Source organism: Saccopteryx bilineata, chromosome 5 (assembly GCF_036850765.1).
Source record: "Saccopteryx bilineata isolate mSacBil1 chromosome 5, mSacBil1_pri_phased_curated, whole genome shotgun sequence".
Lineage (NCBI taxonomy): Eukaryota > Metazoa > Chordata > Mammalia > Chiroptera > Emballonuridae > Saccopteryx > Saccopteryx bilineata.
The window spans coordinates 104,624,147-104,752,466 of NC_089494.1; the positions used below are offsets into that span (position 1 = coordinate 104,624,147).

The 128,320-nt window shown below is 40.9% G+C and overlaps 1 protein-coding gene and 1 non-coding gene across 3 annotated transcripts; one reads left to right on the top strand and one right to left on the bottom strand.

Moving 5' to 3' along the window:
- Nucleotides 1-45,501: 45,501 nt before the first annotated feature.
- On the top strand, nucleotides 45,502-108,598 carry DARS1 (aspartyl-tRNA synthetase 1). Of its 2 annotated transcripts, XM_066233272.1 has the most exons (16): nucleotides 45,519-45,749; nucleotides 47,393-47,450; nucleotides 51,029-51,121; nucleotides 66,808-66,910; nucleotides 81,950-82,052; nucleotides 84,667-84,747; nucleotides 87,084-87,143; nucleotides 88,769-88,880; nucleotides 89,728-89,862; nucleotides 92,260-92,407; nucleotides 97,217-97,363; nucleotides 101,100-101,142; nucleotides 102,866-102,946; nucleotides 104,873-104,984; nucleotides 105,151-105,222; nucleotides 107,933-108,598. In XM_066233272.1, the coding sequence occupies exons 1-16, from the start codon at nucleotides 45,684-45,686 to the stop codon at nucleotides 108,022-108,024; spliced, it is 1,506 nt and encodes a 501-aa protein (XP_066089369.1). In that variant the 5' UTR covers nucleotides 45,519-45,683; the 3' UTR covers nucleotides 108,025-108,598. The 2 variants fall into 2 exon arrangements, with proteins under 2 accessions (XP_066089370.1, XP_066089369.1); XM_066233273.1 differs by lacking the exon at nucleotides 47,393-47,450 and having other exon boundaries at nucleotides 45,502-45,749.
- TRNAT-AGU (transfer RNA threonine (anticodon AGU)) lies at nucleotides 62,354-62,429 on the bottom strand. Its single transcript has one exon. It is a non-coding gene; the product is annotated as a tRNA-Thr (tRNA).
- Nucleotides 108,599-128,320: the final 19,722 nt, after the last annotated feature.

The following is a 128,320-nucleotide window of genomic DNA, read 5'->3' on the forward strand; positions in this document are numbered from 1 at the left end:
TATATTAACTGTGAGACCTCAAGCAAGTAATTTTATTACTTTGAGTCAGAGTTTCAATGTGTACATAATTAGAATGATATTTAGTTCAAAGTGTTAGCTGTAAAAATTAAATAATGGGTGTCAACATAATAGTTGCTCAATACATTTTAGTTCCTCTTATCCTCAGCCACCTCTGGAATCCAGAAATCTAGCCAGATATTCACTGCACACACATTTGAGTGTCTGGCGGGCCAGGTTCTGTGCAAGGTGATAGTAATTCAAAGGGCAATAAGACATGTTCCCTTCCTAAAGGAGTTTATGCTCACAAAGGAAGAAGAAAGGGAGGAGGACGGTTGTAATGCTGGTGCCCAGGGCCAGGCAGGTTCACACTGGATTCAGGCAGACGGTAGAAAAATTGCAGAGCCAGAAAGGGTTGGGCCATTCCATTTAATGAAGTCTCACAACAGCGGACAAGCACACAAGCAGGGGAAACTGCCTCTCAGGCAAACAAACAGCAAAAATGGCCCCTCACAGTGGCGGGCAGGCAATCGTGCAATCTCTCTCCGGTGCAAGCATGTATAGCAGTGATGGGCAATCTTTTGTACTTGGTATGTCAAAATTCGCCAAAAAACCAAGCATAACTCAGGTGTTGTGTCACTTCGAGAAAAAAACCATAATTTCACGATATTTATAGTTTAAATAACAAAAATGTATAATTGTAATATATAACTGTATTTAATAAACCAAAAACTAATTATTTAACTTACCTGCTTAGTGACTTCTTTGTTCATCTGTCAGTGGGTTTCTTTTGTTGGTCTTGATATTATTTAATCTGTGTGGGGTGCCGTGAACTAAGATAAGTGAGGGGAGGGGGAATTCTTTAACTAACCTGCCTATTAGTGACTTTTTTGTTGCTGAATTTCATTGGCTAAATCTTCGATCGAAGGTTGGTATTTTGTACACTTCAAGCCTAAGCAAGTGCTACTACCTTCATCTGTCAGTCTGTTTCTTTTGTTGGTTTTAATATTATTTAACGCTGAGAATAAGATCTCACAAAAGTACGTAGAGAGAAAAGTTGTGAGTAAAGCCATTGCTATATTTTTCAGGGTGCTAAAAGTGTCTGGTAATCGGTCCAGGCACTCCAAATTTCCTGTTCGTAGTGGCACTCCTCTTGATTCTCCAAGAGGCACCTTTCCAGATTCTCAAGCTTTGACCTCAAGTCAACAAACACCTGAGCCCAGATGCTGTCTTGAAATTCTGCAAGTTGCATCTTATGTAAATTAAGATGGCTGCCGCTACATCTAATGGTGGGAAATGGCACCCACAGCACAGGCCCTCGCCTCTCCCAGCCTCCCCCTCCCTTATCTCAGTAATGATGGTCAATTAGAAATCCACGACACCCCAGAACAGTAGATGGGATGATGGTTGCTGTGGTTATGTGGTTGCTGGTAATGGCGATCGCAGGGCCCCCAGAGATGCGTCCCCCACGGCATTCTGTTGCTCCCTGCTCCGCCAGCCGGAAGTAAGGTCAAAGATCCCCTAACGGCCCTGGCCGGTTGGCTCAGTGGTAGAGCGTCGGCCTGGAGTGCGGGGGACCCAGGTTCGATTCCCGGCCAGGGCACATAGGAGAAGCGCCCATTTGCTTTTCCACCCCCCCCTCCTTCCTCTCTGTCTCTCTCTTCCCCTCCCGCAGCCAAGGCTCCATTGGAGCAGAGATGGCCCGGGCGCTGGGGATGGCTCCTTGGCCTCTGCCCCAGGTGCTAGAGTGGCTCTGGTCCCGGCAGAGCGACGCCCCGGAGGGGCAGAGCATCGCCCCTGGTGGGCGTGCAGGGTGGATCCCGGTCGGGCGCATGCGGGAGTCTGTCTGACTGTCTCTCCCCGTTTCCAGCTTCAGAAAAATACAAAAAAAAAAAAAAAAAAAAAGATCCCCTAACGGCCTAACCGAAAGTCCCAGAACTAGACACTCTGTGCCAGAGTTCTGTTGTTTTGGCCTACAGACCTCCAGCACAGAGTGCCTACACTACAGCAAATGATTTATCCTTGGCTCCTGCACCTGGCTGTGCAGGAGCTGAGGATGAAATGTCCTTCTTGGCATGTGGCCCCATACTTCTCTGGTATGCAGCCACATGCATCCGCGTGTCATTGAAAATGGCTACGCATGTCAGTGCTGACATGTGTGTCATAGGTTCGCCATCATGGACCTATAGCTTTATATAGGCTATGCACACATGCCTCTGCCACATGATCGTGCACTGATCAAGCGAAGGGCTTGCGCTCGGTATACCAGCGAGCAAGCCTAACACAGCTGCCCCACATTCCACCCCTTTAGGGTTGCTCACCTCACAACAGGCACATTACATACACACCAAAACTGACAATTACAAAGGTGCCCTTCACAATGTCTCCCTGAGCACTCTGCCCAGGGAGTTAACTAGAAGCCCACCTCCAACTCCCCACCCCACGGTGCCAACAAGGCCACCCATCATAGGTGGGGATCTGTACAGTCCAGGGCCACGTCCACTGAACCAAAAAATGTCCTTGGTGCATCTCTGCAACTCAGTAAGATCAGCTTCCTGGTGCAGGAGGGCGTCCACCAGAGCTATACACCCCCATCAGGGTCTCTCATAGTCACAGTCCAGGATCAGTCTGTGATAGACAGCCAGCTGTCTGTGCAAATCAGCAAGGTAAAGGTCCAATACAGGCAACTAGGTTCACATGGGGCCTCCGGCCTCCCCCTCATCCCTGCCGTCACGGCAGCTCTGAAGACGCTGCCCCAAGGAGGAGCGCGTGGAAACAGTGGCCAACCTCTCCACCTCTGCTCCAGAGAGCATGCTGCCGTCCACCCCTCTGCCCCACAGTCACAGGAAGCCTACCAGGGGCTCAGTAGGTACTCTTTGCTGCTGGGCTTTTACTTCTGAACAACCTCTGGCCAAGCTCTGAGTATGCAGATGACAGCTTCAGCCCGAGCCTCCTCATCCTCAGAAGAGGAGCTGGAAATGCCTGCTCCTGCCAACTCAGAGCCACTCTGCCATCAGAGCTCCATCTTCAGTTCCCACTTTGGCTCCTGCAGCTGCTGGCTCTTGGCCTAAAGCTGAACCCACAGTTGTTTCTCCAACAACCGTCACTGCCAACGTTCAATACCAGGGCAAACTGCAAGTCACGAATCCGTTTGACCTCCTTCTCCAGTGCTTGCTCCCGTTCAAGCCATTGCTGCCATTGTGTTTGCAGCTCATTCTGGAGCTCTCAACCTCAGATGGCCTCTTGCAGGAATGTAAAAAACAGCCTGCCCACATTTTCCAAAAGGACAGCCATGGGGAACCATAACATGACCAGTGCTCTACCCCACTCCTCAAGGGTGGATGCAGCTCCATACCCATTTGCTCCAAACCCTGCTCATTGCACCAGATGTAATGCCAGGGGCCAAGACTGGGCCAATTTACACTGGATTCGGGCAGATGGTAGAAAAACTGCAGAGCCAGAAAGTGTTGGGCCATTTTGTTTAATAAAGTCTCAGAATGGCATACAAGCACACAGTCAGGGGAAACTGCCTCTAAGGCAAACAAACAGCATAATGGCCCCTCACAGTGGTGGGCAGGCAATCCATGCATCTGCAATCCCCCCAAGCACAAGCACCCATGGCCTTATATAGGCTGTGCACATGTGCCTCTGCCAGGTGCTCACGCACTAATCAAGCAAAGTGCTTGCAACTGGTACACCAGCAAGCAAGCCTAACACCACTGCCCCACAATGGTGGGGGAAGAAAGCATCAGCACACATGCATCCTAGTGAGTGAGGTACTATAATGAAAGAAGACACATGCTATTTTGGGAGCACAAAGGAAGGAACAGATTACTCTACAGAGGAGTCCTTAGGGGAGGCTCCATAGACAAGAGAAAACTGAGTAGTTTTGTGAAAAACAGTAGTTTATCATATTTAGGGGGTGGGGAAGGGAAAATAGTACAGCAGAAGTGGTATGTGCAAAAGCACAGAAGCACAAAATATCACCAAGAAGTGAAAGCAGTTTGGTAGGGCTGAAGCAAGAAACAGTGGGAGGTGTTCAGGTGGAAGCATAGTTCCAGGGGATACTTTGGAAGCCATCATGGTAGCTAAGCAAGGGATGATGAAGACCTGAGCAGAGCTGTAGTGGAGATGAAGAGGACAGGGATTAGACAGAGAGAGCTATGGAGTAAAATGAAAGGACTGGTTGGCCATCCAGAGGCAATGCCTACATTTCTGGCTAAGGTGATGTGGTGGACGGTATGGTCATTAGCTTATGGAGTGTATCCAGGAAGAAGAAGAGATGGGTGGTAATGAACTTGGTTTTGAACACACCAAGCTTGAGATGTCTGCAGGACATTCAAAGAGAATTTCTTCACAGGTAACCAACTGCGCTGATAAGTCTGGAGTGTGTGGGAGTTGGTTGTGCAGGAGAGAGAGATTTGGGAGTTACCTGACAATCTGAAGAAGTCTTTTTAAAAGGTAATCTTTTCCAGGCTATCTGAGTAAATAAATGATGTCTCAAGTTGTAATAATTGTTTAAACAGACATAATTTTTGACTTGAAAGACTTTTTCTTCTCTAGAATTTCTTTCTTAAGGGATGTAAACAAAGGAAAGTAGGCATAACAGTGGCTAAAGGATCGCAGGAGGACACTGCACAGATCGAACATCTGACCATCTCATTGCAGAAAAAAAATTTTAATTTCTATATCACAAACTAACAATACCCACCACACCTTAACTGATGGTCCATTTAGTTTGTAGAATACTTACAACTCTATCATATGCAGGCATACCACCGAGATATGGTGGGTTTGGGCCTAGGTCCCTACGAGAAAGGAGGCCATCATCTCTTTGCTGGTGAAGAGTCTTCTTTCCATTTATATATTAAAAAAAAAAAAAAAAAAAAACACATCTGTGAAGTGTGATAAATTGAAGCTTAATAAAACAAGGTATGCCTATCTCAGCATTCCAGACCAATACCTTATCCGCTGTGCCACCACAGGTCAGGTTGGACATTGTTAGCTTTTAAACAAAACTTGTTCCTGGTCTGTGGAACAGCAGTGTTAGGCTTGCTCACTGGTTTACTAGCTGCAAGCACTTTGCCTGATTAAAGCATGAACACCTGGCAGTACCATGTGTATATATATGGCCTATATAAGGCTATGGGTGCTTATGCTCTAGAGAGATGGGGGATTGCAGATGTGCGGATTACCTCCCTGCCACCATGAGGGGCCATTTTGCTGTTTTTGTGCCTGAGAGGCAGCTTCCCCTGCCTGTGTGCTTGTCCACTGTTGTGAGACTTTATTAAACGGAATGGCCTAAGCTTCTCTGGCTCTGCAGTTTCTTTACTGTCTGCCCAAGTCCAGTGTGGACCAGCCTGACCTTGGCCATTGGCATTACAGACCTTTGCCTTGGTGATTTGCACAGACAGCTGGGCTATCATGGACTGACTCTTGGAATGTGACCAGAGGGGGGCGCCAGCTCCCTTGATGGATGGACACATTGCTCATGGACAGTAGTACTATAAGAGACCCTGATGGGGGGGCATGGCACCTGTGGAGGCCCTCCTGCACTGGTTCTCATCCAGTTGCAGAGGTGCACCAAGGACACTTTACAGTTTCCATGGACACAGCCCTGGACTATACAGGCCCTCCCACCTACCATGGGGTAGGGAGTTAGAGGTGGGCCTCCAGGTAACACCCTGGGCAGAGTGCTCAGGGAGACTTTGTGAAGGGCACCTTTGTAATTGTCATTTTTGGTGTGTATGTAATGTACCTATTGTAAGGCGAGCAACTCTAAAGGGGCGGAATGTGGGGCAGCTGTGTTAGGCTTGCTCGCTGGTTTACTGCCTGCAAGCCCTTTGCCTGATTAGTGCATGAGCATGCGGCAGCACCTTGTGTGTGTAGCCTATATAAGGCTATGGGTGCTTGTGCTCAGGGGGATTGAGGGTGTGTGGATTGCCTGCCTGCCACTATGAGGGGCCATTTTGCTGTGTGTGCCTGAGAGGTGGTTTCCCCTGCCTGTGCACTTGTCTGCCGTTGTGAGACTTTACTAAACGGAATGGCCCAACCCTTCTCCAAAGTTTTTCTACTGTCTGCCCAAATCCAATGTGGACCTGCCTGGCCTCAGCCACCAGCATTACATGGTCCTAGAGAGACAGTGGTGTCTTCCTGCAGTTCGTGCTGAATGCAGGACAAAGGTGTATGCAGCGAATTCCAGACTCAGTTTCCAGATGGAGCAATACAATTGTCTTTAACAAGATGGGTGTAATGCCAGAGGCTGAGGCCAGGCAGGTTCACATTGGATTCCGGCAGACAGTAGAGAAACTGTAGAGCCAGAAAGTGCCAGGCCATACTTGTTTATTAGAGGTGCACAAAGACAGGCGAGCAAATAAACAAGAAAAGGGTAAGGGGTAATAAACAGAGGAAAATCTGCTATTTGCAGTGAGGGCAAGGGAGCCAGGAAAACCACACCGCATGGTGGCGGGAGAGCGATCTGGGAGAATCGCCACCCAGGGGAGCACCCCATAGCCTTGTATAGACTGTGCACACGTGCCTCTGCCACGTGCTCACGTACTAATCAAGCTAAGTGCTTGCAGTCGGTAAACTCGCTAGCAAGACTAACACAGCTGCCCCACAATGGGAGCCCCAGGCCAGGACAGACTGGGGACCAGAGAGTGAGAGGTACTCGTGGGTCAGGGGTTGGCTTACACTGGTAGGCCACTCATGGAACTGTGATCCTTATTTACAAACATTTAAAAATGACCATCAAAATGTAGTTGGGTCTGGTTTTTTTGTTTGTTTTTTGTTTTTTTGACAGAGACAGAGAGTCAGAGAGGGAAGGATAGGGACAGACAGATAGGAAGGGAGAGAAAGGAGAAGCATCAATTCTTCATTGCAGCTCCTAGTTGTTCATGAATTACTTTCTCATATGTGCCTTGACCGTGGGGCTATAGCAGAGCGAGTAAATCCTTGCTCAAGCCAGTGACCTTGGGCTTCAAAACAGCAACCTTTGGATTCAAGCTAGAGACCATAGGGTCACATCTAGGACCGCACACTCAAGCTGGTGAGCCTGTGCTAAAGCCGATGAGCCCACGCTCAAGCTGGCAACCTCAGGGTTTCAAACCTGGGTCCTCCGTGTCCCAGTACGATGCTCTATCCACTGCACCATCGCCTGGTCAGGCTAGTGGGCTTCATTTTTATCTTTGTTGACAACGTTGAGGCTTCTATTCATCCTTTCTCCACCTCCACGTGTAGTATTTCAGATAGAGTCCCAAGGCTGCCCAAGGCCATGGTCTTCTGGAAAGTTAGAACCTATAATGCTGGTGGCCGAGGCCAGGCAGATCCACATTGGATTCGGGCAGACAGTAAAAGAACTGCAAAGCCAGAAAGTGGTGGGCCATTCTTGTTTAATAGATTCTCGCATTGGTGGATAAGCAAACAGGCAGCGGAAACTGCTTCTCATGGCCTCAGGCAAACAAACAGCAAAAAAATGGACCCTCAGAGTGGCAGCCAGGCAATCTGTATCTGCCAGGCACCCTGAGAGCAAGCACTCACAGCCTTCCATGGACTACACACAGATGGTACTGCCACCTGCTCACACACTAATCATGCAAAGTACAAGCAAGCAAGCCTAACACAGCTGTTTTCCCAACAGAACCCCCAAAGCCCTTGCTTGGGCATGGGTGCAATGCCGGTGGCTGAGGCCAGGCAGGTCCACATTGGATTCGGGCAGACAGTAGAGAAACTGCGGAGCCGGAAAGCACTGGGCCATTCCACTTAATAAAGTCTCACAATGGCAGACAAGCACACAGGTGGGGAAAACCACATCTCAGGCACACAAACAGCAAAATGGCCCCGTGACAGTAGCAGGCAGGCAACCTGCGCATCTACAATCCCCCAATCTCCCTCGAGTACAGGCACCCATAGCCTTATATAGACTCTGCACGCATGACGCTGCCACGTGCTCATGCACTAATCAAGCAAAGGGCTGGCTGGCTGGTAAACCAGCCGACAAGCCTAACACAGCTTCCCCAAAACAGGCTATTCTCTGACCAACCGTAAATTGTGAGCTGTGTTCAATGTAACTCTCAGGTATATATTTTACAATACTAGGAAATTTATTTTAGATAGTTTTTGAGTGTGTGCATAGAGATTTTGAAATATAAACAGCTATCATATCCCTACGGCAACGAATTCCTATTACCAATATAAGAAAAGAATAAAGGATTTGGAAATGTAAGATATGCTTGAAACCTCTTTACTACTAAACACATTGATTCAAAACTCCAAATGCATTTATTTATTCAAATAGCTTTATTGAAATGGAATGCACATACTGTGCAATGCATCCCTTTAATAAGTACAATTCCGTGGGTTTTAGTATATGTACAGATATGTTGCATCAGCACCACAATTTTTGAACATTTTTGTCATTTTGTAAAACAACTCTGGAGCCATTTGTTTCTCCCTTCACAGTGAGCCTATATTTAAGTGTTGTGTTATTAAGCAAAAACATGTGATAAAATACAACAGCTGGGATTACTCTAGCCGAGGGGAATGTGCCCATGACATAGGTTCTGCCAGTGCTTCTGTCACGTTCTCAGCACACAGCCTCCTGGTCAGAGACAGTTTCCAGAGTGGAGCATGCCTGGATTTCTGAGGCTGTTTCCAAGTGAACAGGCACAAGCTAGCTTGAGCTGAGAAAGGATGAACGGGAGTCGGTGTGTGGGACGGTGGAAGGAAGTGATGCTGACGCACACAGATGAGGCTGTTCCCCGGCAGTGCCCCGATACACACCCTTTATATTTCAGAACCACAGCGCACACATCCCAATAGCTGTGCGTAGAACCTAGTTTAAACTCAAAGACAGGTTCTAGGAGCCCTGTCACTTCACTCCTAGTTATGTGAATGGCATGAGGGCAGTAAAACCCTAAGGGACGTTTTCCAAGTAAGACAGGGCTGCAAGAAAGGCCTGTTGCAGCCTGTGTCCTTAGCCAGTTCTTCAGTTCTACCCAAGAAGAATCACACAGTGGTAAAAGTTGTATTGAACACATAGAAATCAAGGTTTGTGAGAGCTTAACATTCTTCTAGCATAAGTAAGCAATCGTGTTGTTTTCTAATAAATATTTACTGTATATGTAAAAAAAAAAAAAGTTATGCCTGTGCCCAAAAACAGCCCATGGTCATGGAATTTGATATTCCTAGCTTATAAGGGTAGCAAACAGAGTTAGGGTCTAATAAAAGTGACAGAATTATTGACCGAGACTTTGGTTTAACTCTTTCCATCAAAGGTATCATTTGTACTTACTCTTCTCAGGACCCTGTAAGAACAGTCATTAGGAATGAGGGGCTATACGTTCTAATTCCCATTCTCCTATGATTGAACATAATTTGTTCTCAAATGTTTATGAGCTTCAGAATCTCCTAGAAGGCTTTTTAAAATCCAGACATCAGAGCCCTAGCCCTAATTTTTCTCACTTAGTAGGTCTGGGGCAGAGCCCAAGTGATTCTGTAAAACGGTATGCTCATAGGCAAACCAAGCCATTTCTTAGAGCTGAGTTTCTTCATCTATAAAATGGGAATGACACCTGCCTTGCCTATTTGGGAGGCTCTTTTGAAGACCAGAACTACAATGACGTATGCGAAAGGGCTTGAAACACTGTGGGTCCTCTACACAGATAAAATGTGGGTATTATATAGAGCAGTACATCAGAATCACCTGGAGACCTTGTGAAGACAAATTGCTGGACCTAAAAATGTAATTGTTAAGTTGCTGAATCAGGATTTCTGATTCACTACATCCAAGGTGGAGTCTGAGAATTTGGCTTTCTATCAAGTCCCCAGGGGTTGATGATGCCACTGGCCCAGGGACCACTCAAAAGCATTGGCCTTAGACCACTTAATTGAAAACTATTGAGTTTGTTCAGAGGATTCCTGATTTAACTTTAGAATTCTCTGGGTATAGGTTCTCACTGTTCCTGACCCCCAAAACTCTATTCATTCATCCAATAAATATTTACTGAGCATCTTCGATTATAGTACCTCATTCACTAGGATATGTGTGTGCTTGGGCACTGGAAACACAACCCTCAAAATAACAACCCAAAAACAAATTAATAGGCCCTGGCCAGTTGGCTCAGTGGATAGAGCATTGGCCTGGCGTGCGGATGTCCTAGGTTCGATTCCCAGGCAAGGCACACATGACCATCTGCTTCCTTCCCCTCCCTCTCCCCCTTCTTTCTCTCTTCCCCTCTCGCAGCCAGTGGCTCAGTTGGTTCGAGCGATGGCCTTAGGCACTAAGGATAGCTCAGTTGGCCCAAGCATCAGCCCCAGACAGAGGTTGTCAGGTGGATCCTGGTCAGGGTGCATATGGGAATCTATCTTCCCTCACCTCATTTTAAAAAAATTAAGGAAAAATAATTAACAAAATGATTCCAGATGTGGAAAAATATAAAACATGAAAAATATAAAACAGGGTAATGGGATATAAAGTGGCTGGGTTGGGGTGGTTCCTCATATACAGTGGTTAAGGGAAGCTTCCAAGGAAGTACTCCTTAAGGTGACACCATAATGAAATAAAGGAGTTAGACCTACTAAAAGGGGGCAAGTGCCCTCCAGGCGGAGGGAACAGTGAGTGCCAAAGCTGGGAGGCCGGAACTAGGGAGCGGCCGCGGAGTGCTGGGGGATAGGAAGGGACAAGTGGGCGGGGCAATGCGCCTGGGACCCTGCAGGCCTTGGTGGTGTGGACTGTGAGTCAGGTCTGTAGTAAGGGATGTACAGGCCCTCCCCAAACCTAAATGTGCTTGCAAATCACTGAGGACCCCCTTCAATCAAGATTCTGACTCAGGAGTCACAGGGAAGGGCATGAGAGTCTACATTTCTACCAAGCTAGCTGGTGCAGGTACCGCAGCTGGGGTCCACACCACACTTTGGAAAGCAAGAATGCAGAAGAAAATGTTAGAAAGTTAATAGCTTCTGTCGTCCTTTAATTACGAAAAAGTGGTATTTGTCCTGGAAGTGTGGATGAAACATAAAGGGAATAGTGAAAGATGGGGAACTGAGGAAAAATCATGACGTTGGGGAATTCCAGACACTCAAAATTAGTGTTCAGGTGTCCCTTTAAGCATACAGGTAAGAAGATTAAAAGATTAGCACCAAAATAAAGAATCTTAATAAACAAGAATTCCCTTGTCATTTATTTAAAAGCAACAGGAATAGGATTCCAGAGTGAGTTTGTCAGTTCAGTGCTCTGCTTCATCCTTGGCTCACAAAAACCCTACTTTTCCCGTCTGCAGTAGTGACTGTTTCCACAACCTCTTTAACCTTCGATAGCTCCCAGTGGCTACCGCCCACAGCCAGAGCTCAGAGCTGCCTGCACTGCCACTCGTGCACATCCTCTTCGGCCCTGCTAACCAGTGTTCCCAGCCCTTCTCCCTCCAGCGCCCGGTAAGAGCCAGGACTCGGCAGGGGGAGCAGGGCAGCACAGGACTAAGGAGAAGGTATTGCAGAGGGCATGACAGCACTGCCTGGTACAGCCTTAAAAACACTTCCAGAATCTGCCTCCCTCCTCTCCTATCCTCCTGCTGTGGTGGGGACTGAGTAACTTTATGTTATACGCCATGTGGCTTTTTCTTTTAAGAAATAACCTTCCTAGAATACATGTAGAAGTGCAGCACATCAAAACAAATCTTAAATAAAATCAAATGCCTCTTTCTGTAAACTTCTATAGCACATGATAGATCCCTTGTTTGTTATCATAAGCACGTGTTTCCCAAAAATTTCCTGTTTTTTAGACAATTTGTGAATTGAAAATTTTGTCTGTGGAAGGAAAGCCACATTATTGAAGTTGTAAACAATAGTATGACTATGGTTTTACTCCTTTGAATAAGGCTTTGTTTCCCATTGACTGAAAACTTCCTAGAGGAAGGAAAGCTAGGAACATTCAGGAAGGATTTGTATTTTATTTTACAACAGCTTTGTGAAGGGCAAAAATCATTCGGAAACCTTAGACTCCCTTTCCTGGTTGATGGGCATCAGAACACACAGCCCTGCTGGGCTCTGGCTGCAGACGCTGGCTCCCCACCCACCAAAGACTTCCTGACCCCAGTGCCAGCTTTGTTTTGTTATTGTCACACTGACACCAGCAGACATTCATCCTGTGCCAGTTTCAAATATTCTCAAGAAGGCTAGAAACAGGTGCACCCACTGTTTATCTCAATTTATTTACACAGATCAAAAATGTCTCCCTGATACAGCCCACGAGTCTTATATACTCCATAATTCGTGAATTATCTGTTAAAGAGATGTAATAATAATTGCAAACTTAGTCATCAACGACTGAGCTCTTAAATTACTTGAAATCCCTTCTCCCAGGCCTGTATTTTCATTGACTTTACACACCAACATCATTTTCCTTAATCAATTAGATGAGTCATCCTTACAATTTGGGGGAAAGGTCTGTGGATAAGAGAAGCTGGCCTTACATCACAAAATGGTGATGTGGCCACTCCTGCTCTGTGCAGACGCTGGCCACAGGTGTAAACCATGGAGCCCAGTGCACAGGCCATCGGCCACAGTGCAGACATGGCATGGGCCTCTTGCACTCCTGCCCTTTCAGATTCTGATATCATCCTCATCATTAATCCTTACTGAATGAAGACTACCCCCCTACCCACCCACACACACCTCTTTATGGCCATTAGCCCTTAGAGCTTTGCCACAGGTATGTGTCTGGGGACATAATTTAGATATTCGTCATCCTGAGAATTACGTTTCAGGTAGCAAACCCTCATTTTAGGTCTATCCCGAACTGACTTCCCAGAGACAGAGCTGCAGCTGAGGTTAGGCTTTGGTCTCTGTCAGAGGTAATTAGAGAAGGCAACACCTCTTCATCCACATGGTCATCTATCTGTACAGCATTGCCTGTGCAGTGGGAACAGCCAGCCCCCTACTTCGTTACTGACATGCTGGGGAAAAGAGACTGGGCCTTGGCTGAGAGACGGGGTTCATGTCTAGTGTTTACCAAAGTTAGCCTGCTTGGTCTTAAGTTAGGGAGGCCTCCAAGTTACTTTCAGTAGAAAAAGATTTAAAAGGCTGTTTCTATATTGGAGTTTTCTAGTCTTTTAGTGTGTTGGTAATTATGAATTATCTTCCCCTCCACCAAATGTACACACATGTAGACACACAAAATGTTACATAGCATTTCAAGGGGGGCATGGACTCCTCTGATTAAGAACATTTCATGGAGACTTAGATATTTTTTCAACTTATACAAGTCAGTTTCATTCCACATAGTTCCTACAGCACTTAAGCAATGAAAGTAAAAAGGGAAGAGTCTAAAAGACAGTACTTTTCTAAAACAGACTGACGGTTGTCTTTTTCCTGAGCAAACACTGTGTAGTGGAGCATGACACACCAGCTCCACACTTGGCAGCTTACATTCTAAGGCCACACGGTAATTCATGGTTATACAGATGTCCAATACAATGCTGTGTATGTAAATAATAACACCGCGATGGTTGGTTGTATCTGAGGCCAAGAACTTTGCCTATAGGATGTATTTATTCCTCATGACAACCACACAAGGTAAACATCACTGACCCATTCTACAGGTCAGGACAGGGAGGCTCAGTGTAGAAAGCAAGTTTCCCAAAGCCACACAGCAATTAAGCAGCAGAGATGGGGCTGTAATCCCAGGACTATCTATTTCCAAAGACCTTGCTTGGAAGATAGCATGAGAATACAGACCCACTGAATTCTACAATTAGCTTTTTTATTTCCCTTAGAGTTCTTAGGGCAGTTATCAGGCAGATAGGAAACAGAAAGATACTAAGGCTATTTGAAGCAAAACCAGACACCCTCCCAGTGACATCTTTAGAGCGGCTGCCTAGGAGGAGCCCGAAGGCAGTGGTCCCTTTGAAAAATGGCCCTGGGAGCTTGTCTGAGGCTCCCACTGCATAACAAGCACGGAAGCTTCCCTCTCCCTGTGCTGTACGTCTAACTGGGATGGCTGCGGCTGCCCCGGCCCTGTTATCGGAAGAAGCAGCCATTCCTTCCTTCCGTCTGCAGGGTGCTGAAGGACTTTGTGCTGTGTTCCCACTTTGCTCTCACTGTGTGTAAGGTTTGTAAAGAGCTCTGCCTCACGCTGGCACCTCCCTGGCCCTCCCTGCCAGCTCTGCTTCTCTGCCCCTCCTGCTGGTAGCTGCCTGCCTGTCACTCTGCTGCCCTCTGTGGTGGCTGCAGGGGGTTGAGGAACCCGGGCAAGCAGGCAAACACTCTCTTCTGCTGTGAACTGTGAGTACAGAAATAGCCAAACATTTACACTTCTAACATTCAGTTTTTCTAAATGTAAGTGGTAGCACAGGACACAGCCCAGAATGTAGTATAAATAAATGAGGCAAAGTCTTAAAGGACTTTCTTAACTAGAATAAGAGGATTCAGTAACATAAGTGAAAAAAACTGCAGTCCCTGAGTCACTTTCGGATTAGCCTGACGAACTTGGGGCATTATCTGTGGGAGGCAGTACATGGCACAACTAGCACATGGCTCTGGGATCTGACGCCTGGGTTCTGATGGCGACTCCACCTCTTGCTGTCAGACGCTGTTCAATTTCCTTCACCTCTTCCCTTGGTTTCCCATCTGTAAAATGAAAATAATGATAGTACCTAGCTCAAAACGTTGTTCTAAAGATTAAATATCTTAATAAGTACATTACACTTAAAACTGTGCCTGACACATCAGTTAGCCATTCATAATCAGTGAAGGGTGAACTATTTAGTCCACAGAGCCAAAAGGACATTGTAAATAACCCATCAGTAAGTTATAGTTCCTTGCAGAGGTCTGAGAGGGGAGGTAAGCAGGTAAGCTTGGTGACAGGCCTCAAAAACAAGATGAGCAGATGCTGTGTGGCTTTGGGGGCAGAGTCCAATTAGGCATTGCTGCATCCAAACTACCTCGAAATGCAGGGGCTTAAAACAGCAGCAATTAATGATTTCTCTTGTTTCCATGGGTTGAGCAGGTGCTTCTAGTTCATAGAGTGTTGGCTGGGGTCCTGAGTTGACCACAACACCCAAAAAGCCTCATTCACATCCCAGCTGGGAGTTTAGCTGGGATTTTTGGCCAGTGACATTGGTTTTCCTCCATGAGGCCTCATAAAGCTTCTTCGGCCTCCAAACAGCATGGCAGCTGGTTCCAAGAAAGAACTTCTGCCTTTTCAGCAGAAGAGGCAGATCTCTTAAGGCCCAGCCCTGGGAATTGCACGGCATCATCTGCTGCTGGTCAGAATACAGTGTTTCCCGAACTCTGTGGATGCTCGAGTCCCTTATAAAAAATGGTGTAATATTTTTATATAGCCGATGTAATCCTCCTGTGTATTTTAAATCATTGCTGGATTACTTATAATACCTAATACAATGTAAATGTTAGGAAAATAGTTGTTATGCTGTATTGTTTAGGGAATAATAACAAGAAAAAAAAAGCCTACCCATGTTCAGTACACATGCAACCATAGTCGGCCTAAATACATGCAACTTTTTTTCAGATATTTTTTATCCACAGTTGGTTGAATTCACTGATGTGGAACCTGAAGATATTGAGGACTAACTGTAGGTTACTAATGGACAGTCTAGATTCAAAGAGCATAAAAATAAACTCTGCTTCTTGATGAGGGAGTAGCAAGGTCGCACTGTAAAAGAACAGATAGGGTGGGAGATGTTATTGCTGCCATCTTTAGAAACATGGTGTACCACAGCTCAGGGAACAGTGAGGAACTAGATTTTCATAACACTTAGATTTAATCACTCCATTAGGAAGACCAATCTAATTTGGATCACAGAGTTACCTACTAAAATGAAATAGTAAGTAAAATTAAATATTTTGATAGAGCATAACTCATAGTTTATCTGTGATTTAAATAGGGTTATTCTTCAGAATATAGAAAATAGTTCCTTTGGGTCTAAATTCATTCAGAAACATTAATGAGACTAGACAAAGGGCATTAGGTTTAAAAAAATGCATTGAAGAGCATTTCTAAAAGTAAAATCTTTTCCTTAAAGGAAAGGTAGATGATAAAACCACATACTCCCTAAAAAAGTCACAACAGGGAGCTTACAGTGAAAAACTAAAGTGAACAAAGCTAAAGTAAACAAAGCAAAAAAATAACAAACTAGCAGCTAAATAATGAGCAGGAAGTCAGACGACAGACCCATGAGATTCCGGGGTCGCTATGAGATTCTCATTTCCCCGCCTCCTGGCTCATGTACAGTTTCCCTAAAGTACAGTATACTTCACATCTGCTTTGTATTTTACACTGCAGTTTATTGGGATAAGGGACTGTAAAGGCCTGTGTAAAATTTCTGGATATGGCTACAGTCGTGGATGGAATTATAAAATAAGATTGGAGATAATCTAGCCAAATGAGTTATTATTTACCCCATAATTGTAGAAAGTCTGGTTTTTGAGACAAGTTAGAGATGGATAATGGCAAGAGTAGAAAGATTTGGGTGGATTTTTCAATGTGGGGGAGAAGAGAAACCTAGAAGAAATCACACCAAGATTTGGGTCCTAGATCATAAATGAATGGTTATGTTTCCTAGATTAAGAATGTAAGTAAAAGGAAAAATTAATTATGTATTGCAGGGGAAGGTTACAAAAACAAGTTTTCACCTGAAAGACTTTTTTTTTTGAAAAAATATTCTCAGCTTTTTTTCATCTGTGACACACACATTCATGACAAGTCTGCTTGTTAGAGCCTCTGATTTTATTTTATTTTTTTATTTTAGTGAGAGAGGGGAGGCAGGCAGATTCACGCATGTGTTCCAATCGGGATCTACTCAGCAAACTCACTAGGGGGTGATGCTCTGCCCATCTGAGGCCTTTGCTCCATTGATCAGGAATGAAGCCATTTTTTTAGCACCTGAGGCAGAGGCCATGGAACCATCCTTAGCGCACGAGGCCAACTTTGCTTGAACCAATTGAGCCATGGCTGCAGGAGGGGAAGAGAGAGAAAGAGAGAGAGAGAGAAGGGGGAGCGGTGGAGAAGCAGATGGTCACTTCTTCTGTGTGCCCTGGCTGGGAATCGAACCCGGGTGTAAGACTATTTTAAGGCAAAGCAGCAGCCAGCCGGCATTTTCATAACGTACGACATCCCTGCCTTACTTTATTTGGGCGAGGGGTCCCACTCATTTTCCTTTTATAAGACTACAACTTTTTATTATTCATTTTACTGTTTGTCATTTATTGAGTTGATCCTACCCAGTGTGTTTACAACTCACATAAAATACTGAAGACAATCAAATATAAAGAAACAAGGCTTGGAAACGCAGCTCGACCAGTGAAAATGCCATTAGTATCTAGTGGCAGCTGCACCCTGTAAACTTGTAAAGCATTTGAATTACCTCAGATAGAAACCAAAGGCAAAGGCCAAACAAGGGGAATGAGTATCTAGATGCCTCAGTGGAAAACTCTTTTTTTTAATAGAAGGTGATTTTAAATGGGCCAGCCGAGAAAGAGAGTTAAGTTGTCTCAGTGAGAAACTAGATAATCCATCAAGAACAGAATACAGAGGAGAAAAGGTAAAGTTCTCATGGGAACAGGATATAAAATTGATAACAATGGGCCTTCATAAATGATGGAGAACAACATAACAATGTGTGCGATGTATTATTTGCATAAACTCCAAAGAACTTGGCACCATCTACATTTTCCACATTACAATCATAAACAAGGAAGTTAAGAAAAAAAGGATTTCATGCAGCCAAAATAGGGGTTGGAGTATTCAACTTTACTCAGGGGAGTCCCTAGGTCCTTACTTTCCAAGTAATTCCAATAAGCTTGCCTACTATCCTTTTTTACCAAACCCAACCATTTAAAATGAGATTCAGATTCAACATTTACATGGCCTGACCAGGCAGTGGCGCAGTGGATAGAGCGTTGGACTGGGATGCGGAGGACCCAGGTTTGAAACCCCGAGGTCGCCAGCTTAAGCGCGGGCTCATCTGGTTTGAGCAAAAGCTCACCAGCTTGGACCCAAGGTCACTGGCTCGAGCAAGGGGTCACTCAGTCTGCTGAAGCCTCCCAGTCAAGGCACATATGAGAAAGCAATCAATGAGCAACTAAGGTGCCACAAGGAGGAAGTGATGCTTCTCATCTCTCTCCCTTCCTTTCTGCCCTGCTGTTTCTGTCACAAAAAAAAAAAGTTCAACATTTACATGTTATCGACTATAATAATAGTTCATTCATTGAGAATTAACTATGCACCAAGCACTATTCTAAATTCTATCTAAATGGATTCATTTATCACAATAGCAACCTAAAAGATAAGGGATAGGATTATCCTCATTTTGTGAGAGAGTGAAGCAGAGAGGGTTTAGAAAGTGCCCGAATTGCACAGGTATTAAGTGGCAGACTTGAGATATGAACCCAGGCTAGTAAGATTCCTACATCCTTAACAACTAGGCCAGCCCTTCTCAAATCTGAGTATGCAACTATGTACTAGAATCATTTAAAGGGCTTTTAAAACATAGAGTGCTTCCTTGGACAAGGGAAACAAAAATAAATAAATAAATAAATAAATAAATAAATAAATAAATAAATAAAACCGATGGGACTAATCAAATGAAAAGTTTTTGCACAGCAAAGGAAATCATCAACAAAACCTACCAAATGGGAGAAATATTTGCCAATAATATGTCTGATAAGTAGTTAATATCCAAAATTTATAAAGAATTCATACAACTGAACACCAAAAAAAAAAAAATCCAACTAAAAATAGGCAAAGGACCTGAACAGACACTTTCTTAAAGAGGACATACCGATGGCCAATAGACATATGAGAAGATGCTCAATGTCACTAATCATTAGGGAAACACAAATTGAAACCAGACATCATCTCACACTTGTCAGAAAAACGATCATCAATAAATCAGCAAACAACAAGTGTTGGCGAGGATATGAATAAAAGGAAACCTTTGTGCACTGTTTGTGAGAATGCAGATTGGTCCAGCCACTGTGGAAAATAGTTATGTAGGTTCCTCAAAAAATTAAAAATAGAACTACCTTATGACCCAGCAATTCCACTTCTGTGTAATATCCAAAGAAACCCAAAACACTAATTCAGAAGAATATATACATCTCTATGTTCATTGCAGCATTATTTACATTAGCCAAGATATGAAAGCAGCCCTGGTCAGTTGGCTCAGTGGTAGAGCATCAGTCCAGTGTGTGGAAGTCCTGGGTTTGATTCCTGTCCAGGGCACATAAGAGAAGCACCCATCTGCTTCTCCACCTTTCCTCCTCTCCTTTCCATCTCTCTCTTCCCCTCCCACAGCCAAGGCTCCATTGGAGCAAAGTTGGCCCGGGTGCTGAGGATGGCTCTATGGCCTCCGCCTAGGGGCACTAGAATGGCTCTGGTTGCAACAGAGCAATGCCCCAAGTGGGCAGAGCATCGCCCCATAGTGTGCTTGCTGGGTGGATCCCAGTTGCTGCCTCCCCACTTCTCACTTCAGAAAATAAAAGGATATGAAAGCAACTCAAGTGCCCATTAATAGACAAGTGGATAAAAAAGTGTTGTTGCATATATACAATGATTACTTGGCCATAAAAAAGTGAAATCTTAAGCTTTACAAGAACATGGATGACCCTAAACAGTATTAAGTGAAATAAGTCAGAGAAAATCAAATACCATATGACTTCACTTATATATGGAATCTAAAGAGCAAAATAAATGAACGAACAAAATAGAAACAAACAAACTCAGAGATACAGAGATCAGACTTATGATTGCCAGAAAGGAGGGCTGTTAAGGGGCTGGGTGAAAAAGGTGAAGGATTAAGAAGTACACATTGGTAGTCACAAAGTAGTCACGGGAATGTAAATACAGCATAGAGAATATAGTCAATAATATTGTAATAGCTATGTATAGTGCCAAGGGGGTACATGAAATATCAGGGGACCACTTTGTAAAGTATATGACTGTCTAACCACTATGCTGCACACCTGAAACTAATAGAACATGATATCGAATTTAAACTGTAACTGAAAATAAACACTACAGAGTGCCAAGATCCACCTCAGAGTTTGACTCAGAAGATCTGGGATGGAACCAGAGACTCTGCATTTCTAACAAGTCCCAGGTATATTAGTTGGCAAGGGCTGCCATACCAAAGAGCCACAAATTGAGTGGCTTAAAAAAAAACAAAAACTTTATTTCCTCACAGTTCTGAAGGCTTAAATTCTGAGATCGAGGTATAGGCAGGGTTGGTTTCTTTTGAGGCTCTCTCCTTGGCTTGCAAATGTCTGTCTTCTCCCTTGTGTCTTCATACAGTCAACCTTTTGTGTGTGTTCATGTCCTAATCTCTTGTTCTTCTAGGGCAGCGGTTCTCAACCTGCGTATTTCCGATGGCTTTAGGCGACCCCTGTGTTTTGGTCATTCGACCCCACCGGGGTTGCAACCCACAGGTTGAGAACCGCTGTTCTAGGAACACCAGTACAGTTGAATTAGGACCAATGCTACTGAGCTCATTTTAGCTTAATTATTTCTTTGAAGACTCCTTCTCCAAATACAGTCACAATCTGAAGTGCTGGGAGGTAGGCTTCATATGAATTGGACAGAGGACAGAGATACAATTCATCCATACCCCAGGTGATGCTGATGTTGACACTGTTCATCCAGGGACCACACTTTCAGAACCACTGAGCTATGCAATAATATGTGCCATGGACTGTCTTGGGTGACTTTTTGTATTTTTTCTCATTTCAATTATTATTTCACTTAATCCTCATATGAGAAAGACACCATTATCCTCATTTTCTCAAGCAAATTGAGAATGAGAGACATAAAATGAAAGTCATAAAATGACTTTCCTAATTCACACAGCTGGTGTAGTAGACACTACTGGCTGAGCTATTACTACTATGATCTGTTTCTACTTTAGAGCATTTTAATGCCAAATATATGGGTTTTCCACACCAAGCAATTTTCCAGTGCCCTGCAGATACCAACCTGGTATTCTGCAATTGAAAATAATTCCGACACTACCTGGAGTTAGCACAGACGCCGTAAGTCAAGGGCTCGGTCCCACAAGATGGCCCCCACTTCAGCTGTCAGTTGAAAGTAGTGGATTCCCAGTTTACCCATTCTTCTGTCTGACTTGGCTACAAAGCAGGGGTTCCTATGACCCTCTCCTCATAGAATTCAGGGAAGTATTTTATTTACTATTACCATTTTATCATAAAGGCTATTATTATAAAGGATACAATTGGACAGTCAGGAAAAAGGTACAAAGGCAAGGTCCCGAATAATCCTAAGCATAGGAGCTTTTGTCTCTCTGGAGTTTGGGATGCAACACTCTCTGGCATATGGAGCTGTCCGGACTCTTTTATTTGGGGTTTTTATGTGTACGCATGAGTGATCAAATCACCGGCCATTGGTGATTAACTCAATCCTCAGCCCCTCCTCCCTCCCCAGAGGAAATAAATTATGTGGATTTTTTTAAATCTTATTTAGAAAATTAAATTTAACAGGGCAACACTGATCAATAAGAGTACGCAGGTTTCAGGTACACATTTTTATAGCATTTGAACTGTTGATTATGTTGTATACCCATCACCCAAATTCAAATCATTTCCCATCTCCTTATATTTGTCCATTTGCATTCCCACCTTCAGTGGATGAGGGTTCCTTTTTCTCCACAGCCTCTCCAACACTTGTTATTACTTGTCTTGCTGATAATAGCTAATCTAACAGGTGTGAAGTGGCAAACAGGTGTGAGTTTGGCAAACTGGAGTCATTTAGGCCTACATTTCAGAGGCCCAGAAGACATTACTCTACTATACCTTGGCCTTGTTCCTCCCACCTTAAAGCCTTTGTACTATCTGTTCCCCTGCCTGGAATCTTTCCTTCAGATATTGGCATGGCAGACACATCTCTCACTGTCTCCAAATCTTCAAATGTCACTTTCTCAGTGAGGTCTACCCTGACCACCATTTTAAATATTGTAATTGTTCTGCCCCTCCAGCACCACCCCCCACTCCCCTGACCTTGCTCTACTTTTTCTTTCTTAGTATCACTTTCTAACATGTTATACAATTTACTTACAGCTATTATTATTGTCTGTCTCCCCACTCTAAAAAATAAGATCCATAGGAGCCCTGGCCGGTTGGCTCAGCGGTAGAGCGTCGGCCTAGCGTGCGGAGGACCCGGGTTCGATTCCCGGCCAGGGCATATAGGAGAAGCGCCCATTTGCTTCTCCACCCCTCCGCCGCGCCTTCCTCTCTGTCTCTCTCTTCCCCTCCCGCAGCCAAGGCTCCATTGGAGCAAAAGATGGCCCGGGCGCTGGGGATGGCTCTGTGGCCTCTGCCCCAGGCGCTAGAGTGGCTCTGGTCGCAATATGGCGACACCCAGGAGGGTCGCAACATGGCGACGCCCAGGATGGGCAGAGCATCGCCCCCTGGTGGGCAGAGCGTCGCCCCCTGGTGGGCGTGCCGGGTGGATCCCGGTCGGGCGCATGCGGGAGTCTGTCTGACTGTCTCTCCCTGTTTCCAGCTTCAGAAAAATGAAAAAAATAAATAAATAAATAAATAAATAAAAAATAAGATCCATAGGAGCCAGGATCTTTATCTACTTTGTTCCCTGATGTATCCCAAATACCTACACTAACACCTGGCACATAGTTGGCACTCAATAATAATTGTTGAAAGAATGAATGAGCATTGGTGTTCATCGTGGTAACTAAAAGTCATCTGCTAAAAACCTGTATACACGACATTATCAAATAAAACATGAAAAGTGACTTCTCTGTTAAGATGGCAAAACCAGTTTTGCTTCTGGCCCTAATCCTAGAAAAACTACAATCAAGAGGAGGGAAAAACAGAGAGAATGCCTACAGTATGTGGGAGGCTAGAGAGCAGATAGACTAGATCCACTGTGCAGATATGAGAAGCTGGATATTAAGGTGGCAATCAGGAAAACAGAGAATCATTCTAATTTATATCACAGAAACCTCGAAGGATTCATGACAAGCAGTACCAAATACCTCTGTAAATGCAGGTGGGAAGTGGGAATTATAATGAATGTTTGGAGAAAGCTACATAAGAAATGTGATCCCTGCATCCTCCTTATTCCATTCTTTTGGCAGGAGTCTTCTCCTACCCTGACGTGATGTCTTCTCTTGAGAGAGCAAAGGGGTAGGTCCTTGGATGTTAGGAACTGGGTGCTATACCAAAACTAGGGGGGATTCAGTTGAATGCTCACTATTCCCAGAACACTGGCAGACCTTCACTCTTTAGGCAAGAGATGAGAAGAGTTTTCTTCCTGAACAATCTGGCCAGCCAAGATCAAAGAACTAAAGATACTGACACCTGGGGGTGGCCATGAAATGGCCCAACCAGATCATCATACAGTAAGACTCAAAATTGACACATCGATTCAAGTGCTCAGAGCTTCTAATTGGTGTTCTAGTCCCCACTTTTAACATAAGCAGGCAATCAAGGAATCAATAAAACATCACAGTATACAGAAAATAAAAATTAATAAATAAGGATTCATCAGACAGCTGAGATAGTTCTCTAATATGGAAGATAAAGACCAAAAACAAACAAACAAACCAAGAAAGCAACTTGTAAGAAATGGGCTATACAGAGAGACTACTTTAAAAATTACCCTCCTCCAATCACCTTATTTATATGCTCAGAAAGGTAATATACTGCATTCATGTAAAAAAATCAAAATGCTATTTTTTTAGAGGACCATTCAGAGAACAGAAAGGGACTTTGGAAAATCATAAATATGATGGAAGAAAGGAGAAAATCCCAATTAAAAAATTAGAAAATATATCTGCAGAAATCTCCCAAAAGCAGTTCAAAAGGCCAGGAGATGGAAAATGGAGAGAAATGGTAAGAAATCAGAAGACCAGCTCAGAAAGGCCAATATTCAAATTATAAGAATTCAAGAAAGAGGAAATGAAAGGGAGAGAATCATCAAAAAAAAAGTTTTCAGAAAATACCACAAAACTTAGTAACACAGTGGTGGCACAGTGGATAAAGCGTCAGCCTAGAATGCTGAGGTCACTGGTTCGAAATCCCAGGCTTGCCGGTCGATGCACATACCAGAGACAACTATGAGTTAATGCTTCCCACTCTTCCCCCACCCCCACCTTTCTCTCTCGCTTGCTCTCTTCTCTAAAAAATCAATCAATAAATCTTGAAAAACAAAACAAAACAAAAAAACTTAGTAAGATGAATTTCTAGATGGACAGGCCCTTCTTCAGCACCATGGTGACTTTAGACACACAGATGGTAAATATTGTGAAACTGCAGAGCACTAGGAACAAACAGAAAGACTAGTGGTAACTTAGTAGATTTAGTAGCCCTCTTTATCCATGGTGGATATGTTCTAAGACCCTCAGTGGATGCCTGAATCATGGATAGTACCAAACCCTGTATATACTATGTTTTTCCTATATATACATGCCCATGATAAAATGTAATTTATAAATTAGACACAGGAAAAGATTAATAATAGCTAATAACAAAAGACAAATAAATATAATGTTATGTGAATATGATCTCTCTCAAAAAACCTTATTATACTGTATTCACCCTTCTTATGATGATGTGTAATGATGAAATGGCTATGTGATGAGATGAATGAGGTGAATGACATGGGCATTGTGACAGTATTAGGCTACTATTGACCTTCTCACCATAAATCAGAAGGAGGAATATTTACTTGGAATGAATGGCTTGCCCATCAATTATTTCAAGAAATCCCTTGCTGAAGTCTTCATATAGACTCAGTATTTTCTGGAGCAAAGTATTGCCATCAATTGCAATGTGTTTTCTGTTCATGTCTTCCACCAACTATTTTGTTTTACTGATTGATTGATTTTTAAAACGGGGGTGAGAAAGAAACATCAACTTGTTGTCCCACTTATTTACATATTCATTAGTTGATTCTTGTATGTGTCTTGACTGAAGATCGGACCCACAACCTTGATGTATTGGGACAACACTCTTAACAACTGAGCTATCCAGCCAAGGCCTTCCATCCAGTATTTTAATAACCTTTTCATTTTAAGTAAGCACTTATGCACCTTGGTCATAATTTTTCAGTTTGAGATGAGATAGCAAAACTAGTATAAAGGTTTTTTCCTCCTTCACAGTATCATGAATAGAAGAATGCTTCTTTCACAATATCATGAATAGAAGAATCCTTCTTATCATAGAACAGTGATTTTCAACCAATGTGCTGCAAGAATTTTTAAAATATGCAAACCCTGACTACTTAGTCAAGAACATTAACCTCTTTTTCCTTAGACTGTCAAATAAAAAAAATGACAACAGCCAATACAAATAGCTATCTGGGATTCCAAGATGGTAATGGAGTAAGCAGACATTCCAACTGCCACCTCCCAGGACCAAATTGGATTACAACTTAATTTAAGAACAATCATCTTGAAAAACCAACTTCAGACTAAACAAAAAGGAGTCTATAACCAAGGATCACAAAAGAAGCCACACCAAGACTGGGAGGAAGGGCAGAGACTTGGAAAGGGCTGCCCCACTCCCAGGAGCAAGAGGCAGAGGAGGACCCAAGGGACTCTCACTGTGGGAAGGTTTGCCCTAACAGGGGAAGGACCTAAGACTCAGGCCCAGCATCCCAGCCTAGAGTCTCAGAGCCTAGAAGAAGGCAGCCACACAGCACTTGGCAGTGAAAAGAGCTGAGGTTTCTGTCTGCGGGAAACACATGGGAGTTCTCAGAGATGCAGGCTCCATCTTAAAGGGCAAGCACAGAAAATATCGTTCATAGCCACTTACCTGGGGCTCTGGCAGGGGAGGGCTGAGAGGACTACAGTTATGTGAGGAGAGTGTGAAGTTGAAAACCCAGGGAGAGACACTGTGGGAGATGGCCACCAGAACCACTGTGCTGAGTCATTCTCCACTACTGCAGTTGCCATCTTTCTTGGGTGGAGAGTACCTTCTGATCTGCATCAGCCTGGGGAAAAGCAACTGCCCCACCCAGGAGTCTCTCTACTCCATGGAGACCTGACCATTCTGAGAAGTCTGCTAAGAAGCAGGAGTCATGTCAGTGACTCAGTTTTCTGGTGTTGAAGCCGGAGCTTCCCCTACACACTCCCAAGTTTATGACTGGTGCTTCTGCTCCATGGGAGACTCAGTAGAAACTGTCTGGACTGCAGGCAGACCACACCCCTGGGTCTCAGAAGCCACACTCACTGGACTCCTGGGGCCACACCCTACTGAGGTCTGTGATAAAAGTCTGGACAAATTTGACACCTGAGCCCAAGGGGCGGAGCCACACTCACCACCCTTCCTAATCCATGAATAGCCACAGGCTCTAGATTCTACCAGAGGTTTTTTCAGTGACTGAGCCCAACAAGCAGCCAGGACACAGAGGATGAAGGAGGTGGGACTCGGGAACCCTGGCCTTTTAAGCAGACCTCCCTCCAGGCCCAGTGTGGATAAAAGCCAGACTAGGTGAGCAGCTTGTTATTTCCATGTGCACCAGGGCCCAGTAGAGGCAGCCACAAATTCTGGATTGCTTGTAGCTCCAAGAAGGTTGCTGAGGCTGAGTCATGGGCAGTGTCTACCACTGGTCTGCACCGGGTTCCTGCCACAGAGGCCCAGGGCTGGCACATCCAGTGGCCAGCTGCGGAGAACATCAGTTCAGGACCCTTGCTACTGGGGTATCCTAAGGAAGGACTGTTTATATCTGGCCCAACTGAATGAAGCAAGTTCCACTCTCTGTGATCAACACCAACACAGCGGCTCCTGTGCACTGGATAGGGTGGAACTTCAGAGCCAGCTGGCCTGGGTGCTGGATTTCCTGCCCTGCTGTGTTAGATTCCACAGTGGGAAGGGAGACAGGCTTGGCACATAGACATTTAAAGTGTAGGTCCCAGTGAGCCCATTGTTGGGTCTGATTGAGGGGTTTGCCACTTTCTGGGTGGTACAGTCAGCCCCAGGAGAGGACTCTCTCAGTCTTCTTCCCTGAGAACAGGATCTCAACAGCTGAAAAACTTCTGCAGAGGGGATTGTTGGCCCCACTTAATCTGAACCTGCTGCTCACCTTGTGGGGGGGGGAATAAAATTTGAGTATCCAGCAGTGATTGAGGGATTAGGCTCTAGAGTAGGGGCCACATTCCCATACTGAAGTCCTGACCAAGAGACCTCTGAAGTAGGGAGTTCCACTAACCTTGTATTCCCAACCTCAGCAGCCCTAACACACCAAGCTTGCAACCTACAGAGGGGTTGGTTGGGTGAGGCCAGTCTGAAGCCACACTATAGTCCTTCTACAGAAGACCCTGTGGGAAGACCAGGCAGCTGCAAGAGGAGGTAGAGCAGCTGAAAAGTAGAGGCAAATTTTACAAAGCTTAGGCTTTTACAGAGCTGCTGTCATCTCCAAGCAGGAGGAAGCTGATTTTTATACAAAAGTTGGCCCCTCTCACACTGCTCAGGCACAGGAAATGCAGACACAACGGAGCAATAGCTCCAGACAGGTAGCCCAAGGCAAGTTACAAACAACAGGTGATGCCAACTCAAAAAGATCTAGAACCAACAAAACCAGTAGTTTTTGTAAAATGTCAGATCAAGGTTGACCTTTCCCTTAGAAACAGCCAGCCTAAAGACATTACCACACCCATGAAAGGATCGACTATATTCAATACTTACAACAGGAGGGAAAATACTACCCTGAAGAAGCATTCCTAGAGCAAAGAAATCAGGTGCCCTGGAGGTCAGTACCACTGAGCGCATCCTCCTCATAAATACCACAACAAATTTCAAAGTCAGACAGTGCTACCTAATACACAGACAAAATGGGCAGACCAAGAAATACAACCCAAATGAATCAACAAGAGAAAGCCCTAGAAAAGAACTAAATGAGATGGAAGTAACCAAACTACCAGATGCAGAGTTTAAAATAATGATTTTTAGGATGCTGAAGGACCTCAGAGCACAGTGGATGGTCATAATGGGTACCTAAATAAAGAGATAACAAGCATCAAAAAGGACATTGAAATCATAGAAAAGAACCAGTCAGGAATGACAAATACAGTATCAGAAATAAAGACTGCACTAGAAGGAATCAACAGCAGGCTGGATGAAGCAGCAGATTGAATCAGCAATTTAGAGGAAAAAATAAATGAAAGCACAAAAGCAGAGCAGCAATCTTAAAAGAAGCTCAAAAAGACTAAGGAAACTCTAAGAGACTCTTTGACAACATGAAAAGAAACAACATTCACATCATTGGGTTTCCTGAAGGAGAAGAGAACAAACAAGGGATAGAGAACCTGTTTGAATAAATCATAGCTAAAAATTTCCTTAAACTGATGAAGAAAAAAGTCACACAAGTTCAAGAAGCACAGAGTCCCATTAAAGAGGAAGCCAAGGGCCCTGGCCGGTTGGCTTAGTGGTAGAGTGTCAGCCTGGCATGCGGGGGACCCGGGTTTGATTCCCGGCCAGGGCACATAGGAGAAGCGCCCATTTGCTTCTCCACCCCCACCCCCTCCTTCCTCTCTGTCTCTCTCTTCCCCTCCCGCAGCCAAGGCTCCATTGGAGCAAAGATGGCCCGGGCGCTGGGGATGGCTCTGTGGCCTCTGCCCCAGGCGCTAGAGTGGCTCTGGTTGCGGCAGAGCGACGCCCCAGAGGGGCAGAGCATCGCCCCCTAGTGGGAAGAGCGTCACCCCTGGTGGGCGTGCCGGGTGGATCCTGGTCGGGAGCATGCGGGAGTCTGTCAGACTGTCTCTCCCCGTTTCCAGCTTCAGAAAAATACAAAAAAAAAAAAAAAATCACACATCACAATCAAGTGGGATTTATTCTGGGGAGGCAAGGCTGGTACAATATTCACAAATCAATAAATGTGATTCATCACATAAACAAAAGAAAGGATAAAAATCACATGATTATATCAATAGATGCAGAAAAAGCATTTGATAAAATCCAGCACCCATTTATGATGAAAACTCTCAGTATAGTGGAAATACAGGGAACATACCTCAACATAATAAAGGCCATCTATGACAAATGGACAGCCAACATCATACTCAGGGGCAAAATTAAAAGCAATCCCCTTACGTAAGGAACAAGGCAGGAATGCCCCCTTTCACCACTCTTATTCAACATAGCTCTGGAAGTTCTAGCCACAGCAATCAGAGAAGAAGAAATAAAAGGCATCAAAATTGGAAAAGAAGTAAAAGTATCATTATTTGCTCATGATATAATACTATACATAAAAAACCCTAAAGTCTCAGTCAAAAAACTACTAGACCTGATAAATGAATTTGGCAAGGTGGCAGGTTATAAAATTAATATTAGGAAATCAATGGCATTTTTATATACCAACAATAAACTGTCTGAAAGAGAAATTAAGGAAACAATCCCCTTCACTATTACAACAAAGAAAATAACATACTTGGCATAAATTTAACCAAGAAGGTAAAAGACTTGTACTTGGTAAATTATATGACATTGAAAAAAAAAATCAAGGAAGATACAAACAACTGGAAGCATATACCATGTTCATGGATAAGAAGAATAAAAATCATTAAAATGTCTATACTACCCAAAGTAATATCTAAATTCAATGCAATTCCTATTAAAATACCAATGGCACACTTCAAAGATATAGAACAAATATTCCAAAAATTTATTTGGAACCAAAAAAAAATCATGAATAGCCTCAGCAATCTTGAAAATGAAGAATAAAGTGCGATGTATCACACTTCCTGATATCAAATTATACTACAAAGCCATAGTAATCAAAACAGCTTGGTACTGGCATAAGAACAGGCATATAGATCAATGGAACAGAACAGAGAACCCAGAAATAAACCCACACCTTTATGGTCAATTGATATTTGACAAAGGGGGTAACAGCATACAATGGAGTAAAGACAGTCTCTTTAATAAATGGTTTTGGGAAAATTGGACAGGTACATGCAAAAAAAAATGAAACTAGACCACCAACTTACACCATTCAGAAAAATAAACTCAAAATGGATAAAAGACTTAAATGTAAGCCATGAAACCATAAGCATCTTAGAAGAAAACATAGGCAGTAAACTCTCTGATATCTCTTGTAGCAATATTTTTGCCGATTTATCTCCACGGGCAAGTGAAATAAAAGACAAAATAAACAAACGGGATTATATCAAACTAAAAAGCTTTTGCTAAAGACATAATTAACAAAATAAAAACAACCCACACAATGGGAGATCATATTCACCAATACATCTGATAATGGGTTAATAACCAAAATTTATAAAGAACTTCTAAAACTCAACACCAGGAAGGTAAACAATCCAATTAAAAAATGGGCAAAGGAACTGAATAGACACTTCTCCAAAGAGGAAATTCAGATGGCCAATAAGCATATAAAAAAAATGTTCAGTGTCACTAATCATCAGAGAAATGCAAATTAAACCACAATGAGAGATACCACCTAACACCCATCAGAATGGTGCTCATTAACAAATCAGCACACAATAAGTGCTGGCGAGGGTGTGGAGAAAAAGGAACCTTCCTGCACTGCTGGTAGGAATGCAGACTTGTACAGCCACTGCGGAAAACAGTATGGCGTTTCCTCAAAAAATTAAAACGGGAACTGCCTTTTGACCCAGCTATCCCATTTTTAGGAATATATGCTGAGAATACCAAATCACTGATTCAAAAAAATATATGCACCCCCATGTTTATTGCAGCATTGTTTACAATAGCCAAGATCTGGAAACAGCCCAAGTGTTCTTCAGTGACCAAGTAAATTAAAAAGCTGTGGTCCATATACACAATGGAATACTATGTGACCATGAAAAAGAAGGAAATCTTGCCTTTTGCCATGGCATGGATGGACCTGGAGATTACTATGCTACGTGAAATAAGCCAGGCAGAGAAAGACAAATATCATATGACCTCACTTACATGTGGGATCTAATGAACAAAGTGAACTGAGGAACGGAACAGAGACATAGACAGGGTCACAGGGAGCAAAGGGACAGCTGTCAGAGGGAAGGGGGCTGCGGGGATGGAATCAGAGAAGGTGAAGGGATTAGTGAAATTATATATACATAACACATAGATACAGATAACAGGACAGCAAATTCCAGAGGGGGGAAGGAGTTAGGTGGAGGGGAAAAAAAGGGATGTAATGGGGGACACGAGCATGGGAGATGAGAGTTATATTGAGTAGGACAGCTGAATCCATGTTAACACAATAAATTAAAATTAATTTTAAAAAATTTAAGTAATATGGAATATCTTAAATAACTTTTATTGGCTTTTGTCAGGTATTATTTAATAATTTTCATTAATATTTTAAAACTTTCTTGTAACATAATCTAGTTTTGTTTACCTCTTTAATTGTTCTTATTTGTCTTAAATGCATGAAATAATAAACTACCTTTCCGTATATCTTTTTTATACTTAAAATGATCATTAGGGCAGAGAACCAGTTGTTAAATTATTTGAATCTCACCCCTGTGTAGAGCTATCATTAAGAAAAGTAAGAGTGACTTCACCACAAGCAGTGCGATACCATGACACCAAGGTGGCTATGAAATGAATAACAGGCAGGAAGTGCATACAGCATGGAGACCTGAACAAAAAGATGAGTCAAGTCCTGGGCAGTATGCCATGAGATTTTACCATGCTACTTAGAATGGTGCTCAATTTTCAACTTATGAATTGTTGCCTGATCAGTGGTGATGCATTGGATAGAGCATCAACCTGTAATACTAAGGCCCCAGGTCAAAACTTCAAGGTCACTGGCTGGAGCACACCCGGCTTGAGTGTGGGCTCACCAGTTTGAGCATGGCATCGCCAGCTTGAGCATGGGATCATAGACATGACCCCATGGTCCCTGGCTTGAACCCAAAGGTCGCTGGCTTGAGCCCAAGGTCATTGGCTTAAACAAGGGGTCACTGGATCAGCTGGAACTCCGCGGGTCAAGGATCATGTGAGAAGCAATCAATGAACAACTAAAGTGACTATGAGTTGATGCTTCTCATCTTGCTCCCTTCCTACCTCTCTCTCTCTCCAGAAATAAAAAATAAAAATGCCTAGTCTGTGGTGGCACTGTGGATAGATCGTCAACCTGGAATGCTGAGGTCACTGCTTCGAAACCGTAGGCTTGCCCAGTCTAAGGAAGGATGGGCAGGCCCCCTCTTCCCTGAGAAAGAAGAAACGAAAAGAATACAAGGGAAAGGAGCCAGCAGGGGTAACCGAGTCAGCCAGTGATAAATTAACTATATCCCCTAGTTACAATACAAAGCAAGAATAGCAAGATCTGTACGTAACTATGGCCAGTGATCTGGAAACAACTCCTTTGCTTACCCTTCGGAAGCTTTCCCTCCCCTCTCCTCGAGTCCTGGGAAACCTTAAACAAAGAAATCTCATGCCCATTGCTTAGATACTGTAAAGATATATAACCTGTAAGAAAGTCAACTTCAGGGAGTCCGTGTTTTGGAGCTACAATCCTCACGTGCTCCACTGGCTTTAATAAATTCTCTTCATTGATTAAGTTATCTGAGTGTCTATCCTCCATTGAGTCGCTTCCTGCTACCGATTTTGGTGTGTTGGCCAAGAAGCAAGGAGGAGAGACACCCGCATTTGGTGAACTTCGGGTATACCACTGGGGAGCCCCAAAACCGTCCTGTAGACGCACCTGCTGAGTGCACACTGGGAATTTTCCTGTGTGGACCCCTCACAGAGTGAAAAGGGGAATTCCCATCTGCCAGTCCCAGCAAGATTCAGATGACAAAGGAAGAGGAACGAGGGCGCGTCTGAAGCACGGTAAGGCATACTGGGCAAGGGTAGCTAGCTGAGGTCCTGCCCTACTGGGCAGAAGGGAGACCTGATCACTCTCCAGAGAGTCACTAATCACCCTCCATAGGTTAAGAGTGGCGACTGGTTGTGGGGAGAGGTCCCCATGGAGTGGTGACTCATCACCCTCCACTGGTTGTGGGGAACAGGCCCCGTGGGTTAGGAGCGGTGACTCATCACCCTCATGGTTTAGGAGTGGTGACTCATCACCCTTCTTTGGGGGAGAGGGTTCCCACTCTCTCCCACAGGGCCAAAGCGAGTATTGGGTCCTGAATCACAGTTCTGTAGAGCATCTCATACAGCTAGGACGCAGAATTTCATGCTGACAGTTTATATCAGCCTGCTGTAAGCCAAGAGGGCCCTCCACTCCCACAAGGGGAACGGCGGGGAATGGTCTGAAGCAAGTGGTGTCCCCTCCAAGTTTCCTTTCTCCTTCCCCCATTCCTTCTTGTGGTATGACTGTTGTCTGTTGTGGGAGGTATGAGAGGTTCACAGGGAAAATCCACTCCTTTAGCCATGATGGTCAAGAATTGTAAGAAAAAGTTCTCAGGGGATTACAGGGTTACTATGTCCCCAGGGAAATTGAGAACCTTCTGTGAACTAGAATAGCCCACTTTTGGGGTAGAATAGCCAGCAGAAGGAAGCTTGGACAAGTCCGCTGTTCAGAAGGTGTGACAGGTAGTCACTAGAGATCCAGGCCACCCTGACCAGTTTCCCTACATAGACACTTGGCTTACACTAGTTTTGCACCCACCCACTTGGCTTCTACAGTATTGGTAGCTAAGGCAGGGAAGCGTTCCACCAGACCTGGAGAGCCGCTGCAGCAGCCAAAGCCAGAAAGTTTAACCCCTAATGAATCATAAGCAGAAACTCTTGCTCCTACACCTTATGTGCCAGCAGAGCTCCATACCTGACTCTGTCTACCCCAGAGACTACCACTGACTCCGGCCCACCATCACCATATTTATCAGGTCCCAGCATATACTTGCCCAAGCCCGAGCCAGAGGTGACTCCCACTGCATCACCAGAATCAGGTCCAGGCTCTCTCCCCCTAGCTCAGAGGTTACAACAGATGCCTAAGCCCAGGCTTGTTCTAACTCTAACCATTTGCAGAGAGGAGGAGTAGATAACTTTTACTGCTGCATCTAGGAAGCCTCCAAGCCAAAAACTGATTCAAAAATACCCTGCTGGGCTGAAGAAACCCCTCCCCCCCAGGCTGGCAATAAACAAAGTGCCAGTGTGGATAGAGTTAAAACCTGGGGCACTGCCCATCAGCCAGAAACAACACCCAATCCCTAGGGAGGCCTTGGAAGGGATCCAGGTGCATTTACAAAGGCTTAAAGATCACATTATTATTATCCCATGCCAGTCACCCTGTAATACTTTGCTTCCTGCCAGAAAACTGGGGACCAATGACTATTGGCCAGTACAGGACTTGAGGGTCATAAATGAGGCAGCAGTGACTCTGCACTCTACAGTACCAAACTCCTACACTCTCCTAAACCTCCTCCCTGCTCAAGTCTCCTGGTTCACTTGCTTGGACTTATAAGATGCCTTCTTTAGTATAAGACTGGCTCCTGAAAGCCGGAAACTCTTTGCCTTCCACTGGGCGGACCTGGATACAGGGACAAAGGGGCAGTACACCTGGACTAGGCTCCTGCAAGGGTTCACGAACTCCCCCACCATCTTTTGGGAGGCCCTTGCTCTGGACCTCCAGAGGTTTCCTGCACAGGACATCGGGTGTGTTCTCCTTCAGTACATGGATGATCTGTTGACAGGTCATGAGACGCTCCAAGAATGTGCTCAAGGAAAGGACGAGCTTCTACGTCATCTAGAGAAGAGTGGATACAAGGTCTCGAAGAAGAAGGTCTAGATCTGCCAAAGGCAAGTAAAATACTTGGGATTCATTCTCCAACAGGGGCAAAGGAGGCTAAGGGTAAAACAGAAACAGGTTATTCAGAACATCTCAGTCCCCGCCACAAGGAGACAGGTCAGAGAGTTTCTAAGTGCAGTAGGATTCTGCCATTTATAAATCCCCAACTTCACAGTACTGGCCAAACTCCTCTATGAAGTCACAAAAGGGGGAGTAAAATAGCCCATGGACTGGGGGCCAGAACAGGACTGTGCTTTTCAGACTCTTAAAAAGGAATTACAAGTTGCCCCATTGCTAGGTCTTCTAATTTAGCAAAACCTTCTGTGCTGTATGTTAAAGAGGAGCAAGACAGGAGTGGGTGTATTAATCCAGGATTTGGGGTCATGGCCTAGACCGGTGGCCTACCTCTCCAAGCAACTAGATGGGGTTGCAAAGGGCTGGCCACCATGCCTGAGAGCCCTAGCAGCCACTGCCATGCTGGTGCAAGATGCAGACAAACTAATTTTAGGACAAGACCTAAAAGTGAGGGTGCCACATGCAATAGTGACTCTGATGAACGCCAAAGGACATCAATGACTCACTAATGCTCACCTCACTAAGTACCAGAGTTCATTATGTGAAAACCCAAGACTAGTAATAGAGGTGTGTACCACTCTAAATCCAGCGACACTGCTCCCAGTGAATGAGGGAAAGCTGCAGCACAGTTGCTTGGAACTACTTGACTCAGTGTATGTACTCCAGCCGGCAGGACTTGCTAGATCAACCCCTAAGGGAGCCTGACTGGGAGCTGTATGTGGATGGAAGCAGCGCCATCAATTCAAGGGAGAAAGGCAGGCAGGGCATGCAGTAGTGACTCTAACAGAGACTATAGAGGCGCAGTCTCTACCCCAAGGCACTTCTGCTCAGTGGGCTGAACTGATTGCCCTGACTCGAGCCTTAAAGCTCAGTGAAAGGAAAAGAGTGAATATTTTTACAGATTCACGTTTTGCCTTTCTCACTCTCCAAGTACATGGGGCAGTTTACAAAGAGAGAGGACTCTTAACTGCTGGGAGCAAAGATCTTAAATGTCCAGGAGAAATTCTCCAGCTGCTGGAAGCAGTCTGGAAACCAAAACAAGTAGCAGTGATCCACTGCCAGGACCCCAGAGGGGAGGAACGGTAGAAGCCCAGGGAAATGTCAGAGCAGATGCAGAAGCAAAAAGGGCTTCTACCCTGCCCTACCACAGGGTACCATAGCCCCTCTCATCCCGTGGGCCCCGGAACTTGCACCCAGATATTCCAAGGGAGAGAAAAGATGGACAGCGAAAGAAGGGGCTAAAGAATTAAAGGACAGCTGGATGCAACTGCCAGATGGTAGAGTTGTTGTTCCCCACCTATTGGAGCCTTCAGTAGTCCAGGCTTTGCCTGCTGCCCTAGGACAAGAAAAGACAGAAACACTGCTAGGGAGATATTTCTATATCCCTCTCTTGGCCACCCTAGCCAAGTAAGTCAGCCTGTGCTGCTCAACCTGCCATCAGAATAATGCAAAACAAGGACCTTCAGCACCTCCTGGTATTCAGTCCTACGGGGCAGCCCCCTTTTAGGATATACAGGTGGACTTCACCGAGACACCCAAAAGTCAAGGTTACCAGTACCTGTTGGTGTTAGTATGCACTTACTCAGGATGGGTAGAAGCCTACCCCACCCAGACTGAAAAAGCTAGAGAAGTAACAAGAGCATTGCTCAGAGAAGTAATTCCAAGGTTTGGACTGCCACTTTAGGTAGGCTCCAACAATGGCCCGGCCTTTGTGGCTAAGGTAGTACAAGGACCCGCTCAAACATTGGACATCACCTGGAAGCTTCACGTGGCATACAGATCTCAGAGCTCGGGAAAGGTGGAACACATAAATAGGACTCTGAAGTTAGGGCTTAGCAAATTATGTCAGGAAACAGGTCTTAAATGTGTACAAGCTTTGCCTCTAATATTGTTTAAGGTTCAGTGACCCCTCCAAGAACACCAGACGGTGTTCTAGTAACCATTACCTCATAAGGTGGATACCTAATGAGATATTATACAATAGACCTCCTCCAATATTATGTATTTTGCCAGGGACTCCCTGAGAATTAGGAGAAACAGAACTACATAGGCAATTAGAAGCTTTAGGCAAGGTGGCTGGTACCATATCCAAGTGGGTGCTAGACAGGGCTCCAATTAGTTTGCTTGACCCTGTCCATTCTTTTTCCCCAGGAAACCAGGTGCAGGTCAAGAATTACAATCCAACTCCCCTCCAACCCAGGTGGAAGGGACCCTATACTGTGATCCTGACCACTCCCACTGCTGCCAAGGTAGAAGGCTTGGCACCTGGCTTCACCACAGCTGCCTAAATGATGGGGTCTCTGTGACCCCATCAGAGACACCTTTTGGACAGCATAGACTGACCCTGCCAACCCTTGTAAGTTGACCCGGAGCAGGATGACATGCCCTGCTCCAGCCACAAACCAGGAGCTGGTTGGTCCACTTATATCTGAAGCCTGAGGAACCTCGCTGTGGGGCTCCTTATAATTAGACTCTAGGGAGGGAGGGGAACTAGGGCAGAGGACTGTAAACTGTGTATCCATGTCACCAAGGAAGGCCAGAAGGTCTCCACCACCTTGCTTTTCTATAGCTTCTATGAGTGCAAGGGAACTCAGAAAGGGACCTGTACCTATAATCAGGCTCAACATTCAGTGTGTGACCCAGGGGACAACCAGCCCTATGTCTGTTATAATCCCACATATCCTCCTGCTACAACAACCCAAGCAGGGCCAGAAACTGGATAGCACCATGTGGACTTTACTGGATCTGTAGAAACAGGGCCTATACCCGCCTCCCCAGAAATTGGGAAGGAAGCTGTGTGATAGGTACGATAAAGCCCCCTTTTTTCTTCTTGCCTCTGAAAACAGGGGAACTACTTGGCTACCCAGCTCCACAGCCCTTACAACAGGTAAAAAGAAAACTCCAGACAGGATACTGGAAAGATAATAAGTAGACCCCAGAGTGGATAATCCAATACTATGGACCTGCCACGTGGGCAGAAGATAGATCTTGGGGGTACCACACCCTCATTTATGTTCAACTGGATTTTCCTATTGCAGGCAGTTTTAGAAATCATTACCAAAGAGACTGGGAGAGCTCTAATCCTCCTTACACATCAGCAAACTCAGATGAGAGACGCCATCTACCAAAACAGATTGGCACTAGACTATCCATTAGCAGCAGAAGGAGGGGTGTGTGGGAAATTCAGTCTCACTAATTGTTGCCTGCAGATAGATGACCAGGACCAGGCAGTTGAGGACCTTGTCAAAAAGATGACAAAACTGGCACATGTGCCCATGAAAGTTTGGTATGGATAGAACCCCAGTAGCCTGTTTGGGGGGTGGTTCTCAGCCTTTGGTGTTTTTAAACCCTAATAGGAGCAGTCTTACTCCTCATAGGAATTTGCTTAATAGGTCCATATTTGTTGCCACTATTAATGAACAGCATAAGGAACATGATAGAGGCCACAGTACAGCAACAAACAATTGCCTATGTAGACTTGCCCATGTATCAGGCCTTGCCTTTGATGAAGAATGTGAGACTCCGGTATAAAAGAAATTCTGAGCCCTGGCCGGTTGGCTCAGTGGTAGAGCATCAGCCTGGTGTGCAGGAGTCCCGGGTTCGATTTCCGGCCAGGGCACACAGGAGAAGCGCCCATCTGCTTCTCCACCCCTCCCCCTCTCCTTCCTCTCTGTCTCTCTCTTCCCCTCCCACAGCCAGGGCTCCATTGGAGCAAAGTTGACCCGGGCACTGAGGATGGCTCCATGGCCTCTGCCTCAGGTGCTAGAATGGCTCTGGTTGCAACAGAGCAACGCCCCAGATGGGCAGAGCATCGCCCCCTGGTGGGCATGCCGGGTGGATCCCGGTTGGGCGCATGCAGGAGTCTGTCTGACTGCCTCCCCGTTTCCAACTTCAGAAAAATACAAAAAAAAAAGAAAAAAAAGAAAAAGAAATTCTGAAGTCTCAAAGGGTGGAATGAGAAAGGAGGGGTAGGCCCCTTCTTCCCTGAGAAGGAAGAAAAGGAAAGAATACAAGGGAAAGGAGCCAGCAGGAGTAATCGAGTCAGCCAATGATAAATTATCTATAGCTCATAGTTACAATACAAAAAAACATGAAAAGCAGGATCTGTATGTAACTCTGGCCAGTGATTTGGAAACCCCTTCCCCTTGCTTACCCCAAAGAAACTTTCCCTCCCCTTTCTTGAGTCCTGGAAACCTTAAACAAAGAAATCATATGCCCATTGCTTAGATACTGTAAAGATATATAACCTGTAAGAAAGTCAACTTCAGGGAGTCCGTGTTTTGGAGCTACAATTCCCACGTGCTCCACCGGCTTTTAAAATTCTCATTCCTTCATTGATTAAGATATCTGAGTATCTATTCTCCGTTGGGTCACTTCCTGTTACAAGTCAAAGCACATATGACAAAGAATCAAAAAACAATTGAAGTAAAGCAACTATGAGTTGATATTTCTTACTCCCCCCATTCTCTCCTCTTTCTGTAAAATCAATAAATAAAGTCTAAAAATAAATAAACTTACAAATTGTTTATTTCTGGAATTTTCCATTAAGTTTCCAGCCATGGATGACTGTAGGTAACTGAAATATGGAAAGCAAAATGTGGATAAAGAGAGACTACTGTACAAAGGATTAGGAGTGATGATGGCGTTTCTGTTATATCGGAACAGTAAGATAGGACATCCTGCCACACAATCAGTTAGCCAAATTAAGAATTTAAGGAGTCTTTTAATTAACCAGCTGCGCAGACCACATGGAGACCTAAGTTGTTCAAATCAGTGTGGTGGGGAACACAGTTTGGGGCTGGCTTTTAAAGGGAAAATTACATACTGACTGAGGGCTCGGGAGGAGAGGAAGCGTAGCAGTAAAAGCAGTGAAACAAGCTTTCTTACAATGTTTATCTATAAGGTTAATTCAGGGAGAAACATTCTGAGAACACCTGCAACTTTGCAAAGCTAGCCCAAGGCCACAGTCTGGGAGACCAGCCTCAAGGCCAAGAATAGGGAGTCTTTTCAGAAAAAGTAAGTTCTGCTAAAAGTCTCTTTGTTTTAGAGAAAGTAAGTTTTGCCAAAAATTATTCATGTTAAGGGGCTTTCTTTTCTACATTTCATTTCAAACCTCTTCACAGCAACACCTAGAACTGGTCTTTGGGGGCCTACCCATAGCAATTTTCCTAGTCCCAAAATGTAGTTTGGAATGAACACATTTGATAGTTGGCAGAACCCTGTATTTGTTCCTATCAGGACAAGAGCACACAAGATAAGTGACGCCAAGGTCAAGCTTTGGTTGATTCAATCAAGTAAAGATACAACCACTTTTAGATTTAGACACTTTGTTATTCAGGCATATGGCAAGTGGCCACTGATCTGGCAAATTCTTCTTCTATCACTTTAAGGAAAGAGCGCCAAAACAGAAGTACATATTTAGTCTTCCCCTAAAGCTATGTCTTAAATAAGAATAACCTATCAAGTCAAAGGAATTAAAGTAATTAAGGAGTACATGTAGAGGCCTCATGGGCAATGGAAAGATAAGATCCCTAACCCTAATAAAGGGACAGTATATGAGACTGTATTCAGATTTCTATCAGTTCCTATATTAGCATTATATCTAATTGAGGGATAACAAGCTTTTTAAAATATCCCAAAATGGAGCAGCTTCATAGACACTGTCTATGTTAGAATTTTGTAAGTATGATAGAATGTTTTATTGAATAGAAACATTCAGTGCTTCTCCCTACAGAATGAGTAAATTATCTTACCCTGATGAACTCAGGAATTACTGTGAGACTTATCTGGCCAGTGAAACAGAAACGGGATTTGAAAGGGTCACCTCAAGGCAGCCATTTTAAGAGCTAAGTTTTCTTTTCACTGCTTCTGGATGATGGAAGTATGTGTCAAGATCCAGCATCTATTGGCCTGACCTGTGGTGACACAGTGGATAAAGTGATGACCTGGAACACTGAGGTCGGCAGTTCAAAACCCTGGGCTTGCCTGGTCAGAGCACATATGGGAGTTGATGCTTCCTGCTCCTCCCTCTTCTTTCTCTCTCTCTCTGTCTCTCTCTTGCTCTCTCCCCTTTGCCTCTCTAAAACGAATTAAAAAAAAATTTTAAGATGTAGCATCTATCAACCTAGGTTCCTGATTGACTAAATGAGCACAACCCTTTCACTAACCACTAACCTGCTGTGAACATAAGAAAAACAGGTTTGTTTTAAGCTGCTGAAATTTCAAGGTTAGTTTGTTACCAAAAACACATCCAAGCAATTCTGATCATATAAAAGGAATCACTCCCCCTACAATCTGCTCATCTTCCCAAAGCCCAAAACTCTGCCTGGCCTCTTTGGTAGCCATTTGTAGTTGCTTTTCCAGGATCCACTTCCCTTTCCCATAGCTTCTGACAGGTTTCCACATGATCCCAGTGAAGTTAACTCTAACCCAGGCTCCAGGGGACACGTTGCTAAGGCTAAGCCACCAATTTGAATATTCCATTTTCCTAGCCACGGTGATTGGGTCAATAGTGGACATGTGCCTTAGCTGGTCTAATCAAAGTACATCTTAGGACGATAGCTGGGAATGCACAAACTTACCAATATTAGAACAATTTTCACATTTCTTTATCATTACTTACATGCTATCTTATTAACTGGACTATGTATTATTGAGAACAGAAATCATGACTGTTTTATTGCCAGAACCTGGCACAATGACTGGCACAGTATGCATTCTTATACATAATTATTGATCAATTAAATGAGGAATAAAATTTTACTCCTTTTCTTCAAACCTCAGTCCTCAAATTTCAGGGTGACCTATCTGTCTGAAAACTACATTCAACTATTTGCATCTCTGTCCTTTCCTCTATCTTGATTTAATAAATAAATTTGCCCAATATCAGTCTTTTAAAAAAATTACAGATAAAAATGTCCTCCTTATTTATCTGTGATGTGTGTGGCATGTGTATGGCTGCTCAGAGCAGATCTCTTCCAGGCTCCCTCCCGCTGAGCAGCACCAGCACAAAGCCCCCATGCTGAGAGTAAAGCAACTACTGTCTCTTTGTGAACACAACAGACCATCCACAGACTACTGGAGGAGTCTCACTTCTATGACCAATTCATGTTCCCTTACCAAATGTGTCCTTACAATGCTCTAAAATAATATCAAATAAACTCCAGGATTATTTTAACCTTTCCCATTTCCTGTAATTGCCTATCTCATTTTTCTCCTGCCCTCTAATACCCAATCTCTTATTCTCTTCCTCTAGAGAAAACAGAAATCACCAAATGGGAATTCTCTCATTTTCCTAAAGCCAAACATCCACAACTACCCTAGCCTCCTCTCCTCCAGCTGTGACAGAACAGTCCTAACACCCATACTTTAAATATTACCTCTCATTTTTGAAATCTTACACTAGCTCCGAATCCTTTTTCTGTCTTGCATATTGATCTTTCTCGTGATCCTTCCCATTTGTTTAATGCATTCAAGTCTCTCTCTCTTTAAAAAAATTTCACTTGACTTATTCCCCATTAGCTATCACCTATATTTTTCCTTCCCCTCACATATAATCTTCTCATTTTCTCCCAAAGACAGGAAAGGTAGTTAAGAATATGGATTCTGTGGGGAGAGGTAAAGAGTGGGAGGAAGGATATAAAGAGAGACAAATAAGCCTGACCAGGCGGTGGCGCAGTGGATAGAGCGTCAGACTGGGATGCAGAGGACCCAGGTTCAAGACCCCGAGGTCACCAGCTTGAGCGCAGGCTCATCTGCTTTGAGCAAAAGGCCCACTAGCTTGAACCCAAGGTTGCTGGCTCCAGCACGGGGTTACTCAGTCTGCTGAAGGCCCACGGTCAAGGCACATATGAGAAAGCAATCAATGAACAACTAAGGTGTTGCAACGTGCAATGAAAAACTAATGATTGATGCTTCTCATCTCTCTCCGTTCCTGTCTGTCTGTCCCTGTCTATCCCTCTCTCTGACTCACTCTCTGTCTCTGTAAAAAATAAAAATAAATAAAATTTAAAAAATAATAAAATAAATTTAAAAAAAGAGACAAATAAAAGGCGACAGAAACTGATTTGATTTTGGGTGATGGGTATATAACATAATCAACAGTTCAAATGATGCTATAGAAATGTTTACCTGAAACCTATGTACTCTTATTGATCAATGTCACCCTGTTCAAGTTAATTTTCTAAATAAAATTAAAACACACACACACACACAAAACACATGTCCAGGCAGTTGCGCAGTGGATAAAGCATTGGACTGAAATGCCAAGGATCCAGGTTCGAAACCCCGAGGTCACCAGCTTGAGCACAGGCTCATCTGGTTTGAGCAAGGCTCACCAGCTTGAGCCCAAGGTCGCTGGCTCGAGCAAGGGGTCACTTGGTACTGCTGTAATCCCCTCGGTCAAGGCACATATGAGAAATCAATTAGTGAACAGTTAAGAAGCCGCAATGAAGAATTGGTTTCTCGCATCCTTCCCTTTCTGTCTGTCTGTCCCTAGCTGTCCCTCTCTGTCTCTGCCACAAAAAAAATAAAATAAATAAATAAAGAATATGGATTTGGTACCACACCATCTGAATTGAAATACATTATTTAATGGCTCTGACACCATAGTCAATTACTTCACCTTTGTATGCCTCAATTTCCCCACACATAAAAACATTATATCTCTGATAATGCTGGTGGTAAGAATCAAATTCATATATGTAAAACAACAGTGCTGGGCACACAGTCAGCACTATATAAAAGATTGCTTTAATCACCTTTATTTCCATTTCTTCATTCTTTTTCATTTCTCAGCACATTCTGACACATCACTTTACCATAGTGTTTATTAAGAACACCAATGAACTCGCCTGACCTGTGGTGGCACAGTGGGTAAAAGGGTTGACCTGGAATGCTGAGGTCACTGGTTTGAAACCCTGAGATTGCCTGCTCAAGGCACATATAAGAATTAATGCTTCCTGTTCCTCCCCCTTTCTCTCTCTCTCTAAAAATAAGTAAATAAATAAATCTAAAAAGGATTTTAAAAAAAAGAACACCAATGACCTCTCTGTTGCTAAATCCAACAGATATTTTTTCAGTCGTTGTCTTATTTGGGGTCTAGGCAGCTGTCCACATCGTGTTAATATTCTCTTCTTTTTTTTTTTTTTTTCTTTTGTATTTTTTTTTTTTTCTGGAGCTGGAAACGGGGAGGCAGTCAGACTCCCGCATGCACCCGAACGGGATCCACCCAGCACGCCCACCAGGGGGCGATGCTCTGCCCCTCCCGGGCGTCGCTCTGCCGCGACCAGAGCCACTCTAGCGCCTGGGGCAGAGGCCAAGGAGCCATCCCCAGCGCCCGGGCCATCTTTTGCTCCAATGGAACCTCACTGTGGGAGGGGAAGAGAGAGACAGAGAGGAAGGAGAGGGGGGAGGGGTGGAGAAGCAGATGGGCGCTTCTCCTGTGTGCCCTGGCCAGGAATTGAACCCGGGGCTTCTGCACGCCAGGCCGATGCTCTACCACTGAGCCAGCAGGCCAGGGCCCAATATTCTCTTCTTGAAACATTCTCTCTTTCCTAGTCCATGGCTTCAACTTCCACTTACCTGCCAGTGTCTCACCTGCCTTCTTCTGTGGCTCAGACCTCTCTTCCACTCCCTAGATCCCACAAGGTCAGTCTCTTGCCAGGACATCTCTTCCTGAATGTCTTAAAGGCATCTCATATGCTATACATCCAGAACTGAGCCATGATATTTCTCTCCCAAGCCCCTTGCCTTGAATATTCTTTCAGCCCCTTTCCACCTGGCTGACCTCCTACTTTAGATTAAATATCACTTCCTCAGGAAAGCCTGAGGTGAATACCCTCAAAGAAACTTTTCTAGCACCTGGTACCTCTACTTCACACCTACAATCAGACAGTGAAGCTAACTCAAGTCAGGAACCACCTGTCTTTTCACTATTGTATCACAGGACGTGAATGAGATAGCCTGCAGAGCCCCCTCTAGCACTGGGGTCTAGCTGCACTCCTTAACAGGTATCAACTGTGCTACTTTGTCCCAAGCTATGACACCATTAAAATAGTTAAAACTTAATGGAATGTTTAAGAGGTCTAGCAGGAGAGACAGTACTTAACCAACCTCCCAAGTTACACTCAGTTGCAATAAAAGGCTTATAAATGACCTTTTTTCTTAAGCCTAATTTAGGGAGATTCATCCATTGGGCAATCAACACTATGTACTGTCTCTAACAATAAATACAGGTCCAGGCAATCAGCGCAAGGAATAGGGGGGGAAGGGGGGAGGGGAATGCCACTGTGATTACCGCTCGCTTATTACTACGTGGGACTGGTACCTTGTCTTTACCTTAGCAAGCCTACTACCTATAACCCAGCACTCCTGTCTCCCAACATACAAGGTGACAGCGAAGAGGTCTCCCACGACTCCAGGCAGCTGCACTGCGCTTGGGACAGTGAAGGCAGGGAAGTCCAAGCGAGGAAAAGCAGAGGCCCAAGTTCAATGAAACTCTGCGGTAGATGCCGGGAGGGGAAGATAGGGCTGAAAAAAGAACAGAATATAACTCGCAGCTGGTAGAGGGCTGAAATGTTCGAAAACGCGACGACTGGCACACTAGGACCTCAGCCCTCACAGCCTATCCCGCGAGACGATAACAAACTCCCAAATTTCCCTCCAACTGCAGCTAAACGCCCTGTAGGGGCGGGGCAAGAAGAGGCCACGGCGCGCGAGGCCTCCAGCCTTACAGCGCTCCAAGATCTCGAGAGAGTTGCGCTGTCGCGGTATTTCGGAGCCGACCTCCACGAGGAGGCCAAACGCGTGTGCGGTAACGGAAGTGCGGAAACGGCGGAGACTGTGGGGAAGGAGAAGCCCCTCTGGCCTGCCCTACGGAAGTCTTCGAAGGAGGGTGGTGACCGCTGCCCCGTCCGTTGTCCCGATGCCCAGCGCCAGCGCCGGCCGCAAGACGCAGGAGAAGCCGCGGGAGGTCATGGACGCGGCGGAAGTGGGTTTCCACCTTCCCCGGGCCTGGGAGGATAGAGGCCGGGGCCGGATCGCACTGCGGGTGGGAGTGCGGTGAGCGGGGCCCTGCCCACGGGTCCCTGTCGGTACCTTGCCTGCAGGCCGCGAGTTTGGGTCCGGCGCCCAGAGCCCTCACCGGGACTTGAGGACCCTTGCCCGACCTGCGTGGCCAGACTCACGGCGGGTCGCTTTTCTTACAGCCAGGCTTACGAGAAGCGTGCCGCGGGGTAGGGTGGTGATGCCCCCTGCCCTTGAGTTAGCACGACCTTCACGTAATCCAGCACCACCACCACCCCGAGAATTGTAATTCCCACTAGTAATCGATTTTTACTCAGCTCTTGTGCTCCTAATGTTTTGCAAGTAGTGACAGTACTTCGTAAAACAGTCATACACTATGTTTAATCACCATTTTCCGTGTGACAGCTTTAAAGAAACATCATTTTCATTTTCTTTCTTCGTTTAAATGACTCAGTGAGATAGGACGATTGCGGAGAATGCATTTGAGATGAAGTGATCCAAAATCATGTGGGTAATTCTCATATTCAGTGGTCCTTCAGTGTTTTCCAGAAATGAAAGTCGGATACCATCCTCCAAATTATATGTTGTATTAAATCTGAGCTTTTAATTACTACCCAGCTCCTAATTTTTTGGTTGTAGTAGTATGAATTTGTGCTAAACTACATAATAGGTCATTTTGACTTTTATTTATTGAGAGAGAAGAAGTGAGAGACAGAGTGAGGGAGAGACAGTAATAACGATTGTTGTTTCCCTTATTTATGCATTCATTCATTAATTCTTGTATGTGTCCTGACCCGGGATGAAATCCACAACTTTAGTGGACAGGGAGGATGCTGCAACCAACTGAGCACCTACCAGGGCAGAATAAATCATTTTAAGAATGATTTATGGTGGTGTAAGAGTTGCTGAGTAGTAACCTATTTATACTGCCCTAATGCTATATGGTGTAACTGTTTTCCTCCACAAGGGCTGGGGTTATCTTTATCCAAGAGTGCTGTTATGTATGGTATATGCATCTAAGAGTAGTGATCTTCGGAACAAGCTAACCAGAAACTGGTTGCTTACTCTTTTTCTATACAGTACATGTGTAAATGATATAACAGATTTCCACACTTTAAAATTATGACTCTAGCCTGACCAGGCAGTTAGTTGCGCAGTGGATAGAGCGTCGGACTGGGATGTGGAGGACCCAGGTTCGAGACCCTGAGGTCGCCAGCTTGAGCACGGGTTCAACTGGTTTGAGCAAAAGCTCACCAGCTTGGACCCAAGGTCACTGGCTCGAGCAAGAGGTTACTAGGTCTGCTGAAGGCCCATGGTCAAGGCACATATGAGAAGTCAATCAATGAACACCTAAGGTGTTGCAACGAAAAAAACTAATGATTAATGCTTCCCATCTCTCTCCGTTCCTGTGTGTCCATATCTATCCCTCTCTCTAACTCGCTGTCTCTGTAAAAAAATAAAAATTAAAAATTAAATAAAACTATGACTCTTTGAATTAATAAAATGGTCCTGAAAGTTAAAACAAATTTATTTTACATTCTGTTTGTATTTATGTTTTCTCTGCTATTGTTAAATAAAGAGTCATAATACAAAAAAATTTTTTTGTAGGATTATGCTAAAGAAAGATATGGAGTATCTTCAATGATACAGTCACAGGAAAAATCAGGTTAGTAGCTATGTCATAATAATAAAGGGTTTTTTTTCCTTCTAATTCCAGAAAAACTCTTCATGAATTTTTTTTTTTCTTCATGAAGTTTTAATGAAGCTTGGTATAACTCTGAAACGCTTAAATGACAGTACTAACCCAAGGAGATGTCATAATCCTGTACAAACATTGTCAGTGTAGGGTCCCTAATCTACAAAGGGAAGGAGATACATTAAATAAATATATTTAAGTATTAAATTATATTAAAAAGCTATTCTTAAGTGATTGGGCAAAATATTTAAGATTTAACTGGTCCAAGAGATGAAGGAACGGTTAATAATAACCACCTTTATTATATGCAACCTTTTTGCGTGCTTTAGGAAGCTATCTTCTTTACTCTTCCCCCTTGACTTTATTAGATTTCTTTCTCTCAGACCTGTAAGTTTCCTATTTGTAAACATTTGCCTTTTTTTAAAAATTCTTCTTGTTGTGTCAACAGGTTATCTTACTCAACTATTTAAAAATCATTTTTCTTTTGGAAGACACCCGAAATTACATATTTTAATCTTTGGTACAATAGCAGACCAAGTTCTGGCTCATTGAAAGTGCTTAAGTACTTGTCTGAATTTTATGCTTTGGAAATAACATATGTTTAGGTTAGTTGTACTGGTTTTTTGGATTTAATTTACTGCATGATAACAAACTCACTTCTTTTCCAACTTTTTTGGAAAAGCTTTCAATAAAAAACCAAAATGATTTGCGAAAAATTAACCATTCTCAAAAGATAAAGATGGTGAAGCAAAATAATTGAATATAAAATGGGATAGATGTAATATAGTTTAGAGACAACATTCCCCCACCAGGGCAAATAAGGGGGTCATTTGAGACTTTGTTTTTAGCTTAACTGTCTTCCTGAACTAGACTTCCTTGAGCTCTAACACAAAGAAGCTCACAAAAATTTAAATCTGTTACATAATCCCCAATCTCTCCTTTCCATAATTATTGTTCCCATTTGGCTGGCAAATCCAGACAACTCTTTTCCACTTAACAAGCTCTCGCCACCAGAGGGAAAGAAAACTGCAGTGTGTCCGTAAAGTCATGGTGCACTTTTGACTGGTCACATGAAAGCAATAAAAGACGATTTCCGATTTATTTCACATTTCTATAGAGAAATGTGAAATCTGCACCAAATAAAAGGAAAACTCTCCCAGTTTCATATCTATTCAGTGCAGTTTGATGTGGGCTCACGCACAGATTTTTTAGGGCTCCTTAGGTAGCTATCCCGTATAGCTTCTACAGACTCGTCACTGACTGATGGCCTACCAGAACGGGGTTTCTCCACCAAACTGCTGGTTTCCTTCAACTGCTTATCCCACTGAGTAATGTTATTCCTATGTGGTGGCGTTCGTTATAAATGCGCCGATATTCACGTTGCACTTTGGTCACGGATTCGAATTTAGCGAGCTACAGAACACACTGAACTTTCCTCTCTACCATCCACATCTCTACTGGCATAGCTGTGGGCTGCTCCACTGTATACTCAGTGTTACCTCATCATCTGTGCATGCGCACATGGTGCCACATCATCCTACAGAAACTGGGAGGGTTTTCCTTTTATTTGGTGCAAATTTCACATTTCTATCGTCTTTTATTGCTTTCCTGTGACCGGTCAAAAGTGCACCATGACTTTACGGACACACTGTATGTAGTCTGATTACAAAAACAGAACAGTAAAATTTAGCCTTGGTTTTCCCTCTGCTGAAATCCTAATATTGATAGTTTGCTCAGGCATAGCTCCTCCCCTATTTTCTTCCATTTCTCCAGATTTCTTTATTCTAATACCAATGACTTAAAAGTATAGAGGAGGCAGTAGTTTTTCAAACTGAAATCCTACCACTAATCATTGCCAAGCCAATGATACCCGTGGGATTGTGACATGTGCCTCACGTCCATGTAGATATATATGTTAAAGGTTGAAAACCCCTGTGCTTATTAGTGGAAATACCACATGAAAGAAGGGTCATCACTCTTTTTTTTCAAAGTAGTTTTAAAATTACCATAATCATGAGGTTTATTTGTAAGTACTCAGATTTATGTTATGTTTCCTTTGATTTTGAGTTTTATTGCTTTGTTAGTAAGTCGCTGGCTTTTTCAATTTTGGCATTTCCCAGTCTGTCTTTTCATTTTGTTACACTGTTTTGTCTGTCTTCTTTTTTACACTTTCTTTTGCCTGAGTTTACATAATAGACATGAAAGTTGGTTTCATTCATAAGGTCTGTTGACAAAGTTTTGGAGAAATTCACTTGTGATTTCCAATGACTTAAAAATTTCTAATTCATTCTCTGCTTTGGGCAGTGAGAACCGTTGTATTCTCCTGTAAATCATGTTCTCTCTGAGCTACATCTTTGCTTCAAGAGACCCATTATAAGTACTTCTAGACAAAGTAGGTAAAATATATTTATATTTTAATTTCAGTTTATATCCCTTAGTATTGCAGTAGCTAGGTTTTTACTCTTCAAGATATTGATAAATTTGATTAGGCAGCATAACCCTTAAGAAAGAGATCTTTTATTATACTGATGTGATGTCATGTCTGTTACTGATTTTAATTAATCATTAAATTTTTTCTTTAATAGTCAAATTATTGCATATTTAAGAAGTAAAATGACTTCCTCATATCACTGTCTTCCCATAACAGTTGTTTTTGTCACAGTTTTCTTGTTTGGGGGACTCTAAATGAATATAGTTCTTTGTTATTAGTATTGGGGGACATAACTCTGGGGCCTCACAGCCAGAATATATTGGCTTACTTAACTATAAGGGAGCAAGGTGAGGTGGCCTAAGGCATGATTGGCTCTAGAGGTTTGAGCAGTATCTTCAAGGCTTTCTGTCTCCACTTCTTGGCTCTCCTTCCCTTCGGTTATTGGCCTTATTCTGTCGTCCTACAAACATAGGTAGTGGGCCTATACCACCTCAGCCCGGGCACCCCAGGAGAGAGCTTCATTACCAGTATCTGTATATTAAGTCCCAGAGAAGGACTTTGATGAGCTCAGTCTGAGCAACATGCCTTTCCCTAGATGAGTCACTGTGTCCCAGGGAATGGGGTACCATACTTTCCAGGCCTGGCAGAGAATCCTCCCCTATTGCTAGCTAACTTACATACTATGGAAGGCAACCCAGATTACCATATCCACTTAGGCAAAGGCAGGTGAAGATAGACTGTAGTTGGCCTTATAAGTCATTAAAGAGTTCATCAGTATTGCATTTTGAAACTCTGACTCCAGTGTACACTGAATTAGAGGATCAGAGGACTGTCAGTTAGAAGGTTTTTGCTGTTACTTAGGCAAGAGGTAATAGTACTTTGATTTGGGATGGTGGCAGTGAAGGTAAAAGAGAATTTGGTAGATTTTAGAGATATATTTAGAAAGTACAATTCACAGAATGAGGCAAATTGCATATGGAGGGTGATTAAAAACAATAGTGTCAGAGTTTGAAAAAGATTTAAAATAATACCAAGTACTTATGCAGGCTGTCAAATCAAAGTAATTATGATCTCGTAAATTCTGAATTATAAAAATTGTTTCATTTATGTGCTGCAGATCGAGTTTTGGTTCGGGTTAATGATTTAACAGTACAAAAAGCTGACGAAGTTGTTTGGGTGCGTGCAAGGGTTCATACAAGCAGAGCTAAAGGTAAGACTGCATTAATGACTACAGAAAGCCCTTTCATAAGTAAGGACTCTGCATTTTTTGCTTTGCCTGTATTTCACAGACCAAAGTAAATCTTTTAAAACAAAAATACGTGTTTTCTTTCTTAAATCACTGTAAAATATTAGCCTGTGGTTAATTAACTTTAGGTTCTTATAAAACATCCTTAAATATAATTTAACCTTCAAGACTCAGATGAAATCTAAGACTTTAATGTACTGTTTTAGCATTTCTCAGAAATTTAATTTTTCAAAGTGAAGAATGTTTTTGAGAAGCTTTTCACTTGTTAATATTCTTATACTTGTAATATTTAGATAGAATGGTAGAAGAGAGATAAGGCTAAGATTGGGCTACATGTAGTTATTAAAATTAAAATTCAGTAGCTCAGTCATTAGATGTATTTTGAGTGCTTAATAAAGCCCCAGTAGCTAGTGGCTTCAATATGCCACAGACAGCACAAATACAGAATGTTTTTATCATTGTAGAGAGTTCTTTTGGACAGTATTAAGAATTTAGCATTAACATTAACGACAGAGAAAAGATATAAGTGTAGTTTAGATAAAACCGTAGTACCTTAATAAAGATTGTCCTAGCCTAGTATTCAGAATTATCTAAAAATATTAATGGCATATTGGTTTATAACTTTATGCTTTTCACACTTTCACATTTGATCATCCCTACAAATTTTTGATGTAGGCAGAACAGACATTGCTGTTCCACTTTATAAATGGGGAGACTGAGATTCAGAATGATAAAACTCTTTGCCTACATTCCCAGAGGAATTGATGGAATACAGACAAACTCCAGAAGCTTTGTAAGATACCTTCTATCTCCCTAAGAGTTCATTGCTTTTGTGGTATTTAATACATCTATGTCACTGCATTTCTTAAATTGTGCATTTTTTAAAATACTTATTATAGAATTAATATGGCTTGCCTGACCAGGTGGTAGAGCAGTCACTGAAGTGTTGATCTGGGACACTGAAAACCCAGGTTCAAAACCCTGAGGTCACCAGTTTGGGTGTAGGGTCTCCAGCTTGAGCATGGGATCATAGACATGACCTCTGGTCACTGGCTTGAGCCCAAAGGTCACTGGCTGGGGTGGGCCCGCTGTCAAGGCACGTATTAGAAAGCAATCAATGAACAACTAAAGTGCCGCAACTACGAGTTGATGCTTCTCATCTCTCTCTCTTTCTGTCTGTCTATATCTTTCTCTCTTGCGTTAAAAAGAAAAAAAAAGAATTAATATGGTCTCATTTTTAAAATTCCAACATTTTATACATATCTCACTCTGGATCACTACTCTGAGAGTTTGTCTATTCTCCCCCTAAGTAGAGGAATACTAATAGACTTTGAGAATACTTTTAAAAAAATGTTGATTTGCCTTCCTGAAAAGTTGGCCATCTACCAACAGATAAATCACATTGTATTGTAATGCCTAATTTACTTTCTCCCCTTGGTGGAACCTTTATTCTGTCCAAAATAGGTATTGTACTTATTTCCTAACCATGGTTATTTAGCAGATATGTAAAGAATGCATGCTACTTGGCTGAACCAAGAATACCTCTCTTCACACCCATCCCCAAAGTAGTACAATTTGAATATCAATAAGGATTACTGCAGTGAATTGAAACATACCAATATGTTTAAATCCGTAAGTATATAATAATGCTAATACAAACAAACCAAAAACCTAGTTGGTCACCATTGGAACACCTCATTATTTTTAAAACTGGTGAATAAAGAGAAAGTATCATTTCTCTATGAATTGTATATCACTGGCTAACCAAATGGTAGGTATGTATATATGTGTGTGTGTGTGTATTATATGTGTGTGTACATGTATATACACATACACATACATAAACACATAAAATAAATATATATATATACACACACAAATACATATATTAAGGAAATATTTTTAGAGAATTATTCCAACAATAAAATGAAAAAAAATATTAGACCATCACCATTTTATCCCTAGTAAATTATCTAGGCACACTGATCATCAGTGATTACTAACAACACAATAAAGAGAACAAGAAATATTTTATAGCTATTCATGAAAGAACACAATACCACCCAATGAAGTAGTCTTGCCTAAAAAAATTGTACCTGAATCTCATTGAGCCTTTAGCTCTAACTACCAACTTGTAGGAAAAATATAGGACAAGGGACCATAGTAAATGACAATGAGTGTGCAGTCAGCAAAATTTAGACAGTAGGAAACTACTGGGCAAAAACAACCTTCTCTCTTGCACAAATAAATTGAAAGAAGAGGGGGAGCCTATGGATTTAACAGACAAGATATCTCTGAACTAATCTCTTATTTGGATCCTAATATATATAGTTTAAAAAAGGGATACTTGAGTCTCTTGGAAATTTGAACATTGACTGAATATTTGATGTTAAAAAAATTAATCATTTTTTAGTTGAGGTAATAATGTGATAGCGTTATTTTTAAAATGATCTCTCTCAGGGATTTATACTTAATTATATATGGATGAAATGCTATGGCTGGAGTTTGCTTCAACATACTACAGGCATTGAAAGATATGTGGATTGGGTTAAAGTTGAAACAAGAATAGCCATGACTTGATTATTAAAGTGAATGAGGATTATAGGTTGATAAATTGGTATCATTCACTAATAATGATTTCAAATATTGATCTTATTTTTTGTTGTTTCTCTTTATAATTATTAGTAGATTCTTTCTAGTCCTCTAGGGATTCCCACAATAAAGGATTTTTCACACACCAGAGATTTAAACTCCTTATGAGTTATTTCTTGACTTTAGGTATTCTTCATAAAATGTCATTAGAAAGCAATACCAGAGTTTAAAAAGCATTAAAAGAAGTTTCTTCTAATCCAAGTTTTCTGTTATTAGAAATAGATATGACATTTTACCAGATCTTTTTCCAGCAATTGTTCTCTCAAAATATGTTACATTGAGTGTATTTATGTAGAAGTTCATTGCACTATTCTTTCTACTTTTTTGTTGGTTTGAAATTTTCCATAAAATTAAAAATACAGTGGTCCTCATTGTTTATAGATTGTGTATTTACAAGTTTACCTACTTGCTAAAATGTATTTGTAACCCGCAAGTCATTATAGGGAGTGCTTTCACTGTTGTTCATAGACATGCATGTATGCAAAGTGGCAAAAAAAATAGTTGCCCAGTATACACATTCCCAGCTTAGGTCACACACGGTGAAGTTCTGCCTTCTTGAATCAGCCCTCATAATCAGGTGTCCTTTTTACAATCTGTTTAACAGTTTTGTGCTTTTTTTAGTGATTTGGCTGTTAAAAATGGCCCCCAAGTTTTCTAGTGTTCATAAGTGCAAGAAGAATGTGATATGCCTTATGGATAAGATACCTGTGTTATATAAGCTTTATTCAAGCATGAGGTTTTACTGGCTATGAGTTCAGTGTTAGTGAATCAATTCTATGTATTAATTAAGGTGTCTTTAAACAGAAACCCACAAAACAAGGTTATGTATTGATGAACTGATGAAATATTGTGACCAGAGGCTTAGAGAAACATAACTCTGTATTTCCCCTAGGAGGAGTGGTTCAATATTTGCTAATTCATTATTCCTGGAGACTTTATAGAACATAGAACTTAACTACCACAAATAACAAGAATCAATTACATGTAACTGTAATGATTTACAATAAAAGTTTCTTAATGTAGAACCATTTGTAGATTCTTAAACTGAATTTAGCAAAGGCGTGGGTGGTATTTTTTTAGTATTATACTGGTTAAGTTTCATTTTTTTTTTTTTTTAGGAATTTTGCATGAATCTGATCTTTATAATTTTTAATCGGAAAAACTTAATTTTGTTTTTAAGTTTATGTGTATGTGTATGTTTAAGTTGTAAGTTACCCAATTAATATTTTCACATGAATTTTTCAAAGATTACAGAAATGGTAATTCCCTTTTTCTTCTTTACTGCCTATCCTCTGCTTCATTGTTTTCTGGGGGGTTTTTTAGCATGCATGTGAGAGGGAGAGGGAAGGACAGACAGGGACAGACAGAAAGGGAGAGAGATGAGAAGCATCAATTCCTCAGTTCATTCACTGCTTTCTCATCTGTACCTTGACTAGAGGGCTCCAGCCAACCCAGTGACTCCTTGCTCCTGCCAGCGACCTTTGGGCTCAAACCAGCGACCATGGTGTCATATCTAGGATCCTACACTCAAGCTAGCGAGCGACCCTGCGCTCAAGCTGGCGACCTTGGGGTTTTGAACCTGGGTCCTCAGCATCCCACGCCAATGCTCTCATCAGGCCAATCTTTTCTATTAAAAATTTGTTCTGTGTCTTTCCAAAAATCTTTCTTTTTAATGTATGTATATACAGGCGCACATACACACTGATACATAGCTTTTTTGTGTGTGTGTTTTAATTTGTCTTATGTAAATAACATCGTATTTTACATGTTACTCTGCAACTTTTTTTTTTTTTTTTTGTATTTTTCTGAAGCTAGAAACAGGGAAAGACAGACAGACTCCCGCATGTGCCCGACCGGGATCCACCTGGCAGGCCCACCAGGGGCGACACTCTGCCCCTCGGGGCGTCGCTCTGTTGCTACCAGAGCCACTCTAGCGCCTGGGGAAGAGGCCAAGGAGCCATCTTTGCTCCAATGGAGCCTCGCTGCGGGAAGGGAAGAGAGAGACAGAGAGGAAGGAGAGGGGGAGGGGTGGAGAAGCAGATGGGCGCTTCTCCTGTGTGCCCTGGCCGGGAATCGAACCCCGGACTTCTGCACGCCAGGCCAACGCTCTACCACTGAGCCAACCTGCCAGGGCCTACAACTTTTTAAATTTTTACTGAACAGTTTTTCTTGAAGCTTCTTCCATGATACTAGTTGTAGATCTATATCTAAAAGTAAAACTGCTGGGTGGAAGGGTATGCATATCCATATTTAAAATTTCTAATTCCAAAATAGCCTTTCAAAAAATCTTTATTTAGTTATCCCACAAGTATGTGACAGTACCACTTTCTCCACATCTCGCTAATATAGTAATTGTCAATGTTTTTTACTTTGCCAAAGTAGATTATCTTAAAAAATAAATAAAATCTTATACTTTGAAATTACAGAACCCTGATTGCTGCTATTCCTTTCTTCCCATATCTTACATTGGGAAAATGCCAGTAAATATGACTTATTAGAAATCATTTATGTGCTTTGACACATTAAAATTGGACTGGTAAAAACAAGCCATGCTAGTAATTTATGTAGAGCAAAGCAGTAAGAAACCATAAATAAGGAAATGGAAGTGTCAAAATCATAGTGTCAGAAGTATGACAACTATGTTATGCAAACAAAAGCAAGTCTTTTTTATGTAACAAATATCTGCATATTTTGCCTTAAATTGGCAGTATTTTATACATTCTTAAATATTAAAATTAGATTTGTCACAGTAAATTTGTACCTATCTATCACATTCCTAAAATCAAGTGTTTTACTGTAGGAGGAAGGAGAAATTTTTAACTCTTAATGAGATGTTTAAAATTAATTTCCCTCTGAGTTTAAGTCTTGAATCTTGAAAGAGTAATTGAAATATCAGTGGTTCCTTTCAAAATTTTATACCTACTATATGGAGGTCATTGGCGTAAAATAATTCTCTTTCAACACTCTTTTTCCTAGAAACTTACTTTTACTTCCAAAATAGCTAATTTATTTTGGTAAACAGATAATTTAGGATTTTTAATACCAAAGGTCAGAACATCAGCTTACATCCATGCAAGAATATTTTAGGGAAAATAACAAGTGGAAAGTGTTTAAAACAGGTCTTTGCTGCTTTATTCTCTGTTAACATAAATGATGAAAGAAAAGGTTAACATTGAGAATTAGGAAGTTAAAGTACATACTTATGTAAGTAATGAATTCAGGAGCTTGGCAAGCTAAACAACAGTATAAGAAGAGATTAAAACGTAAGATTGCATCACATCTTTGATAACTTAGTTCTTCCACCAAGGCCCACTTCATTAGGAGCCATCACCATCATGGAGATGAGAACAATCCTTTTTTTCCTGACTACCTACTACATTGTTCATTAGCTCAGAAACAGATTGTACTCCTGGTGCTATAAAGTTTCCAACTTTACATTTTTCTGAAATAGTACTCCTCTGAAAAATAAGAAATACAGTGCTTCTCAATTAAGAATCAAAATTCAACACAAAATTTTAACTGTTTGTGACTTAAATTTAAACTGTCTGAAAATAGTGAATTCATTCAGCTGTTTTGAACATTGACTCTTTCTATACTCTGTCTTCTGGTTAGAGAGTTCCAGGAAGAAAGATAAGTAATATTTAGCAGTTGATTTATCTATCCTATAAAATTTTTATTCTAACTTAAATGCAGTAAGAACATTTTGCTAAACTGAGAAATTATGTACTTCTTAGAATAGAAAATAAAAATTTCAATAGTACCTCTTTGCCACTAAGACTTTTTCCATATTTAATTAACATAGTCTAAGAAATGTATTTCTTGAGTCCAAGAGAACATCTTTAAGGCTTTTAAAGACCATTGTTAAATTGTTCTCTATAAGTGTTGGGGCAAGTTTACCTTGCCATCAGCAAGTTATGAAGGAACGTTTTTCACTGAATTCTCCCAAGCACTGGATAATATCACCTATTTTTAAAGCTTTGCTAATTTGAGAGCTAAATAATGTTGTCATTGTTTGCTTCGACTTAAATCACTTCAATTTCTGGTAACATTTTTTTTCCTTATTAGGGTTTTTTCTTTTCCTTTCAAATTATCTGTTCTAGTCCATTGCCCTTTTTTTTTTTCTTACAGAGACAGAGAGAGTCAGAGGGATAGATAGGAACAGAGAGAGATAAGAAGCATCAATCATTAGTTTTTCATTGAGCGTTGCGACACCTTAGTTGTTCATTGATTGCTTTCCCATATGTGCTTTGACCATGGGCCTTCAGCAGACTGAGTAACCCCTTGCTTGAGCCAGCGACCTTGGGTCCAAGCTGGTGAATTTTTGTCAAACCAGATGAGCCCACGCTCAAGCTGGCGACCTCGGGGTCTCAAACCTGGGTCTTCCGCATCTCAGTCCGACGCTTTATTCACTGTGCCACCGCCTGGCCAGTCTCCATTGCCTTTTTATCTATGGTATCTCAATGTCTTTTACTTAATAAATTTTTAAGATCTCTATATATTAAAGATATTAATTCATGTAGGTTATATGTCATTCAGCAAATATTTTTTCTGAGTGATTTCTTTTAAATTTTTGTATATAGATATTCTGTAATTTATAAACTTAGCAAGCTCTCTCATCTTCTATTGTATACTTAATATTGTTTTATTTTTTTGCTATTTTTTGTTAGTTTTTTTTTCCTTAAACTTCTGAATTCCATCTTGAATTAGAATCTCTTTTCTCAGTTTTTATGCTCCATTGATCTGGTTGTTTTTATACTTCACCCCTTCCTCCTATCTGTTGGCTTTTTTAAAAAGTTTAATTTTTAGAATTAAATGCAATAAACACATAAACATTAAAAAAGACTAGTAAACATTTTTCACTTCACCCATAACCATTGATTTTATGATTTCTTTTCCCTAGCAGGCATGTTAAATAATGAGTGCATTTGCTTCTACGTTTAACTTCCTAGAACTTCCCTGCTTTTATTTATTTATTTATTTATTTTTTATAAATAAATTTTTATTTTAATAGGGTGACATCAATAAATCAGGGTACATATATTCAAAGAAAACATGTCCAGGTTATCTTGTCATTCAGTTATGTTGCATACCCATCACCTAAAGTCAGATTGTCCTCTGTCACCTTCTATCTAGTTTTCTTTGTGCCCCTCCCCTTCCCCCTCTCTCTCTTTCCTTCCTTCCCCCCACCCCCCGTAACCACCACACTCTTGTCCATGTCTCTTAGTCTCGTTTTTATGTCCCACCAATGTATGGAATCCTGCAGTTCTTGTTTTTTTCCTGATTTACTTATTTTACTCCGTATAATGTTATCAAGATCGCACTATTTTGTTGTAAGTCATCCAATGTCATCATTTCTTATGGCGGAATAGTATACCATGGTGTATATGTGCCACATCTTCTTTATCTAGTCTTCTATTTTTTTTTTTACAGTGATTAAAGCCTTTAAGCAAACTCTTGGCCAATACAGCAAGAATCCATAAAAGAGTAGTGTCCTTAACATGTTCACCAAGTCCAAGTTGGCCCCAACACCATGCCAAATCCCTGAAAAATGCAACCCAACCCCAATTCAGTCTGTTAGGAGCTGTCACAAGGAGTCCAGGAAAAATCCACATCCAGGAAAAGTCCGCATGGCACTGGAATTGTTGTCACAGTTCTATACTTTGCTGCTCACGTCCAAGTCCCAATGACCGCTGCTTCTAGCTGGTAATGATTCAGGTAAACTGGAAATGCCATCTGCAGCATGTGTGGAGATGGAGCTTCTGTTCTCCTCTGCCTGGAGAGATGAGACCAGGTTGCTTTTCCCTGGAGCTCTGCGACTGTGGCATGGTAAAGAGAACCTTGGGATACACTAAGCTGGGTGGCAAAGGTAGATTCATAATAGAAGTTGGCAAAAGGGGGAAAGAGAGCTCTAAATTAGGAGTAGATCCCATCCTGAAATATGAGTGGGGCATTGAGGTAGGAGAAATAAAGGAAACACTATATTTTAAACAAAGCAGCAGAAAATAGGACTATCAACACCCACAACAGAGATCTTCGAGGGAAGAATAAAAAACCTGACTATTCAGGCAAGCCATAGTTAAGTGGCCCTTGTGCAAATGAGATCAGTTTACCTGCTTCTTGGAAGAAAGACCCTAGGCTCGTCCACAGTGTCGTAGATGGGGCCGACGGCCCTGGGCACCTTCAGCCTTCAGTGGCAAACCCCAGCATTTTGGGCAAGGTTAGGTCATAGGTGGCTGGAGCAGGCCTGGAAGAGACTGAACCCTCCCTTAGAGGAGTGAGGGAGAAGCCTACCTTCCAGTGTCCCTGATTCCTCACAGCAGAGGCATGTAAGTCTGGCAGGTTTTAGCTCAATGACCTTCCTTTCCACTATTGAAGCAGGACCCAGATGGCATCCTATGAGACCCCTTTGGGGCATTGGAGCCTTTAAGGGCGTATCCTAAAAGCTGGTAGTTCCCCTGATCTCTATTGGGCTTTTTCTGCCTCTTGGTATCTTAAAAGCCATGCTCAGAAGATCTCGCTGAGGGGTTTGAGGATCCCCATCGCCTATATAAATCTTTTCCATATATCTGGAGCTATTTGGAAAAAGACAAAACAGTGTTATTAGCTGGATCAAATAAAGAAGGTAGTAGTTTGCAGGAGAAAAAGATTTGGCGTCTCCTGTTCATCAGCATTCAAAAGAAATTTAAAATTTTTTTAAGTAAAAAGCATGATATGGTAGACCCATAGGAGTTCCAGAATGTGACTACCCCCTTTTAAATTTTTTTAAATTGACCTTAAAATATTTGCTGGGTACACTTTAATAATACCTTAACTTTAAAGATTGTAAGAATGACAAAATACAGTAAATGCTTTTGCTCCATATGTAGGAGCATTTTCAGTTTAACCAGTTTAGGAAATCCAATAATAGAAGAATGCATACAGACAATGAACTATAACATGCTTAGCAGCCTCTCCTGTTCTGACACAGGTTACTATAAATCCAGAATATGTATCCACTGTAACGTGGACATAGGACTGTTTGCCAAATGAAGGTATATGAGTAACATCCATTTGCCAGAGTTGTCCTGGTAGGGATCCTTGAGGGTTAACTCCAAATGAAAGGGCAGATTGTAGTATAGGACCCCTTGGACAGGATTTCCCAATCTGCCGTGCTGCTTCCCGAGAAAGTTGAAACTGTTTACACAGGGCTGCAGCATTCTGGTGATGAATAGTATGAGACTGAATTGCTCGATCTGTCATGGTTGCTCCAAATAATTTTCTTTTGGGTACCTTGATCAACAAGGGCATTCCTAGGCCCTGGCTGGTTGGCTCAGTGGTAGAGTGTTGGCCTGGCGTGCAGGATTCCCGGGTTCGATTCCCGGCTAGAGCACACAGAAGAAGCGCCCATCTGCCTCTCCACCCCTCCCCTTCCCCTTCCTCTCTATCTCTCTCTTCCCCTCCCGCAGCCAAGGCTCCACCAGAGCAAAGCAGCAGGGCGCTAAGGATGACCCCATGGCCTTTGCCTCAGGGGCTAGAATGGCCCTGGTTGCAACAGAGCAACACCCCAGATGGGCAATGCATCCCCCCCCCCCCGTAGGCGTGCCGGCTGGATCCCGGTTGGGCGCATGTGGGAGTCTGACTGCCTCCCGTTTCCAACTTCAGAAAAATACAAAAAAAAAAAAAAAAAAGGCATTTCCTTATGCTAAAGCTCCAGGGAGCATGGAGTGAGCTCAAGTATGTCCTATAAAACATGGAGCTCTATGTTGACATACAAGTCTGAAGAAGGAGGAACTGCTGAAATAGTTCATCAGCATTTGTCCCTAAGACAGCAGTCTTTATAGTGGAAACACCATAAGTAAATATTTGCTGTCTGTATATAGATTAAAGGGGGAATATGGCAAATGCTGAAAAGCCATGATAATGGCATATAATTCTAGACTTTGAGCTGATTTTAAGTTGACAGTTTCAGTATAAAGTTGTCCATTGATTTGCAAGAGCGATTTGCCATTTAGTGGAAGTTTCCCAGAGCCATTGTGGTTGATCCTTTGAAAATTAATTTTGAGGCTCAAAACCTATAAGCTGTAAGGGTCGCCTATGCCCCTTGATAATCCAGGAGGCAACAAGATCAAAATATGGAAGTGTATTCCATGGGCTATTAGATGGTTCAGTGTGCCCAAGCTGTAGCTGCTCTTGGAACTTCCCTCCTTTTACTTACTGCTTGGGTTGAATCTTTTCTTTTTTTTTTTTTTTTTTTTTTTCCATTTTTCTGAAGCTGAAAATAGGGAGAGACAGTCAGACAGACTCCCGCATGCGCCCGACCGGGATCCACCCGGCACACCCACCAGGGGCGACGCTCTGCCCACCAGGGGGCGATGCTCTGCCCATCCTGGGCGTCGCCATATTGCGACCAGAGCCACTCTAGCGCCTGAGGCAGAGGCCACAGAGCCATCCCCAGCGCCCAGGCCATCTTTGCTCCAATGGAGACTTGGCTGCGGGAGGGGAAGAGAGAGACAGAGAGGAAAGCGCGGCGGAGGGGTGGAGAAGCAAATGGGCGCTTCTCCTGTGTGCCCTGGCCGGGAATCGAACCCGGGTCCTCCGCACACTAGGCCGACGCTCTACCGCTGAGCCAACCGGCCAGGGCGAATCTTTTCTTTTTTTAATATTTTATTTCTCAATTATAGTTGATATACAATACTGTATTAGTTTCAGGTGTACAAGCCAATGATTAGATATAATATAACTTACTAAGTGATCACTCTGATAAATATAGTACACATCTGACACCATACATAGTTATTACAGTATGATTGACTGTATTCCCTATGCTGTACTTTACATCTCCTTGACTATTTTGTGACTACTAATTTGTACTTCTTAATCTTTTCACCTTTTTCATCCAGCCTCCCAATCCCACCTCTCATCTAGCAACTGTAAAATTATTCTCTGTATCTGAGTCTGTATCTGTTCTGCATATTTATTTTGGTTTTAGATTCTACATATCAGTGAAAGCATATGGCATTTTTCTTTTTTCTTTTTTTTTTTTTTTTTTAGTGTGAGAGACAGAAAGAGGGACAGAGAGACAGGAAGAGAGAGAGATAAGAAGCATCAGTTCTTCATTGCAGCACCTTAGTTGTTCATTGATTGCTTTCTCATATGTCCCTTGAGCAGGGGGCTCAGCAGAACGAATGACCCCTAGCTCAAGCCAGCAACCTTGGGCTTCAAGCCAGCGACCTTTGCGCTAAAATCAGTGACTGTGGGGTCATGTCTGTGATCCCACACTCAAGCCAGCAACCCCACACTCAAGCCAGATGAGCTGGCACTCAAGCTAGCGACCTTGGGGTTTCAAACCTGGGTCCTCTATGTCCAAGGCTGACTATCCACTGCACTACTGCCTAGTCAAACTGTCTGACTTATTTTACTCAGCCCAACACCATCTAGGTCCATCCATGTTGTTGGAGATGGCAAGATTGAATTCTCTATTTTATGGCTGGGTCATATTCCATTGTATACATGTGCCACTTCTTTATCCATTCATCTATTGATAGATGTAAGGTATTTTCCCCGCTGAGGAAGAAAGAAGGGCGTAGCCACAAAGTGTGGATAGCAAAAGCTTTATTTAGTAGTGCACATCCTCCACGAGGTTCTCTGGTCCACAAAAGGGGGCCAGAGAAGTCGAGTGGATTCTTCTTTAGGGGGGAGGGGGAAGGGGGAATTTATAGGGTCGGTAGGGTGATGGCGAGTTGATACAACAGGGCAAAATTTCATTGGCTGACAAGTGTTCGTTTTTTTCAAAGGGCTCCTGGGAAGTTTCTTTTGGCACGCATGGTTGTGGGCAGTTCCAGCCAAAATTCCCAGGCCTGGTTCCTCACATGACCTTCCCCCATTGCCAGCCAACCTCACAATAGACATTTGGGTTGCTTCCATATCTTGGCTATTGTAAATACTACTGCAATGAATATATTGATATGTATGTGTCTTTGATTGATGCTGGGTTTCTTCAGATAAATACCCAGAAGTAAAATTGCTGGGTCCTTCTTTGTCTCCTGTTCTATAGCCTTTGTTTTAAAGTCTGTTTTATCTAGTACAGGTATTGCTACCTCAGCTTTCCCCCCCCCCCCACTTTTATGGAATATTTTTTTCCATCCCTTACTTTCAATCTGTGTTTATCTTTCAATCTGAAGTGAGTCTCTTATAGACAGCTCACGCCTTACCTTTCTTCTATACCTGCTTCTCTGATTATATCATTATTTTAAAATACATATATTTTTTTATTAGAAAAGTAGTACATCAACCCATTAAATTTAATTTTTAAATAAAAATTAAAAATAGTACACACTTACTGGAGAAAGTTCAGAAAATACAGAAGAATATGAAGGACAGAATAATTTCTTGAATTTCACTGTCCATTAATAGCCACATTTTGGTGTGTTTTTCCCCTACACAATCAATTTTAATACAGTTTTTACATAAATATAATCAAATTTTACTCTATGTATGGTTTTATCACATTTTCACATAGTAGGGTATCATGAGTGTCTAACAAATATTTATTTTGTGTTCCAAGCACTCAGCATAGTTTTTGCACGTAGCAATTCTGCTGTGAAATAGTAATAATAATCCTCAAATAAGAAACAAGTGGTAGTGCTGCTATTAATAATAAAGTAGTTAAATTTATAGTTAATATTGTCACAACTCTAAATATATTACTTATGTAATTTTGGAAATTATATAAGAAAATTCCATGAGTTACATACATTATCTTTTCATTTTGCAGATGAAGAACTGAGGCATAACATGTTTTAATCATTTTCCCACAGGCCCTTTCATTAGAAGTAGTCAACTGAATAGGATCCTGGGACTTTTGATTTCAGAGCCTTTACTTTTGACTAAACCCTTACACTAAGTGGTACCTTTCTCCCCCCACCCCAAGTGCTTACTCAGAGTCATTTTTCTGTGCTCACAGTGTACCCTGTAGAGCTCTCCATTTCCTCTCAAGATCTTTTTGTAACATTAGAGTTCATTGCAGGATCGTTTTGTAGTGCGGCTGAGTCTGTGCTGCCTGTCTATACTGTTAGAGCAGCTAAAATACTAAATCATGCATGCTGCCTTCCAATTCATGTTAACATTCTGTCTGAGTGGGCTACTGTTTGGGTATGCTTTTAGTAGTTCCTGGAGTAATATCATTTTGATCTATCTGTAGATTTCTAACTTTATCAATCTATCCATTCAATGTCTTAAAATCCCCTTGAATCTATTTAGTACATGGAACTCTTTAAAAATTATACTTTTTGACTGGATCATATTCCAAAGGCAAGAGAAAATGAGTGGCTATATAGTGGTAAAAATATGTTAGTCGTGTATGACTCAGAAGTCCATAGATTACGTTTGTGCTGGCACTTTGCAACCTTTTTTTTTTAAGCTCATGATTGCTGTTTGATTTTCATTTCAAAATGCTATGTTTAAAGTAAAAACTATACATCTGCTTGTATTTTTGCTTTTTTAAATTTTTTGCGAGGCTCATTCTCAGTTTCAAAACCAAAATTACATGGATGGACCTTGATAACATTATATTGAGTGAAATAAGTAAATCAGAAAAAACTAAGAACTATATGATTTCATACATAGGTGGGACATAAAAATGAGACTCAGGGATATGGACAAGATTGTGGTGGTTACAGGGGTAGGGAGGAAAAGGGAGGGTGTGGGGGGAGAGGAGGGGCACAAAGAAAACCAGATAGAAGGTGACGGAACACTGTATGACTTTGGGTGATGGGTATGCAACTTAATCAAATGTCAAAATAACCTGGAGATGATTTCTCTGAACCTGTTTACCCTAATTGATTAATGTCACCCAAATTAAAATTAATTAAAAAAAAAGAAAAAAAAACAAAATTATATTTTGATGTTTTACAAGACAAGCTGATGGGAAGAGTGATCTTGAAAAGGTTTATTTTGTTTTTTGAGTAAGTACTTTTCCAAAAGTTGACTGGAGACTCAAAAAGGATCTGGTTTGGAGGAAAGGGATGTCATAAGGACACATAGTGACTAGAATCTTTTACAAATAATAGTTTTCAAAAAGTTAAGAATAGGCCTGACCTGTGGTGGCGCAGTGGATAAAGCGTCGACCTGGAAATGCTGAGGTCGCCAGTTCGAAACCCTGGGCTTGCCTGGTCAAGGAGCATATGGGAGTTGATGCTTCCAGTTCCTCCCCCCCTTCTCTCTCTCTGTCTCTCCTCTCTGTCTCTCCCTCTCCTCTCTAAAATGAAGAGATTAAAAAAAAAGTTAAGAATAAGGAATGATGGTTCCTTATCAAAGGAGGGGGAAATCAAGAGGCCCAAAATATGTAAAAATAAAACCTGTTATAGGGCATAAAGAGAATGATACTTTGTAGACAAAGTAAGTTATTTGGAGTATAAAAAAAAATGAAACTATTTAAAGGATGAAGGATTAGGAAGACAATAATGGAAAAATGAAGGATGTAAAACATGAAAGAAACTAGCCTGTCATTCTAAATTAGGCTCTTTAAAATGTGCTTTGATGGAAAATAAAATGGACCATCCCCATAGAATGCTGTGTTCTTGTTACTAAGCTCCTTATTAATACTTCTGTGGTTGCATCATTGAAACTCCCACAAGCACAAAACCTTTGCTTGTAGAATATACTAGCTATTAAATGAATGTTGAAAGTGATTTGAAGTTACTTGGAATTTGTTTAATAAATTAATGCAATGACAGAATTTTTTTTGATATATTTGTTTAAATTGGTGATTTACCTGTGTTGTCATAACAAACATGTTAAAAGCATTTTTGTTACTCGTAGTAGGAACTTGGGTTTTTTTAAAGCTTGCCATTTGAGTATGAGTATTTTGACTGTGAAAGCTGGATATACACTTGCTGTGTATGTGCCTGATGAATATACCTAGTGAACTTTGGCCCAATTTTAAAGTTGAGAGGCATTTTCCTTCTTTATAAAACCTGAGGTAGCATGTCCTTAATACATTTGTGTTCTGTCTTATTCAGGGAAGCAGTGTTTCTTAGTCCTACGTCAGCAGCAGTTTAATGTCCAGGCTCTTGTGGCAGTCGGAGACCATGCAAGCAAGCAGATGGTTAAATTTGCTGCCAAGTAAGTAAGCAATTATATCCTGTTGTCAGAATAAACAATAGTGAGAACTGAGACTCCCAGTGGTTTGGACCATTTTCATATATTAACATCAATGCTCCGTTTGTTTAAAAATGTAGTTATTTAAATTGTTAGCTCAGCATTGCTGAATACGTTAAACTTACAAAGGAGAAAATATGGAGCACAGGCTTGAAATTCATTTGAAACTGCTGAAGCAGCACTCTCTACAGACAAGTCACATTTACTTTCAAGTAGAGTAACAAAAAGCTTGGCAGCCTCAACATAGCAAAGCAGCTTTGTTTTGTTGTGTTTGCTGAGCTTCCTTTCCTCTCTCCCTCACTCAAATTCTGATTTGCATATTAAGCAACAAGTTTTCTAACTGAGTAAGTGTATAAATTTTTAAAATGTATTTTTGCAAATGATTCTCTCCTGGTAGAAGTAAAACATGTTATATACTGTGTTGTGCCTTTCAACTTTAACACCCAACGGATTAAAAAAAGAAAGGTGAAAAAAAATTGCTTGTTCATTTTTACAGTTGAGGAAACTGAGATTCAAAATACTGTTTTGACTAAGGTCTCTGACTCTAGGGCTCACACTTCTATAGTCTCTATGTCATCTTGCCTCTCTGAGATAGTGTAATGATATTAGTTCAAGCCCTCCTGTTGGGCAAATGAGTTTGTAAAGTTTGTATTTTTTGAGTTTGCTCACTTTTAGGGTTAAAAAATGGCTCTGGGCTACACCAGGTATGTGATCTATGAAATTGCAAATTACCTTCCTGCTTGGGAAGGGCCACTGTCTTGCTAATGTTTGCTGGAGGAGAGGTTTTAGCACCAGAAAGTCTAGAAGGAGGAGGAGGAGAGGGGAGAGAAGCCATGTTTGCAGAGTAAGAACAGAGAGAATGTAGGTGTATAGATGGGGAATCAGAGGTGAGGGGCTTTGGGAACCCTACTGAGGTTTTGAGATCCTTTGATTCTAGGAGAAACCGGAGAGGATTCTCCTGGTTGTAGGATCGGATAATGTTTCAGGGCTTTATGAGCTCTGAATGAATGAAGAGGGAAGTATTATCCCTGTGTGTTTGCTCGTCTGCCGGTGCAAGACTTTAGTAAAGGATGGCCCACCATTCTTGGCTCCACTGTTTCTTTACTATCTGTCCGAATTATGGAAACCTGCATGTCCATGACCATGACGGCGGCTACTGCTGGCCCTACACATCCACAACGTAGCTCTTAGAATACAACTTTAATGTCATCGAAATATGTTGATGTCTGGGAACGAGAAGCCCCATTGCTTTCTGCCTTAAAAATATCTCTTCTAGAGTGTGCAGCTTATTCTAGTATATATCCTCAAGTAGATAGCTGTTTTGTTTCTTGAGGGTGGTAATGACTGCTGCCCAGAGATACTGAGAACCAAAACTGGTGATTTAAAATTTTGATTTAAAAAGTATAACTCATTATAGAGTAATAAAAAATATATTTATGTTGAGTCATAAATTGATGTTAAAATCAGTTCCAGTGGAGAACTTAAAATTTTTTTAATCATCAGTAATTTTTATGAACTTGTCCCTTCTACTCTAAAGAGTTAGTTGCCTTTGTAAGGAACCACATCATTGTTAAAAAGCATGCTATAGGAAGTCCTAGCCAGAGCAATTAGACAAAGAAAACAATTTCATTTGCAATTGCAACACAAAGGATAAAATACCTAGCAATAAACTTACAAAAGGAAGTAAAGGACTTATACACTAAAAATTGGAAGACATTGTTAAAAGAAACTGAAGACGACACAAAGAAATGAAAAGATATTCCATATTCATGGATTGGAAGATTCAACATAGTTAAAATGGCTATATTACCTAAAGCAGCCCCTCTAAAATACCAATGGCATTTTCACAGAAATAGAATCAGAAAAATCATCAAATTTGTATACCACAGAAGACCCCCATATAACCAAAGCAATCCTGAGGAAAAAAAGACAAAGTCAAGGTATCCTCTACCTAAATCAAATCTTACTCCAAAGTGACAATCCAAACAGTATGGTATTAGCAGAAAATCAATATACAGACCAGTGGAACAGAGTTGAGAGCCCAGAAATAAACCCACACATATATGAGCAACTAAATTTTTATAGACAAGCCAAAAACATACAATGAAGAAAAGAAAGCCCCTTCAATAAATGGTGTTGGGAAAACTAGAAAGCCACATGCCAAAGAAACTAGACTGCTCTCTTACACCGTACACAAAAATTACCTCAAAATGAGTTAAATACTTGAATATAAGACTTGAAACAATAAAACATATAAAAGAAAACATAGGCACTAAACTTAGGACATTTGGCCTCAGGGGATCTCAGTGAACTCAACCCCAAAGGCAAGGGAAGTAAAAGCCAAAATAAAAGAATGAATCTCCATCCAATTGAAAAGCTTCACAGCAAAAGAAATCAACAAATTAAAAGGCAGCCAGTTGAATGGAAGAAGATATTTGCAAACAATACCTCTGGTAAGGGTTTAATATCCAAAATATATAAGGAACTCATACAGTTCAACAGTAACAAAAAAAAAAACACACCAAACAATCTGGCTTAAAAAATGGCCATAGGACCTATTCAGTAGACACTTTTCCAAGGAAGACATACAGATAGACAAGAGATATATGAAAAGATGTTCAACATCACTACTTATAAGGGAAATGCAAACCAAAGCCACATTGAGATCCTACCTTACACTGTTAGAATGGCTATTTAACAATATGGCAAGAAATAGTATTTGAGAGATACTGAGAAAGTAGAACTGCCTCACACTGCTGGTGGGATGTAAATTTGTGTAGCCGCTTTGGGAAGCAGTATGAAGGTTCTTAAAAACTTCATAATAGAGCTACCATATGACCTAGCAATCAATCTTCTGGGTATTTGACCCAAATTTTTTGAAAACATTTATTTGTAAAGGTATACCCCATGTTCGTTGCAACATTATTCACAATAGCAAGGACATGTAAGCAATCTTAGTATCCATTGGTAGATGACTAGATAAAGAAGATGTGCCACATATGTATATACAATGTCATTAAAAATATATAGTCATTAAAAAATATGAAATATTGCAATTTGCACTAACGATGGATCTTGAGAGTGGTATGCTACGTGAAATAATTCAAATGGAAAAGGACAAGAACCATATGATTTTATTCATATATAAACTATATTTTAAAAAAAGCAAGAATGAACAAACTAAAAACTCATGGATACAGACAACAGAGTGGTGATAACCAAAAAAAGGGAGTTGGAGGGAGAACAGAGAGGGTAAAGGGGGTCATATGGTGACAGAAGGAGACTAGATTTCAGGTAGTAGGCACACAGTAGAGCAGGGGTCCCCAAACTATGGCCCACGGGCCACACGTGGCCCCCTGAGGCCATTTTTCCGGCCCCCACCGCACTTCCGGAAGGGGTACCTCTTTCATTGGTGGTCAGTAAGAGGAGCACATTGACCATCTCAGCCAAAAGCAGGCCCATAGTTCCCATTGAAATACTGGTAAATTTGTTGATTTTTAAATTTACTTGTTCTTTATTTTAAATATTGTATTTGTTCCCGTTTTGTTTTTTTACTTTAAAATAAGATATGTGCAGTGTGCATAGGGATTTGTTCATAGTTTTTTTTATAGTCTGGCCCTCCAACGGTCTGAGGGACAGTGAGCTGGCCCCCTGTGTAAAAAGTTTGGGGACCATGGCCCTGGCCGGTTGGCTCAGTGGTAGAGCATCGGCCTGGCGTTCAGAAGTCCCGGGTTCGATTCCCGGCCAGGGCACACAGGAGAAGCGCCCATCTGCTTCTCCACTCCTCCCCCTCTCCTTCCTCTCTGTCTCTCTCTTCCCCTCCTGCAGCCAAGGCTCCACTGGAGCGAAGATGGCCCGGGCGCTGGGGATGGCTCCTCGGCCTCTGCCCCAGGCGCTAGAGTGGCTCTGGTCGCAACAGAGCAACCCCCTGGAGGGGCAGAGCATTGCCCCCTGGTGGGCAGAGCATCGCCCCCTGGTGGGCGTGCCGGGTGGATCCCGGTCGGGCGCATGCGGTAGTCTGTCTGACTTTCTCTCCCCGTTTCCGGCTTCAGAAAAATATAGAAAAAAAATTTTTTGCGTCGGCCTAGCGTGCGGAGGACCCGGGTTCGATTCCTGGCCAGGGCACACAGGAGAAGCGCCCATTTGCTTCTCCACCCCTCCGCTGCGCTTTCCTCTCTGTCTCTCTCTTCCCCTCCCGCAGCCAAGGCTCCATTGGAGCAAAGATGGCCCGGGCGCTGGGGATGGCTCTGTGGCCTCTGCCTCAGGCGCTAGAGTGGCTCTGGTCGCAACATGGCGACGCCCAGGGTGGGCAGAGCGTCGCCCCATGGTGGGCGTGCCAGGTGGATCCCGGTTGGGCACATGCGGGAGTCTGTCTGTCTCTCCCTGTTTCCAGCTTCAGAAAAAAAAAAAAAAGGAAAAAAAATTTTTTTTAAATTAAAAGTTTGGGGACCCTTGCAATAGAGTATATAGGTGTCATATTATAAGATGCTCACCTGAAACTTACAGTAATCAATGACACCCCAATAAATTTAATTTTAAAAAATTTAATTTTAAAAAGTATGCTGTAAAAACAGTGGCAGTCAAGATAGTTAGAAACTAGATTTTATGTTTGTCAAGTTACTTTTTTTAATAATTTCAATGTAAGAATATTTGATAGCTACAATTACAAAAATGAAACATAAAAACTCACTAGGCAAATTTAATTAGATTCGTTTTTGCTTACTCTTTTGTCTTTTTTTCTTTTATCATCGTTAGCACTGCCACAGTTCATCTTACACATTCTTACACTCTGGATGTGAAAAAACAGTCACTCAGCAAAGCAGCTGGGTAGTATAGTCAACTAATGTGGAAATTAAGACCACAGACTCAGATTTTTTTTTTTTAATTTTTTTAATTTTTTTTTTTCTGTATTTTTCTGAAGCCAGGAAACGGGGAGAGAAAGTCAGACAGACTCCCGCATGCGCCTGACTGGGATCCACCCGGCACACCCACCAGGGGGCGATGCTCTGCCCTTCCAGGGGGTTGCTCTGTCGCAACCAGAGCCACTCCAGCGCCTGGGGCAGAGGTCAAGGAGCCATCCCCAGCGCCCGGGCCATCTTTGCTCCAGTGGAGCCTCGGCTGCGGGAGGGGAAGAGAGAGACAGAGAGGAAGGAGAGGGGGAGGGGTGGAGAAGCAGATGGGCGCTTCTCCTGTGTGCCCTGGCCAGGAATCGAACCCGAGACTTCTGCACGCCAGGCCGACGCTCTACCACTGAGCCAACCGGCCAGGACTTGGACTCAGATTTTAATGTAAGAATTTATCCTTTACTAAGATTCTGGGTACAGGAAAGAAATGAAAGAATTTGGCTGGACAACTGATGCTGTTGTTTAACACATGAGACTTTTTACTCTTACAAACTAAAATCTTCTCCTAGAATTGCTCTATTGTCAACAAGGAAAGAGATCTTGGGACATTCAGGTATGAGTGTCCTTTTAGATTAATTTGTTGTAGAGTGGTACTGATATTCAGTCAGTTCTGCTGTAATGTAACAGATGCATTCCAAAAATTACTGCTATGCAAAATTATGCAATAAAGAATTTAAGGTTTATGTAGAAATTTCACTTTAAAAAGACATGCTGTGTCCTTATGGAAGTGGGTGTCAGAGAATTGCAGCTCATAAATTATTGTGACATTGTAGAGGAATTCTGTCTGAAATCTGAGGGAAAGTTGGACCACCATGTGGATGGGTTTGGCTTATAATATAGGTAGATGTTTGAGACGTGTATGTTTCATGTATTCCTACATGGCTTAGTTCACCAGAGTAGTATATACAGTAGTTGTCTACATTGGCCTAGTATTTCTTACTGATGAAATCTGGCATAGATAAACAGGAAATTCTCAATATGCTCAGATTGAGCCCTAGTGTACCAATTGTGTTGGAATTAATTCACATTTTCAAAATGAATGTTATAGCAAAACTGACTGCACTTAAAACTGTTTGTCCAGTGAGTGGGTAAAAATGTAACAGTCTTAACAGTTTGCTGACTGCTTCTGTGTGGGGGTAAGGAAAAGAACATGAAAATTGACTTCAAAGTTTTTAGTTTAAGAAACTAAAATGACACCATCAATCTGGAGTAAATTCCCAGGGTGGGCAGGAACTAAGCAGAAGACACCCTCTAGAGCTATGATGAATGTTCCCTTAGAACACTTGACCGAGTACAGTGATACTGAACAGGGTCGGGTCCATTAGCAATAAAGAAAGGGAAAGTCTTTTGGCTAGGCAGCAGGTATTATCTCCTAAGCTTATATATGTTGAGTAATGTATATTGTGTAAGTGCCAGCCTTTTGAGCAGCGGTTCTCAACCTGTGGGTCGCAACCCTTGCAGGATCGCCTAAAGTCATCGGAAAATACATAATGCATATCAGGTATTTACATTCCGAATCATAACTGTAGCAAAATTACAGTTATGAAGTAGCCACCAAAATTATTTTTTGGTTTGGGGTCACTGCAACATGAGGGACTGTATTGCGGGGTCACAGCATTAGAAAGGTTGAGAACCACTGCTTTTGAGTGTTTGGGAAAGCCCAAACAAAATAGGTATTTTTGCCAAAAACCTTTTTTTTTTTTTTTCTGGCTGATGATATTCTGCTCCTCCCATTCTAAAAGTTTTCAAGTGTCTGTATCCAACACCTTGGACTTAAAATTCCTTCATTTTTCTCCACAATCTTCACCATTACTTTAACAACTCACTCTTATGGCCACAGCTTGGATTTTGCCCCTCAGAACTTCATTTTAAACTCCTGTAGTCATTCTCTCCAACCGTAATTTCCACCTTTCTCCCTCTCTTATGCCTCCTAATCTATTGGACTTCATCAAGACTTCTAATCTTTTTATCAATCTCCCTGTTTCTCCTAGTTTTTCTGTCCCCTTTTGATTTCATGCAACCCCAGTTCCATTCCTAGAACTACTGTCACTGCATCCTTATTCACTGTTTCATGTCTCTGTTTCTTCTGCCCTGGGAATGCCTCACACTGCCTGCCCTGTAGACTCCTGACCCAGTAATCTTAACGCTGAGGTTAAAGAGTCTATTGTGTATTTGTGGCACAATTGATTTTATTTTCTTAGTTGACCCAATAGACCAGCGGTTCTCAACCTATGGGTCGTGACCCGGTGGGGGTCGAACTACCAAAATACAGGGGTCGCCTAAAGCCATCGGAAAATACATATTTATTATACAATACATTTTTAAATAAATAAATACATATTTATTATACAATACATTTTTAAATAAATAAATACATATTTATTATACAATATATTTTTAATAAATACATATTTATTATACAATACATTTTTAAATAAATAAATACACATTTATTATACAATACATTTTTAAATAAAATATGTATTTCCAATGGCTTTAGGCGACCCCTGTGTTTTGGTCGTATGACCCCCGCCGGGGTCGCGACCCACAGGTTGAGAACCGCTGCAATAGACTATATTGTACTTTATTATGAAAATGGAGGTTTATGCTGCCTGTTTCCATTGTTTCTATGAATTCTTCAGGAGCTATTTTTTTTTATTTATTTATTTCCTAAGTATAATTTGAATTAGAAAAGAAAAATTTGGGAAATTCTTTGAATTCTCCATAATATATTATCACTTGTATTATGATTAAAAACAGCACATGAACAACAACATATAAATTTTGGTAGATTCTATTATTTATCTAAATCAAAAATCCTTACTTTTAGGCGTTTTTATCTTAAGAAATTTGAGGACCAGTGAAACATAAGTTAATTAAAATGAATATTTAGTAACATTTACTTTGAGAAGCTAGCCGCATTAGTTAGTGAGACAACAAACCATTCTGTTAGAATCTTTGGTTTGGAAAATAGCATAGGTAGAAATATGTTCATGAGAAAAAGCTATTTCTATCCTCATTTAATTTTCATTCTGTCTTAGGTCAGTTTTTACATATGAAATGTTTATCTTTAACTAGAGCAGTGCCTGAGAACTGTTTGTTTATTCTCAAGGTGTTTTCATTTGAATAGTGCTACCCAAAGAGATTGGACATTTAAAACATGTGAACTTCCTACACAACAAAGTGGGAGAAATAATCGTATTTATATGTTAATTCCATGAGGCCCTGCATTTAACTATTCCCTCTGGCCATATACCAGGTGGAATAAAGCAAGGACTCCACTATTAAAAATATCAAATCAGATAGTTCCAGCTGGGGTTTTCTAATCATTTAAAAGGCAAAATATGAGGTCATTTTTAATATCTTAAGTAGATAACTATCTTAACATTTACTTTACATATTAAATCTGAAACTCTTATTTTTGCCTTACTAGCTAGATTGTACTGCTCTAGCTTTTGAGTATTGTTTTTAAGAGCAACATTTAGAGCCTAATGTGGGGTCAGTTGTTTTTCCCAAAATTACCTTTCATGGGAATAGCCAATTCATCAATGCACTAATCTGAAAAGTTGACTTACCAATTGAATGTAAGTGCCATAGGACTCTTTACATTACTTTAATTAATTTTTTGGAAAGATCAATGTTCTCATGGTTGAATGCATATAAAAATGAAGCAACCAAATGAGTTATATAGAAAGGCTGGCAAATTTCACTCCCTGGATATCTTTTAAGAACAGATCCTTATTGTGTATCCGAAATGATATGAGATCTTTAAATGAAATTTGTGAGGAGGCAGGAATATGGGATATATCCAGGCCTGTGTTTCTGGATTCCCATCTTATGTTGACATTAGTTTTCTAATATTTAGTAACTGGTATTTGAAGATGATTGATATTAAGTTGTCCTATTTTTTCTTTTTAATAATTTTTTTTAATTTAGTGCCATTATAAAGTAATGAACAGAATACTCTGGATTAGTCATAATTGAGTCTAGTAAAGACATTTCTTTTTTAAGGCAGCCCTGGTGGCTTTTTGTATTGACTGTTATTAAAGTCTTCAGTGAATATAAATGCAAGTTTCTGAAGTTTAAAGCTGACGACGTTATAGTGACTACTATAAGGGCTACAGTTAGTTTGAATAGCATTTGTTAAAGTTAAAAATTATATTTTGTTATTTGTACTTATGTAACGCCTTCCTCCAAGCATAGAAATGTTTGGATTCTTTTAAAAAGATACTTTTAGACTGTTATTTTATACATTTGTGGGGGGGGGTTCTTTGTATTAGTCATTATGTGGTTAAGTGATTTATTGGTAGCTGATGAGTCACAAGTATCTTTCTCATTTGCTAATGTGAGTCACCTAGCTGCACCAGGTTTGTTTATTTTCTTTCCTTTTTTACATAAAAATAAAAAGTTTACTTGGTGACTTAAATTTTTAGTTTGCTACATTAACTTTTAAAATTGTAGAATACCAAAATACTCAGAAGTCTCATTAATTTAGAAAACTTATTCAGCACCTGCCCTGGTGCAGGCACTTTCGAGGCTTGGGTACACAATGCCACATCGCGCTTAAGGAACTAAATTTAGGGAGACGGTAAAAATAAACAGTTGCATGCAGAGACATGTTACAGGTGCTGTGGTAGAAGCATATGTATATATAACTCATCTATAGTTGAGGCCCAGAGGAGGGTGGGCATGTGGGTGGGTACCCCTTGAGCATCATAAGGGTAAGTTGGTGAACATAGACTAGGTCATTATACTGTTGTGGATTGTAACTCTGACCAATGGTACCTAGATGGTTTGTACCTCTTTGTTGGAATGAAGTAGTTATCTATTGTAGGAGGAAACAGAACTTCTGTATTTGGCCTTGTCAGTACTTCTTTGAACAGTTACTGGTATTGAAAATTTTGATAAAGATACACTTTAAAAGTAGGTCTAAAATCTGCTGTCAAAATTTCAGTTCATGGGCCCTGGCCAGATAGCTTAGTTGGTTAGAACATTGTCCCAAAGCACAGAGGTTGCTGGTTTGATCCCCAATCAGGGCACATACAGGAACAGATTAATATCCCTGTCTTTCCATCTCTCTCTCTAAAATAAATAAATAAAGCTTTAATCTAGTTTATGGAATTAAATTCTTCTAAGTTAACTATAACCTTGATAACTTCATGTTTTATACAAAGATTCTGATGAATCTCTGTTGAGGCTGGCGGCAGCAGGACATCCAGATGCATCCGCGTAACTGGACAAGGCAGCATGATTCTGGGGCATGTTGGAAACTGTTCACGAAGTGCCTGTTTCTTCCAGTTTCTTATAGAATCTGGCAGCTCATGAACTTCTGAGAATGAGAATGTGTAATTTCAAAGTGAACTGCTGATGGTACATTCTGGAGTATTTAAAATTTGGTACTAATTTTTGAGTCCAACAGACCTCTCATTGCAATAATTTGTACATGATCTTTCTTACTAGTTATGTGATCTTAGGCTAAGTATCTGACCTGTTAGTCTCAGTTTTCTCAACTGTAAAATGATGTTATTACCTACGTTGTGGGCCTTTGTGAAATTTAACTGAAGCACTTCACAGAGGAACTGGAACATAAAAGGAAATTCATGTGGGAATAGTGATAGTTTTATTTGAGCTATATTAAAAAACTATACTTCAACATTAAAAAATACAGAGAAAATGAACAAAAACTGTAGAATGTTGTTAGAAAATTTATGAAGCATTCCATATTTTTTGCAAATGAGAAAAAATGTGGAGGCATATTGACCAAATAGTAAACAGTGATTATGTATAGAAAGATTGGGTTGGATATATAATGAGGGACTTAAACTTTTAAATTTACATGTTTATTTAACATTGGAATTTTTAATAAGTATAATATTTTATAGTGTAATTATCAAAAATGTTCAGAGATAGCTACTCAGCCCGATAGTTGATATATCTTCTATCTGTGTTCATCCTATAGTTCAGTGGTCCCCAACCCCCGGGCCGTGGACCAGTACCAGTTCGTGGGCCATTTGGTACCGGTCCGCAGAGAAAGAATAAATAACTTACATTACTTTCGTTTTATTTATATTTAAGTCTGAACGATGTTTTATTTTTTAAAAATGACCAGATTCGCCTGACCAGGCGGTGGCGCAGTGGATAGAGCGTTGGACTGGGATGTGGAGGACCCAGGTTCGAGACCCTGAGGCACCAGCTTGAACGTGGCTCATCTGGTTTGAGCAAAGCTCACCAGCTTGGACCCAAGGTCGCTGGCTCAAGCAAGGGGTTACTCGGTCTGCTGAAAGCCCATGCTCAAGGCACATATGAGAAAGCAATCAATGAACAACTAAAGTGCCCCAACAAAAAACTGATGATTGGTGCTTCTTTCTCATCTCTCCATTCCTGTCTGTCTGTCCCTATCTATCCCTCTCTCTGACTCTCGCTCTGTCTCTGTAAAAAAAAAAAAAAAGACCAGATTCCCTTTGTTACATCCGTCTAAGGTTCTCTCTTGACGCTTGTATCAGTCACATGATACATTTATCCGTCCCACCCTAAAGGCCAGTCCGTGAAAATATTTTCTGACATTAAACCGGTCCGTGGCCCAAAAAAGGTTGGGGACCACTGCTATAGTTGATATATTAACTGTTCTTTCCTTTTCAAAACATGTTACTTCCTTGCATATCTAGTGCTATTTTCTTTTGACATTTTTTTAATGTCTTTGCTCTTCTTCCACCCAGACTTCTGTCATGGTCTTCAGTGTTTCTAAAGGATAGTAAATAATAGGTATAAATGATATCGATACCCAAAAAACTGATATGTGTGACAAAAGCAAGAGCTAATTTCAGATAAGTCATTTTCAGGTTGGTTGTTTCAGGCAGTGCTGATTTTGAATCATGTTTATAAACCAGCCTTCCTTACCTGAGCATCACTTGGAAGAGAACAATGTTCACTTGAATGGATAAATTCTACTCTGTTTGATAAGAAATTAACCCTAATATTTTACAGTAAAATTTCATCTGGTTTTTTAAAGTATCTTTACAGTATATAAAATATACTGTTGGTTTGCAATGTATATATGATGACCTATAAATAAACATATACTATTTCAGAGACTTTTATTATGATCAGCTGATATCTCATTGATAAGCAAGTAATAAGGCCATAAAACCAAATTCTAGGGGCAGAGAAATATCTTCTGTCTACTGGGAAGCCATGGGTGAATGCTACCACTACAGTGGAATGAAGACTTGGGACAAATAATTTAGTGTACTATAGAGATTTGCTAAGAACTTTTAATTTTTTTTTCAGAAACATTAAATAGACATTACTCATTATTTTAGATTGAAGATTACCTCCCTCAAGTGCTGAACCTAGTTTGACAATTTTAACAGATTCTTTGAAGTCTATTTTATACATTTTTCCTTTTTAACTTTTTCTTAGTAACAGAGGGCTAATATTGTGAACCTCTGTTAATGTACTGGGTAACGATGTGATTCTTAGCCACTTCCCTGTTTTTCTTTGTTTTGTTTTGTTCTGTTAATATATATTCATCAGTCAACTGTTATTTAATCCTAACAGTTGTGCCTATTTCTAATAGTTCACCAGACATTTTTTAAATTTTCTGCTTCTTGTGTACCCTACACAGGAAAAAACTTAATCAAGATTGAGAGAACTATGGATAATGAAGATGTCTCTGGGTTATTAGAGAGGTCCTAAGTAGTAAACTGTGTGGCGCTCGTGTTGGAAAGATGGGATTTTATTCCTTCAGATAACTTAGTACTATTTGTTTTTCTCCCAAGTTGCAGGTTTTATAATTGCATTGTTCATATATTTTATCATTGTTTTTTTAAAAAAAAAAACTTAATAGCCAATTCTAAATATTTTTATAAAATACTTTATGTAAATAATGGTGCTTCTTATAATCTAAAAATCTGTTTTATTTTCTAAACACAGTTTACACTAGAAGTTAACTATTAAATTGACAGTTTCTAATGGGTGACATGAAGTCTGTTGTGCCTATTAGGGTTTTTTAATATCAAGGCTATACTAATTTATTTGTAAAATGATTAATTATATGTAGGGTCAAACTATATAGCAGAAATAATAAAAATAGGTGACTTAGCTCTTGAAAAGATGTATTTATATTACTTCATTCATTTCTCCTACAATAAAACAGTACTCAGGAGTTCCTCTACTTTTCACCATGGATTTTTTTTTTAGTTGCCTGTTAGATATAACCCTCTCTTAAAATGTAGACATAGTGGCATGTTAGTTTCAAAATGTACAAGAGAAACTTTAATAGGATCTCTTTATAGTAATAGCTAAGCTATAGTATATACATTATAAAGTATTAAGACATCTTTACATACAATATCAGTTAAAATCATTAGATATTTTCTATAAAGTAGAATTTTATCTAATGCTGGCAATAGCTTATTCAAGTATTCCTATTCTTATATTGATTTTAATTATATGCACTATAACTTATTAGTTCTAACTAGCAAATTCTAATATAACCCTTTCTCACAAATTTGTCTTTTTTGTTTTAATGATTTTTCTTCTAAATTCATGTCTACAAATGGGATAGATATAGACATGAATGTATATAGATGTTAATATAGTTTCTTCAGTATACAACATTTTAGATATTAGGCTAAAGCCCTAGTTCAGGAGATATGAAAATGCAAGAAATGTGGGTACTTACTGATTTTTTAAGATGGTAACATACAGAATTTTAGGCAGTGTAGCAGAGTGAAGTGAAAGAAAATTTTTTTCTTCACTTTTCATCTGTTATCCTCATTTTGATCCTTTTCCAACCCTGAGCAAATGTTCATTGAAATGTATGTGGCAGTCTCTTTCCTAAAATAAACATTGTTGGATTTCTGGAATCTTGTCAGGTAGCATCATAACTGCTAAGGAAGAACTTGATACCTCATCAGAAGAAATAGAATTTTTACTATGAGAGTTACATCTAGGCCCTGGCAGGTTGGCTCAGCCATAGAGCCTTGTCCCAATAGGGAATTCCTGGTCAGTTCATACAGGAGAAGCGACCATCTACTTCTCTACCCCTTCCCCTCTCTTTCTTTCTCTCTTCTCCTCCCACAGCTATGGCTGGATTGGTTTGAGCATGTTGGCCTCGGGCACTGATGATGGCTTCATGGCCTTGCCTCAGGTGCCAAAATAGCTTGGTTGCTGAGTGACAAAGCAGTAGCCCCAGATGGGCAGAGCATCGGCCCTTGGTGGATCCCAGTTGAGGCACATGTGAGAATCTGTCTCTCTGCCTCCCTGCCTCTCACTTAAAAAAAGAGAGTTACATCTTTGTTTTGCTTTGTTTAGATTCTGGTCATGTGTTTTGTAAGATTCTGGGTATGAAATTGAACCATGAGAAGTTAATATAAAAGTTCACTAGGGTTTATGACATTAACAGATAAACAAGGAGTTCGGGCCAGATTTTCCTAATACATGTTTTCCATTTCAGAATTTGAGTGTCTTTTGTGCAAAGTTCAAGTTTGCCAAAGAATTAAACTGCCCAGAAAATGCATTTATTTTACTCTTAGTGTATATTAAGCTTTCTATAGCCATTCTTAAATGAGATCACAGAATCCAATAGGTTGTCTACCATAAATGCAGTCAATGACAGTATATATCCAGAAAGTGTGGGCAGTAAGGATTTAATTGCAGCACCCCAATGTCCTTTTATTACCTTGAAATCTATTCAGTTGACCTTCTTCTGTTATTTAGTTCCGTTAGCAGTAATTGCATCTATTGAAGCCAGTGTTTCTTGTTATAGTAAATGCTGATCTTAGTAAATTTCAACTATAGGAAAGGAAGTGTTCTTTAATAAATAATTGAAAGACTTTTCCCTACTTTCCATGATTCATTGCTGGTCCTATTGCCTTTTATTCCAGAGTATTTTATGAATGATTACTAAATTTATGGCATCTAGAAAATCATCTCTTCAGTGTATCTCACCAAGGGTGTTGCATAAGAGCTTACTGTTAAATAGACTGAATTCATCTATTAAATAAGAGCTTAATATATTCAGCTTTCCTCTTGAAACAACAAATGAGTTCTGAGCCCTCTGATGAGATGATTAAAGTTGGAGGTTTTCTTTTGACAGCATCAACAAAGAGAGCATCGTAGATGTAGAAGGTGTTGTGAGAAGAGTGAATCAGAAAATTGGAAGCTGTACACAGCAAGATGTAGAGTTACATGTTCAAAAGGTAACTTTTTTCAAAAAATAAATTTGTGTACAGAAATAGATTTGAGTAGTTCATATAACTTATTCATGTTAAATCTATGTCTTCGTAATAATTAAAGTTGATATAAAATGTTGAGATTTATAAATTACTTAATCAGTTAGCTTTTGTTTTATAACTGTCCCATACATAGTGACTTAAAACAATAATTATTCGCTCAATTTTTTGTGCATTGGGCTCATCAGTATCACGCATCAACTGGATTCACTGGTATTTTTGGAACATCTTTTCCTGTGGCCTGTCTTCATCTAGCAAGCTAGCCCACACTTGTTGACATGGTACCAGCAGCAAGAGAGGGAAGCCTTAGTGTGCAAACACTTCAAGCTTCTGCTTGTGTCACGTTTGCTAAGAATTTCACTGGTCAAAGCAAGTGACATGGCAAAACTCAGATGTAAGAGGTGGGGAAATAGATTCTACCTTTTGATGGTAGGAAAGGAACCATCATTGAAAAGGACATGTATAGAGAGCAGGAGGAATTATGGCAGCCATTTTTGCAAACAATCTACCATAGTCGCGCAGGGAAGGAAAAATGTAAAACACATTGAAAAAGCTTATTTACTATGATGAACCTATTAATATTTTGTTATGAACTTTCTTATGATATACTTTTAAACATTTATTAATTATACTAATTTTTAATCATTACCTTATATTCATTTTCTGATAGTTTACGTTATAGAAAAATCAAGAGAAAATATCATATTAGTCTTATATTCTAGCAGTAACCTCTTTTCATGCACGATTTATCCCACATCTATTTTCTTCTCCGTCATAAAAACTGAAAGTGTTCATTATCATTGCCTTTTAAAATACTAGAAGTGAATTCAAATATACTTAGTACTGTTGAAATAACGCTGTAATTTTGAACCTGCAGTTCTCGGGTCCAGGCCTAGTTTGTGTTTATAAAATGCCTCATTAATCTCTCAAGCAATCCACCTGACTGCTCGGTCTTACCTATGCACACAGTGAGCATAGGTAAGATAGAGCAGTCAGGCAGACTGACTGACAGACAGACAGATGCAGAAAGACCCATGTACACACACTATTTGGGAGTAAGTTTATTTAACTGGAATTGGTTGTCATGGAACTTTTCAAGACTTAGAATAGCTTGCATTTTTTACTGACCTAACTTGCCAATTTACTTTCTTCTCTTTGTTCCTCACTTGAAGACAACTCTGCCAAGAAATATATAACTTAGTAAAGGCAAATGTAAGGGTATGCTAACCAAGAAAAACAACCCCCTATCTTCCAAGCAACATCTTTTTCAGTACTTTAATAAATTAATTTTTTTTTTTTTAGCAAGCTAGAGAGAATGAGAGAGATGGGAAGGGAGAGAGATCTGGAGCATCAACTTGTAGTTGTAGCACTTTAGTTGTTCATTGATTGCTTTTCATACATGCCTTGACCTGGGAGGCTCCAGCCAAGCCATTTACTTTGAGCTCAAGCCAACAACCTTGGGCTTCAAGCCAGTTACCTGTGCTTTAGCAGGTTTTCGAGGCATAGTTGGGAATAATTAATAGGGTAACGTGTTTTTTAAGGGTAGATAATTCATTATGACCTAACTGCTTTTTAGCACTAAAATGTGCTGTTACTGTGAGTGGATATTGAGGGATTTTAACCTTAAAGGAATGCCCCCTTAAGATGCTCCCAACCAGGAGAATAGCAGGAAAGGAGACACAACATGTTCAATGAAAGAAGGCAATGAAGAGATATTTAGAAACAGCATGAGAAAAGGAGGTAGAGGAACAGTAGAGTTGGGCTGACTTTAGTGATAGTAGAAAAAATGGCTAAATGCTGTTACCAATAATAATAACTAATTTCAGTGTGACCAGGTAGTAGTACAGTGGATAGAGTGTTGACCTGGGACCCTGGGGACCGAAGTTTGAAACCTTGAGGTTATAGGCTTGAGCACAGGCTCATCCAGCTTGAGCATGGGATCGTAGATAATGACCCCATGGTCGGTGGCTTGAGCCCAATGGTCACTGCCTTGAGCAAGGGGTCACTGGCTCGGCTTGAGCCCCCTGGTCAAGGCATGTATGAGAAGCAATCAGTGAACAACTGAAGTGCCATGACTATGAATTGATGCTTCTCTTCTCTCTCCTTTCCTCTCTCTCTCTCTCTCTCTCAAAAATAAATAATTTATTTCAAATGAGCAAAGTGTTTTCTCATTATTCCATTTGACTCTTAGCTTCAGACCTCATTTTACAGAGTAGAATGTTGAAGTCCTGAGGTTAAGTGATTTACCTAACAACAGCTTTTATGTGACAAAGTGACACCTTAAACCTAGACCCCCTCAACTGCAGTTATTCCTGATCTATCACATCGGTACACACTTAGAGTTCACAAGTATTTGATTGGTACATGTTATCTCATGTGACTGTTTCAGCAGCCCAGGGAGGTAGGCAAGAAATTATTACCCCATTTGATAAGTGAAAAAACATGTGCCATACTGTGTGATCTTAGTAGGTTCAGGTATGCAAATATGCTTCATGTTTAAATCGATTGTAGATTTTATTTTTAAGCAAAAGATAACAGGTTTTGTGTGTTTGTGATATTTTTGGTAACCTCTCACTTTCAGATTTATGTGATCAGTTTGGCTGAACCCCGTTTGCCCCTACAGCTGGATGATGCCATTCGGCCTGAGGTAGAAGGAGAAGAGGTAAAAATTATGTTTGAAACACTGTGCTTCCTCTGTATGTTTAGTTTGTGAAACATTGAAACCTTGGTGCTCTATTTTTATATGAAGGGTACCTGTTGATATGCTTTTCATTTTCATTTAAATTTATTCTTACACCAACAATTCTCAAACTTTTTGATCAACAGATCTGTTTATACTCTTAAAAATAATTGACTGCCCTGGCCATTTGGCTCAGTGGTAAAGCGTAGGCCCAGTGTGTGGATGTCCCGGGTTCGAACCCCAGCCAGGGCACATAGGAGAAGTGCCCATCCGCTTCTCCACCCCTTCCCCTCTTCTTTCTCTCTGTCTCTCTCTTTTCCTCCTGCAGCCAAGGCTCCATTGGAGCAAAGTTGGCCTGGGCACTGAAGATGGCTCCATGGCCTCCTTCTCAGGCGCTAGAATGGCTCCAACTGCAGTAGAGCAATGGCCTCTGGTGGGCATGCCTGGTGGATCCCAGTTGGGCACATGCGGGAATTTGTCTGTCTGCCCCCCCTTCTCACTTTGGAAACATTTTTTTTTAAAATACCCTTAAAGCCATGGCCGGTTGGCTCAGCGGTAGAGCATCGGCCTAGCGTGCGGAGGACCCGGGTTCGATTCCCAGCCAGGGCACACAGGAGAAGCGCCCATTTGCTTCTCCATCCCTCCGCCGCACCGTCCTCTCTGTCTCTCTCTTCCCCTCCCGCAGCCAAGGCTCCATTGGAGCAAAGATGGCCCGGGCACTGGGGATGGCTCCTTGGCCTCTGCCCCAGGCGCTAGAGTGGCTCTGGTCGCAACATGGCGACGCCCAGGATGAGCAGAGCATCGCCCCCTGGTGGGCAGAGCGTCGCCTCATGGTGGGCATGCCGGGTGGATCCCGGTCGGGCGCATACGGGAGTCTGTCTGACTGTCTCTCCCTGTTTCCAGCTTCAGAAAAATGCAAAAGAAAAAAAAATACCCTTAAAAAAATAATTGAGCCTGACCAGGCAGTGGCGCAGTGGATAGAGCATTGGACTGGGATGCAGAGGACCCAGGTTCGAGACCCTGAGGTCAAGCCTGAGGTTGCCAGCTTGAGCGCAGGCTCATCTGGTTTGAGCAAAAGCCCACCAGCTTGAACCCAAGGTTGCTGGCTCCAGCAAGGGGCTACTTGGTCTGCTGAAGGCCCGCGGTCAAGGCACATATGAGAAAGCAATCAATGAACAACTAAGGTGTTGCAACACGCAATAAAAAACTAATGATTGATGCTTCTCATCTCTCTCTGTTCCTGTCTGTCCCTGTCTATCCCTCTCTCTGACTCACTCTCTGTCTCTGTAAAAAATAAATAAATAAAAATAAGTAATTGACCTCATGGGCTTTTGTTTTTATAGGAAATCTGTCAATATTTGCAATATTAAAAGTTAAAACAAAATTTTTAATATTTAATTCATTAAAAGTAATAATATAAATACAGGTACAGATCTTTGTAATGCCTGGCTTAATAGGCAACAGTTAGATTCTCTTATTTGCATCTGTATCCATTGTGTTGTAATAGCACACATTATGAAGCCTTTGGAAGACTGCTCAGTATAGTCAGGAGAGAATGAGAATGAAATGTATTATGAAAAATAAGTAGACTTTACAGACTTGAAAAGTGTCTCACTGGTGTCCTCCTCTATCAGCTTTTATTCCTTCAGTCTTTAGCAGTAAAATTCAGGAATCAATGAAGATGCAGTTATTAATTCTTCTAAAGGCTTTTGGGGATAGGAGATGGAAAAAAAAGGTTTAATCTTTGTTCATTATCATTTTTCTTCATTCCATCTCTCTTCTAACAGTAACCTATCGCTAGCCCTGCTTTCTGTTTTTTGGATCCAGATTGGCCCATAATATTAACGCACATAAATACACCTGCCATTAAAAAGTAAAGATGGTGCCTGACCAGGCGGTGGCGCAGTGGATAGAGCATTGGACTGGGATGCCAAGGACTCAGGTTCGAGACCCCGAGGTTGCCAGCTTGAGCACAGGCTCATCTGGTTTGAGCAAAAGCTCACCAGCTTGGACCCAAGGTCTCTGGCTAGAGCAAGAGGTTACTCGGTCTGCTAAAGGCCCGCGGTCAAGGCACATATGAGAAAGCAATCAATGAACAACTAAGGTGTCACAATGCGCAACGAAAAACTAACGATTGATGCTTCTCATCTCTCCATTCCCGTCTGTCTGTCCCTGTCTATCCCTCTCTCTGACTCTCTCTCTGTCTCTGTAAGAAGAAAAGAAAAAAGAAAAAAAGTAAAAATGGCTTCCAAAAGCGTCTTTTGTGTTCTGAAAAAAATAAGTAAAACCTGGGTTTTTTTGTTTGTTTGTTGTTTTAGGAAGGAAGAGCTACTGTTAACCAGGATACAAGATTAGACAACAGAGTCATTGATCTTAGGGTATGCCTCATTTATTTAAGTGACATGGTTATGCTGGAATGGGGGGGGGACTGGGATAACATAGCTGTCTCAACTAATTGCCATTTGCTTTTATGTAAGTATGATAATATACAATAAACAGTTTACCTTTCCAACTGACCCTTCCCTATAAAGAATTGCAGGCAACAAGGACAGTCAAGTAATAATATACTGCTCACAAAAATTAGGGGATATTTCAAAATGAATATGAAGCACTAAAAAAAAAAGCATTTGATTTTTTTTAATTAAATAAGAACATCAGAAAAGCAAACAAGTCAAAGAAAGTTGTTTGATTATGCAAATGAGATGCAAAACCAACTTATTTCATTGGTGAAAATGCACTGTACAAAAGGCTGAAAGTACTGGAGTATCTGCATGTTTCCTGATCCCCTAATGTTTGTGAGCAGTGTAGTTCACAGGATGTTGACTTGCATGTTTTAAAATGACTTAGGAACATGAAGCCAGTGAAAGGGCTTGCTTCCAGGTGATGCCTGTTTTAGACAAGTTAGTGAGCAAGTGGAAACATAATAACCATTAATATCACTACAAAATTGTGGAAGAAATTATGTGCACATTTTTAGAACAACCTGGTGAAGATTAGTAATTAATTAATGCCTCAGTCCTCTAAACTTTAAAATTTTTTTAAATTGAATTTATTAGAGTGACACTAGTTAACATAATTATACAGGTTTCAGGTGCCCAATTCTACAACACATCTCTGTACACTGTATTGTGTGTTTACCCCTCTCCCTAAGTTAAGTCTTCATCCATAACCTCCTCCACCTCCCCACCTTCTGGCAGTCACCACACTGTTGTCTATGTCCATGATCTGTCCTCTAAATTTGATCTGAGCATAGAATTAATAATAAAGTGGTTGGCCCTTTGGTTTACGTAGTAATCTCATAGTCTTGTTCCCCTTTCTGGCCCTGGTGCAAGTGAGAGTTCAGTGGTTTCATCATTGTAGTAAAACCAATGTCATCTTTCTTTCTTAATGTTTTGACCACATCTTCCTCCTTTACGTAACATACACACCTAAAGCTTAAATTCTTTGTAACCTTATACGTTCTTTCCAATGCTTCTGCAATTATACAGGTCTGCCCTTATTGTACACCGATGTTTTGCCTGATTATTTGCTGTTGTCTACTGTTACCTTTTTCATATAAATCTGTAGTCTATAGAGAAAGCAAGCAATAATCAAAAGGCTTCTTGATACTGCCTAGAAACCTCACGGTTTTCATCATTTTGGCCACAGCAATTAAACATTATATTGTTTTTGCCAATACTGTTTGTTCAAACAAGTTGCTGGTTAGGCCTCTAGAATTTGGCCCAAAGAGTATTCTGCTTTGGCTCATATCCTTTTTTTTTTTTTATTTATTTAAATTCATTGCCACCATTGGAAAATAGGGGTTTTCACATTAGATCTAAATGGCTTTCCTTAAAAAGTAGGAGAAGAATCTGGCAATACTAGGCCCTCATGGCAACATCAGCTAGCACTCTAAATAGGGCATTAAGTTCTCTGCTAAGCCCTGCAACCACTCAGGATGTATCATTTATTTATTTCCTCTATTTGTCAATTGACTTAATTAGATTTTCTTACTGTCTTATAGACATCAACTAGTCAGGCAGTCTTTTGTCTCCAGTCTGGCATCTGCCATCTTTTCCGAGAAACTTTAATTAACAAGGGTTTCGTGGAGATTCAAACTCCCAAAATTATTTCAGGTATGCTTTAATACATTTCTCTTAATTTTTTTTTCATTTGTCTTAATTTTTAAAAATGATTTGGCTTCCCCCAGGTTGCTTAATATTAGGTTTTTGTTTTTGTTTTTACTTTGAGAATCCCAAGTATCCCTAAGGTTTATTGCTATGAGATTATTTGTTTCAAAGACTGCTATAGAGTAGCAGTCAACATCTCACTAACATCAATAATACTACATTCCTTGTTTCAGGAATCATTACCTGACAGTGATTATAACATACAAAGCAAGGCTGTTATATAAGTTGCAGAAACTACTTTCATTATGTAGGTTTCTTTTTAAATTGGTATTGCAATTTTGTTTTGTATAAACTGCATTGTAAAAGTAATACTAAATACTGCAGATGGGGAAGATCTCATGAATTCTTATTCTTATATGAGAACCTTATCTTAATCATTTTACCCTTGTTAGAGTTGCTCAAAGAGCACTAAAAAATGTGTTACTGACGGCATTTAGTTGTAAATAAAAACTTAAACATTGAATTCTTGATAATTAGAAAAATTAATGTCTTTTTTCTTTTGTAAATAAATTTTTACAACTTTAAAGTAGTTTCAATAGAGTTGAAATTGATGCAGGAAGGGAGCATATGTTACCAAAGAAGTAAAATGAAGGTATATCCAAAGAGCAAACCGCTCCTTAATATAAACTGGTTAGGAATCAGGTGTGAAACATATATACATTGCAATCTTTCTGTATTTTTTATTTTCTGAGTTTTTTTTATGTGAAGTACCTGAATCAAAAGTATAAGCTGTTTTTATAGACATTTGCGTCGACAAACTTACAGTTGATTATAACAAATGTTTCTATTTCAGCTGCCAGTGAAGGAGGATCCAATGTATTTACTGTGTCATATTTTAAAAATAATGCATATCTGGCTCAGTCCCCACAGCTGTACAAGCAAATGTGTATTTGTGCTGATTTTGAGAAAGTTTTCTGTGTTGGACCAGGTAAGGTTTTGGTAGTTAAGGTTTTCTCAAAATTCATTAATTCTACCATAGGGTTAGGGTTTTAGAAACACATTTTACATAGGCATATTTAAAGGTTAAGTCCTTTTATATACTGACTACATAAACACTAGACTTTGAGGTAAAAATGCAAGGTTGCTTGGGTGACATGTCCAAAAATATTGTATGTTTAATAGTTCTTTAAACAGTTAAGCATTATTCGTGTGAATAGAATCATAAGTGTTATATATTCCTACAGAAGAATGCTGAAGGAAACGTGTCTTGGGACTATCATTTTTAAAATGCATGCTTTGAAAATATATACCCTCTGAAATATATTCAAGTATATTATGTATTATATTTAAATGTAATTTGAATAGAATTAGCTCCCATTTGGATTTTCAACTCTCCATCAATACTAAAGAACAAGTAGTTGCAATCTTTCAAGTAATGTATTTTTTTTTTTTTTGTATTTTTCCAAAGCTGGAAACGGGGAAAGACAGTCAGACAGACTCCCGCATGCGCCAGACCGGGATCCACCCGGCACGTGCACCAGGGGGCGACGCTCTGCCCCTCCAGGGCATCGCTCTGTTGCAACCAGAGCCACTCTAGTGCCTGGGGCAGAGGTCAAGGAGCCATCCCCAGCGCCCGGGCCATCTTTGCTCCAATGGGAGCCTCGGCTGCGGGAGGGGAAGAGAGAGACAGAGAGGAAAGAGAGGGGGAGGGGTGGAGAAGCAGATGGGCGCTTCTCCCATGTGCCCTGGCCGGGAATCGAACCCGGGACCCCTGCACGCCAGGCCAACGCTCTACCACTGAGCCAACCGGCCAGGGCACAAGTAATGTATTTTGTTGTCCTTGATAGCTCCTTACTACTACTGTAAGTTTATAAATGTACTTTTATATACTTTGCTACAAGTTTTATTCCAAAGCTGTTCTCTTTTTTTACTATTACTATTTGTGCTATCTTTAATATTGATAGGATACTAAAGCCCATTAGAAATCACTAACAAATGTCTGGATTTAGTAGATTATATTAACATGGTTTCTAATATATATTTGCTGCAAGTCAAGCACAGACACATAGTCATGAGGCACATTCTTTTACACTAGTTATAAACAAAAACCCAGCTCTGCTTCATTCTTTAAAACTTACCAGCTATTTTCTATGTGGAAGTTTTTTGATGGCTTAAGATAAATTAAATACCTGTTAATAGAGAAATTGGCAAGATCATTAAATGTCTTAATTTTCTGAATTTATTAAACAGTTATTTGTTGAACACTTGAGCATAATAGCCTTGCGGTAGGTACCTTGGACATAGAAGAAATTCAGCCAGCACTTCTCAAATGTTAATGTGCACACAAATCACCGGGGACCTTGTTAAAGTGCAGTAGGTCTGGGGTGAGACTCAGATTCTGCAGTTCTCAAGCTCCATGTAATGCTGATGCTGCTGACTTGCAGACCATACTTTGAGTAATAAGGGAGTAAATACTGTCCCTGCTCCCAAAACACAGTAAGACAGGCATACACGTATAGCAGCCACAGGGAATCATCAACTGACTTTTCACAGCAAATAATCTGATTGTGCTATACAGTCAACAGATTGATGTTATTAATTGCATGGTATAGGTAGTGTAAAAAAGAGGAAGAAGATGGAGTTTGCTAGAGTCTCCATAAGAGAAAATTGAAACTGAAATGGGCTTTACGGACAGAGTAGGAGATAAAGACAATGGAGATGGCAGTCTGGTCAGAAGAAGCAAAATGAGTAAAGAGCATGGGAGAAAATAAAAATAAGACTACTTAGTATTAAGAAGAAATGGGAAATGTATGGTAGGTTTAAATTATGAGAGCATGACGGTTTTAGACTTTGTCATTTGTCTTATTACAGTAGTCATTTGGGAACTGGTTAAGTTACTGAGCAGGGATGTGTTAGAGGAATGTTAATGTGAAAGAGGGAACAGCTGGAGTCAGGAGGACTAGAAAGAAGGAAAGTGCAGTGAGGATAAGAGTGGACTGAGGTAGTGGCTGAAATATGTGTAATATTACTGACTTTGTACAGATTTCATTAGCTTGAATCAAGTTTAATAAAATTGAGAACTCACCTTATTAAATATTTTTAATTATTGAGAAGGCACCTCAGGATCTTGCATTCTCTTGGGCTTCTTGTGAGTCTCGTTTATTAATTTACATTTGTTACAACTTTTAGTACATGATTATAGGAGTTTATAATGAACTTGCCATCCAAGACAATGCTAATAAAACAAATGGGCTATCTTTAACTTTGTAATGATAATGAAAACAGGACCATTTGAGTACTGGTAAATAAAATTTTGTATTTAAATGCCAGTGTCTCTGAAGTTTAAAACATTGTTCACTGTGTATTTCTTTTATTAATGTTACAGTATTCCGAGCTGAAGACTCTAATACCCACAGACATCTAACTGAATTTGTTGGCTTGGATATTGAAATGGCTTTTAATTACCATTACCATGAAGTTATGGAAGAAATTGCTGATACCTTAGTACAAATATTCAAAGGACTTCAAGAAAGGTAAAAAATATTTATTTTTTATATCCCTAAATGGACTTAAGTTCAAATCAGTTTGGGCTTCTCAGAATAAAACAATTCTTGAATTGAAACATTTAAGCTTTTTTTGAACAGATGTGTATTTATAGACTTGTTAGTTAGATAATTGGTTTAGTGAAAAAAATCCACACTCAAAATACTATTCTGGATCTAAGTCAATTGTAGCTTCAAATAGTTAACCTCATTTAGTTAGTTTGGGACATTTACCAGATTGTGAACAGCCTACTTGTATTTCCTTCATACTGACATCCGAAATATCAAGAAATAGAGCCTATGTTACTTTTATAGCAGTGTATTATTTGGGCAGTGTAGCATGGGGTAATGATTGAGAACTTGGATTCAGCTAGATCCAGGTAGCCGAAGTTCTAATTCCAGCTCTGCCACCTACCTGTGTGGGCCTTGTGCAAGTTACTAAACTCTGTGCCTCAGTGTTGTCAGCTACTATAAGTGAGGATAATAACACTTACCTCAGAGCTTAAAAGTTCCTTTAGTCTGCTAGTTTCTAATCTTTACTGAATTGTCTATGTAAATTAAGCTTGTTTCAGGAATGGTTACTTCTTAAAACAATGTGTACTTATATTGAGTACCCAGTAAGTATTATGCTAAAGGGAGTTTTCACTTAAATGGGCCTGGCAAATCAACAATATTTACAGAAAATTATTAGACATATTCTTGATGTTCAGATAATTGAATTATATAAAATGTTTACTTTAGGTGCACCCTCTAAACTGGCGAATAGTTTCTCCCTTAAAGGTCATTGAAAGTTGTTTACTTGTGGCCCTGGCCAGTTGGCTCAGCGGTAGAGCGTCGGCCTAGCGTGCGGAGGACCCGGGTTTGATTCCCGGCTAGGGCACACAGGAGAAGCGCCCATTTGCTTCTCCACCCCTCCGCCGCGCTTTCCTCTCTGTCTCTCTCTTCCCCTCCCGCAGCCAAGGCTCCATTGGAGCAGAGATGGCCCGGGCGCTGGGGATGGCTCTGTGGCCTCTGCCTCAGGCGCTAGAGTGGCTCTGGTCGCAATATGGCGACGCCCAGGATGGGCAGAGCATCGCCCCCTGGTGGGCAGAGCGTCGCCCCTGGTGGGCGTGCCGGGTGGATCCCGGTCGGGCGCATGCGGGAGTCTGTCTGACTGTCTCTCCCCGTTTCCAGCTTCAGAAAAATGAAAAAATGAAAAAAAAAAAAAAAAAAAAAAGTTGTTTACTTGAGATGATGTTTAACAGAGAAAATAAGAAAAGGAAATGCTAATCAAGTTAAGTAGGATCAAGAGAGTCCTTTTTTCCTTTCTCCATACTTGTGACAGTACTTAAGTATTAAGTAGGCTATAATAGACTTACCTAGTGCTTTGATAACAAAGGACTGTATTTGAATTTATTTGAATTTATTTTACTGATTTAACTATTAATTGTTAATATTTTTGGATATGCCTCATTGATACCTAAAAAGAGTTCAAAAATTATGAATCTTATTTACTCTATTACAAGTCTAATGAGTAATTTCAAGAACACAAATTAATCATTGATTTTTTTTTAATTGCTGTAGACCAGCTGTTCTCAACCTGTGGCTGGGCCGCAACCCACAGGTTAAGAACCGCTGCTGTAGACTATGCAGCAGTATTTTCCAGGCATTCTCTGCATTGCATTGTGCCTTTGATCACTAGTTAATCGTACACAGCCTTTAAAAAAAATTATTTGGCCCTGGCCGGTTGGCTCAGTGGTAGAGCGGAAGTCCCGGGTTTGATTCCCGGCCAGGGCACACAGGAGAAGCGCCCATCTGCTTCTCCACCCCTCCCCCTCTCCTTCCTCTCTGTCTCTCACTTCCCCTCCCGCAGCCAAGGCTCCATTGGAGCAAAGTTGGCCCAGGCGCTGGGGATGGCTCTGTGGCCTCTGCCTCAAGCGCTAGACTGACTCTGGTCACAACAGAGCGACACCCTGGATGGGCAGAGCATCGCCCCCTGGTGGGCGTGCCGGGTGGATCCCGGTCGGGCACATGTGGGAGTCTGTCTGACTGCCTCCCCGTTTCCAGCTTCAGAAAAATAAAAATGAAAAAAAAAAATTCTTTGTTCTCTGAGACATTTCAATACAGGATATTTTATTCAGATATAATTTGTGGAACAACTATTATTTCCTTATAAAAGAAAATATCCTTTGAAACTACAATGAAGTACCAGTTTTACTAATTTTCTTTTCACATTTATAATTCAAGAAATTTTATGAAACCTATTTATTTTAGTTATTGATATTTTCTATTTGATATTGAAATATGAAATTTCCACTTTGGTTTTTGTAACAACAGATCAATCATGAATCGAACCCTGGACATTTTTAGTAGACTTAAAGGAGCAACTTGGATATAAAAGTCTTCCTTCTAGTTTATAAGTCATTTTGGAATTTTAAGTGTCTGTGTCAATTGTAAATTGGGTTGCCTGGCTTATGTCATGTCCTTTTCATGTTTTTCATTAATATTTCTCTCTCATGGAAGGACAGTATACAAATATATTTTAGGGTATTAAGCATATTTGTGTATTACCATTGATAAACATGATGGGGAGTTAATATCAAAAACAAAAGAAAAGCAGTTTAAAAATCAGTTATTAGGGTCTTAACTCTCTTATATCAAGATTTGATTAAATCATGGCTAAGCTTTATGTCCCCAACCTTTTTTGGGCCACGGACCAGTTTAATGTCCGAAAATATTTTCATGGACTGGCCTTTACAGTGGGACGGCTAAATGTATCATGTGACCGAGACAAGCGTCAAGAGCAGGGTCCCCAAACTTTTTACACAGGGGGCCAGTTCACTGTCCCTCAGACCGTTGGAGAGCCGGACTATAAAAAAGAAACTAAGAACAAATCCCTATGCACACTGCACATATCTTATTTTAAAGTAAAAAAATAAAGTGGGAACAAATACAATATTTAAAATAAAGAACAAGTAAATTTAAATCAACAAACTGACCAGTATTTCAATGGGAACTATGGGCCTGCTTTTGGCTAATGAGATGGTCAATGTGCTCCTCTCACTGACCACCAATGAAAGAGGTGCCCCTTCTGGAAGTGCGGCAGGGCGGATAAATGGCCTCAGGGAGCCGTATGTGGCCCGCGGGCCTTAGTTTGGGAACACTTGGTCAAGAGTAAGTCTTAGACAGATGTAACAGAGGGAATCTGGTCATTTTTTAAAAATAAAACATCGTTCAGACTTAAATATAAATAAAACAGAAATAATGTAAGTTATTTATTCTTTCTCTGTGGACCGGTCCCAAATGGCCCACTGACCAGTACTGGTCCGCGGCCCGGGGTTTGAGGACCACTGCTTTATAGCTTCCATGAAAGTCTTTAAGACTAATCAGGAAGTGATGGTGTTTTAATCTCTACTCTTTTCATAGAAATGTAAACATACCTTTTCCAGTTCTATTTATGGAAAATTTCAAAACACAAAAGTTGGGAGGCTAGCCATCACACAGTTTCAATTATTGCCAACCCATGGCTAGTTTATTTTACCCATTTCTCCTACCCCCTTTTATTTTGAAACAAATTCCGGCTATCATTTCATCTATAAATACCTTAGCAAAAATATACTTTGTAATCAATAAAATAGTATCCTCCACAGCAGCAATTCAGTGCAATAAACATTTGTCTTATGCCTACAGTTTAGAGGGTAGACACTGTACTACAGCAGTTATAAAATGGGAAAGAAATTGGCACTCTCCTAAACAAACTAACACTACAGTGGGCATGGCGGAAGGTAAGACAAGTGTCATTAATTTGGTCTTCCTTGATGATAACAAATGTTGTTAAAGGGTTAAAAAGTCACGTTTGTTTTTTTTAATGCTTCGTAATATAGGTATTTTATGTTTCTAACAATGTTAGCTGATAGGAGTTACAAAGGAAGTTTTAATCTTTTAATGCCAGTGCCATCCATGGTGACCATAAGACTGAGAAATGGGCCTGACCTGTGGTGGCGCAGCGGGTAAAGCGTCAACCTGGAAACACTGAGGTTGCCGGTTCAAAGCCCTGGGCTTGCCTGGTCAAGGCACATATGGGAGTTGATGCTTCCAGCTCCTCCCCCCTTCTCTCTCTCTGTCTCTCTCTCCTCTCTAAAAATGAATAAATAAAAAAATTAAAAAAAAAAAAAGACTGAGAAATGGTATTAAATATTTTAAGTGTTTACGTTTCATTCTTTAACTTAAATAATTTTTTGGTAACACTTTCTTGGTATAAACACTGACCCAAAGATGATTTTATGTGACAAAGATGGTACTCAGCACCTACCAGGTATTTTTTCTTAGCTGTTGCTACTACAAGAAGAGTCTGAAGGTCCCCGAGGAAATTTCTGCACTCGGACTGATTTTACACAAAGAGCTTTTGCTCTGAAACCATTTCCTTTTGAGTTACTACTGTATTCCGAAATTGTTATCAGTGGAGTGCATAGAATGAATGGTACGTAGAGTAGGCTCTTGGGTCCCTGCCAACTGGAACAGAACCTCTGTTCAGCTTAGGATATCTGTGGGGCTGGGTGGTTCAGCTGGATGGGGACTTAGCTGACCCAGGGCTTCTGCCTGAACATCTCACTTTCAGTGACTCCTGTGAACTGTTCAAAATGTTTCTTTGTTAAAAGAAAAAAAAATATGTATCAAGTGTGTGGAAGAGTAAAAGTTATGTTTTCTATTTTACCAGTATTTAAAAAAAATTTTAATGGTTTTTAATGTATTGCCACAGTGACCTCTTGTGGGGAAAACATTTACCTCACATTTTTACTAACTAAATCATTATTTAAATAGGTTTCAAACTGAAATTCAGACGGTGAATAAACAATTCCCATGTGAGCCATTCAAATTTTTAGAGCCAACTTTAAGACTAGAGTATTGTGAAGCATTGGCTATGCTTAGAGAAGCTGGAATTGAAATGGGAGACGAAGAAGATCTGAGGTTTGTCTTTATGATTTTTAAAACTTTAGTAACTAGATTTAAGATGCGAGAATGAAATATTATCATTTTTTTCATCCAGCTGATAAACTTCAATTTTATTACTTTTGGGTATATAGTATGATGCTGTTTTGTTTAATGTATGATCTGAAATAATGATTTAATGTGGTTTGCCTGAACTTCAATAAACACCATTTTGTCGTGTCCCCCCCACACACACACACCCCAAGTTTTAAAATGCTTTAAAGAGCCCTGGCAGGTTAGTTCAGTTGGTAAGAGCCTCATCCCATAGGCTAAGGTTGCAGGTTCAATCCCCAGTCAGGGCACATAACAAGACTGAACCTCTGAATGCATAAATGGGTGGAAGAACAAACAGATTATTTCTCTCTCTATTCTATGCTCTCTAAAATCAAATTTTTAAAAAAAGAAATGCTTTAATGAATAGAAACTTTTCTCTGTGCTTTTGTCATCTAATATGTTACCTCTCTTTCTCAATCATTTGTATTAGAAAAGATAGCACTCTAAATCCATCCCCATACAGGATTAGGACATAAAACTCTTTTAAGTTCCCCAAAAGTTTATAAAAATCACTGTTCTTTATTTGATATGTCTGTAAAGTATGTCCGTAAAGTCATGGTGCACTTTTGACCGGTCACAGGAAAGCAACAAAAGACGATAGAAATGTGAAATCTGCACCAAATAAAAGGAAAACCCTCCCAGTTTCTGTGGGATGATGTGGCAGCATGTGCGCATGCGCAGATGATGACGTAACACCGTGTATATAGCGGAGCAGCCCACGGCCATGACCCCTGGTACAGAGGAAAGTTCAGTGTGTTCTGTAGCTCGCTAAACTCGAATCAGTGACCAAAGTGCAACGTGAATATCAGCACATTTATAACGAAGCGCCACCACATAGGAGTAACATTACTTGGTGGGATAAGCAGTTGAAGGAAACCGGCAGTTTGGTGGAGAAACCCTGTTCTGGTAGGCCATCAGTCAGTGACGAGTCTGTAGAGGCTATACGGGATAGCTACCTAAGGAGCCCTAAAAAATATGTGCATGAGCCCACATCGAACTACACTGAATAGGTATGAAACTGGGAGAGTTTTCGTTTTATTTGGTGCAGATTTCACATTTCTATTGTCTTTTATTGCTTTCCTGTGACCGGTAAAAAGTGCACCATTGCCCTGGCCGGTTGGCTCAACGGTAGAGCGTCGGCCTAGCGTGCGGAGGACCCGGGTTCGATTCCCGGCCAGGGCACACAGGAGAAGCGCCCATTTGCTTCTCCACCCCTCCGCCGCGCTTTCCTCTCTGTCTCTCTCTTCCCCTCCCGCAGCCAAGGCTCCATTGGAGCAAAGATGGCCCGGGCGCTGGGGATGGCTCTGTGGCCTCTGCCTCAGGCGCTAGAGTAGCTCTGGTCGCAACATGGCGACGCCCCGGAGGGGCAGAGCATCGCCCCCTGGTGGGCAGAGCGTCGCCCCATAGTGGGCGTGCCGGGTGGATCCCGGTCGGGCGCATGCGGGAGTCTGTCTGACTGTCTCTCCCTGTTTCCAGCTTCAGAAAAATGAAAAGAAAAAAAAAAAAAAAAGTGCACCATGACTTTACGGACACACTATATTATCTAAATTCAGATCATATAACTTAAAATTTTGAAAGAAATTATGTAGTTTAAAAAGATGAAATTGCTATACGTACATTTTAATAAGGGTTCTTAAGTTAAAATACTTACAGGATCCCGTAAGTTCTTATGGATATAAGAGAGAAAATGATGATTATTGTCATTTTTTAGGGTTTTTTTTTTAAAAACATTTCACTCAAAACTTTATTTTTGTTTAACAAATATATCTATATGTATGGTTTTAAGCTTCTCCTACATTGTTAGATGACATCTTAAGGCAAACCATACATTCTATAATTACTCTAAGTTAGTATTTTCTTTCTTTTTTTATTATTTTAATATATTTTTATTATTATTATTATTGAGAGGCAGGGAAGCAAAGAGACAGACTCCTGTATGCACCCTGTCCGGGATCCACCTGGCAAGCCCCCTACCGGGTGATGCTCTAACTGTCTGGGACACTGCTTTATTGCTTAGCAACTGAACTACTTTAGCACCTAAGGTGAGGCCATGGAGCCATCCTCAGCGCCCAGGGCCAGCTTGCTCGAACCCATTTGAGTCATGGCTGTGGGAGGGGAAGAGAGAGAGAGAAAGAAAGAGAAGAAGGAAAGGGGGGGGGGGTGGAGAAGCAGATGGGCACTTCTCCTGTGTGCCCTGACCGGGAATTGAACCTGGGACATCCACACACCAGGCCGATGCTGTACTACTGAGCCAACTGGCCAGGGCCAATATTTTCATAGGTATTTTGGAAATTGTTCTTAAATAGGGTAGATGCTAAAGTAGTGATCTCTTGACTATAGAAATTGAACTGATTTATATAAACACTATTATATTTTAAAGACTCAGAAATACTGATTTTTTGTTTTATAAATCTTTGATAAAGAGTAATAAAAAAGAGCCGTGGACAGGTAGCTCAATTATTTGGAGTGTCATCCCAATTTGTCAATGTTGTGGCTTCAATTCCCAGTCAGGGCACATTTAAGAATCATCCAGGGAGCCTGACCAGGTGGTGGTGCAGTGGATAGAGCATCGGACTGGGATGCGGAAGGACCCAGGTTCGAGACCCCGAGGTTGCCAGCTTGAGCGATGGCTCATGTGGTTTGAGCAAAGCTCACCAGCTTGGACCCAAGGTCGCTGGCTCCAGCAAGGGGTTGCTCTGTCTGCTGAAGGCCCATGGTCAAGGCACATATGAGAAAGCAATCAATGAACAACTAAGAAGTCACAACGAAAAACTAATAATTGATGCTTCTCATCTCTCTCCATTCCTGTCTGTCTGTCCCTGTCTATCTCTGCCTCTGTAAAAATAAATAAATAAATAAATAATCATCCAGGGAATACATAAATAAGTGGAACAACAAACTGGTTTCTCTGTCTCTCCCCCCAAAATCAATAAATTAAAAAACACACACACAAAAAATAACAAAAATAGAGACCATTTTAAAGTGGAACCATTTAATAGGAAGAATAGCCCATGTTGGTATAGTGAACTTATATGTGATTGTAGGAAGTTACTCTGAATCAGTGAATTGCTAAATTCTATTTATGGTTTTATTTAAATATTATTGAGCAGAACCTACTAAGTGCTAAGTCGCTGTATCGAGTATACTTACAAGTACTTTCCAGTACTACTTGCCCCTTTTTTTTTTAAGCAAGAGACAAAGACAGATAGAAAGGGAGAGAGATGAGAAGCATCAACTTGTTGTGACACTTGAGTTGTTCATTGATTACTTTCTCATATGCACCTTGACTGGGCGAGGAGGACTCCAGCTGAGCCAGTGACCTTGGGCTTCAAGCCAGTGACCTTTGGGCTCAAGCCAACAACCTTGGGTCATGTCTCTGATCCCACGCTCAAGCCGCAACACTGCGCTCAAGCCTGATGAGCCCACACTCAAGCCAGTGACCTTGGAGTTTCGAGCCTGAGTCCTCAGTGTCCCAGGTTGACACTCTATCCACTGTGCCACCACCTGATCAGGTAGCACTACTTGATTTTTTAAAAAGGAGCAGGATAGACAACTCTAGTTTGGCTGATTTTTTTATCTTTGAGAACTTGAAATAGAAGAGGTACCTTATTAACTCTTGAAGAGCTATTCATGCACGTGGTTTCATGTTGTTGTTTTCCAGTACGCCAAATGAAAAACTGTTGGGTCGTTTGGTAAAGGAAAAGGTAGGACTACTCTACATGCTGGGTTTCTTTTTCTAAATCTGAAATGCATCCTAGTACTAAAGAAAAATTACAGATGGGACTGATTTTCCTAGAATAACATGATTTCAGAATAAATAACCAAAGGGGACAATATATTTTTTTAATCTTGAGAACATAAATATTCAGTCAGAATATTTATGTTCTCAAGCCCCAACAGCTTGATTAACTCATTATTCAATTATTATATTAAGTTGGACTGAGGAATCTCTAAAAATGATAGCTATGTCAGATTGTCAGATTAGTTAGAAAGGACCTCAAGATGAGGGAGAATTCATTTTCTTCCTGCCTCTTATATGGAAGTTACTTTCCTATCTCATTTTCTAAAACTCCAATGAGGTTAAAATCTAATCTTAGTGTGCCTGACCTGTGGTGGCACAGTGGATAAAAGCGTCGACCTGGAACACTGAGGTCGCCGGTTCAAAACCCTAGGCTTGCCCGGTCAAGGCACATATGGAAGTTGAATCTTCCTGCTCCTCCCCCCCCCTTCTCTCTCTTCCTCTCTCTCTTTCTCTCTCTTCCCTCTAAAATGAATAAATAAATAAAAATAATTTTAAAAAAACAACAAAAAAAAATCTAATCTTAGTGTAGTGTTTAAAGAAATGAAGAAAATTGTGTGGTGAAATGTAAACAGTCCTTGAGCACCTCCTGCTGGATTCATGTTAAACTGTTTGGGGAACTAACTATAAACTGCAGTATTGAGTTTGTCCCTTTCAAATGCTGTTTCAGCAGAGCTGATTTCAGTTTGTTGGTTTTATAGACACTCCTTCCACACTCCAGTTTTAATAAAAATTTTTAATGTCAAAAAAGTTGAGCCTGACCTGTGGTGGCACAGTGGATAAAGCGTCAACCTGGAAACACTGAGGTTGCTGGTTCAAAACCCTGGCTTGCCTGGTCAAGGCACATATGGGAATTGATGCTTTCTGCTCCTCCCCCTTCTCTCTCTCTCTCTCTCTCTCTCTCTCCCTCCCTCCCTCCCTCCCCCCTTCTCCCCCCTCCTCTCTAAAATGAATAAATAAATAAATAAAAATTTTAAAAAGTTGAAATATTATTGGGTTCTTTTTAATTATATCTAGGTCACATAGTAAATATTCTAACAAATGTCATAATTTCATGTTAATATTGTTTATTTCAATTGTAGTTTTAATTTGAAGAAAACTACCAAATTTCTTTTAGATATCTAAACTAAAATTTTAATTATTGGGAAGATAATAAGGTTTTTGAAGATAAATATTATAAAGCTGTCATTTTTCCCCAAAATAATTTATAGATTAAAATTTTTGTTACTCTTTGTAAAACCCAAAGATATTTGGGATAATTTAACGTAAACAGTTGTAAAATGCATCTGAAGGACTAAATGGGCTAGAAGAGTAAAGGAAAAAGAAGCTTATTGAAGCATAATTTTTGGTGTGGGAGAAATTGAAGAGAGATTACATGAATATTTGAACTATGATTGAATAGTCGCAGCTCCTAAAATTTGAGTATTGGAAGAATTTATAACATCATGGCAAAATACAATAGGCTAAAGATATTACTTGAAAGAAACAAAATACTTATTGTATATACAGTATAATTATAGTAATTTTAAAGCACAGACCTTAAGTTTTGTTAATTACCAAACTGTTAGCCTTTTTACTTTCATAAAACTTTTAAAAATTTATTTTAATTATGTTTATTTTTTTTATAGTATGATACAGATTTTTATATTCTTGATAAATATCCTTTGGCTGTAAGACCTTTCTATACCATGCCTGACCCAAGAAATTCTGTAAGTAATTTAATTTTAAATAACCTGTTTTGGGGAATAAGGAAAACTTTATTGTCACTGTGTCAAATTGTACAATGGAAATAATGGGTTTCACTAGTCATTTGTAGTTTCAGTGCTCATGTTGTTATATTTACTATGAGTTTTTGTCAATTGAGGTCAAAGTGAAATCTGAATATTCTAGCAAATTAGTTCCAAAAATCTATATTAAAAATCATTATTGTGTGTCACTTCTTTTAAGATTTAGGAGAAGAAACACTATATAAATAATAAGTAATATTACTAGATTTGCAGATATTAGCAAAATCTATTATTGACCTTGAACTAAGAATTTATAGTCTGTCCTGGAAGTTAATATAAATAATGTGTGGTGGCCTTCTACTCTTTTTCCATTGTGGTGGTTTCCAGTCTTTATTGTGCATCGGAATCCCCTGGAGGGCTTGTGGGGGGGGGGGGGTTAATGTTTATTTTATTGATTTTTAGAGAGAGGAAGGGAGAAAGCAGGAGAGAGAAAGTGCCCTGTCTGGGGATTGAACCGGCAACCTCTGTGCTTCAGGGTGGTGCTTTAATCAACTGAGCTATCCAGCCAGGGCAATATTTTTAAATTATTAATGAGCTAATTTACTTTTTTTTTTTCTTGAGAGAAAGAGAGGCAGGAAGAGAGAGAGATGGAAGCATCCACTCATAGTTGCATCACTTTAGTTGTTCATTGATTGCTTATTATATGTGACTTGACCAGAGAGCTCAAGATGAGCCATTAACTTCTTGCTTAAGGCAGTGACCTTGAGATTATGGCAGTGACCCCGCACTCAGCAACTTCATGCTCAAGCCAGCAAGCCTGTGCTCAAGCCATTGACCTTAGGTGGAACCTGGGTCCTCGGCATCCCAGGTTGACATTCTCTCCACTGTGCCACCACTGGTCAAGCTGGAAGGTTATTTTATTTTATTTTATTTTAATTTCTGATTTTAATTTGTGTTTACATAGATTCAAGTGTCCCACCAAATGCTGGAAGGCTTTTTTTAACAGATTTCTGGACCTCATCACCAAACTCTATGATTAGTTGGTTTGAGGTAGAGTTTGATAATATGCACTTCTGACAAGGTCCTAGTAATACTGAGGCTACTGATCCAGGAATCACACTTTGAGAATCCCTGGTTTACTGAAAGGGATACAAGTTAAAACCTGAAAGAGAATAGCTTAAGCTATGGTAAATTGATGTTTAATTTACTTCTCTTAAGATAAAAAAGAAACTTTGATAATTTGACGTTCCAAAAGTGACCCACTTAAAAATATTTTTGTTGATCAAGTTAAATAAGAATCAACACTACTACCTGACCAGGCGGTGGCGCAGTGGATAGAGTGTCACTCAGAGAACCCAGGTTCGAAACCCCAAGGTCTCCAGCTTGAGCACAGGCTCATCTGGTTTGAGCACAGCTCACAAGCTTAAACCTAAGGTCGCTGGCTTGAGCAAGGGGCCACTCAGTCTGCTGTAACCCACCCACCACTGGTCAAGGCACGTATGAGAAAGCAACTAAGGTGCCGCAACAGGGAGTTGATGCTTCTCATCTCTCTCCCTTTGTGTCCCTATCTGTCCCTCTCTCTGTCTCTGTCTCTGTCACACACACACACACACAATCAGCACTGCTTCTTACAGGTTAAGTGTAGTGCTCTGGTTTGTCATTGAAGGTGTGGGAGGAGGGGGACATAAACTCTGATAGAAGAAGAAGTTATCATTCAACCCTCACTCATTTAATCCTGTTTCAGAGAAACAAATTATGTTCATTGGAGCAGATACATCATTAATTGTAGGAAAAAATGAACTTGCTCTTCATGCAACAGAGTCAGTTTTTTTCCCACATGTGTAATGGAAATAGAATGATAGCCACTTTTAAAAAGTGATGTTTTTGGTTTGTTTATTGTCCTCACAGAAACAATCCAACTCTTATGACATGTTCATGAGAGGAGAAGAAATACTGTCAGGAGCTCAAAGAATACATGATCCTCAGCTGCTAACAGAGAGAGCCATACATCATGGAATTGGTAAACAACTTAAATGTATATTAGAGTTATGTATATCCTGAAAATAACACATGTTAAACCCTTTTAAGACTACAGAAACACTTGTTTTACTCTTCATTTAACAATAATTGCTTTTATACCTTTTTAAAGCTAAATAATATGATAAATTATGTTTGGTTTTTTGTAGATTTGGGGAAAATTAAGGCATACATTGATTCCTTCCGCTTTGGAGCCCCTCCTCATGCTGGTGGAGGAATTGGTAATATTCTTTTAATTTTATGACAGTAATATTTCCAGTTTTCATTGAGCAAAGTGTTCATTCAGTTCTAACTCAATTTCTTCAGCATTAGCCTCCAAAAACTAAATTTTGTATTTGTTATTGCTTACAAATAAGTCCAGAAGTGCTAAGTGTACTACAAATCAGAATTATACGAATTTTTAAAGTGAGTTATGACCAAATGAAAATTTAATTTCCGAAGAACAAAATGAACAGCTAACTTGTGAGTTCTAAGATATTGTAATAAAGTTCTAGCCATTAGTTTTATAAACTGAATGTCCTCTTGTTTTCTTTCTGCATCCATGAGTTCAGATTAGCACACATTAAAGCTGTCCCTAGGTTAGCTGGATGGCTGCAAAATGCTTTTATTAAAGTGTAACATTTCACTGACTTTTAGGACCTCCTCCAGAGTATATGTAATTTACTGTTCTGTGAGTAAATGTTTAACTTTGGATGTCCATATCAAAGATTCTTAAAAAGAATTCTGAATTTATAATTTTGTTGAATTTTTGTTTCTTGTTTGGGGAGGATGAATAGGTAATATACTTACAAAAATTTCTAATTAAAATGGTATGGAGCTTTACCAGATGGTGGTGGCACAGTGGATAGAGTGTCAACCTGGGGTGCTAAGGACCCAGGTTCGAAACCCTGAGGTTGCCAGCTTGAGCACAGGCTCACCAGCTTGAGCATGGGATCATAGACATGACTCCATGGCCGCTGGCTTGAGCAAGCCGTTACTGGCTCAGCTGGAGCCCCCTAGTCCAGGCACATATGAGGAAGCAAATCAATGAACAACTACGAGCTGATGCTTCTCACCTCTCATCCTTCCCCTCTCTCTCTTTCAATAAAACAAATATATATACACACACACTTTTTAAAATATATTTTTGTACAGATTGTAACATACTATATAAACCACTCAATACCTTGCATTGTTCACTTAACTATATTTTGAAACTATTTCTTATCAATACTTCAAAAGCTTTCCCATTCTTTATCACTACCTAGACTCCATTGAAAGGGTACACCATAACCTGTTAACCAGCTTCCTAATGATGGGCATGTAGTTGGTTAATACAAACAAAGCTACATTGAATATATAGTTTAAGTTTTAATGAGACATTTATATGACTGATTTCTCTTAAGAGTATTCAGTAATTTGCATTTTGTATAATATTGCAAACCTTTGTGACTAACAATGTAAAATTTAATCTTACTTGTGAAAGAGGACACTTGAATAAAGTTATCAAAATACCACCTTGGTTAGTGTTAGATTACTGTAATACAGTTCAAATATATGTCTGCAAATTTTTTTTGGTAAGGAATGGGAATTAAAATGTTAAATCTTTTATTTATAGTTCTGTTTTAGAGTTAAATTTACTTTTTTTAAATTAAAAGTTGTTATATAACAGTATTCTGTGACCTTGCCTTCTTTATGTGGTATATTAATCTTCTACAACTTTAGTAAAATAGATAAATCAAATTGCACATAAAAAGTTTCATCTGCTAATTTTGCTCGGTTTCTAGATGATACTTGGTTTTAATTCTTATCAGTAATACAGTATTTAAGTCACATATAAAAGTCAGTCTCATCTATACTCAAAGCTTTTAATACAGTAATGTGCTCTGCAGTGGTTTTCAACCTTTTTACACATGGGACCAGTGAATTGTTCAGGGACTGCTAAAGCAGAAATCACCCTGAGCTTAAGCGAATTCAACTAAGATCATTGGGTCTATAATCTTTTTTTTGACAGCAACGGAAAGAGAGACAGGGACAGACAGGAAGGGAGAGAGATGAGAAGTATCAATTCTTCATTGCGGCACCTTGGTCTCCTTAGTTGTTCATTGATTACTTTCTCATATGTGCCTTGACTGGGGGGAGGGTCTCCAGCAGAGCAAGTGACACCTTGCTGAAGCCAGTGACCTTGGGCTCAAGCAAGCGACCTTGGGCTTCAAGGCAGCGACCTTTGGGCTCAAACCAGTGACCATGGGGTCATGTCGATGATCCCATGCTCAAGCCAGCAACCCCATGCTCAAGCTGCGGCAACCTCAGAGTTTCGAACCTGGGTCCTCCACATCCCAGTCCGACACTCTATCCACTGTGTCATCACCTGGTCAGGGGGTCTATAATCTTGATACAACATCAGGGTGGTTAACTCTTTCACAAACCAGAATGAAATTTCTGGGATCAGCAGCAGTGCACTGACTGGTGGTTGAAAAACACTGCAAGTCTTTTATACTGGGAACCACCATGTTCCATGTCTATTAAATTACAGGGAATCTCTGGTACTTCATTAATAAACTTCCTTGAACAAGTTTATGATTCTCATCTTATACGTATGACCTGGACTATATAATTAGAGTCTGGTTCTAATGGGGTTATACAATGGGTTGTTTTGGTTTATTTAGCTCATAAATTTTGGACATTTATATAGATTTTTGGGGTTTACACTTCACAGAATCCATTCAACTTAAGGATATTTCATTTTGTCCTCACTTATAGCATCATGTCTATTTCTGAATCAGACCTAAAACATTCCCTTTTAAATAAAATCAAAATAATAAAAGCCATTTTTCTTCCTAACAAGGAAATTATTTTGTTGGTTAAATGATATTAGGTTGGTAGTTTTCAATAAGTAAGGTCCTGAGAGGTTTTCAGAAAAGGAATTAATATTTCCTTTGTTTTCTCTAGGGTTGGAACGAGTGACTATGCTGTTTTTGGGATTGCACAATATTCGTCAGACCTCAATGTTCCCACGTGATCCCAAACGACTCACTCCTTAAAGCCATGCTTTATATTTTTTTCCAGTAACCTGCTATATTGATCAGGCAATACTTTAGGTACTTAAAATATGCAGTAGAATAAATGTTTTATCTAAAGTGCCACAATTACTTTTTGGATTAATTCAGTATAGGTTAATTTAAAAGAGATTTTTGTAACTTTGGACATGCTTCAATAGGAAATGGTTGAACATTTTTAATGAAAAATTCATATGATTATGTTAAAAATTCATATTGCATTATTGCAATAAATGTTAACAATTTTAAACAGTTAAGATTGTAAATTGTTTTCTTTTCTATATTACAGTGGCTGCCATATTAATGTATTAAATTTTTAATATTTGAGCTTATTTTTTTAAATTCTGACATTGAGATAAGAACAATTTTAGGGAAGTAGTTGAGATTTAATGAATATGTAATTGGCATATTATAGAAAGTTAGCAGAAAGTATCAGTTCTTGAAAGTTGTATCAAGTAATCTTGTAAAGCAGGTGAGAATACTGGTTAGAAAATATCCAATATAATACTGTTTTAAATGTTAAATTCTATATCTGAATTCAATAAAATTTTAAAGCTAATCTAGTTGTCTGTGTAATTTACAGCAGTCTGATTTTATAACTGGTTCTTGGCATTTATAATTTGGGTAAAAGAAAACATATAACTGGTTATATAAATGACCCAAAACAACTGAAAACTGATGTATTCACAATATATATTCCTATCAAGATGTAAGTCAGACGGGTGTAAGGATAAAGCTCTTAAAGCTGAAAGCGTGGGCCCTGCCGGAGAGCTTGGTCGGCTAGAGCACCCAGTTGAAGCACAGAAGTTACCAGTTTGATCCCCAGTCAGGGCACATATAGGAACAGATTAATGTTCCTCTCTCTCTCTCTCTCTCCCCCCCCCACCCCTTCCTCTCTGGCTAAAATCAAATTAAATAATTTTTTTAAGCTGATTTTAACTAGTATTGGTATTTAGTGAATGTCACTAAAATGCATTCCTATTTTCCCTACCAAAAAGAAATTTCTATGTAAGAATTACAATTACCCTCTAGATTAGTGGTCCCCAACTTTTTTTGGGCCACTGACTGGTTTAATGTCAGAAAATATTTTCACAAACCGGCCTTTACGGTAGGACGGATAAATGCACAAAATAAAATTATGCGACCAGCGTAAAAACTGGTATTTTTAAATATAATTGTCTAACTTATGAAACAAGCGTCAAGAGTAAGTCTTAGACAGATGTAACAGAGGGAATCTGGTCATTTTTTAAAAACAAAACATCGTTAAGACTTAAATATAAATAAAATGGAAATAATGTGAGTTATTTATTCTTTCTCTGCGGACCGGTACCAAATGGCCCATGGACCAGTAACGGTCACGGTCTGGGGGTTGGGGACCACTGCTCTAGATCATTAAATATGTTGATGCTAATGTTAATTTTACAGTGAAAGACACGGATGGGGCAGGAACAAAACAATGTAATACAAATATTTTCCTGCAGGAAAAGAAAAATAACAGAAAAACACAGAAAGGTAGAACTTTATACCTGGACCATAAATACCTGCTCATTATTTTTGAAAGTTCATTAATTTCATCATGTAGATCAGTGGTAGTCAACCTGGTCCCCACTGCCCACTAGTGGACATTCCAGCTTTCATGGTAGGCGGTAGCGGAGCAACCAAAGTATAAATAAAAAGATATTTAACTATAGTAAGTTGTTTTATAAAGATTTATTCTGCCGAATTTAGCGAAAATCTGACATGAAGTACTTGACAAGTAATTATTATTATATGCTTTAACTTGCTGTAACTCTGCTTTATAAACTTTATAAAGTTACTTCCCTACTTTATAAATCACCATTACTGTGGAACTGGTGGGTGGTTAGAAAATGTTACTACTAACAGAGATACAGAAGTGGGCGGTAGGTATAAAAAGGTTGACTACCCCTGATCTAGATTCTGAGCTTTTTGGAAATAGAGACACAGCCTGTCCCAGTAGAGCCCAAGCTCTACTTCGATCAGGCGTCCCTGATTCAACTTCCCTGTGCAGTGGGACACTCCTGCTTATCAGCAGGGCTGGCAGCCTCTTTGAGACTACTCTTGAGGCAGCTATGAGGATGTTACTGATCAGTGCTGACACTGCCACCGGAGGAAAGGCAGGACCGACACACAAGTTAGTTGCAAAAATCACACAGGCAATTTATTACTTACAAATCCTTTTGGCGTGCCTGGGTACAGCTTAAGGGAGCCCCGTCTGCGTGCTCCTCTCGGCTGTCTTTGGCAGAGCTCAGTCTGGTGTGGAGACAGTCCACGTTCACTTTGGGAGTCTGGGCAACTACCACAACAGGGCAGGGTGGGGGGTTTAGCTTTAGTACCTTTTATGGCCAACACCTTCTAACAGTGTCAATCTACAAGATTATCATCTCAACCCACCTTCTAACAGGTGTCAATTTATAGCAGGGGTCGGGAACCTATGGCTTGTGAGCCAGATGTGGCTCTTTTGATGGCTGCATCTGGCTCGCAGGAAAATCTTTAATAAAAAAAATAACGTTAAAAATATAAAACAGTCTCATGTATTACAATCCATTCATTTCCTACTGCTCATGTTCATGGTTGCGGGTGGCTAGAGCCAATCACAGTTGTCCTCTGGGACAACACCCAATTTTTATTGGATAATGCGTAAAGTACATGGGTCGTTGTGAGGTCAGGAAGTAATCTTCCCTCCTTTTAATCAAGTAGTCAGCTAGCTAATTGCAGAAACCCTTTTGACGAAGAAGATGGCCAAAAGAAAAAAAAGATTATCGGACTTTTCAGCAGGAGTAGAGGAATTCGCCTTTGTGGAGAGAGCAGGTTCTGCAGTGTGTCTAATATGCAATGATAAAATTGCATCGATGAAACGGTCAAATATAAAGCGGCACTTCGACACATGCCATAGTATGTTTGCATCAAAATATCCAGCGGGGGACAGCAGGAAGAAAACATGTCAAGACTACTATGCAAAGTGCAAGCTAGTCAGCAGCAACTCCGTGTTTGGACCCAACAAGGTGACTGGAATTCGGCTAGCTTTGCTGGTGCTTTAGCAATTGTGAGAAATGGAAAGCCATTCACAGATGGGGAGTATGCCAAAACATTCATGCTTGGTGTTGCCAATGAAGTTTTTGAAGACTTTTCAGATAAAGACAAGATATTCAAATGAATAAAAGACATGCCTCTGTCCCAGACAAGAACTGTTCACGATCGTACCATCATGATGGCAAATCAAATTGAGGCAACACAAGTGAAGGACATAAATGCAGCACCATTCTTTTCTCTTGCTTTGGATGAGTCAACAGACGTAAGCCATTTATCCCAGTTCAGCGTGATTGCAAAGTATGCTGTTGGTGACACACTATGTGAGGAAAGTCTTGCTGTTTTACCTATGAAAGAGACAACAAGAGGGGAGGATTTATTCAAGTCTTTCACTGAGTTTACTAAAGAAAAAAATCTACCGATGGATAAACTTATTTCGGTGTGTACTGATGGTGCCCCGTGCAGGGTGGGGAAAAACAGGATTCGTAGAGCTTCTTCATGAATGTGAAAAGAGACCCATCCTAAGTTTCACTGCATCCTACATCAGGAGGTGCTTTGTGATCAGATGTGTAGCGAGCAGCTTGGTGAGGTGATGTCGCTGGTCATTCGAGTGCTCAACTATATTGTTGCCTGAGCTTTAAATGATTGCCAGTTTAAAACACTGCTGGAGGCCCTGGCCGGTTGGCTCAGCGGTAGAGCGTCGGCCTGGTGTGCGGGGGACCCGGGTTCAATTCCCGGCCAGGGCACATAGGAGAAGCGCCCATTTGCTTCACCCCCCCCCCCTTCCTCTCTGTCTCTCTCTTCCCCTCCTGCAGCCGAGGCTCCATTGGAGCAAAGATCGCCCGGGCGCTGGGGGTGGCTCCTTGGCCTCTGCCCCAGGCGCTAAAGTGGCTCTGGTCTCGGCAGAGCATCGCCCCCTGGTGGGCTTGCCGGTGGATCCTGGTCAGGCGCATGCGGGAGTCTGTCTGACTGTCTCTCCCCGTTTCCAGCTTCAGAAAAATACAAAAAAAAAAAAAAAAAAAAAAAAAAAAACCAGCACTGCTGGATGAAGTTGGGAATAATTACCCTGGTCTGCTTCTGCACAGCAATGTGCGTTGGTTGTCAAGAGGGAAGGTGCTCAGCTGTTTTGAGGCTTGTCTGAGCGAAATCCGGACTTTTCTTGAAGTGAAAAACATCAAGCATCCTGAGTTAGCTAACACTGAGTGGCTCCTGAAGTTCTACTATCTCATGGACATGACTGAACATCTGAACCAGCTCAATATGAAAATGCAAGGCGTTGGAAATACAGTCTTATCCCTTCAACAAGCAGTATTTGCATTTGAAAACAAGCTGGAACTCTTCAACGCTGACATTGAAACAAGTCGTTTACTACACTTTGAAAAACTGAGAGAGTTTAAAGATGCGTGCACAGCAAGTGACCCTGCTCAACATCTTGATCTCCAGCAGCTAGTGGCTTCACAGCTAATCTCTTGCAGTCATTCAAAGCGCGCTTTGGAGAATTTCGTGAGCGCACTCTTTAAGTTCATCACCCATCCACACGAGTGTGCAGTGGACAGCGCCGACCTGAGTTACATCCCTAGCATCTCCGTCAGAGATTTTGAGCTACAAGCTGCTGACCTGAGGCCTCAGACATGTGGGTGAATAAGTTCAAGTCACTGAATGAAGATTTGGAAAGACACGACAGAAAGCTGAGTTGGCGAGCAAACACAAGTAGGGAGAAATGTAAAAACTTCAACCCGCAGACCAGCTGATTGTCAAAACTTGGTATGTGCTTCCCTTCACATATCCCACACTGCAGCATGTGAGTATTGCTATACTAACAATGTTTGGCTCTACGTATGCATGTGAGCAGTCTTTCTCACATCTAAAGAACATTAAGACTAACCTACAATCATGTTTAACGGATCGAAGTCTCAATGCCTGCATGAAGCTTAACCTCACCACGTATCAACCAGACTATAAAGCCATCAGCAAAACCATGCAGCACCAGAAGTCACATTAATGGTAAGGAGTACTTTATTCATCATTGGTTAGCAACAGCATAACAACGTTATTAAAAAGAATTCAGAGACTTATTGTACTTTAAGTGTTGGGTCTTACATAAAATGCACACATTTACTTGTATTTAGTATTAAACATATTGTATGGCTCTCATAGAATTACATTTTAAAATATGGGTCAGCCTGACCTGTGGTGGCACAATGGACCAAGTGTCGACCTGGAACACTGAGGTCACTGGTTCAAAACCCTCAGCTTGCCTGGTCAAGGCATGTGTGGGAGTTGAAGCTTCCTGCTCCTCCCCTCTTTCTGTCTCTCTCTCTGTCTCTCTTCTCTCTAAAATTAATAAATAATAAAATAATTATAAATAAATAAAATAAAATATGTGGCATTCATGACTCTCTCAGCCAAAAAGGTTCCTGACCCCTGATTTACAGGATTATCACCTGTATCACTCCCTTTTTGGGAATTCCTTGCAGGAAGCCCTTTTATGTTAATCTACTGAAATGTTACATCAAGCCACTTTTAAGATGTTCCTAGGGAAGCCTCTTCTTTATGTTAATTGACAGAGTTACGACATCAAGCTACTTCTTATCTATGTATAACTTCACACACACACTAACTGGGCCCTGCTCTAAAGTCAAGAGTATTTATCATATTTGTTCACACTATATGCTATCCAGACAGCATAACTTTAATTTCCTTAATTGATTTTAATATTATATCTTAATTACTTTTATATATCTTCTATATTTTTTATATTTCTATATATTTAATTACTATAACATTATATTACTACAACACAGCGCTAGCGCAGTAGCTCAGATGGTTAGAGCGGTGTCCGGACATGCCAAGGTTGTGGGTTTGATCCCTAATCAGGGCACATACAAGAATCAATCAGTGAATGCATAAATTGTGGAACAACAAATTTAGGTTTGTCTTTCTCTAAAATATAATTTAAAATAATAAGATAAAAATGAAAATAAAACACAATTTTTATCTTTTATGTCCTACTAGAGTTTTTGATTATAGTAGGCACCCAACAATGTTTAATAAATTTAAGCCACACAAGAATAAAATGGAATACCATTTGTCTTTTTCTGTAATCCCCATCTTGTCTGCCTTAATCAGGCAAGCCTGGGGTTTCAAACTGTGACCTGTGACCTCAGCACTCCAGGTCAATGCTTTATCCACTGCCACCACAGGTCAGGCAGCAGGTATTTTTTTTAAGCCAGGCAGAGCATCACCTGGTAGGGGCTTGCCAGGTAGATCCCAGTCGGAGCACATGCAGGAGTCTGTCTCTGCCTCTCCGCTTCTCCCTTAATTAAAAATTTTTTTAAAAAATCAAAAGTTTTAAATTTTATAGTTGTACTTTTTGTGATCTGTTTAAGAAATCTCTGCCTAACCCAATGTCACAACTATTTTGTTTTCTTCAATATTTTTAATAATTTTAGCCCTTACTTTTAGGTCTATAATTCATTTCAAGTTAATGTGTCCAGTATTTATAAGTCTCAAGATTCTTTTTGTTTCCCCTATACAGAGATTTTGTTGATTCAATACCATTTGTTGAAAAGACTATCCTTTCCCTGTTGAATTACCATGCTACTTTTGTGTAAAAGAGTTGACTATATAAGTACATGTATATTTCTAACCTCTGTTTTATTGCATTGATCTGTATGTCTGTTCTTGCACCAATACCACAATGTCTTGATTTTTGCAGTTTTAAGTAAATCTTGAAATCAAGAATATAAGTCCTCTAAGCTAATTCCTCTTTTTAGGGTCATTTTAACTATTCTAAGCCTTGCTACTTTTTTTTTTAAGATTTTATGTATTCATTTTAGAGAGAAGAGTAAGAGAGAGAGAGAGAGAAGTGGGAGAGGATCAGGAAGCATCAACTCCCATATGTTCCTTGACCAGGGAAGCCCAGGGTTTTGAACCTGTGACCTCAGCATTCCAGGTCAATGCTTGATCCACTGCACCACCACAGGTTCGGCAAACTTTTAATTTTTTTTTTCACTTTTAGAGAGCAGAGAGAGAGAGAGAGAGAGAGAGAGAGAATGAAGGGGGGTGGAGCAGGAAGCATCAACTCCCATATGTGCCATGACCAGGAAAGCCCAGGGTTTCGAACCAGCAACCTCAGCATTCCAGGTCGACACTTTATCCAGCACACCTTGCTACTTTTAATTTAAATTTTTATATCATTTTGTCAAAAAAAATCCTGTCAGATATTTTTTTAAGATTTTATTTATTCATTTTAGAGAGAAGAGAGAGAGTCCAAGAGAATGGGGCAGAGGGACAGAAAGCATCAGCTCCCTATGTGCTTTGACCAGGCGAGCCCAGGGCTGTGATTTCTCTTCTTGCCCATGTGCAGCTTGCTGTCAATATAGTTGTTTTTCATTTGTAGATAATCTGACCTCTTTCCGTGGTAGCTTTTAAGTTGCCTCTTTATCTTTGATATTCTACAAATTCTTTGTAATTTGTTCAACAGTTATTAATCTTGCTTATTCAATGTGCTTTTTTATAGGACCCACATTTGTTTTGAATTATGAAAATTATCAGCAAATATTGTATTTCTTTAATATTGCTTCTTTACCATTTTCTCCATCTTTGTTGAAACTCCAATTATGTAGTTAAATTTGGGCCTCTATTATGTCTCATATTTCAAGGACTTTTTTATTTCTAAAATTTCTAATTAGTTTTTCTCATTTAAATCTATTTTTATTAAATTCTTTGATTGCAGTTATGCCATAATTTATACCTTTTGATAAATTCTTTATCATCCTGTCCTACAACATATTTCTGCCTGTCTTATTTTATTTTTGTCCATTCTTGACATGTGCTCACATAGAAGGGGTTACCACCACATGTAAATTCATTGAACCATCTTGAAAAAAATTATTGTAATGTGAAAGAAAATAGTATTTGAACAATGAGTAGATGCTGTAGGGTTGCTGCCCAGATGACAGTTGCAGTGGCGAAGGGTCGCGGCACCGTGGGCAGTGCTCTGGCTGCTGCACGGAGCAGCCAAGGGTTCTGCGAGCGTGGAGTCCGGTTTGTATTGAGGCTTCTGTCATGGATCACCTATTGTATTGCATAACCTTCTGTATTTCAGATTTTTTTCTATTTTTCTTTAACTTATTTATAGTAAGTGCATTTCTAGAGTAAAATTTTAACTCAAGCCTGACCAGGTGGTGGCGCAGTGGATAGAGCATCGGACTGGGATGGGGAAGGACCCAGGTTCGAGACCCCGAGGTCGCCAGCTTGAGCGCGGGCTCATCTGGCTTGAGCAAAGAGCTCACCAGCTTGGACCCAAGGCCCCTGGCTCCAGCAGGGGGTTACTCGGTCTGCTGAAGGCCCACGGTCAAGGCACATATGAGAAAGCAATCAATGATCAACTAAGAAGTCGCAACGCACAACGAGAAACTGATGATTGATGCTTCTCATCTCTCTCCGTTCCTGTCTGTCTGTCCCTGTCTATCTCTGCCTCTGTAAAAAAAAAAAAAAAAAAAATTTAACTCAAGCTGAAACATGTTTAAGACTTAAAATATTTTTCCAAAAGAACACTTTTTTTCCTTTAAGTGAATGTTTGTAAAGTCATACCACTGTTTGTACATTCTTTCTTCAAATCATTGTTTGTAACTTGCTCAATTAAATGAGCTGCCAGATTCTTCATTATTTCCCAGAAAGTTGGACTAGTGGCTGCTGCTCTTTCTCATGGATCAAGATGCCATTGTGTCCCTGCAGCAAAAAATGCTCTACCACCCTTCAAGATCAGTAATCTTTTTTTTTAAGTGAGGTGGGGAGAAAGACTGACTCCTGCGTGTACCCCAATCCAGATCCCCCCCCAGCAACCCCCAACTGGGACCAATGCTCAATCAACCAAGCTATCCTCAGTGCCTGAGGCTGATGCTTAAACCAACCGCACTATCCTCAACACCCAGGACCAATGCTAGAACCAACTGAGCCACTGAAGGGAAGAGAGAGAAGGGAGAAAGGGAGAGGAAGAGAAGCAGATGGTTGCTTCTCCTGTATGCCCTGACCAAGGATCAAACCTAGGACATCCACACGCTGGGCCAACATTCTGTTCACTGAGGCAACTGGCCAGGACCTCCAAGTAACTTTTTAAAAGCTTCTCTCTTCAAGATGTTTGTCTTCACTGAACACCAGTGGGATGTCAAACTGGTAATGATAGTAACATACTTATTGTTTGCAACAACATGGAGAGTTGGGGACTTTGAGGTACTATTGGTAGAGTCTACACTGGCTCTCAGCCAGCCTTTCTAAATGGCAAGTTAATAATATGTGTCAAAATGTGAATTTGCTTAGCCTTTGACCCCATAAACCTTCACTCTGAAAATTTATCCTAAGAATACAGATGCACAAAATGATGTTATAAGGATATTCGTTGCAGCAGTTTATACCAGTGAAAAAATTGGAAACAACCTAAATTTCCATTAAGAGGGCATTAAATAATGTTTTATCTATATTACAGAATGTTAATCATTGAAAAATATAATGCGGGCAGTCTTTGCTTTGCGCAGTTGTGTAGGATCCTAATAATGACCATACAAACCAAAATTGGGTAAACAATGTTAATAATTAAAGTTGAAAAAAGATGATTGTTCTGTGACCTTAAAAATTTGTCAAACATTGCCTGACCTGTGGTGGCTCAGTGGATAAAGCATCAACCTAGAACACTGAGGTCGCCGGTTTGAAACCCTGGGCTTGCCTGGGTTAAGGCACATGGGAGTTGATGCTTCCTGCTCCTTCTCTCTGTCTCTCTCTTTCTCTCTCTCCCTTTCTCTCTCTCTCCTCTCTAAAATAAATAGTCTTAAAAAGAAACAAAATTTACTAAAAAAAAATTTTTGTCAAACATTAAAAATACCTTATTGTCAGTTAAAAGTTTATAGGGAAATAAGACTTAGGAAATCTAATAATTATTTAGTACATTATAATTTAAAACATTAGAAGCATTGAGAATTAAAGTGTTTTATTCCTTTGTAAAAAAAAAACTTATCAAGAATAATTTGAGCCCTGGCCGGTTGGCTCAGCGGTAGAGCGTCGGCCTAGCGTGCGGAGGACCCGGGTTCGATTCCCGGCCAGGGCACACAGGAGAGGCGCTCATTTGCTTCTCCACCCCTCCAATGTGCTTTCCTCTCTGTCTCTCCCTTCCCCTCCCGCAGCCAGGGCTCCATTGGAGCAAAGATGGCCCGGGCGCTGGGGATGGCTCTGTGGCCTCTGCCTCAGGCGCTAGAGTGGCTCTGGTCGCAACATGGCGACGCCCAGGATGGGCAGAGCATCGCCCCCTGGTGGGCAGAGCGTAGCCCCTGGTGGGCGTGCCGGGTGGATCCCTGTCGGGCGCATGCGGGAGTCTGTCTGACTGTCTCTCCCTGTTTCCAGCTTCAGAAAAATGAAAAAAATAAAAAATAAAAAAATTTTTAAAAAAAGAATAATTTGAACAACGCTTCTCTTCTCAAAATTTCAGTATGGAATGACCATCTCTCCTATCCTTTGGTGAACTGTCATACTCTTCCTAAGTTCATTCATATAAGCTTCTAACATTTTATCCTTTTTACTTGTAATGTCATGAAATATCTGATAGTTTCTTTAAAGTGAAACTTTTTGCTTTTGTCACGTCCTCTGAATTACTGTCATCCTTTCCATCAAAACCACTTTTCTTGTTTATGTCAGTAAGTTCATCTTCACTAAGTTCCTCCGGCCGCATATCTGGAGTGTCTCAAACAGTGGCAGTAACACTCCCATAGTCCACAATTTTCTCTGTAACTCCATATATATATATATATATATATATATATATATTATATAAATAAATTTTTATTCATTTTAATGGGGTGACATCAATAAATCAGGGTAAATATATTCAAAGAAAACATGTCCAGGTTATCTTGTCATTCAATTATGTTGCATACCCATCACCCAAAGTCAGATTGTCCTCCGTCACCTTCTATCTAGTTTTCTTTGCGCCCCTTCCCCTCCCCCTTCCCCTCTCCCTCCTTCCCTGCCCCCCATAACCACCACACTCTTGTCCATGTCTCTTCGTCTCGTTTTTATGTCCCACCAATGTATGGAATCATGCAGTTCTTGGTTTTTTTCTGATTTACTTATTTCACTCTGTATAATGTTATCAAGATCCCACCATTTTGTTGTAAATGATCCGATGTCATCATTTCTTATGGCTGAGTAGTATAGTGCATATGTGCCACATCTTCTTTATCCAGTCTTCTATATATATATTTTTTTTTTACAGTGATTAAAGCCTTTTTTTTTAATTTATTCATTTTAGAGAGGAGAGGGAGAGACAGAGACAGAGAGAGGAGAGACAGATAGAGAGAAGGGAGGAGGAGCTAGAAGCATCAACTCCCATATGTGCCTTGACCAGACAAGCCCAGGGTTTCGAACCGGTGACCTCAGCATTTCCAGATTGATGCTTTATCCACTGCGCCACCACAGGTCAGGCTTTTTTTTTTTTTTTTTTTTTTGGTATTTTTCTGAAGCTGGAAACAGGGAGGCAGTCAGTCTCCTGCATGCGCCCGACCTCCGGGATCCACCCGGCACGCCCACCAGGGGGCGATGCTCTGCTCATCCGGGGCATTGCTCTGTTGCAACCAGAGCCAGTCTAGTGCCTGAGGCAGAGGCCATGGAGCCATCCCCAGCGCCCGGGCCAACTTTGCTCCAATGGAGCCTTGGCTGCAGGAGGGGAAGAGAGAGACAGAGAGGAAGGAGAGGGGGAGGGGTGGAGAAGCAGATGGGCGCCTCTCCTGTGTGCCCTGGCCGGGAATCAAACCCGGGATTTCCGCACGCCAGGCCGACGCTCTACCACTGAGCCAACTGGCCAGGGCCTGATTAAAGCCTTTAAGCAAACTCTTGGCCAATACAACAAGAATCCATAAAAGAGTAGTGTCCTTAACATGTTCACCAAGTCCATGTTGGTTGGCACCAACATCATTCCAAATCCCTGCGAATGCAACCCAACTCCAGTTCAGTCCATTAGGAGCTATCACAAGGAGCAGGAGTCCAGAAAAAGTCCACATCCAGGAAAAGTCCGCATGGCACTGGAATTGTTGTCACAATTCTATACTTTGCAGCTCATGTCCAAGTCCCAATGACCGCTGCTTCTAGCTGGTAATGATTCAGGTAGACTAGAAAAGCCATCTGCCAGTGTGCTTGGAACCAGTTGAATTTGGCTAATTACATTGGTATGTTCTCTCAGATGTGACCCAAGGTGGGTTGGGGAAAAGATGCTTTTTAAAGAGTAGAGCTATACCTACTTGCTTTTTTAAATAAATAAATTTTTTTTTTAAATCTCTATATTATACCAAAAATTATATAAATCTCTCTGCAAACTATTAGTTGATGCTTCCTGTTCTAGCCTCCTGCCTTTTTCTCTAAAAAATCATAAAAATAAAATCTTTAAAAAAAAAAAAAAGAAAAGCCATCTGCATCATGTGTGGAGATGGAGCCTCTGTTCTCCTCTGCCTGGAGAGATGAGACCAGGGTGCTTTTCCCTGGAGCTCTGCGACTGCAGCGTGGTCAAGAGAACCTTGGGATACACTAAGCTGGGTAGCAAAGGTAGATTCATAATAGAAGTTGGCAAAAGTGGGAGAGACAGCGCTAAATTAGGAGTAGATCCCATCCTGAAATATGAGTGAGGCACTGAGGTAGGAGGAATAAAGGAACCACTATATATTAAACAGAGCAGCAGAAAATAGGACTATCAACACCCACAACAGAGATCTTCGAGGGAAGAATAAAAAACCTGACTATTCAGGCAAGACATAGTTAAGTGGCCCTTGTGCAACTCCATTTATATTTGATTCAAATTGCACTTAGGGAGTTAATCATCTTTTGTTTCTTTCCTGCACTTTAATCTGTTGGCCAATTTCTTCTTTCAATTACCCAATTTTGTAAAAAGACAAATGGGTTCATCAGTGGGATACAAGGAGGCAACAACTACACACTTTACTGTCTGTCTGAACAGACCATGTGCAGTGACCAATCACAGACCGACTTTGAAAGAAGTGACATGATTGGTCACTAATCATGATGAACATCTCTTATTTACTGAGTGATCTGTGGACTGAAGAGCTAGCAGTGAAGTTTGTGCAATAGCGCATTATTAATATACCAATTTGTTAGGGGATTGGTGTTGTTTAACAACACTCTGGTAACTGAAAATTGTACTTCTTGGAACCATGCAAAACCAGTATTACATACATCTGTATTCATTGTCATTAAAAGTTCTTCATATGCTCTCTCTGTCTCTCCTCTCTCTCTCTCTCTCTCTGTCTCTCCCTCTCCTCTCTAAAATGAATAAATAAAAAAAATAAAAAAAATAAAAAATAAAAAAAAAAAAAGAAAGAAAGATAAAAAAAAGCCTGACCTGTGGTGGCGCAGTGGATAAAGCGTCGACCTGGAAATACTGAGGTCGCCAGTTCGAAACCCTGGGCTTGCCTGGTCAAGGCACATATGGGAGTTGATGCTTCCAGCTCCTCCTCTCCTTCTCTCTCTCTGTCTCTCCTCTCTCTCTCTCTCTCTGTCTCTCCCTCTCCTCTCTAAAATGAATAAAAAAAAAAAAAGAAAAGAAAAGAAAGATAAAAAAAAAAAAAAAAAGTTCTTCATATGAGCTGGGCATTCTCTATTTTCCCCCTCCCCCTCACTGCCCCTTTCCACTTTGCTTGTGCCCTGGGAGGCTAACTTCTATGGGCTACATCAACCAGGACCCTTCCCAATGGCTTCTAATTAGGTCCGGTCATTGGAGGGCACCAAGAGGAGATCAGACAGAGGGAGAAGAGGAAGGGCAGGATATGTATTTTTCCTTCTCTGCTGGGCCACATTTGGGCAATGGCTTTTCTCCCAAGGTCACAGCTCCTTCTCTGCAGTCACAGCTTTTTCTCAGGTCCCAGTTCCTGTTCCCTTTCTTTGCCCTTTCAGGCCTAGCAGTGATAATAGCTTCCTATAGTTGCTAGCTCGAGAGTGCTGCACTACCCCAAGCTCCCCAAACCTTTGTTTATGGCTTTTCCACAAAACACTCCTAAAGCATCTTCTCCTGGATGTGCCATGTTTCCCACCAGGGTCCTCGGCTAGATACCATGTCACATATCCAAATATGTATATGTACTCAGAGGTCTGAGAGGATATAAATAGTAACTTTTTTTTATTGATTGATTTGAGAGAGAGAGGGAAACATTGATTTGTTGTTCCACTTATTTTGCACTTATTCCTTGATTTTTCTGTGCACCCTGACCAGGGTTGGAACCCACAAACTTGACACATTGGGACAGTGCTCTAATCAACTGAGCTACCCGGCAGAGCAGTAACATTATCTTTAACACTGTTTTTTCTCTCTGCTTTTAAAAATAAGTAAATAGCATGTATTGATGAATTATATGAGTTTTAGAGTATTTATTTTTCTAATTTAGTAAAATCTTTATATAAGTTTCCAAATTACTCTACTTTTTACCATTTAGCTCTGTATGAGTGTTCTTTAAAGCTGTTCTAACAAAGATTTGATCATACAGCAATTCATGTTAAGGAATTGCCAAGCAGAAACAAGTTTCAGGAATTGAGATTAGTTGTCTACTTTCTTAAGTAGAGTAACTCAGAACATGCTTTATGCCCTAACAGACTCCTGCAGCTGTGCTGTCAGTGGACCCAATTTGGGATAGCTAACATTAAAGGAAAATCACTGACATACAAATAGCTTCACTGCTGCTCTCACTGGTTACTAATCATAACTTCCACATATTCAATTTAATATTTCCTTCACAACCAGAACTAACTGACTATTCCTCTTGTGAGAAGCATTAAAGTGCTTCCTTACCTCTGTTCACTCTGTTCACTCCACTGCAATCTTATTTCTGCCCCCTCCACAGCCCTGAAACTCCTTCCACCATGTTTGGTCCCTATCTTCCGTGACCTCTCTGCAGCCTTCACCATTCACAACAATTAGTTCTTGAATCTTCTTTGACTTTTCCTATTCTCCTCCTATTTCTCTGGCTCTAATTTTCCAGTCTCTCCCATGGCCTTTTCCTCCCCAGCCTCCCTGTGATTGTTGGTATTCCTCAGGGTTTCATTCTTGGACCTGCCTTTTTTTTTCTTCGGATTCTCTCTGGGTGATCAAATCTACTCCCAAGGCTACTCCACCATCTCTTCTAAGGATTCCTCAATCTGTTTCTGTTGCCCAAATCTCTCCTAAACTTAAGAGTAAAAAACTCTGTTAATGTCAACACACATGTGGTTATATAGTTTTTAAAATAAAGTTCTTTCATTTTATAATATTCTTAAAATAAGTTTTGGACCAAATCTTGGAGCTGAAGATTTAAATGATTCAATGACGGGGAAATGTCCACCACATAACCACTCAGCAAAGCTTGTGCTCACTGTAAAGCAAGCAGCTAAATCACACTTACTGTTTTGTTAGGAAAAAAAATCCAACTTTGCTATTCAATTTAAACAAACATGTTACTATTTGTTTCAAGAAATGGTTTAAAAACTACTGGAAGACAAAATTTGGAACACATTTTGTGAAATTGATTATTAAAGGCACTCATATCATTATTAAAATAATATAGATATAATAATGTAATTCAGTTATCCATGTTTATAAAAACACATAAATTTGCCTGACCTGTGGTGGCACAGTGGATAAAGCGTCAACCTGGAATGCTGAGGTTGCCGGTTCGAAATCCCAGGCTTGCCTGGTCAAGGCACATATGGGAGTTGATGCTTCCTGCTCCTCCATGTTCTCTCTGTCTCATTCCTCTCTCTCTCTCCCCTCTCTTTCTAATAAAAATGAATTAAAAAAATTGTATGCAGTTTCTCACTTAATTTATAATAATATAAGGTATAGTTAAAATAATAAGCTATGAATTGAGAAGTATGAAAGTTTTAAATATTTTTTCAGTAACTGTGTGCGTGTGTGTGTGTGTGTGTGTGTATATATATATATATAATTCTGGTATTCAGCTTTTGGGGGGGAAAAGTATTATATTAGATGTAGGTAAAAAAACAAAACAAAAAACTGCCATCATTCCTGCTGCCCTCACCACTACTTTTGATAGACATCATGATCAAATCTCTCATATTTTTAACTAACCAAGGATAAAGGCAAATGACTATAATGGCATTTAGTCACACCGCTGAACACCAACTGATCACAGCTAGTATATAATTTTTTTTTTTTTTTTTTTTTGTATTTTTCTGAAGCTGGAAACGGGGAGAGACAGTCAGACAGAATCCCGCATGCGCCCGACCGGGATCCACCCGGCACGCCCACCAGGGGCTACGCTCTGCCCACCAGGGGGCGATGCTCTGCCCCTCCGGGGCATCTCCTTGCCGAGACCAGAGCCACTCTAGCGCCTGGGGCAGAGGCCAAGGAGCCATCCCCAGCGCCCGGGCCATCTTTGCTCCAATGGAGCCTCGGCTGCGGGAGGGGAAGAGAGAGACAGAGAGGAAGGGGGGGGTGGAGAAGCAAATGGGCGCTTCTCCTATGTGCCCTGGCCGAGAATGGAACCTGGGTCCCCCACACGCCAGGCCAATGCTCTACTGCTGAGCCAACCGGCCAGGGCCTAATTTTCTTATTTTGTTAATAAGAGGTAGGATTTATTAAATATTTTGTAAGCTGAAGACTGCCTCTATTTCAGAGAAATTATTTCAATGATGACTTGATAAATATCTTATTGAATACTGTATACCACCTAAAATAAATCATAAGAAAACTTAATCAGATTTTATTCAAAGTTGAAGTGTTGGTAATCCAGGAAAATATCACAGTTAGATTTAAAAGAATCAGCATCATTAACCTGTACTGTCACAGCTATTTGAAGGAAGGTTCCTTTTCAGCCAAAGCTATGTCTCAGGAAAAAGAGCCCTATGTTTTAGAGATTCAATCTGAGATACCTACATATAAAATGATGCCGTTTCTAGGATTTGATTCAAAATCATAAGGAGTGGTAAGAATTGTACTTTACCTTTGTGCTCTCCCCCCTCGCAATCCACAGCCACAGTCTAATTACGAGGAAAACATCAAGCAAATTCCAGTTAAGAGATAACTTGTAGAATACTTGAGCAATATGCCTCAAAACTATCAATGTCATCAAAACCAAGAAGAGTCTAAGAAATTGTCACAGACCAGAGAAGACTAAGGGGACATGACAACTCAATGTAATGTGGTGTCCTGGATGGGATCCTAGAAGAGAAAAAGGACATTAGAGGAAAAACTAGTGAAATCCAAATAATGTATGGAGTTTAGTTAATAGTACTGTACGAAAGTTGGTTTTTTAATTGTGACCAAAGTACTATAGCTATGTAAAATGTTAACAATAGAGGAAAATGGGCACAAAATATATGAGAACTCTGTATTATCTTTTGCAACTTTTAATAAATATAAGATTGTTCTAAAATGCATTTTAAGATAATAGTGGAGAGGGAAAAAAGCAGATGGGTGTGTGACTGGGACAGGATTGGCCACATGTTGATGGTTGTCAGGGCTATATAATAGAAGTTTGTTATACTATATTTAGTAATATAAAACTAAAATAGCATTATTTTATTCTATATTTGTGTATGTTTGAAATTCTCTATTATAAGAAAGTTAAAAAAGAAACTATTGGGCGAGGTCCTCAAAACCATCCTCAGGTTCAGTGATTTGCTAGAACTGGCAGAACTCAGCATATAATTGTACTCACAGCTATGATTTCTTATAGCAAAAGGACAGTTTAGGGCAAAATGTATCCTCAGGGCTCAAAACTGTCCCCTCCCAACCCTTCTTCAGTCAGTATATGAAGAACTGTACTTAACCTTTAAGTGATCAAACAGGAGCCCTTACCAGTGGAGGCAGGAGGCGACACAGGAGCTGTGGTGACAGGAGGCAGGAACTGAAACAGAAGAATACCGTAAGCCCAAGCCGGAGGCCTGGTAACCAGCACCAATAGAAACTGAAAGAGGCAGCAGAGTATAAAACTAACCCTCTCACCCCTGCTCCGGGCTGACTCTTATCAGACTCAACCCACCTGCATCCAGGTGTTTGCAACAAATCCTCTCTTCTCCACTTTGGACTCTGTGTGGTTGATGCGACTCCTGTCAGGTCCTGGGCCTTTCATTTGGTGCTGAAAGCCGGAAGACCTGTGGGAGTGGGTCAGGTGGTGATTACAGGCCCCCAGACTCCCTCCAGGTCTCTTTCGGACCAGGCAGGAAGACCTTCAACCACTGGATACCGGAACTTTAGTCTCTCCCTCTCTTCTGCCTGTATCCCATCAACAGCAGTCACTAATTCCCGAAATAAATCTCTCTCTTCCCTACACCTTCCATCCAGACTACTCTGTTTCTTAACCAGGACCAGGCCCCCCTCACTACTGGGGACTCTGAAAATCCAGGACTGGTCAGAGCAAGCCCTCCAGGAGCCATGTCCCTCAACTCGTTCTGCATTTGGGGATGCCCAGTGCAGACGAGTTGCCCCACCCTGGCACCTACTTTAGGAACAGGGACGCCCTTTCCCTGAGTAAGGTGCTCTATTCAAGGAGGGGAAGAAGCTTAGACTCTCCTCACCATGGGGAACACTCCATCTGCTGTTCCCCGAACTACACTCTTGGGCTGTCTCCTCAAAAACCTTCAAACCCTTGGATTGGCTCAAGACCTCAGGTCTAAATGCCTAATTTTTTATTGCAATACAGCTTGGCCACAATATAAATTAGATAATGGGTCCCAGTGGCCAGAGAATGGGACTTTTGATTCCAGCGTTCTTACTGACCTTGACAACTTTTTCAAACAAGAGAAAAAATGGTCTGAGGTCCCCTACATCCAGGTGTTTATCGCACTCAGATCACGACCCGCCCTTTGTGACTCTTAGTCTCCCTCACAAATTTTCTTTCTTCACACTAAGCTTCCAAGGCCCATGGCTGAGGAAGAGACCCCCTCTATTTCTACCCTAGATCCAGCAGACCACCTACCGCCCACAGCCCCTTCTCCTGCCTCTTCTGAAGGGCTGCAGCCATACTCTCTTCCACCTTCCTCTTTTTTTCCTCTTCTGGGCTGCAGCCACCACCCCAGACCAGTCCCTTGCACACCAGGTCAGGAACCATTTTTGGCTCCTATCCGACTTCTACTTCTGCCCCAGGCCTAGAGTGCCCTCTTAGGGAGGTAGTCGGAACGGAGGGGATTGTCTGAGTACATGTCCCCTTCCCCTTATCTGCTCTATCCCAAATAAACAAAAGGTTAGGCTCCTTCATGGAAGACACACCACCCATATCAGGGAATCTTAACATATCACCTAGTCATATGAGCTAACCTGGAATGACCTACACGTTATCCTATCCTCGGCCCTATAGCTACAGGAAAGGATTATGTTTGGGGACATGCCCAAGCTCATGCCAACCCCATATGCCGATAAGCCCCTAATAACCTGGTCGGTGATGAGGCTGTCCCCACTAGGGATCCCCAGTGGAATTATCAGGATGACGGCGCTGGTCGCAAAGCAAGGGATCATATGTTCTTTGCCTGATCGAGGGCCTTAAGTAGTCCTCACACAAGGTGGTCAATTATTAAAAAGAAACTCAGAAATCATCCAAGAGCACCATGCGATCCCAGCCACCTTCCTATCGTGCCTAACGGTGGCCATGAGAAAGTACACTGACCTTGACCCCTCTAGCCCAGAGCGTTCAGTAATTCTAAATCTGAGCTTGATCTCCTAGTCGCTCGCCTCAGACATCAGGCGAAAGTTACAAGAGTTAGAAGATGGCCCATAAACTCCACAACAGGAACTCCTTAACCTGGCCTTCAAGGTCTTTAATAACCAGGACGAGGAAGCCAAACAGTAGGTATGGCTGAGTACGAAATGCTTGCTTCTACCATCAGGGGTCCCAATAAGGGCTCAGAGAGCTCGTGGAAGGGGCAGAAGAAGGGCATGCAATGAGATACACCTGTGGGGCCATCCGGTCCCTGCTTTAAGTGCAATCAGCCTGGCCACTGGGTAGGCAGTGCCCTAACCCTTGACCTCCATCCAAGCCATGTCCCCAAGGTGGGGGACCTCATTGGAAATCGGACTGCGGGCAGGCCACACAGGGCCAGTCCTCATCCTTTCCACAGGCAGGTGGAGGTGGGAGCCTTGGCCTTGACCTCAGAGGTATAGCAGCTGAAGACTGACAATGCCTGAGGACGGACGCCCCAACCGTCACCACTGCTTCCGAACCACGGGTAACCCTGATGATGGGAGGTAGGC

What these genes read in the sequence shown, in the direction of transcription:
- DARS1 (XM_066233272.1), top strand. Translation starts at nt 45,684, where the DNA reads ATGCCCAGCGCCAGCGCCGGCCGCAAGACGCAGGAGAAGCCGCGGGAG. An exon ending in AACTCCCAAAATTATTTCAG is followed by an intron (nt 88,881 to 89,727) that starts GTATGCTTTAAT and finishes TTTCTATTTCAG; the next exon opens with CTGCCAGTGAAGGAGGATCC. An exon ending in AGTTTTCTGTGTTGGACCAG is followed by an intron (nt 89,863 to 92,259) that starts GTAAGGTTTTGG and finishes TTAATGTTACAG; the next exon opens with TATTCCGAGCTGAAGACTCT.